The sequence below is a fragment of the Engystomops pustulosus genome, chromosome 5 (assembly GCF_040894005.1).
Source record: "Engystomops pustulosus chromosome 5, aEngPut4.maternal, whole genome shotgun sequence".
Lineage (NCBI taxonomy): Eukaryota > Metazoa > Chordata > Amphibia > Anura > Leptodactylidae > Engystomops > Engystomops pustulosus.
Genome location: NC_092415.1, coordinates 108022045 through 108166223, shown reverse-complemented (window position 1 = coordinate 108166223; position 144179 = coordinate 108022045). Strand labels below are relative to the sequence as shown.

At 43.3% G+C, this 144179-nt stretch overlaps 2 protein-coding genes across 13 annotated transcripts; one reads left to right on the top strand and one right to left on the bottom strand.

Annotated features, from left to right (window-relative positions):
• The first annotated feature begins 45216 nt into the window (after window positions 1-45216).
• On the top strand, window positions 45217-121137 carry LOC140133134 (uncharacterized). Of its 12 annotated transcripts, none has more exons than XM_072152840.1 (17): window positions 45217-45375; window positions 48274-48349; window positions 51509-51538; window positions 60115-60177; window positions 77073-77133; window positions 78149-78280; window positions 94347-94475; window positions 94602-94682; window positions 94786-94884; window positions 98823-98933; window positions 107079-107118; window positions 108448-108499; window positions 109082-109132; window positions 110913-111020; window positions 113538-113607; window positions 119005-119256; window positions 119551-121137. In XM_072152840.1, the coding sequence occupies exons 2-17, from the start codon at window positions 48296-48298 to the stop codon at window positions 119640-119642; spliced, it is 1425 nt and encodes a 474-aa protein (XP_072008941.1). In that variant the 5' UTR covers window positions 45217-45375; window positions 48274-48295; the 3' UTR covers window positions 119643-121137. The 12 variants fall into 12 exon arrangements, with proteins under 12 accessions (XP_072008941.1, XP_072008940.1, XP_072008938.1 ...); XM_072152839.1 differs by having other exon boundaries at window positions 94756-94884; XM_072152837.1 differs by having other exon boundaries at window positions 94584-94682; window positions 94756-94884.
• A 2823-nt stretch (window positions 121138-123960) lies between these two features.
• Window positions 123961-142338, bottom strand: CHMP5 (charged multivesicular body protein 5). Its single transcript, XM_072152847.1, has 8 exons — window positions 142200-142338; window positions 138854-138958; window positions 137658-137704; window positions 135289-135382; window positions 134740-134811; window positions 126185-126293; window positions 124795-124907; window positions 123961-124688 (listed from the first exon to the last, which is right to left on the bottom strand). The coding sequence occupies exons 1-8, from the start codon at window positions 142266-142268 to the stop codon at window positions 124638-124640; spliced, it is 660 nt and encodes a 219-aa protein (XP_072008948.1). The 5' UTR covers window positions 142269-142338; the 3' UTR covers window positions 123961-124637.
• Window positions 142339-144179: the final 1841 nt, after the last annotated feature.

Genomic DNA, 144179 nt, shown 5'->3' with positions numbered 1-144179 from the left:
CTGGGGGGCTGTGTGTGAGGCACATTACTTACTGGGGGGGGGCTGTGTGTGAGGCACATTACTTACTGGGGGACTGTGTGAGGCACATTACTTACTGGGGGGCTGTGTGAGGCACATTACTTACTGGCGGGCTGTGTGAGGCACATTACTTACTGGGGGGCTGTGTGGGGCACATTACTTACTGGGGGGCTGTGTGGGGCACATTACTTACTGGGGGGCTGTGTGTGAGGCACATTACTTAATGGGGGACTGTGTGAGGCACATTACTTAATGGGGGACTGTGTGAGGCACATTACTTAATGGGGGACTGTGTGAGGCACATTATTTCCTGGGGGGCTGTGTGAGGCACATTATTTCCTGGGGAGCTGTGTGAGGCACATTATTTACTGGGGAGCTGTGTGAGGCACATTACTTACTGGGGAGCTGTGTGAGGCACATTACTTACTGGGGAGCTGTGTGAGGCACATTACTTACTGGGGGACTGTGTGAGGCACATTATTTCCTGGGGGGCTGTGTGAGGCACATTACTTACTGGGGAGCTGTGTGAGGCACATTACTTACTGGGGAGCTGTGTGAGGCACATTACTTACTGGGGGACTGTGTGAGGCACATTACTTACTGGGGAGCTGTGTGAGGCACATTACTTACTGTGGGACCGTGTGAGGCACATTATTTACTGGGGGGACTGTGTGAGGCACATAATTTACTGGGGGGCTGTGTGAGGCACATTATTTCCTGGGGAGCTGTGTGAGGCACATTATTTACTGGGGGGCTGTGTGAGGCACATTACTTACTGGGGGGCTGTGTGAGGCACATTACTTACTGGGGGGCTGTGTGTGAGGCACATTACTTACTGGGGGACTGTGTGAGGCACATTACTTACTGGGGGGCTGTGTGAGGCACATTACTTACTGGGGGGCTGTGTGTGAGGCACATTACTTCCTGGGGGGGCTGTGTGAGGCACATTACTTACTGGGGGGCTGTGTGTGAGGCACATTACTTACTGGGGGGCTGTGTGTGAGGCACATTACTTACTGGGGGGCTGTGTGTGAGGCACATTACTTACTGGGGGACTGTGTGAGGCACATTACTTACTGGGGGCTGTGTGTGAGGCACATTACTTATTGGGGGACTGTGTGAGGCACATTACTTACTGGGGGACTGTGTGAGGCACATTACTTACTGGGGGGCTGTGTGTGAGGCACATTACTTACTGGGGGACTGTGTGAGGCACATTACTTACTGGGGGGCTGTGTGAGGCACATTACTTACTGGGGGGTTGTGTGTGAGGCACATTACTTACTGGGGGGCTGTGTGAGGCACATTACTTACTGGGGGGCTGTGTGTGAGGCACATTACTTACTGGGGGGCTGTGTGTGAGGCACATTACTTACTGGGGGTGTGTGTGTGAGGCGCATTATTTACTGGGGGGCTGTGTGAGGCACATTATTTACTGGGGGGCTTTGTGAGGCACATTATTTACTGGGGGGCTGTGTGTGAGGCACATTATTTACTGGGGGGCTTTGTGAGGCACATTATTTACTGGGGGGCTTTGTGAGGCACATTATTTACTGGGGGGCTGTGTGTGGACACATTACTTAGTGGGGGACTGTGTGAGGCACATTACTAACTAGGGGGCTTTGTGAGGCACATTACTTACTGGGGGGCTGTGTGGGGCACATTACTTACTGGGGGGCTTTGTGAGGCACATTACTTACTGGGGGGCTGTGTGGGGCACATTACTTATTGGGGGACTGTGTGAGGCACATTACTTACTGGGGGACTGTGTGAGGCACATTACTTACTGGGGGGGCTGTGTGTGAGGCACATTACTTACTGGGGGGCTGTGTGAGGCACATTACTTATTGGGGGTGTGTGTGTGAGGCACATTACTTACTGGGGGGGTGTGTGAGGCACATTACTTACTGGGGGGGCTGTGTGAGGCACATTACTTACTGGGGGGCTGTGTGAGGCACATTACTTACTGGGGGACTGTGTGAGGCACATTACTTACTGGGGGGCTATGTGTGGGGCACATTACTTACTGGGGGGCTGTGTGAGGCACATTACTTACTGGGGGGCTGTGTGTGAGGCACATTACTTACTGGGGGACTGTGTGAGGCACATTATTTCCTGGGGGACTGTGTGAGGCACATTACTTACTGGGGGGCTGTGTGAGGCACATTACTTACTGGGGGGCTCTGTGTGAGGCACATTACTTACTGGGGGGCTCTGTGTGAGTCACATTACTTACTGGGGGGCTGTGTGTGAGGCACATTACTTACTGGGGGACTGTGTGAGGCACATTACTTACTGGGGGGCTGTGTGTGAGGCACATTATTACTTACTGGGGGGCTGTGTGGGGACATTACTCGGGGGCTGTGTGGGCACATTACTTACTGGGGGGCTGTGTGGTCACATTACTTACTGGGGGGCTGTGTGTGAGGCACATTACTTACTGGGGGGCTGTGTGAGGCACATTACTTACTGGGGGGCTGTGTGTGAGGCACATTATTACTTACTGGGGGGCTGTGTGGGGATATTACTGGGGGGCTGTGTGGGCACATTACTTACTGGGGGGCTGTGTGGGGGACATTTCTTGGAGCGTGTTCACACATGGCCCTAGGGCGGGCCTTGGTTTGATCACATATATTTTCCAGTAATACACATGTGATGGGTAACACGCACCTGGTTTTGTTTAAATGCAATGTGAGCGCAGTATTTGGGGAGATTGTTAGGGGCGGCAGCAGGATAACACTGCCAGGGAACCAAGATGTAGGAACAATGAGGAACATAAGATGTGGTGATGGGGATTTCCCCTTTGTTCTCTGTAGCTGTATATACCAGAAGTAACCTTGTTATTGGCACAGCCACATGTGAGGGGGTATGTACAGGAGGGGGCATTACTGAAAGTGCAATACACATGCATTGGGGCCCGTGCCCCGGATCTTTTACCACCCTAGCAACGCCCCTGCCCACAGGACACTCAAAATGAAAGAAACACTAGGAAAGTTACAATGACGCTACAAGACACACCACATAGACAAAACAGATAAGACACGCACCAACCACAACTACACTAAGTAAACACAAAACGTTCTAAGAGCGTGCAAAGGTGAACAATCGTCTAAACTAAGATTCTGATGCGGCCAAACAAATTGACCCCTATCCGTACTAAGGGGTAAAGATAGAAAGCAATAACTGCAGGACTTTTGCACTGCTTGACCTGTGTCATAACACATAATGAGGAATACAAATCAACACCACTAATTGTGATAACTCATATATACAGTTATTTTTATCTTTGCCCAATTTCAATGAACAAAAACAATATTGGAAAAAATCACATTTTCTTTTATTATCAGCAACTTTTTTTTTTACAGCATTCACTAAGTTGATCCAATAATGATTCTGTTTTATTCTTCAAATTTTTATGGATGCCACAATACCAAATATGTGGGTTTTGTCAGTACCATCTCTGTACCACTGCGGACGATGATGTAAGCCGACACCTGGGACGGGAGTCTAAATGGTACCGTGTTTTCACCAGAGACTGTCGCAAAGAAGGTTGGACTTATTGCAGCATGGTATCGCCAGGTCGGTCCACAGGTAGTGTATTTGTCCGTGGTAGTGGCCAAGGCGAAGTACAGAATCGTGGTCGGGAACAGGCAGGAGGTCAAGAGAGACGGCACAGGATCGGAGTTGGCGACGTAGTGGAAGGTCAGGACAGGCAGCCCGGGATCAGAGTCAATAACTAAACCGGGGTCACAAGGGGAATTCAGAAACATAGTAAATCACATGGAACAGCTTTCTCTGAGGCACTAGGCACAAAGATATGGCGAATGGGCAGCACCAATTAGCGATGCACTGGCCCTTTAAATCTTCAAGTGCCAGCGCGCACGCACCCTAGGGAGCGGGGACATGCGCGGCAGGCTGCCGAAGCAGGAACGCAGATGGGTAAGGCAGGGAGGGGAGCCGGGGGCTGTGGAGAGGCGACCTGACACAGATTTTTTGTGTGTTGTTTGTTTTTTTATAATAGGTTTTTCTATGGGAATTTGGAAATGTAAATTTTTATTTTTAGTTTTATAAAAAATGTTTTTATAGACTTGGACTTGTAGTAAAAATGGTCTGATAGCTGGTTCAAGAGGCTGAGATATGATGAAACACTGGGGCACATTTTCTAAGGTTCTGGTGCCAGTTTTCTGGTGGACTTTGTACATTCTTTTATGTACAAACTGCCTGCACATGTATTTAAGTAACGTGACACATATGTGGCACACGCGACCCTTTTGTGCCGAGGCTGCACTATTCTTCACGCGATACAACTTTTGTCATTGAGATGGGCGTTCCGGTATGAAGTCTTATCGTGTGCCACATTTAGAATCCGACAGGTGTGTGTCGCACGCTCCTTATTAACCCCTTCCCGCATCTTTATATATACAAAAAAGTAGAGTAACTCTACATCATAGGATGCGTGTAGTTCCCGCACCTTGATGTAGAGTTACATCATGGTGATCGCCCGGGCTCAGAAGCTCAGTCTTTTTGATCACCGACTGATACCGGCAATCCACAATAACCGGGATCCCTTAGTAAGAGCGGGGATTGCGACTATCGTGATCCCACCTGTTGAACCCTATAGATACGACAATTGTTTCCATGGCAGCCCTGAGGTCCAATGGAGGACCCCCGAGCTGCCTTCACTGGAGCTAATGTCAGCCTATGCAGTATACATAGGCTGACTGTGTAATAAGATAATCCTTTATTAGTCCCACAGTTGGGGAAATTCACAGCGTTACAGCATCAGAGAGAATAAAGTACAATGCTGCAATGATACCTACTATTGCAGAGTCATCAGAGAACTTCTGGAGGTGGCAGCTTGTACCTGACGTCTGCTGTGTAGAATGTGAAGAGGATGGGAGCCAGAACTGTACCTTGAGGTGTACCTGTACTTCTCATCACAGTGTCCAACACACAATCTCTCACACAGGCTCTCACATACTGAGGTTGGTTTGTGAGGTAGTCTAGGAGCCAACTAGAGAGATGGTGGTCCACTCCAGCCAGATCCAGTTTGTCCCTTAGTAGCCCTGGCTGTATAGTTCTGAAAGCACCGGAGAAATCAAAGAACATTATTCTCACAGTGTTCGCCGGTTTCTCCAGGTGAGAAAGAGTTTGATGTAGAAGGTGGATGATGGCATCATCCACCCCAATGCCTGGTCGATAAGCAGTCCATAGATCACTAGAGGGCGGAGATGTGCAAGAACCAACCTCTCAAAGGCCTTCATCAAATGGGATGTTTATGCCAGTGGTCTTTAACTGTTAAGGCCTGATCATAGTATCATAGTTTATATGGTTAAAAAAGACACATGTCCATCAAGTTTAACCAAGGAAGGGAAGGGATTGGATGAGGAAGGAATTTAGGGGAAACAATTCTAAATAACATAATCATCAATGTTATTTAGGTGTAGGGCATCTAGACCCTTCTTGAAGCTCTCTGCTGTCCCTGCTGTGACCAGCGCCTGATGTAGGCTATTCCACAGATTGACAGTTCTCCTAGTATAGAATCCCTGTCGCCTCAGGTGATTAAACCTTGATTTCTCCAGACAGAAACAGTGCCCCCTCGTCTTTTGATTTGATTTAATCTATAACAACTTACCACCATATTTTTTGTATGGGCCATTCATATATTTATATATATTTATCATGTACCCTTGCATTTCTAGACTAAATAAACTAGTTGTTTTAATCTTTCCTCATAACTGAGACCCTCCATACCCCTTATCATTTTTGTGGCTCTTCGAACTCTCTCTAGCTCCAGGGCATCCTTTTTATGGATCAGTGCCCAGAACTGGACAGCATATTCCAGGTGAGGCCGAACCAATGCCTTGTACAGTGCTAATATTACATCCTATACCAAGAGTCCATACCACTTTTGATACATGACAAGATCTTGCTGGCTTTAGGGGCAGCCAATTGACATTGCATGTTGTTATTCAATTTATGATCTACTAGTACCCCCCGGGTCATTCTCAACAAGGGACCAGATTTATTCCCCCAAGGACATATGTTGCCTTTGGATTATTAGCCCCCAGGTGAATAGCCTTACATTTATCCACATTGAACCTCATTTGCCAAGTGGATGACCAAACATTCAGTTTGTCCAAGTCCCCCTGCAGCCTATGAACATCCTCCATAGACTATATTACACTACACAGCTTGGTTTCATCTGCAAAAAAAGACACAATGCTATTAATTCCTACTTCTATATCCTTAATAAATATATTATATAGTAGTGGGCCAAGCACAGAACCCTGGGGTATACCACTCTTAACGGGTGACCATTCCAAGATCCAAGAGACCACAACTCTCTGGATCCGATCCTTGAGTGTAACGGGTGCCCCCATGATCCATACTGCGGATCGCGGGTACACCAGTGCCCCTCTGCGCTGCCCTAGCCCTGCTCCTGTGGACTCACCTCTTCACACTCCCACTCCCATCCGGACTAGGCCCCGCTCCCTAGGGTGCGTACATAGCGATATTTCAAAATTTAAAGGGCCAGCACACAGGTGATTGGCGCTAGCCACTTCCTTGACAGCATTTAATCCAATGGCTCCCTTCATTCCCCGACTGATCTTCAAGCCATTCCCTGTAGAGAAAGCCCTCCTGTGTATCCTGCATTCCTGTGTATTCTGCTTTCCTGTGTATCCTGCTGTGCTGCGTGCCAGTCATGATCCATATGCCAGTCTGTTGCTGTGTTCCTGATCCGTGTGCCAGTCTGTTACTGTGTTCCTTATCCGTGTGCCAGCTCCCGTGTGCCAGTTCATCAGTGGCCATGCCCAGAAGGCCTCCAAGCCATACAGAGGTTCCTGGGTTTTGCAAACTTCTGCATTTCTCCAGTCTGGTGTCTCCCATCGTGGCACTCACCAAGAAGGGTGCCAATCCACGTGCCTGGTCTCCTACAGCTGAAATGGCCTTCTCCAAGTTGAAGTCTGCTTTTGCCTTAGCTCCAGTACTCACTAGGTCTGATACGAACAAGCCCTTTCATCTTGAGGTATATGTGTCCTCCGTAGGAGCTAAGGCAGTGCTCACAATGAAAGGGCTCAAGGGCCAAACATCCACATGCGGCTTCTTTTCCAAGACCTTTTCTCCAGCTGAGAGAAATTATTCGATTGGAGAAAGAGAGTTGTTGGCCATCAAACTTGCTCTGGAAGAATGGCGGTATCTTCTGGAGGGAGCTCTCCATCTCATGAGTGTGTACACTGACCACAAGAACTTACTGTACCTCCAGACAGCCCAGTGTCTAAGTCCCAAGCAAGCCTGGTGGTCATTGTTCTTCTCCTGCTTCGATCTGCTGATTCATTTTCGTCCGGCTGACAAGAATATCAAGGCTGATGCCCTGTCCTGTGCTTTGGATTTTTTTGCAGAAGAACCGGCTCCTTGGCACATAATTTCTCCTGACCAGCTTGTTGTTGCATCTCCGGTGGATCTTCGGCAGCTACCTCCCAGCAGGACATATGTTAGACCTGCTCTCCGGAAGAGGATTCTGTCTTGGGGACATTCTTCTCGTGTGGCTGGGCACCCTGGCCCACATCTCCCGCTACTACTGGTGGCCAGATCTGGTCAAAGATGTTCGGGAGTTTGTGGGATCCTGCTCCTCCTGTGCCCACAACAAAGCCTCTGGTCTCAAACCGGCAGGACTGTTACTTCCATTCCAGTCACCCGTGGTCCCACATGGCAATGGATTTTATCACCGATCTGCCTGTCTCCTCGGGCAGTACTGTCATCTGGGTGGTGACGGACCGGTTTTCCAAAATGTCCCATTTTGTTCCCCTTCCAGGTCTTCCGTCTATACTTGTTACCTATTGGAATAAATTTAGAAGTATAATGACCCAAGATAGATTTGAATTTCTCTCATCTAACATTAGTATCATCACACAACAGTATTTGATCCCAGTCTATATCCTGTCGTGCAGCCCTGAATTTCTGGAAATTAGCCTTCTTAAAATTCAATATTTTTATTTTCCCACCTGTTTTTGCTTTTAACAGTTTAAGAGGAAAATAATTATGTTATGATCCCTGTTCCCAAGGGTTTCCCTGACACTGACATTTGGACAATCTCCGCATTGTTAGAAATCACAAGGCCCAACAAAGGATCACCTCTTGTGGGATCTTCTACAAGCTGCACCATAAAATTATCCTGCATAAAGTTGATAAAATGTCTCCCCTTCACAGATGAAGTAGAGCCCTGACCCCAATTTATATTTGGGAAATTAAAGTCTCCCATTATCACTACTGTCCCCTCCGGTGGGGTCCGCTCCATCTGTTTATATAGGTGACACTTGTCACGGGTGCTCCCGCGATCCCTGTCGTGGATGGCGGGTTCACCCATGCCTTGCTGTGTGCCTGTCCCTGTCCCCCTGCCCGGACTTACCTATCCTGGCTCCTGGCTGCGCTCAAGTCTTCCCACTGAAATGAAAGCCTCCCGTGTGTTCCCGAGGTCCCGTTCCTGTGTGTTTCCTGAGGTCCGTTTCGTGTGTGATTCCAGACACCTCCATGTTCCTGTGCGTTTCCAGACGACTCCTGTGGTCCGTATCCTGTAGCCCGTGTCCATTGGTCCATAGCCTGTGGTCCCTATCCTGGGGTCCGTGTCCGGTGGTCCGTATTCTTTGGTCCATATCCTGTGGTCCGTATCCTGTGGTCCATTCCTGTACGACTGTGCTCCTGCTGTGCCATCCAGGGTTCCAGCCCAGTGGTGACCTCCTGCTATCCTGTCCTTCTGCTGTGCCTTCCAGGATTCCAGCCCAGGGGTGTCTTCACTCCGTACCGGCGTTACCAGTGTTCCTATGCATTCCTGCTGTCATCTCAGGTTGTGACTGTTTTCTGCATTACCTTGGCTGCCAACCCCTGCGGTGGCCCAGAGGGTCCACAGACTCTTCCCAAAGAGACTCTCAGATGGTTCGACCCTCACGAACCGTGACAGTAAAATCCGGCCATGGTCCCCGCCAAGGCCATTGACTCCGTCAAGGTCTTGTATCCTGCTAAAGCCATGGACTGTGCTGAGGATCCACATTGCCTACTGATTGATCTTTCAAGTATTATCGCCCAGCAGTCTCAAGAGATTTCTGCCTAAAAAGAACTCCTGGACAAACTCACTGCCACCCTTCGATGGATGATTGCCTCCCAGCAACAGGCTTCCGCGACTCCTCCTCCTGCTGCTCCAGTCACCCTATTGTGTTTTCCGGCAGTATACTCTGGACCCAAATTTTTGATGCCTAACAAATTTGATGGCAATCCCAATTTTTGCTGGAGCTTTCTTTCCCAGTGCTCACTGCACATTAAACTGATGTCTTCCCAGACCACCACCGAATGCTCCAAGCTGACATTTGTCTTCTCCCTGCTCTCTGGAGAGGCACTGGCCTGGGCTTCTCCCCTGTGGGACAGTTATGAACTGGGCATGGCTACTCATACCATGTTTCTGGAAAAAATATGGTCCAAGTTTAAACCACCTTACGCCCGGCTTCCATGCCTGCCCTGCTTGGTTCCGGTATTTCCAGAGTTTCTGGCTCTCCCAGAATCCAAACCAGAGTATCGGCCTTCCCAGAGGCCTCTCTGATCTGCCAAGAGCCGCTCCAGTCTTCAATGTGCCACAAGCCTTTCCAGTCTCCGGTATGCCAAGAGTTGCTCCAGTCTCCGGTGTGCCAAGAGCCGCTCCACTCTCCAATGTGCCAAGAGCCACTCCAGTCTCCGGTGTGCCAAGAGCCGCTCCAACGTCCGGTTTCCCAATAGCCATTTCGGTCTCCACAGCTTCCCAATGCTGCTCCAGCCTTCATAGGGTCGCTCCAGTCTCTGGGTTTCTCAGAAGCCACTCCTGAGTCTTTGGCTTTCTCAGAAGCTATTTCCGAGCTTTCGGCTGTCCAAGAGCAACTCCAGCTTCCGGTGTGCCAAGACCCGCTCCAGCCTCCGACTTTCCAAGAGCCAATGCTGGGGCGCGCACGCGCTGACTTCTCAGATCTTAAAGGGCCAGCATCCATCCCATTGGCGCTGGACACTTCCGGGTTTCCTATATAACCCGGTGGCTCCCTTCACTCCCCACCGGATCTTAAAGACTTCCCACTGAAGTGAAAGCCTCCCGTGTGTCCCCGAGGTCCCGTTCCTGTGTGTTTCCCGAGGTCCCGTTTCCTGTGTGTTTCCAGTTGCCTCTGTGTTCTTGTGTGTTTCCAGATGCCTCCTGTGGTCCATTTGTGGTGGTCCGTATCCTGTGGACCGAGTCCGGTGGTTCGTATCCTGTGGTCTGTGTCCAGTGGTCCGTATCCTGTGGCCCAAGTCCGGTGGTTCATATCCTGTGGTCTGTGTCCGGTGGTTCATATCCTGTGGTCTGTGTCCGGTGGTTCGTATCCTGTGGTCTGTGTCTGGCGGTCCGCGGTCTGTGTTCTGTGGTCCATATCCTGTTGTCCGTGTCCGGTGGTCCATATACTCTGGTCCGTGTCTGGTGGTCCATATCCCGTGGTCCATGTCCTGTGGTCTGTATCCCGTGGTCCATAGCCTGTGGTCCATATCCTGGGGTCCGTGTCCGGTGGTCCATATCCTGTGGTCATTTTCCGTATGACTGTGCTCCTGCTGTGCCGTCCAGGGTTCCAGCCCAGTGGTGACCTCCTGCCATCCTGTTCTTCTGCTGTGCCTTCCAGGATTCCAGCCCAGCGGTGTCTTCACTCTGTACCAGCGTTACCAGTGTTCCTCTGCATTCCTGCATTAGTTACCTTGGCTGCCACCGCGGGTCTCATACCAACTCCCGCGGTGGCCCAGAGGGTCCACAGACTCTCAGAGACTCTCAGACGGTTCGTCCCTCATAAACTGTGACAAAACTCTATTTCCTCAGAGATGTTAGGGGTTCTATAAATTACACCAAAAATAATTTTCTCAACACTCTCCTGGTTTTGAATTTCAACCCACAAAGTTTCAGCCTCCTCCTACTCTTCTGAGACCACTGTCTCATTCACAATCTCTTTTAAGTCTCTTCTGACATACAGACATACACCATTTCCCCTTCTATTTGTCCTAGTTTAAATACTCCACCACTCCTGCTAAGATCTTACCCTCCAGCATACCGGCCCCCTTCCATTTATGTGCAAGTTATCTGCAGAAAACAGCTTGTAACCCAATGAAAAGTCAGCCCAGTGTTCTACAAACCTGCTCTACATCAGGTTCAGGCTCTACATAGCCATGCATTTAACTCCCTGAGCTCCCGCTGTCTGCTCTGTGTAGCGCATGGCACAGGTAGAATTCCAGAGAATACTACCTTGGAGGTCTTTCCCTTAAACTTTGAGTCTAATTCTTTAAAACTATTCTTCAGGCTCCTCCACCTACCATCTATTCTGTCATTGGTACCAACATGGGAGAAAAAGGAGAGAAGAAAGAGCACGAGGGCGCTCGATGTGTAGGATTTTCCAAATATTTGGTAGGTGCATATATTGATTGTGCACTCACCTTATTTAGTTACGCTGATGGCGCAACTCATATGTATCGCGTATTAGATGATGTATGGAACTGCATGCAGCCTCCTGGGAGTCGCTACGGTCAGAATGCCGGTAAAACAATGATGCAGGTCGATCTCTATTCCTAGGGATCCTCTAGACTCCTTTTTAGGTTTTGGATAAAAACCCGGGCGCATTTGGTTCCAGTTAATAGGATTTTTATTGCTCCAATTTAAAACAACATGATTAAAATATATATTAAAAGGCAAGACGCGTTTCGGATCCGGACTGGATCCTTCCTCAGTTGCATAAAATATGTCTGTGTTTGGTGTTCTATATATACACATAATGGTTTGGCGCGTTAACGGTAACGAGACCGGGGAGCGTATGTGCAGGAGTACAAATAGATAACCCATCTAATCGATGACATAAATATAAACGCTAATAAAAATAGAAATAGTTATAATTACAGTAAATAAACACACAATAATTAGTGCAAAATGTGATCTAAAATTAACTTCCCTTTTCTTTTATTTTTTCTAATAAAATTGGTGATTCTGGCGTTGGGCGATATGGGTCTAGTGTTGGTCTGATGTATTGATCCGAAGTAAATGCAAAAGAACTACTAAAATGGACGTCGTGTTGACGCTGGACTACAACTACGGAAGCCTGGGAGGGCCAAAATACCAATGTGAATACCGGAACGCTGGACTTGATGTGAGCCTATTGTGAGTTCCAGTGGAGTTGGAAGGTGTGGATGATCCACCGGGAAGGAACTGATACTGTGGGTGAGTATTATCTTATTTATAGAGAATATTTTTGGGGGGTTTTTTTATACATGGTTAGTTGGATTCGGCGTTATATTAAGATCGTTTCACTGACCTCATTTAAGCCTAATGGTTTTAGTGTTTTCAGTTTAAACATCCAATAGATCTCCTTACGTTTGAGGACTTCAAATCTATTGGAGATTTCTTTGTGTACATGATCAATTGGGGTGATATCATTCTTTGTGAGATCATGTACACAAAGAAATCTCCAATAGATTTGAAGTCCTTAAACGTAAGGAGATCTATTGGATGTTTAAACTGAAAACACTAAAACCATTAGGCTTAAATGAGGTCAGTGAAACGATCTTAATATAACGCCGAATCCAACTAACCATATATAAAAAAAAAACCAAAAAATATTCTCTATAAATAAGATAATACTCACCCACAGTATCAGTTCCTTCCCGGTGGATCATCCACACCTTCCAACTCCATTGGAACTCACAATAGGCTCACATCAAGTCCAGCGTTCCGGTATTCACATTGGTATTTTGGCCCTCCCAGGCTTCCGTAGTTGTAGTCCAGCGTCAACACGACGTCCATTTTAGTAGTTCTTTTGCATTTACTTCGGATCAATACATCAGACCAACACTAGACCCATATCGCCCAACGCCAGAATCACCAATTTTATTAGAAAAAATAAAAGAAAAGGGAAGTTAATTTTAGATCACATTTTGCACTAATTATTGTGTATTTATTTACTGTAATTATAACTATTTCTATTTTTATTAGCGTTTATATTTATGTCATCGATTAGATGGGTTATCTATTTGTACTCCTGCACATACGATCCCCGGTCTCGTTACCGTTAACGCGCCAAACCATTATGTGTATATATAGAACACCAAACACAGACATATTTTATGCAACTGAGGAAGGATCCAGTCCGGATCCGAAACGCGTCTTGCCTTTTAATATATATTTTAATCATGTTGTTTTAAATTGGAGCAATAAAAATCCTATTAACTGGAACCAAATGCGCCCGGGTTTTTATCCAAAACCTAAAAAGGAGTCTAGAGGATCCCTAGGAATAGAGATCGACCTGCATCATTGGTACCAACATGGACCATGACATCTGGGTCATCCCCAGCCCCTCCCAGTAATTTTATCCAACCTTTCCACCACATGCCGAACCCTGGCACCAGGGAGATAGCAAACCATTCGGTTGAGCCGGTCTTGGCAACAAATTATTCTATCTGTCTTCCTAATTATAGAGTCCCCATAGAGTTCATTAGAGGGCGAGATGTACAAGAACCAACCTCTCGAAGGCCTTCATCAAATGGGATGTTAATGCTGCCGGTCTGTAGCTGTTAAGGTCTGATAGGTGAAGTGTTTTTGGAACTGGTACCACACAAGATGTTTTCGACAATTGTGGTAACGTTCCCAACTTCAGGCTCATGTTGAAAATATGTGCAATGATACCACAAAGCTGATCAACACAGGTATTGAGTAGTCTAGCACTGATACCATCTGGACCTGCAGCCCTGCCCTCTTTGAGTCTCTTCAGCTCTCTTCTGACCTAGGCAGTGGGGGAGATCACATTGAGTGTGGAGGAGACAATGGTTTCCTGATGACATGGACTCATGTTGTCTCAGCTGGGATGCCTGTAAGGTGGGAGGGGCTGGTGTGTGATCAAACCTATTGAAGAACAGATTAAGTTCTCGGTACAAAATTGAATATAGTCCGTTATGGAGTGTGTTAGGCCATCAATGTCATCCCCACAAGAATCCTGCAGTTCTTCCCATACAGTTGTGTTGAAACAATTCCTCAAAGCCTCTTCAGCCTCCGCAGACCATATCCTCGCTATGCAGATGACAGCTGGCACTCTCTGTACAAGGGGTACATACACAGGGCTTAGGTGCACAGGGTTGTGATCTGCTCTTCCCAGGGGAGTAAGTGCTGATGACTTATATGCCTCCCTTATGTTGGCAAAAAACAGGTCCAGTGTTTTATTTTTCCTTGTGCGGCAGGATACATACTGTGTGAAATATCACAATGCAGATGTTGGACAAACGTGGTTAAAATCTCCAGACACCAGAAAGAGGGCCTGGGGGTGCAGCCGGCTCAGAGCAGTTTTCATAACCTCATAGGCAGAATTTGCATCCGCAGAGGGGGGCACATAAACAGCTATGACAATAGCTATTTCCATTGGCACATAAAATGGTCTCATACTCATAGCTAACGGTTCAACGGGGAATATTTATCAAGCTGTCTGAAAGTCAGAATATTTCTAGTTGCCCATGGCAAGCAATCACAGCTCAGCTTTCATTTTCCTTTTAGACAGCTTGATAAATCAGCCCCAAAGTATTTACAGCAAGTTTGTTCCTTAATAGAGATGAGCGAGCACTAAAATGCTCGGGTACTCGATATTCGAGACAAACTTTTCCCGATGCTCAAGGGGACCAAGGCTCTGCACAGGGAAGCTTGGCCAAACACCTGGGAACCTCAGAAAAGGATGGAAACACCACGGAAATGGAAACAGCAGGGGCAGCATGCATGGATGCCTCTGAGGCTGCTTAATCGCACCATTATGCCAAAATTATGGGCAACAGCATGGCCATGACAGAGTGACCGAATGAGGCTAGATAGCATCTAAAACATGCAATAATTGACCCTGACACTATAGGGGACGGCATGCAGAGGCAGCGGTAGCAGCGGCAGGCTAGAGAGTGTCATGGCGACATACCCTAAATGGACTCAGGCTTCACCAAAGGAGGTGAGCAAGAAGCGCTGAAATGATTTCCTATGTGAACAAAAGGTTGACGGTATATTTAGTCGATAAAACAGCATGGTGGCGACATAGTGACCAAGTTCCATAACGTATCTGGTGAAACACCCGAAAAATGAGCCTGACACAGCTCTTTTGATAAGGGGACGACATGTGGAGGCAGCCATGGAGACGACTTCCATGATTAAGAGCGACAGTATGGGGCATTCATATTGCACTGCTATGATTGCAACTTCAGGTCTCCAGCATGGCGGCGACAGATGGGCCGAGTTCCACTATGTATCTGGTGAAACACCTGAAAATTCTGCCTGACACAGCTCGTTTGATAAGGGGACGGTGTATGGAGGCAGTGAACTAGTAGTAGATTAAAGGTGCTGCAGTTAAAACTATGTTAGTTGGATCTTGAGATGGAGCTGGCGCTCCGCTGCCAGGCGTGCTTTCGCCAATCCATACCCCTGTCTCTAGGCTACTCCCCAAACAGCACTTCTAAGAACCTTTTGTATAAGATCAAGTGTAGTAGCGTTCTTATAAGTTTAGGATATGGCGGGTTAGGGGAATGTAAACAGATGCGCAAGAAGCGCTGAAAAAATATCGGTAAATGATAAAAGTTTGCCAGTATATTTTGTGGATTACACAGCAGGGTGGCGACAAAGTTAACAAGTTTGATGTGGAAGCCATGAAAACAACCCAAAATTCTGCCCGACACGGCTCGTTTGATAAGGGGACGATATATGGAGGCAGTGAACTAGTAGTAGATTAAAGGTGCTGCAGTTAAAACTATGTTAGTTGGATCTTGAGATGGAGCTGGCGCTCCGCTGCCAGGCGAGCTCTCGCCAATCCAAGCCCCTGTCTCTAGGCTACTCCCCAAACAGCACTTCTAAGAACCTTTTGTATAAGATCAAGTGTAGTAGCGTTCTTATAAGTTTAGGATATGGCGGGTGAGGGGAATGTAAACAGATGCGCAAGAAGCGCTGAAATAATATCGGTAAATTATAAAAGTTTGCCAGTATATTTTGTGGATTACACAGCAGGGTGGCGACGAAGTTAACAAGTTTGATGTGGAATCCATGAAAACAACCCAAAATTCTGCCTGTTCGTTTGATAAGGAGACCATGTATGGAGGCAGCTATATGGACGACTTTTGGAGGCAGCTATGGCGATGACATGTGGAGGTAGCAATGGAGACAACGTATGGAGCCAGCTAAAGGGACGACATGTGGAGGCTGCTATGGAGACAATTTAATTTGGATAGTGCCTGTATGTGGCAGTCCAAAAAAGTTTTCAAACCAGAGGAGCAGGTAGGTGGTCCTCCAGAAAAATTAAATAAATTGAGTGCCTGTATGTGGCAGTCCAAAAAAGTTTTCAAACCAGAGGAGCAGGTAGGTGGTCCTCCAGAAAAATTAAATAGATTGAGTGCCTGTATGTGGCACTCCCAAAAATTGCTTAAAACAGAGGACCGGGTAGGTGGCCCTCCAGAAAAATTAAATACATACAGTACTATAGCTAGAGCCAGTTGGCCCTGGCAAAAAATAGCCAGTTTCCTATGCTTTAGAGTAAAAAGAGGAGGAGAAGGAGGACAATGAGGAGGAGGAGTGCATACATTATTCAGGTTGAGCTTCTTTCACCTGGTGGAGAATGAAAATACGGAGAAATCCAGACTTTATTCATCTTGATAAGCGTCAGCCTGTCAGCGCTGTCAGTCGACAGGCGTGTACGCTTATCGGTGATGATACCACCAGCTGCACTGAAAACCCGCTCGGACAACACGTTAGCGGCAGGGCAGGCAAGAACCTCCAAGGCGTACAATGCCAGTTCGTGCCACATGTCCAGCTTTGAAACCCACTAGTTGTAGGGAGCTGTGTGATCATTTAGATGCTACGTACTCCCTCACCATCTTTCTGTAAAGATCAGCCCTACTCTGCCGAGACTGGGGACAGGTGACAGTGTCTTGCTGGGGTGACATAAAACTGGCAAAGGCCTTGTAAAGCGTACCCCTGCCAGTGCTGGAAAAGCTGCCTGCTCGCCTACTCTCCCTCGCTACTTGTCCCGCAGAAGTACGCCCTCTGCCGCTAGCGCTGTCAGAAGGGAAATACTGTTTCAGCTTGTGCACCAGGGCCTCATCAGTCTGCGCCGTGATGCCCTGTAATAGCTCTTGGGCGGTGTGCCTTTTATCGCCTAGGCTCAGCAGTTTGAGCACCGCCTGCTGTCGCTTAGCGATGGCACTGCTGCTGTGCCTAGTGCTACCGACTGATGGCGCCATGCCCACAGATGGTAATTCGGAGGAGGTGGAGTAGGGGTGGGAGGAGGAGGAGGCATAGTAGGCCTTTGAGACCTGGACCGAGGTAGGCCCCGCAATCCTCGGAGTCGGCAGTATATGACCAGCGCCAGGGTCAGACTCGGTCCCAGCCTCCACCAAGTTAACCCAATGTGCCGTCAGCGATATATAGTGGCCCTGCCCGGCAGCACTCATCCACGTGTCCGTGGTCAGGTGGACCTTGTCAGAAACGGCATTGGTCAGGGCACGGATGATGTTCTCTGACACGTGCTTATGCAGGGCTGGGACGGCACATCGGGAAAAGTAGTGGCAGCTGAGGACCGAATACCGAGGGGCGGCCGCCGCCATGAGGTTTCGAAAGGCCTCTGTCTCTACCAGCCTATAGGGCAGCATCTCCAGGCTAAGCAACTTGGAGATGTGGACGTTGAGGGCTTGGGCGTGTGGGTGGGTTGTGCTATACTTCCTTTTGCGCTCCAGCGTCTGGGGTATGGAGAGCTGAACGCTGGTGGACACTGTGGAGGATCGTGGAGGCGAAGATGGGGTTTTCGCACGGGAGGTGTTTGGGCCGTGGTCCTGGGCAGGGGGCTGACTAGCAGATGACACAGGGGAAGGAGCAGTGGTGTGCCCGGCCGGAGGTGAACAGGCTTGGTGCCATTGAGTGGGGTGTTTAGCATTCATATGCCTGCGCATACTGGTGGTAGTTAAGCTAGTAGTGGTGGAACCCCTGCTGATCCAGGTTTGGCAAAGGTTGCACACCACAGTCCGTCGGTCATCCTGTGTTTCTTTAAAGAACCTCCAGACTTCTGAAAATCTAGCCCTCGCCACGGGAGCTTGACTACGGGCAACATTTGGCGCTGATGCACCAGCTCTGGCCCTGCCTCTCCGTCTGGCCCCACCACTGCCTCTTCCAACCTGTTCTGCTATAGGACTCGCCTCCATCTCAGAAGCACTGTGTTCACCCGGCCTATCAACCCAGCTTGGGTCTGTCACCTCATCATCCTCCGATCCCTCAGTCTGCTCCCCCCTCGGACTTCCTGCCCTGACAACAACTTCACCACTGTCTGACAACCGTGTCTCCTCATCGTCCGACACCTCTTTACACACTTCTTCCACTACGTCAATAATGTCATCATCACCCACAGACTGCGATTGGTGGAAAACCTGGGCATCGGAAAATTGCTCAGCAGCAACCGGTTTGTGACTGTGGGAAGGGTCCAGAAAACAGTTCCTCAGAGTATGCCGGTTCAAATGCCAAATTTTGCTGGGAGGGGGCAGACTGGGAGGAAGAAGGCTGAGGTGGAGGAGCTGGAGGAGTGCTGATTTCGGTGACATGGGTGGACTGCGTGGAAGACTGACTGGTGGACAAATGGCTAGAAGCATTGTCCGCAATCCACGACATTAACAGTGCTCTACCACGAGTCTCAGTAACTTGAGACATGATGAACCTAGGGAGTGTAGCTCTGCGGCGTTCCCCTGCTCCCTCATCAGCAGGTGGTGTCTCACCCCGCCCAGGACCACGGCCTCTGACCCCTGCAGTAGTTGGACGCCCACGTCCACGCCCTCGTCCTCTACCCCTAGCCCTCGGGTTAAACATTTTCAAAATTAAAGTGTAAACTTCAATTTTTTTTTTTTGTGTGTTTTGTTTTTTTAAACAAAACGATGCTATCCTATTGCTATGGCTAGTTTCTAACCTACACTGACAGCACACAACTGGATTTTGTGCTGTGCCAGATGACTTTGAGTTATAAGAGAAATAAACGTAAAAAAAAAAAAAATCAGCAGACTCGGCGTAATTCAAATCAAACCCTAATAAATTGTCCCACTTCGGTGTTTGAGGTGGATATGTGTGTCACTAAGAGCTAAACACAACGGTCGCAAATCCCCCTGCAAATTCCTCACAATATGGTACTAGCTGCACTACTAATGCCAGCAAGCCCAGCCACAAGCAAACCAAAAAAAAAAGGAAAATATAACGCTATTGTAGGCCTAAATAAGCCGTTGGGGTTCTCCTATGGCTATTTTCTAGCCCACACTCAAAGCAAACTGCTTTGGCAGATTACTGTGAGTTCTAAAAAGAAATAAACGTAAAAAAAAAATATATCAGCAGACTCGGCGTAATTCAAATCAAACCCCTAATAAATTGTCCCACTTCGGTGTTTGAGGTGGATATGTGTGTCACTAAGAGCTAAACACAACGGTCGCAAGTCTCCCTGCAAATTCCTCACAATATGGTACTAGCTGCACTACTAATGCCAGCAAGCCCAGCCACAAGCAAACCAAAAAAAAGGAAAATATAACGCTATTGTAGGCCTAAATAAGCCGTTGGGGTTCTCCTATGGCTATTTTCTAGCCCACACTCAAAGCACACTGCTTTGGCAGATTAATGTGAGTTCTAAAAAGAAATAAACGTAAAAAAAAATAAATCAGCAGACTCGGCGTAATTCAAATCAAACCCCTAATAAATTGTCCCACTTCGGTGTTTGAGGTGGATATGTGTGTCACTAAGAGCTAAACACAACGGTCGCAAGTCCCCCTGCAAATTCCTCACAATATGGTACTAGCTGCACTACTAATGCCAGCAAGTCCAGCCACAAGCAAACCAAAAAAAAAGGAAAATATAACGCTATTGTATTGTATTGAGGTGGATATGTGTGTCACTAAGAGCTAAACACAAGTCTCCCTGCAAATTCCTCACAATATGGTACTAGCTGCACTACTAATGCCAGCAAGCCCAGCCACAAGCAAACCAAAAAAAAAGGAAAATATAACGCTATTGTATTGTATTGAGGTGGATATGTGTGTCACTAAGAGCTAAACACAAGTCTCCCTGCAAATTCCTCACAATATGGTACTAGCTGCACTACTAATGCCAGCAAGCCCAGCCACAAGCAAACCAAAAAAAAAGGAAAATATAACGCTATTGTATTGTATTGAGGTGGATATGTGTGTCACTAAGAGCTAAACACAAGTCTCCCTGCAAATTCCTCACAATATGGTACTAGCTGCACTACTAATGCCAGCAAGCCCAGCCACAAGCAAACCAAAAAAAAGGAAAATAAAACGTTATTGTAGCCCTAAGAAGGACTGTTGGGTTCTTGTAGAATCACTCCTGCCTAACACTATTCTAATAGAACACCCTAACGCTTTCCCTGACCAGCAGCAGCTCTCTCCCTAGCGGCATCCAGACAGAGAATGACGCGAGCAGTGCGGGCAGGGGCTAGTCTATTCCAGGGTCACCTGATCTGGCCAGCCAACCACTGCTATCGATGTGTAAGGGTACCACGTCATGCTGGGTGGAGTGCAGAGTCTCCTGGCTTGTGATTGGCTCTGTTTCTGGCCGCCAAAAAGCAAAACGGCGGGAGATGCCATTTTCTCGAGCGGGCGAAGTATTCGTCCGAGCAACGAGCAGTTTCAAGTACGCTAATGCTCGAACGTGCATCAAGCTTGGACGAGTGTGTTCGCTCATCTCTACTCCTTAATTGTAATGTGCCTAGAGTCACACCATCTCTCATTCACAAACATCACCAGCCCTTCTCCTTTCCTCTTACCGCTATCCCTTGTCCTGTCTGCGTGAAAGAGTTTGAATCCATCCATGGAGACAAGTGTGTTCGGAGTAAGTCCACTAAGCCATGTCTCTGTAAACAGCATCATGCTGCTGCTCCTGTTGATACCGGGTCAGTGCCGCCAGTTCTTCCATCTTATTTGAGAGAGATCTCATGTTGCCCATAATGACGGAGGGTAGAGCAAGTTTATGACGTCTCCTCCTGGCTCTCTGAAGAGCTGCAGCCCTACATCCTCGTCTCCTTCTTTCCCTTAGTTCTTGGGGGATGTCAAGTCTGGTAGCATGCTGCCCTGATGTGTCACTGAGCTCCAGCAGCTGTTCCCTAATGTAGACAATAGACTGTGCATACAGGCTCTCCAGACACAACTATAGTTCTAAGTGAAAAAGCTATAAAAAGTATTACAAGGCTCCAAATCCAAGTACTTAGTCTGTTGTCCATAATTCAGTCTCTCTTTAGTACAGTAATAGAAGTAAAAAAAGAAAGAATAAGCTCATAGGTGAGCAGGAACTGCTGTAACAGGCTGCCACTCCATGCGGCGCCTTGTATCTATTTCTATAATATGCTTCAATACATTAGTATTGCAAATGATCACTTGTTCATGTCCCACTCTGGGACAAAATAAAACAGTAAAAAAAAGTTTAAAAAAAAAGTGCAATTAAAAAAATTATTAAAAAATAATAAAAGTCCCCTGAAGTCCCATCCCATGTAATAAATACAACATTAAAAAAACATATTGGGGCAGATTTACTTACCCAGTCCTGTTGCGATCCCGCGGTGCGTTGTCTGACAAGCATTTGGGTCTGCTGCGATTCACTAAGGTCGTGTGTCCAATTTCCTCCATGTGTCTTTTCTGCGCTGAGATCCGCCGGAGTTCAACTTCTTCTTGCTGGTCCATATGAGTGCTTGATCTTGCGACACAATTACATTTTTAAATTCCACGGTTTCCGTCGGGTTGTGACGGCCCACCCCCCGATTTCTGCTGCATGCAAGCCGGCGCCGATGCGGCACAATTCGATCGCGTGCGCCAAAAACCCTGGGCAATGCAGGGCAAAATGGAAATATTGGGGAAACCCGACGGAATCACGGTCTGCGGACCCTTAGTAAATGAGCCCCATTGAGTAACACCCCATCCATAACAACCCGTACAATAAAATAAAATTGTAACTGAACCCATATGGTGAAATTTTCACATCTGAAAACAGCAGTGATCAAAAAGTAACATTTACCCCGACATGATACAGCTTGTATCATGTCAAGGTAAAGTACAGCTTGTCTGGCAAAAAATAAGGTCTAAAACAGCTCTGTAACCAAAAAATAAAAATGTTTGTCACGGCCGTACCCGCGATCTTTGTTACGGATCGCGGGTACACCTGTGCCCTTCTGTGTGGCGCGGTGTTCCTGTTCCCCCGGCCCAATCTTACCTCTCCAGGCTGTGGTCCCACCCAGGCTGCATGCCTCCTCTGACTAGGCCGCGCGTTCCTGTTGCTAGGGCGTGTACACCAGCTCGTCCTGCCTTAAAGGACCAGCTTCCTTCTGATTGGTGCTAGGTAATCCGGCACCTCCCTTCACTCTCTGCCAGATCTTCAAGTCATTATTCATGAAGTGAAAGCCCTCCTGTGTTTCCTGGTGTTCCTCCGTGTTCCAACGTTTCCAGGATTCCTCTGTGTGTCTGTACTCCAATGTTCCTCCGTGTTCCTGGGTTTCCAGTATTCCTGTGGCATTCATGTATCCCTGTAGTGTTATGTATCCCTGTGGCGGTCCTGTATCCCTGTGCTGGTCCTTTATCCCTACGGCGGTCCGGTATTCCTGCAGTGGTCCTGCGAGGTCCTGCCATCCTGCCGAGGTCCTGCCATCCTGAGGTCTGTTCCTGTGTCCAGCTCTGGTGGTCCATCCGTGTGGTTCCTACTCCAGTGATCCGTTCCTGTGCCATCCTGTGGTTCCTGTTCCCTGCTTCCCTACCTTGGCTGCCACTGCGGGCCTAGTCGCACCCGTGGCACAACCTGGCGGCACCCTGCCGCAGCAAGACCATCCCGGGTTGCGGCTAGTACCATCATCACCCGCGGTGGTCCAGAGGGTCCTCAGACTCTTCCCATAGAGACTTTTCCCTACACTTGTCCCCACAAGTGTGACAATGTTAGGCCCATTGTTACATGGTGATGCAAAAAAAGCAAATTTCTCATAAAATGGGGCACATTTACTTACCCATCCTGCACGATCCCTGAAAGTGCATTGTCCGACCGGAATGCACATCTGCAATGATTCACGAAGATTGTGCGCCTGATATCCTGCATGTGTCGATTCCCCGACCTTCTTATTCCTGGTGCATGTAAGTGCATTGTCTTGCGACACAAATTGAATGCTAAATCCCGCGCTCAGTCCAAATCAGTCGGATCATCTGATGGCCGCCCCCCGATTTCCGTCGCATAGAAGCTGCACAGCTTTATAACCTATTCTGTATAGCCAACTTGGCGTCCTAAGCAACCTGTGAATAATAAAAAATTGAGTGATTCTGTGACTACCATTTTTAGAAACCCACAATGGTGACTGTAATACCTCTTTTGTACACGTGCTTCATAAATGGATGATATCTTTCACTCCCTTATTAAATGTCTAAACTTCCCGTGACTCAAAATGTGAATCTTGTAAATTTTTACCAATCCACCGTAACATTATGTACATAAATCTATCCATTTGAACAATATCAAACTCCTGTGCTAATATTTCAAAATATTTAAAAGACCCATGATCAAATAATTGAAATATAAATCTTACCCCTTTTTGCTATCCATCTTTTTGTATCCTGTAATTATATCCCCTTTTGTCATAGTATTGTCCCAGATCGGAGCCTCCTCTATCCAAGCATTTATACCTAATATTTTCTTCATTTTAAGCCAACTCTGTCTTGAAGTTTCCAACACAGAAACAGTTCTAACATTGTCTTGCACTGGGGAGAGTCCTGTCTCCAATATGTTTATGAACAGTAATTTCCTATCCTGAAGTTTTCAGCATATTAACTAGCAATTTCACCAGATGTTTCTTTTAGGGCCGCTGCTACTTTGGGCTGCAACAAAATAGAATCTCCAATTTGGAAGTGACACTCCTCCATCCTCCCTTAAGCATTGTAGAACTTTCTTCTCAATTCTGGCTTTTTTTCCCCCCAGAAAAATTATGTACATATTTTATCCATGATATCAAAAATCTGTTCAGGTATCTTCATAGGGGAGTTTCTAAAGAGGTATAACGCTTGAGGAAGAAGAACCATTTTGATCAGATTAAGCCTAGCCGCTTACGGCAATTTTAATTTGGACCAAATCTTGATCTTTATCCTCCATTTTTTGATTAAAGGGAGAATATTCAGTTTTACAAACCGATTTAATGAATCTGATAATACAATACCCAAATATCTAAAGGATTTATCTCCCTCAATAACCTCCAATGGAAGATTCAAATCTGCCCTGTTTACTCCCAAGAACATCGCAGCTGATTTTGCCCAATTTATCTGTAGCCCAGACATCTTCCCATGGACACTGAGAGTTTCTTGTAGAACATTCATTGACATTTCTGGATTCACTACAAATAGCAATACGTCATCTGCGTATAACGATATTTTAATTTCTGTCTGGCCATGTTTAAATCCTTCTACTCTCTCCTCCCCTCTAATCCTTGCAGCCAAGGCTTCAATAACCGATGCAAAGAGGAGAGGAGAGAGCGGACATCCCTGTCTAGTCCCTCGCAATAACTTAAACGAGAGGGACCTCTCCCCCTCGATACACACACAGGCACTAGCTTTCTTATACATTGGGGGTCATTCACTAAGGGCCCGATTCGCGTTCTCCCGCCGTGTTACCCGAATATTTCCGTTTTGCGCCGATTTTTCCCTGAATTGCCTCGGGTTTTTGGTGCACGCGATCGGATTGTGGCGCATCGGCGTCGGCATGCACGCGACTGAAATCGGGGGTGTGGCTCAACGAAAACCCGACGGATACGGAGACACCGCCACATTTAAAAAAAAAAAGTGTCGCTGGACTTGCACTTACCTTCACCAAGTATAGCATCGTGTACTCCGGTGGGCCCCGGTGGACTTCAGCGCAGCAGCAACACCTGGTGGACGTCGGAGGAACAGCCTTAGTGAATCGCCAGAAGACCCGAATCCACAATAGAGAACGCGCCGCTGGATCGCGAATGGACTGGGTAAGTAAATCTGCCCCAATATCTTTATCCACTTTATAAAACAACACGCAAACCCCATTTTCTTAAGGGTTTGCCACAAAAAACTCCATTCTACCCTATCGAAAGCCTTTGTTGCATCAAGGGAGAGGACCCCTCCCCCCTTCCCGCTTCCATCAGCTCCATACAGGCATAAAGTTTCCTCAGGTTACATGTGGTGGTCTTACCAGGCATAAACCCACACTGATCTTCCTCCACCACCTCTGAGATTACTTTTATTAACCTACCAGCTAAGACCTGGGCCAGAATCTTGACATCTACATTCAGTAGAGATATCGGCCTGTATGCATCTGGATCTAACTTATCTTTACCTTGTTCAATAGTAAAATTATATCCGCCTCATACATTGAGTTTGGCAGCTCTTCTCGGTTGTAAGCCCCCAATAATACATTGAAAAGTTTCCCCGACATTGTTTCACTATACTTTTGATAGACTTCACCTGGGAGCCCGTCCGAACCAGGAGATTTATTATTAGGAAGTTTCTCAATTACTGTTTTTATTTCTTCCTGCGTTAAAGGCTTATCCAAATATTGCTTACTTTCATTACTTAGTCTCTTCATATTAATCACATTGAGATAGTCCCTGATTTCATCATCTTCTACTGTTAGTTCTGATTAATATATTTTACTAAACTGATTATGAAAATACTGTAGTATCTCATCTTGTTTATTTATTAGTCTTCCTCTTTCATTCTTTCAAGCCACTACATGTGTATCATTCCCCTTCTCTTTCACCAGATTTGCCAATAATCTACTTGGTTTCTTCAGCGAACCACCTACTCTTGCAGAAGGTGTGATGAAAAACTTGGCTTATACTCAAGTATATACGGTATGTTATGTATAATCAACATTTATTGGGGAAAACATAAAAAGGAACAGTACAAGTAGGTGATGGCAGTACAAGACTGATCACGCAGAATCAGAGACATCATAGATCATACGTTCTTACATGTTGCATGATACAACAAGTAAGAAACCCCAGGATGCCATTCAAATCAGAGTAACTGTTGTAGTGTATGAAAATTTAAAAAAGAAGTAGACAAAATGAGGAGACAATCATGAGTATTTAAAAGTCGGGAGTGGGAGGGAAGGGGACACATGAGAGTGATGGGGAACCCATAATACTATGTTCTTGAGGACCAGAAGAGGAATGTATCTATGACAGGAGCAGATCTTGGAATTCCTGGGAGCTTAAAAATATGTCCCATGGGGCAACGCAGTGTTCATCTTACCCGGATCTGCTGAATCATTGGCTAATAATTTCTCCATTGTACAGATAAACCCGAGTTCCTGAATCCACTCGACTATCGTGGGAGGTTGTGGACTCTTTCAATGTCCTGGGATTACTGCACATGCTGCGGTGAAAAAAGTGACTAAGAAGTCCTTTCTTAATAGTAGAGAGAGTACCAGGTATGATCGACAAAAAAGCTCTGTGGGGAGATGAAGTGACCCTCTTGCCAGTGACCTGATGGTAGGTGTCAAAGACCTTAATCCAAAATGGTTAGAGAGGTGAACAGCCCCACCAAATATGAAGTAGAGTACCCACTTCCGCACCGCAGCGCCAACACACGTCTGAAACGGGGAAAATTCTGTGGAGCAGAGTGGGGTATCCATATCACTAGACAATATTTTATAGTTCTTTTCCTGAGCGTTACAAGGTAGTGGAAAATAGAAAGGCCATATCTAGCTCTGCATCCATTAATTCAACAGAAAAAGCTTCCTCCCATGCCCCATTAAAGCTTGGCCTTCCAGGGGTGGCATCCTCCAGCAACAAGCCATATATGGCGGAGAGCACATGGGCTGGTGAGGCAGTGTGGGGGACGACCCGAATGCAGTGTGGGTTCGTGGTTATGTAGGATGTCAGTTGTCTGTGCTCCAGCCAAGAAATTGGGGTGTCAGGATGGGAGGCCTTTAAGGACTCCATTGTGGAAATGGATTCGCCATCAACAATCTGGCCCAAGCGGATTTCGGAAGAAGCCTCCCAACAGAGAAACCTCTGTCTAACCACGCCAGGAGGGAAGACGAGGTTTTGAAATAGTGGAGTCACAGGGCCCCTAATCCTGAGCAGAGTGTTCTTATTCATCAGTCTGTCTCATGCAAAGAAAAAGTACAGGGAGTGGTTCAGGTCCGGAGGTCATGAGTTAGCCGGGATCCATGGGAGGTAGTGTAGCGTGGGGGAGATCAGGTCTAGTTCCAGCTGAACCCACTGTTTGGAGTCCGTATTGTAAGTCCAGTCAACCACTCGTGGGATAGTGGCCGCTACATGATATAACCTTGGATCGGGAAGTCCCCCCCCCCTAGTTTTCGTGTGAGCCAACACAGAGAAGCTAATGCGGCTAGATACGCCTCCCAAATAAACCTCTGAAAAGCTGTGCCCAGACTCCAGAAGAGGGAATTTGGGGGTCGGATCGGCAGATTTAGGTACAGAAATCAGGGCATTGGGGTTCATTTACTAAGGGTCCGCAGACCGCATTTCCTAGGGGTTTCCTGACGATTTCCATTTTGCGCCACATTTAACAGGGTTTTTTGTCACATACGATCGGGGGCGGGCCGTCAGACGATCCTAGCTTTTCTTGGGCGGTTGTAGACCAGCAGGTGGTGTGTTTAAGAAATATGGAGGGAAAAGCTGATTAAAGAGGTTTCTCCCTGTGTCAACCCATGAGGTATATGTAGGAGTCCCTGGATGAGAGAGGATGGGGATCCGGTAGTGGTGATACAGCCTGATCCAGGGATTACATGGAGGCATGTTATGCAAATGTCAGGAACCATGGGCGGATCTTACTGTCAGGCACCAGGGGTAGTGGACCCACTGGACCATCGCAGACGATGACGTAAGCTGACACCTAGCAGCAGAGTCTAAGTGGCATCTGGTTTCCACCATTTGCGACGTGGTACCATCAGGTCGCTCCACAGGCCCGATTTTGTCCATAGTGGTGGCCAAGGCAAGGTACAGAATCAGAAGGCAGTCATGGAGTTGTGGTCAGGCAGTAGGTCAGGACAAGCAGCATGGGATCAGAGTCGGGGTTGTAGCAGAAGGTCAGGGCCGGCGGCAAAGGAGCAAAGTCAGGAACAGAGCCGAGGGCACAATGGGGAAATCACCATAAAACGCAAGGGACATCTGCAGCAAGCTTTCTATAAGGCACAAGGCACGAAGATCCAGCAGGGAGCAAAGGAAGAGGCCGAGAATTTATCTGGGAAGGCAGCCAGGCAGCACCAATCATGGTGCACTGGCCCTTTAATTCTAAGACGGAGATCCAGCTCTCTTGCAGCGCACACCTTGTAGATTGTCAGTGACCAGAGAGATAGTGTGACGCACACCTTCAGTGCTACACACAGAACACCTGTAACGGATCACACAGACAACAGAACTAAAAGTCTCTATAGGAAGAGTCCGGAGGGAGGAGTCTGTGGACCAGTGGACCCTCTGGACCACCGCAGGAGATGGTATGAGGCCCGCGATGGCAGCCAAGGTACAGGGATGTGCAGGAAACAGTCCAAGTCTGGGATGACAGCGGCTACACAGATGAACACTGGCAACACTGGCACGGACTGCAGACACCGCTGGACTGGAACCCTGGGAGGCACAGCAGGAGGCACGGAGGCAAACTGAAGACTTGACACAGGATGGCAGGAGCACACGGAGGCGTCTGGAAACGCTGGAAGACAGGACACACCAGGAGCGTATAGGAACGCTGGAGACACACAGGAAAGCGTCTGGAAACGCTAATGGGCTTTCTCTTCCACAGGAACGGCTTAGGGAAGCCTGGCATGGAAACCATAGGAAATCCTAGGAGAAGATCCGGCGGGGAGTGAAGGGAGGTGCCGGATTATAAGGGCGAGCCGGATTAGTGAACTCCAATCAGGAGGACGCTGGTCCTTTAAGGCTGGGAGAAGTCCGCGCTCGCCCCCTAGTGGCGAGAGTGCGCAACTGCAGGCAAGGAGGCATGCGGCCTACACGCCGGGAGCTGGAGCACAGACAGGAGCCAGGAGAGGTAAGTGAGGGCAGAAAGACAGGGACCGGCAGCGTAGCACAGGTGTACCCGTGATCCGCCACATGGATCGCGGGAGCACCCGTGACAGTACCCCCCCCTTTTAGGGCCCCTCTTCTCTTCTTCTTCAGCCTCTTCTTTCGCCTCCTCCAATTCATCTTGGTGACGGAACACCTAAGGAGAAAAGCAGAAACAGGACAAACTTGCATAGACTCCCTGCAAGCAGTACAACAGGAGGCTAAAGTGGCTCTTGGGAAGCTGGAACAGCTTTAGGAAGCTGCGGAGGCTGGAGCGGCTCTTGGAAGCCGGAGGCTAGAGTGGCTTCTAGGAAAGCCGGAGACTCTGGAGCGACCTCTGGGAAGGCCGGTGGAGACACTGTAACGACCTCTGGGAAGGCCGGTGGAGACACTGGAGCGACCTCTGGGAAGGCCAGTGGAGACACTGGAGCGACCTCTGGGAAGGCCGGAGGCTCTGGAGCGGCTTCTGGGAAAGCTTGAGGAGAACTTGGAAGCGGTGGAAGCATGGCGGCCGGCTGGAGTGGTTCTTGGAAAACCGGATTAGAGCTTGGAAGCTGAGGAAGCACAGCGGCCGGCTTTTGGAACACTGGAGCCAAGCAAGGCCGACATGGAAGCCGGACTTGTGGTTGCTGGCAATCAAACAGCTGTTGAGACATGGAGACAGGCTGGAGTGGCTCTTGGAAAGCCGGAGCAGCGCTCTGAAGCTGCGGAAGTGGAGTCTGGGGTAGCCGGGAGTCTACCAGCTGTTGGAGCAGGGTGGCAACCCTACTGAGATCCTCTCCCAAAGAAAAAAATCAGATGATATTGCTGGGCGAGAACATCTGTCAGCAACTGGTATGGGTCTTTGGAACAGTCTATGATGGGATCCATGGCCTTGGCAGAGTCCATGGCCAGATCTTACTGTAACGGATCACACAGACAACAGAACTAAAAGTCTCTATGGGAAGAGTCCGGAGGGAGGAGTCTGTGGACCAGTGGACCCTCTGGACCACCGCAGGAGATGGTATGAGGCCCGCGATGGCAGCCAAGGTACAGGGATGTGCAGGAAACATTCCAAGCCTGGGATGACAGCGGCAACACAGAGGAACACTGGCAACACTGGCACGGACTGCAGACACCGCTAGACTGGAACCCTGGGAGGCACAGCAGGAGGCACGGAGGCAAACTGAAGACTTGATACAGGATGGCAGGGGCACACGGAGGCATCTGGAAATGCTGGAAGACAGGACACCAGGAGCGTATAGGAACGCTGGAGACACACAGGAACACAGGAAAGCGCCTGGAAACGCTAATGGGCTTTCTCTTCCACAGGAACGGCTTAGGGAAGCCTGGCATGGAAACCATAGGAAATCCTAGGAGAAGATCCGGCGGGGAGTGAAGGGAGGTGCCGGATTATAAGGGCGAGCCGGATTAGTGAACTCCAATCAGGAGGACGCTGGTCCTTTAAGGCTGGGAGAAGTCCGCGCTCGCCCCCTAGTGGCGAGAGTGCGCAACTGCAGGCAAGGAGGCATGCGGCCTACACGCCGGGAGCTGGAGCACAGACAGGAGCCAGGAGAGGTAAGTGAGGGCAGAAAGACAGGGACCGGCAGCGTAGCACAGGTGTACCCGTGATCCGCCACATGGATCGCGGGAGCACCCGTGACAGTACCCCCCCCTTTTAGGGCCCCTCTTCTCTTCTTCTTCAGCCTCTTCTTTCGCCTCCTCCAATTCATCTTGGTGACGGAACACCTAAGGAGAAAAGCAGAAACAGGACGAACTTGCATAGACTCCCTGCAAGCAGTACAACAGGAGGCTAAAGTGGCTCTTGGGAAGCTGGAACAGCTTTAGGAAGCTGCGGAGGCTGGAGCGGCTCTTGGAAGCCGGAGGCTAGAGTGGCTTCTAGGAAAGCCGGAGACTCTGGAGCGACCTCTGGGAAGGCCGGTGGAGACACTGTAACGACCTCTGGGAAGGCCGGTGGAGACACTGGAGCGACCTCTGGGAAGGCCAATCAGGAGGAAGCTGGCCCTTTAAGGCTGGGAGAAGTCCAGCTCTTCTTGGTTGTAAGCCCCCAAAAATACATTTAAAAGTTTCCCCAACATTGTTTCACTATACTTTTGATAGACTTCACCTGGGAGCCCGTCCGGACCAGGAGATTTATTATTAGGAAGTTTCTCAATTACTGTTTTTATTTCTTCCTGCGTTAAAGGCTTATCCAAATATGGCTTACTTTCATTACTTAGTCTCTTCATATTAATCGCGTTGAGATAGTCCCTGATTTCATAATCTTCTACTGTTAGTTCTGATTCATATATTTTACTAAACTGATTATGAAAATACTGTTGTATCTCATCTTGTTTATTTATTAGTCTTCCTCTTTCATTCTTTAAAGCCACTACATGTGTATCATTCCCCTTCTCTTTCACCAGATTTGCCAATAATCTACTTCAGTGGTGGCGAACCTATGGCACGCGTGCCAGAGAGGGCACGCAGAGTCCTCTCTGCTGGCAAGCGTACCATCTCCCCAGTCTCATCAACGATACCTACGCAGCCCGGTTCACTCCGATGCCTGCCTGGTCCCAGCTCTCTGTTGACCGCACAGCCCCGGCGTCCTGCTGCCTGCTTGTTAGCGCTGACGTTTGCACGGCCCCGGCTCACTGCCTGAGGAGTCCCGGCGCGCCGACGTCTGCGCGGCACCGTCCTGCTGCCTGCAGAGTCGCAGGGTCCCGGTGCCAGATGCCTGCTTGTCCCCATCCTGCGGCCTGCGGGGTGCCAGTGCCCGATGCCTCCTGCCTGCTCCTGTGCTCCGACGGTGATGTCACCCCATCCTCGCCGACACTTGGCACATTTCCGTGGCTGCTGCACTTAGTAAGGCCCTCTATGTGTGTCTGTCTATAAAGGGGGGGCGGGGTGGGGGTTAGGCCCTATTTCTATACTGGGGTATGTGTATGTTATTTTGTGTATGTTATTTTCGGAGAAAATAAAACTTTTACTTAAAGAGCGACAGCCGCAGTACACAGCCATACATGGAGCTACAGCCGCAGTACATAGTCATACATGGAGCTACAGCACAGTACACAGCCATACATGGAGCTACAGCCGCAGGACACAGCCATACATGGAGCTACAGCACAGTGCACAGCCATACATGGAGCTACAGGCGCAGTACACAGCCATACATGGAGCTACAGCCGCAGTACACAGCCATACATGGAGCTAAAGCCGCAGTACATAGTCATACATGGAGCTACAGCGGCAGTGCACAGCCATACATAGAGCTACAGGGGCAGTACACAGCCACACATGGAGCTACAGGAGCAGTACACGGCCACACATGGAGCTACAGCGGCAGTACACAGCCATACATGGAGCTACAGCCAAAGTACACAGCCATACATGGAGCTACAGCCACAGTACACAGCCTTACATGGAGCTACAGCCGCAGGACACAGCCATACATGGAGCTACAGCCGCAGTACATAGCCATACATGGAGCTACAGCACCGTACACAGCTATACATGGAGCTAAAGCCGCAGGACACAGCCATACATGGAGCTACAGCACAGTGCACAGCCATACATGGAGCTACAGGCGCAGTACACAGCCATACATGGAGCTACAGCCGCAGTACACAGCCATACATGGAGCTAAAGCCGCAGTACACAGCCATACATGGAGCTAAAGCCGCAGTACACAGCCATACATGGAGCTACAGCAGCAGCACACAGTCATACATGGAGCTACTGCAGCAGTACACAGCCATACATGGAGCTACAGGAGCAGTACACAGTCATACATGGAGCTACAGCCACAGTACACTGTAAGATAATAAGATGTTTTTACACAGTTAGGGTGCATTCACACTGCCATTGTGGGGACGCATATATGGCTGCAACCTTGGCTGAATGCTACAGTTATATATGGACCTCGATTCTGGCTCTGTATCTATTGTTTGATAGAACGTGTTTTACACTTCAATTAGGAGTAGTCTGGTAGTCTTTTATTTTGTGTATGTTATTTTCAGAGAAAATAAAACTTTTACTTAAAGAGCGACAGCCGCAGTACACAGCCATACATGGAGCTAAAGCCGCAGTACATAGTCATACATGGAGCTACAGCGGCAGTGCACAGCCATACATGGAGCTACAGGGGCAGTACACAGCCACACATGGAGCTACAGGAGCAGTACACGGCCATACATGGAGCTACAGCGGCAGTACACAGCCATACATGGAGCTACAGCCAAAGTACACAGCCATACATGGAGCTACAGCCACAGTACACAGCCTTACATGGAGCTACAGCCGCAGGACACAGCCATACATGGAGCTACAGCCGCAGTACATAGCCATACATGGAGCTACAGCACAGTACACAGCCATACATGGAGCTACAGCCACAGGACACAGCCATACATGGAGCTACAGCCAAAGTACACAGCCATACATGGAGCTACAGGCGCAGTACACAGCCATACATGGAGCTACAGCCGCAGTACACAGCAATACATGGAGCTAAAGCCGCAGTACATAGTCATACATGGAGCTACAGCGGCAGTGCACAGCCATACATGGAGCTACAGCAGCAGTACACAGTCATACATGGAGCTACTGCAGCAGTACACAGCCATACATGGAGCTACAGGAGCAGTACACAGTCATACATGGAGCTACAGCCACAGTACACTGTAAGATAATAAGATGTTTTTACACAGTTAGGGTGCATTCACACTGCCATTGTGGGGACGCATATATGGCTGCAACCTTGGCTGAATGCTACAGTTATATATGGACCTTGATTCTGGCTCTGTATCTAATGTTTGATAGAACGTGTTTTACACTTCAATTAGGAGTAGTCTGGTAGTCTTTCTTATTACATGAAGGGTGGGCCCCCCCAAAAATTTTCTCTGGTGGGCCTCTGGCGGTACACCAGTCCGACAGTGATGGCAGTAATACAGTATTCATCACTACATTAGCTTCTAGTATAGTGTTATTATTGGTAATGTTGGCCTTTCTATAGTGGTCTTTATAACCACAATTATGCTTTTTATGTGGTTGTAATGGTGGCCTAATGATGTCAAAGTGTTATTTGTCTCTTGTATAGTGGTATTGTGGCGCTATTGGACTAAACTGCTGTGTTGGCACCTTGCAATAGAAACGTCGCCTTTGGTTTGCAGTTTGGGCACTCGGTCTCTTAAAGGATCGCCATCACTGATCTACTTGGTTTCTTCAGCAAACCACCTACTCTTGCAGAAGGTGTGATTCATAATCCTTCCTTGATTGTTTCCATGTATTTACTTTCAGTAGGAGCCAACCCATATTGTGCCTTTTTTTCCACTTCCAAATATTTCAACTCAGATTCTTTTTTACTAAATTCTCTCTTTAGTCTTAATATTTCTTTTGAATATTCCTTCTGTAATACAGCTTTACCATGGTCCCAACCCCAGATATTGCCCATTTCATCTGAAGTGTGGGATAACATGATCCCACATTCATTTATTATTTCCTGATGTGAGTCTATCTTATTTAGCCAAAATTAATTTAGCTTCCACCACCTCGTTTTCCCTCTATCTTCATCTTTCAACTGAACCATAATTGGCGCATGGTCTGAAAATGAACGAATACCATATTTAACAACCTGTGTTTCTTGAAGCAGTCTACCACTCCCCAGTCAGTGGCGTAACTAGGAGAGTCAGGGCCCCATAGCAGATTTCTGCATGGGCCCCCCTCCCCCTTAAAAAATATTCATATATACACACACGTTTATACAATCACACACACATAACATTCTACACTCACTTTTATATATTCGTACCCACATACATACATACATATACACTCATATGCACACATTTATGTACTCATATATACATTTATACACTAATACATGCAATATATAGACTCATAGTATATATACATAAAGTTTATGTGCATCAAAGTTGCATACAAGCTGTTTATATACATACATATAGCATAAATACATCATATTCTTTTACATACGGTATACACCCACTGTGTATACACATACATACAGTATAAAAACACGCTACACACATACTGAATCTATATACAGCATATACACACATACATACACTATATACAATGTATACATACATAATGCATATACATGCAGCATACACACATACATACACTATATACATACAGTATATACAGCAGATACACAAATATACCATATGCATATAAATATATATTTATATGCATGTGTCTACATACAGCATATAACCACACATACAGTATAAACAGCATATACACACACAGTATATACAGCGTTTACATACATTTGAATATACATGCAGTATATGCACACATACATACAGTATATACACACATACATACAGCAAATACACACATATACAGTATATACTGTACACATATACACACATGCATACAGAATGTACTGTACAGCATGTACACACATACATACATACAGTATATACTGTACAGCACATACACACATACATACAGCATATACTGTACAGCACATACACACATACATGCAGTATATACTGTACAGCACATACACACATACATACATCTAACTTTACATACATAGGGACACTTCTTGCAGACTTGCTGTGGGAGGCTGTTTCTTGGGAGTGTAGGTGGCCAACGCGCCCGGGAAGCCACAGAAGTAGTAGTCCGGCCGCACGACCGCGGATGCGGTAAGCCTGCTAGACAGCCATGGAGGGGAGGGGGATTAGGTCGGGGAAGGAGAGGGCCAGCCAGGCATACTGAGTCGGATGAGGGGTGGGGGGGGATTGGTCGCTAATGGGGGCGGGGGATTGGGTTCGGCTGCGAACGCAAACATACTGGACCGGGAAGCAGCGGGTGGCCTAGGCCGCGGAAGGTGTGGGCCGGCCAAGTACAGAATGGGATGGCCCTGGATGAACTAGACCGGCCGAGCAGGGGCGGACGGAGTGAGCCGGCCAGGTGGATTAGGTGGGCGGACAGAGACAGGGGGGCGGCACAGGTATTTCTGTACAAGGGCGGTCCCATCGCCCCACTATGCATTTATAAATTTTGTCTCTGCTGTTCATTCGGGCCCCTGTGCCGCCGGGGCCCCGTAGCAACCGCTACGGCTGCTACGGCTGTTGTTACACCACTGTCCCCAGTGCAAGATCTATTCTTGAAAAGCTATTATGCCAGTGGAGACACTGGAGCGACCTCAGGGGAAGGCCGGAGACTCTGGAGCGGCTTCTGGGAAAGCCGGAGGAGAACTTGGAAGCGGTGGAAGCATGGCGGCCGGCTGGAGTGGTTCTTGGAAAACCGGATTAGAGCTTGGAAGCTGAAGAAGCACGGCGGCCGGCTTTTGGAACACCGGAGCCAAGCGAGGCCGACATGGAAGCCGGACTTGTGGTTGCTGGCAATCAAACAGCTGTTGAGGCATGGAGACAGGCTGGAGTGGCTCTTGGAAAGCCGGAGCAGCGCTGGGAAGCTGCGGAAGTGGAGTCTGGGGTAGCCGGGAGTCTACCAGCTGTTGGAGCAGGGTGGCAACCCTACTGAGATCCTCTCCCCAAGAAAAAATCAGATGAGATTGCTGGGCGAGAACATCTGTCAGCAACTGGTATGGGTCTTTGGAACAGTCTATGATGGGATCTATGGTCTTGGCAGAGTCCATGGCTGGATCTTACTGTAACGGATCACACAGACAACAGAACTAAAAGTTTCTATGGGAAGAGTCCGGAGGGAGGAATCTGTGGACCAGTGAACCCTCTGGACCACCGCAGGAGATGGTATGAGGCCCGCGATGGCAGCCAAGGTACAGGGATGTGCAGGAAACATTCCAAGCCTGGGATGACAGCGGCAACACAGAGGAACACTGGCAACACTGGCACGGACTGCAGACACCGCTGGAGTGGAACCCTGGGAGGCACAGCAGGAGGCACGGAGGCAAACTGAAGACTTGATACAGGATGGCAGGAGCACACGGAGGCGTCTGGAAATGCTGGAAGACAGGACACACCAGGAGCATATAGGAACGCTGGAGACATACAGGAACACAGGAAAGCGTCTGGAACGCTAATGGGCTTTCTTTTCTACAGGAACGGCTTAGGGAAGCCTGGCATGGAAACCATAGGAAATCCTAGGAGAAGATCCGGCGGGGAGTGAAGGGAGGTGCCGGATTATAAGGGTGAGCCGGATTAGCGAACTCCAATCAGGAGGACGCTGGCCCTTTAAGGCTGGGAGAAGTCAGAAGTCAGCCTACACGCCGGGAGCTGGAGCACAGACAGGAGCCAGGAGAGGTAAGTGAGGGCAGAAAGACGGGGACCGACAGGCAGCGGAGCACGGGTGTACCCGCGATCCGCGACATGGATCGCGGGAGTTCCTGATGAGGAACGACCAGGACGCCCGGCAGACGTGGTTACCGAGGAAGTTGCTGTTTCAACACGATAACGCACCAGCACATTCATCTGGAGATGTCGCCGCCAAAGTGCATGAATTGCGTTATGAATTGCTGCGGCACCCCCCGTATTCTCCTGATCTGGCTACCTGTGACTTTTTCTTGTTCCCCAACATGAAGAAATGGCTTGCGGGAAAAAAAATTAGCTTAAACGAGGAAGTCATCGCCGAGACAGAGGCTATTTTGGAGAGTTCGACAAATCCTATTTTTGGAGGGGTTAAAAAATGGCAGGAACTTTGGGAGAAGTGTATCTTTCTAAAAGCGGACCAAGTTGATAAATAAAATTTTATTTTTTTTAAAAAATGGTGTCTTCATTTCTAACACGGATAATTATTGATCCACCCTCGTAAGACATGCCCTGAAAATAAGACCTAGTGCCTCTTTAAGAACAAAAATTTATATAAGACACTGTCCTATTTTCAGGGAAACAGGGTAGTAGATGGAAAAGTTCCTTCTGGACTATCGGAAGGCGGCTAAAACCCAAAACTGAGAGGAACCTCTCCTACATATCACCTTCTCACTATATAGTAGATCGAAAAGATCTTTCTGGACTATTGAAAATAGTCACTTTTAAATGAGGCAGCTAAATCCCATAAGTCAGACCTTACCTACATGACATCTTCTCACTATATAAGAAGAAGGAAGAGGTGGCCAAACCTCATTACTGAGAAGGAGCTCTCCCAGATGGAACCTTCTCACTATACAGTCAGGGCCACAAGTTTTGAGAATGAGTCTACTGCATCAGGTTTTATAATGGCATAATTTGCATATACTCCAGAATGTTATAAAGAGTGATCAGCTTAACAGCAATTAATTTCAACAAATTTCAACTTTATTGCAGGCCTGCTTTAAAAGGAGCAGCTAACATCGTTTCAGTGATTGCTCCATTAACACAGGTGTGGATGTTGATGAGGACAGGGCTGGAGATCAGTCTGTCATGATCAAGTAAGAATCACACCACTGGACACTTTAAAAGTAGGCTGGTGCTTGGCATCATTGTTTCTCTTCTGTTAACCATGGTTATCTCTGAAAAACACATGCAGTCATCATTGCACTGCACAAAACTGGCCTAACAGGGAAGAGTATCGCAACTAGAAAGATTGCACCTCAGTTAACAATTGATCGCATCAAGGAATTCAAGGAGAGATGTTCCATTGTTGCCAAAAAGGCTCCAGGGGGCCCAATAAGGACCAGCAAGCGCCAGGACCGTCTCTTAAAAGTGTTTTAGCTTTGGGATCAGGCAGTGCAGAGCTGCAGAGCTTGCTCAGGAATGGCAGCAGGCAGGTGTGAGTGCATCTGCACGCACTGTGAGGCGGAGACTCTTGGAGCAAGGCCTGGTGTCAAGGAGGGCAGCAAAGAAGCCACTTCTCTCCAGAAAAAACATCAGGGACAGACTGATATTCTGCAAAAGGTACAGGGAGTGGACTGCTGTGGACTGGGGTAAAGTCATTTTCTCTGATGAATCCCCTTTCCGATAGATTGGAACATCTGGAAAACAGCTTGTTTGGAGTAGACAAGGTGAGCGATACCACCAGTCTTGTCTCATGCCAACTGTAAAGCATCCTGCAACCATTCATGTGTGGGGTTGCTTCTCAGCCAAGGGAATCAGCTCTCTTCTAAGCCTTGCCTAAAAACACGTCCATAAATAAAGAATGGTAACAGAATGTCATCCAAGAGCAACTTCTCCCAACCGTCCAAGAGCAGTTTGGTGATCAACAATGCCTTTTCCAGCATGATGGAGGACCTTGCCATAAAGCAAAGGTGATAACTAAATGGCTCAGGGAACAAAACATAGAGATTTTGGGTCCATGGCCTGGAAACTCCCCAGATCTTAAAGGGGTTATCCGGGTTTTAAAAATTACCTAGGGCCGGGCCGGGGAGGGCTAGTTAAACATAATAAACATGTAATTACCTCGTCCGGCGCCGCTGATGTCCCGCGCCGCGGTCCCTTCGCCGCACACAGGGAGCTTCCGGTCCGCGATGTGGACAGCTCCTCCCATCCGTCCCTATCTCTCAGCGTTGTAAGCAGCGCCGGACATCAGCAGCACCGGAGGAGGTAAGTACATGTTTATTGTGTTTAAATAGCCCTCCCCAGCCCGGCCATAAGAAATTTTTTAAACCCGGATAACCCTGTTGAGAACTTGTGGTCAATCATCAAGAGACAGGTGGACAAACACAAACCAATAAATTGTGACAAAATGCAAGCATTGATTGTGCAAGAATGGACTGCCATCAGTCAAGGATTGGTCCAGAAGTTGATTGAGAGCACGCCAGGGAGAATTGCAGAGGTCCTGAAGAAGAAGGGTCAACACTGCAAATATTGACTTGCTGCATCAACTCATTCTAACTGTCAATAAAAGCTTTTGTTACTCAGAATATGATTGCACTTGTATTTCTGTATGTGATAAAAACATCTGACAAACACACATAAAACCAGAGGGCAACAGATCATGTGAAAATATAATATTTGTGCCATTCTCAAAACTTTTGGCCATGACTGTATAGTAAAAGGAAAAAGTCCTTCTGGGTACGTGTGCACATAACGGGCGCCCAGCTTGGTCACGGTGCGATGTGGAAAAGAAAAAGGGAGGTTTTTTCAGCTCACCCACTGTGTGCAGTCATATGTAGATCGCCGGTGCACGGATGAAACTGAGCCGGATCAGTGCTTGTAGGAAGAATGCAAATGGTAATCCAGCAGCCAGGCAGGTATGAAGACAAAATTGTGAATAAAAAAGTTGAAGTTTATTTCATCCTTTAAAAATATTAAAACGGTACCATGGTGAAAAAAACTGACGCATTTCGAACTAAATATAGTTCTTAATCATAGTCTGACCTTCACTGTGTGAGTCTGGGCTTTATGTGAATACAAGCGGAAGTGGGCGGCAGGAGAGTCCTTAATTACATCACAGGTGAGAAATCAAACACAGAAAATTCATTAAATAAATCAAAACAGAAAAAGTTAGAAAATAACACACTTAATATATATACATTAGGTCGTATCTTGAATTCAGGCCATGAGGGGCTCTGGTATTCATTGTCATGATCCAGAATGCCTCTCTGTTGCGGAGGGCTTTGACCCAGTCCCCGCCTCTTTTGGGACGTGTGACTCGTTCAATAGGTGTGACTGTAAGTTGCGAAGTTTCTCCCTCATGTGAGTCCCTACAATGTTTAGACACAGAAGATATGTTACGAGTGTATGTGTGTGTACAGGAGGATTGTGTGCGGGCTCCAGATAAATGTTCTGCAATTCTTTGTTTCAAAGTGCGCTTAGTGCTTCCTATATATTGGACAGAACATGCAGTGCAGGTGATAGAGTACACTACATAAGTAGTGTTGCAGTTTATAAATGAGTGTATTTTATAGTGTTTATTATTGTATATAGAAAAGGCAACTTTTGTATTCACTATGTATTTACATAAACCGCAACGAGATTGGGCGCACTTGTAGCTACCTGCACTCTTTAACCAAGATTGATCATTGTGGATAGATACGTATAAATTTGGGGATAACATATCCCCCAAAGTAGCAGAGTTTCTAACCGAGAAACTACATCCCGATGCAAGGATCTTGTGTAGAGTAGGATCCTGATACAATATTGGTATACGTTTTTTAATTATTTGGGTAACCTGGTTGTATTGACATGTGTACTCTGTAGAAAAAGTGATAGAATTATTGTTTTTGTTTTTTTTGGTCTTGGTGTGTGGCTGTCGATCCGGATATAACATTTGTGTCCTAGATTTATCTTCTAGACTCTCTCTGGTACGTGTAACATGTGTTTTGTTATAGCCTCTTTCATGCAAACGCTTGGTGATTTCAGTTGCAGTTTGTACATAATGTTCCTCTTGTGTGCATATACGTTTAGCCCTAATGAATTCTCCCTTGGGCAGATTTTTAATTACATGGGGCGGATGACAACTGCTGGCGTGCAAGAGGGTATTGCCTGCAGAGGGTTTACGATATAAGTCACATATGACTTTGTGGTTAGATGGATTTCCTGTTAAACGTAAGTCCAGAAATAGAAGTGGGGGAAGAAGAATATGTGAATTGAATATTGTAGTTATTGCTGTTGAGATAAGTAATAAAAGTTTTGATTTGTTCTTCAGCCCCCGTCCAAACCATAAGACAATCATCTATGAAACGACCATAGTATTTGATGTTACTGAGAAATGGATTGTCTAAAGTAAAAATTAATTCCTCCTCAAACCAAGTCATAAATAAATTGGCTAGTGAAGGTGAGAATCTGGATCCCATTGGGCAACCTTGTTTCTGTAAAAAAAATCCATTATCAAAGGAAAAATAATTGTTGGTTAGTAAGAATAGCAAAACATCGAGAATAAAACATATACATGTATCTGTAAAAGAACTATATTTCTGAAGATGGTACTGTATAGCTTGGATGGCTAGATGATGAGGGATGCAGGTGTATAAAGAAACAACATCACACGTAACCCAAAAAAAATTTGATTTCCATTCAAAAGAATCCATAGTTTTCAAAACCTCAAAAGAATCCTTAATAAAAGCTGGAGTTCTGGTAGTAAAAGGTTGTAGGATGGTATCAAGCCAAGTGGATGTGGATTCAAGGAGAGACCCGGTGCCAGAAATAATAGGACGCATAGGTGGCGGAAAAATGTCCTTATGGTATTTAGGTAAGCCATAAAATATGGCAATATTGGGATATTTTGGAACGAACATATCCTTAACTTTGTTGTTGAGAACACCTAAGGTTATGCCCTCTTGTAGTAAGGCAGAAAGTTTATCTGCAATAGAGGGTGTAGGATCCGTTTTGAGAGGTAAGTATACTGTATTATCTCTCAACATTTTCCTGCATTCCTGTGCATATAAATCCTTGTCAAGAATAATAATGGAGCCACCTTTATCTGCCTGCCTTATTGTAATATATGGATTATCCAGTAGATCCTTTATGGCTTTGGCTTCTGAGAAGGTGATGTTCTCTTTGGAGATGGAGTTGGTGTCTTTATATAATTCAGACAGATCTTTTTCCACTAACATCTGGAATTTATCCATAACTGGAACTCTTGAATTTATTGGATAAAAATTCGGATTCGATATACGTGTGATGTTAGACAGATCCATTTCAGTCGTGTCCTGTTGGTGGGAGGAAGCTTGTAATTCTAGTAGTTGCATTTTAGCAATTTTATCTTGAAAGTCTTTCATCTCTGAAAAAGACATCGTACCTTGGAGATTAAAGAAAAAATTGGGCTGAGTTGATGTCTGTCCATCACTGTCTTCTTGAAAAAAATGTTGAGCAACCTCACTAATTTATTTACATTTATTTACATCTTTGACAGTTTGATATAATTTCATCTTTGTCGAGGGTATAAAATGCAGTCCTTTGGATAATATTCTCATTTGTGCAGTTGAGAGAATGCATGCCGATTGATTGATCACAGAAAAGGAATTAACTATTTGTTCTTTCTTGGTTTTTTGTTTTCGTTCATTATTGTGTTTCCTGCCGGATCTGCGGTACCGTTTGCGTTTTTTGAACTCATCTGTATTTGATCATTTTTTGAACCCCTCCTTGTTTGAATCCCTGAAAATGAAACATTTTTCTGTGGAATAGTGTTTTCGGAGTCTGAAGCATCTGAAGTGTCGTATTCCGTTGAACTGTTTAATGATCTGGGATTTTTGTTTAATCTCTTTTTCAGAATAGACCTGGGGTAACGATTTTCTTTCCAGGTATATATTTTGTTCTGTTCATAGTCCCTCAGATCCCTTTCAAATTTTGTTCTCTTTAGTGTGGTTATTGAATCTTCCAATTTCTGTAATGAATTGTTGAGTTTAGTTTGTAATTCATTAAAAGCAGGTGTATTATGTTGCAATGTTTGCATCTTGGTGTTCAAGTCTCCAAGTTTGGTTTCTTCCTGCTTAATGATTAATGCAATAAGTTTTAAAGAGCAATCAGATAGAATTCTCTGCCATTCATTGAGAAATGTGTCATTGTATATGTTGGTGGGCATTTTCAAAATCCTTAAACCTCTTGGTATCATTTCATTTTCTAAATATTTTGTTAGGGTTATGGAGTCCCACCAAACTTTAGCATGTGAGGTCATTACTTTCTCCAGTTCATGCATTATGTTGTTTAGGGTGCGGTTCTCGTTACTCGGCGAGAAACTCTGCTACTTTGGGGGATATGTTATCCCCAAATTTATACGTATCTATCCACAATGATCAATCTTGGTTAAAGAGTGCAGGTAGCTACAAGTGCGCCCAATCTCGTTGCGGTTTATGTAAATACATAGTGAATACAAAAGTTGCCTTTTCTATATACAATAATAAACACTATAAAATACACTCATTTATAAACTGCAACACTACTTATGTAGTGTACTCTATCACCTGCACTGCATGTTCTGTCCAATATATAGGAAGCACTAAGCGCACTTTGAAACAAAGAATTGCAGAACATTTATCTGGAGCCCGCACACGATCCTCCTGTACACACACATACACTCGTAACATATCTTCTGTGTCTAAACATTGTAGGGACTCACATGAGGGAGAAACTTCGCAACTTACAGTCACACCTATTGAACGAGTCACACGTCCCAAAAGAGGCGGGGACTGGGTCAAAGCCCTCCGCAACAGAGAGGCATTCTGGATCATGACAATGAATACCAGAGCCCCTCATGGCCTGAATTCAAGATACGACCTAATGTATATATATTAAGTGTGTTATTTTCTAACTTTTTCTGTTTTGATTTATATAATGAATTTTCTGTGTTTGATTTCTCACCTGTGATGTAATTAGGGACTCTCCTGCCGCCCACTTCCGCTTGTATTCACATAAAGCCCAGACTCACACGGTGAAGGTCAGACTATGATTAAGAACTATATTTAGTTCGAAACGCGTCAGTTTTTTTCACCATGGTACCGTTTTAATATTTTTAAAGGATGAAATAAACTTCAACTTTCTTATTCACAATTTTGTCTTCATACCTGTCTGGCTGCTGGATTACCATTTGCATTCTTCCTACGGTGCGATGTGGTCTGCTCAGCGCACCATGACCGCACATAAGATTGCACATAACCTCATGACCATGAATGCTGGCCGTGAGCTGGCAATAACATGAGTGTGTACTTTTTGGCTCCCATATATGGTCGTGTGTACGTAGCCTGGGTCAATGTTGTAAACGGTACCAAATAAAATTGAAAATGTCACTGCAGTAATAAGAGAAGCTTCTTATGAAGAAGAGGCTTTAGCCAATTCACTGTGAAGAAGCCAAAAATTATGAGATGAAATCCAGACTCGGGGAATAAATTGTCTCTCCAGATTATGGGAAATAGAAGTTTATGTAGAGCCGGTAAATCCCTATGACTGGAGAGAACCAGCGCTATATGAGCTCTGGGAAATAGCCAATACACTGTGCGATGGCGAAATACTACAACTATCAAGGACCTTACCACTAGGGGGCGAATAGGTCCTTCCAATTTATAGACCAGCTAAATCCCATAACTGGGGAGAAGCAGTCCTTCTGAACCATGTAACATACAACTCTTGCTACAATGTATACGGAATGCATACAGAAGTTGGTCCTTTCTATCCACTCTCTGCCACCTCCAGGTGTAATCAGAGATTACTGTCTGCCTCCAGCAATTAGAAGAAAATGTGTAAAGATCACGCCCCTTATTGGGAGTGCTCCACCCCTTCCCGTGACATCATACATACCAGTAGAAACTCATTTCTAGAGCTTTTGATCTCTGCTGTCCTGCATTTCGGTGGCCATTTTTTGGAAGACCATGTTCTTTATACACTATAGCTTGTTCAATGAGCTCAAACATCATGGATGCCGAATGTGCGGAAGTATTCTTAGCATGACCATCGTTTTATTTTACCTCTAGTGCTTGGAGGTGCTTATGATATTGGTGAGTTCCTCAGGCTTTGTGTGTCTGTATGAATCCCTTGTGTATCGAGATAGTAGTTAGATATTCAGGATCCCTTGTGGTTCCACATGTTTGGGTCTGTTTTGGGGTGTAGAGCCATGTACATCCGTGTGTGAAAACTATTCCCTGTATATCACTTATGAACACCACAGCGCTCTCATTGTGCACAAATTAACAGAGCGTAAATGTGACTGAAAGCATCCAGGTAATATTACGGGACAAACCATAGAAAAGAAACCGAGAGGGGTGTCCAGTGTTTTGTGCTTCGTAGACATAGAATGAACAGATGACATGTACACGTATTGCATATACATGTATGTAGTGTCTGGTATATATGGTACCATATTCCATATACATTTATGTAGTGTCTGGTGTGTATGTATAGTACCACATTCCATATACACGTATATATGTATGCTTGGTACATATATTCCATATGCATGTATGTAGTGTCTGGTATGTATGGTACTATATTCCATATACATGTATGTATGGTATACATATACCATATACATGTTTGTAGTGTCTGGTGTGTATGTATGTATAGTACCATATTCCATATACACGTATATATGTATGCTTGGTACACATATTCCATATATAAGTGTCTGGTATACAAATATCATATACATGTTTGTAGTGTCTGGTATGCATGGTACACATTCCTTATACATGTATGTAGTGTCTGGTGTGTATGTATGGCATGTAAGTATGTATGATATCATATTCCATATACATGTATATATGTATGATTGGTACACATATTCCATATACATGTATGTAGTGTCTGGTATGTATGGTATACATATACCATATACATGTTTGTAGTGTCTGGTGTGTATGGTACTCATCATATTCCTTATACATGTATGTAGCGTCTGGTGTGTATGTATGGCATGTATGTTTGTATGGTACCATATTCCATATACACGTATATATGTATGTTTGGTACACATATCCCGTATGTGTAGTGTCTTCCCGGTTCTTTAAAGAGAACCCGTCATGCAAAATAACCCCCCTAAACTAAATATATTGTCATAAACTGCCATTAGAGAGCATTGCCTCTATCCCTTCATTGTCCCTCTACATGCCTGTAAACCTAAGCAATGAGGTCCTAAAGCTGTATGTAAATGACCTGTGAAATGTCCAATGAAGCATTAGCATATTCAAGCTGTCCACTCTATTCATGAGTGGGAGGCACAGCCACACCCCCAGTGCTTGACTGACAGCCTGTATAATGATGTGAGGCTGTATAATGATGTGCTTCCTGGTGCTGGTGGCCACGCCCCCTGCAGCCTGTGTGTGTGTATAGGAGAGATACAGCAGCTCCAGGCAGCCATGTTACAGCAGAACATGTCAGATTCATGTGTAGCTGATGTCTGTGTCTCTCACCTGTATATTAGGAGGATGCAGCATGTCAGCAGATGCAGCACAGATACCAGCAATGCTTTACTATACATTACACACAGACATGAGCAGGGGGAGGGGTAACAGGGGTGACATCACTGCCTCTGACCATGTGACCAGCCTAATTTACATGATAAAGAATAGATGATTTTACAATGATTAATGTATGAAATAACTAGATAAAGGCTGTGATGGGATCCTTGTGAGCTGCTCCAACAGGTAGAGGTGACAGGACTAGTGACACAGATTTGATGACAGGTGTCCTTTAACAAATGGAATAAACACTGTACACTTCTAACCATGTGTAGGATGATGTAATTATATGATGTTACCTGCTTTTTTCATCTTTAGGATTTTCAGAGGATTTACTTGATGCCTGTGTATATGGAATATAGGGGGAATTAATCAGTGCTTTTTTGGCGTAGACGCATTTACATAATCGCCATTTATTGTAAGAAATTGTGATTATTCTTGCGACTACGTCACCTCCACGCTATGTCAGCATGGAGGGGCTGCAAAAGGATGCTGCCGCTGGTAGTGTGGGCCGGCAATCGGTGTTCTGCTTTGTGCCTGCCCACTTTCTAAAAGCCTGTGAACATTTATTGCTGAAAGTTCACACAATTTGTGTAAAAGCTGGCAGGTGCATCAAGAGGTATAGACAAGAGTATGATAAATCCCCCCCCATGTGTTTATTCCACATTATTCTGCACACGTTCATTCCATGTCTAGGATGTTCAGGAGATTTGCTACATTCCTGTGAATAGGGCAGTTTCTAGATAATTTATCAAGAAGACTCTGCCAGGACTTAACAGGGCGGACCAAAGGAGTCTGCTCCCCATTCAGTCCATTACCTGTCCAAATCTTATGCCACTTGTGCAGTTCTTGCCACCGAGTTTTCATTATTCTGACAGAGCCCTACTGTGTAAAAATGTTAAAGTAGTCATGGATTAGCGGTAAGCGAGAGTAGGAACTTGCTTATGGCACTACCCCGCCTTTCATGAATTGTGTGTGTGTGTTCTCCATTACTATTTTTTGCCTAGGATGAGGTGCTTATGAGTAGTTGCATGAATGCAGTATTTGGTTTCCAGGGTGGTGTACTGTCATCATTGTCGCTTCTTGGCTACTTGTTTACTAGGTTGGCCCTTTGAAGTTGCGCAGTGTGAATCTCGGACCAATAAAGGTTGTGCATCCATAATCTACATGTAGATGCAATAAACCCAGCAATCATGTCTGCTGAAACACAGCAACATCTCAGAATTACATGTAAAAAGGTTCCATTTAAGCAATACTATATAAGAATTTCAAATCCCATGTCTGATCTGTGAGGCACCAGCAAAGGTTTGTCCCCAAATGCATTTCCATGTATAGTAGAGCAGACTTCGAGAGATTGACTAGCTGCACACTTCTTGAAAACTGACCTAACAGACGAGATAATATGAAAAAGATTTTTAATATGTTGTTTTATTGTCTTAGATACTATTTTCTAAAAAGCACTATGAATCGAACACGAAAACGCAGCAAGAGAGGTGCTGGTTTTAATATAAAACCTGTAAGTATTATTGTTTGTTGTTTTCCACAATTGAGATTTTATAGATTTGACTGAATAAACCATGGCAAAAAACACTGTTTGAAATGCTGCATTTTAACCCTTTAAGGACCATTTTCATATTTTTAGCATTTCCATTTTTCACTCTGCCTTAAAAAAAAAAACATAACTTTTTTATTTTTCCATTTACAGACCTGTGTGAAGTTTTTTTTTTGGGGGGGGTAACAAAGTATATTTCGTATTGACGGCATTTCATATTTCATACCAATGAAATTGTAGAAAAAAACCCCCCTCATTTTCTTGTGGACACAGTTTTTACAACTTTTACTGTGCACACCTAATGACACTTAAACTTTATTCCTTGGGTTGGTACAATTGCGGGAATACTATAGTATTGCAGCATTATGGGAAGAGCAATCATACCCACTATGGGTCCTGAGAAATTGTAAAAAAATAAATAAAGGAAACCCAAGTTAGAATCACCCCCTTTTTCCTATATCAGAAATAAAAAAAATTAAAATGTTAAAGGGGACCTACCACCACGATTCTACCTCTAAAGGTAGAACGGGTGGTAGGTGGATGAATGGGACGTAAGGATAGCCCTTTTTGGGCTAATCCTTACGTCCCGGCTATCCTTTTGTAAACTTTAATCAGTTGATATGTTAATTTAATTAAGCGGCTACTGGGGCGTGGAGTAGCCGGACATGAGGCTACTAGTCGCGGCTACTCCACGCCCCAGTAGCCTTGTTCCTCCGCCTACCATGTAATCTTCGGCGCGCAGCACCTCGTAGCTGCGCGCCCTCGTCCGAGCACCCGGTGTCTGCGCATGCGCAGTAGCGCCGGCCTCGGAGCTACGGCCGCGCACCCGTAGGCCTGCGTCCTGCGCATGCGCAGAACGCAGGATATTCGCACGAGGGCTGCGCGCCGAAGATTACCCGGTAGGCGGAGGAACAAGGCTACTGGGGCGTGGAGTAGCCGCGACTAGTAGCCTCATGTCTGGCTACTCCACGCCCCAGTAGCCGCTAAATTAAATTAACATATCAACTGATTAAAGTTTACAAAAGGATAGCCGGGACGTAAGGATTAGCCCAAAAAGGGCTATCCTTACGTCCCATTCATCCACCTACCACCCGTTCTACCTTTATAGGTAGAATCGTGGTGGTAGGTCCCCTTTAAGTATAGCCGTGTCCTAGTCATGATCTATCAAATGTAAAAATGATTATGCCAGTTAACCCTAACAGAAAATAACTCCCAAATGTCTGAATTGCCACTTTTTTGCCATTTGAAAAACATATAAATTTGATTAAAAAGGGACCAAAATGCTAGCAATGAAGACGCCTCTTTACAAAGAGGACTCCATACACAAGTATGAAAAAGTTATTGGCGCCACAATATGGCAAAAGATTTTGTTTTATTTTTCCCTTAATCAGACCGACCCAAAGAATAAAAGGGAGGTGTCATTATGAGCTTGAAATGAAAGTCGTAAAATCTTTCTTACCCGTGCCGTACTAGTACCTCCTGCTTCTGGCACCGGCTCACAAGCGTAACCAGTGCCAAAAGCTGCGGACGTCAGCTGCATTTTACAGCTAACAACCATGATCGGAGATTCCTCCGATCTTGGAAGTTAATCTCTTACACTCGGCGTTCAAGCATGGCCGCAACGCGCAAGGGGCTTCCGATGTGGATCAGACCCGCACTCCCTGCTTACTGGGGGCAAGAGGGTGATCCTTGGATAGCAGCCCAGGGGTTCAGTGAGTACCCTGAGGCTGCACGATCTCCTCTGAATGCTGGGCCCTGTCTCCAAACTGGACCCAAAATTAATCTACTGATCATGTGCAGCATGCTCAGTGGGTTACATAACACAATGCAATACATTTATATTGCACTGTGTTTGCTCAATGTGAGTTTGAACAAGCAATGAAAGGAACCTTTTTAAAACAATAAAGGTTTTTAATAAAAATAAATTAGTCCTCTAAACAGCAACATCTAATAAAGTACAAAATCACAAAAAACACCACATATTTGGTATTGCTGCGTTTGTGATCCATAAAATAAAGATAACAAATTATTTTTATGTTATGGTGAACGGCCCAAATAAAATGCATTTTCCACACATCCAAAAGTTAATAAAATCTCCTCTAAAGAGATTAGAGTACATCTAATCTTGCTGAAAATAAGCCCTTATATGTCCAAACAAAATATTATATAGCCTTTAAGCTGTGACAAATCTGCTCTGAATGGCGCTCCTTCCCTTTAGTGCCATAGCACTAAATGTTAAAAATTGCACCGAAAGTTTTAAGCCACATAACGTTCTACAAAAGTAAGATTATGCATAAAAAAAATCAAGTCAACATAAAGCAGACATTCATTAAATATTAGTTATAAAGTTACTTTGGTCTTGTGAAAAGTTGAAAATTTAGTATTTCGAAAATCAAGAATATTTTTCAAATTTTCACTAAATGCATACATGAATGTAAAATATAGCAACCAAATTTATTAACGTAAATGAAGTGTAATGACACTAGAAAACAGTCTCCAAAACACCAGCTTATGTCTAAACATTATAGATTAGATTTGAAAAAATGGGCTGTGTCAGGAAGGTGAAAAGTGGCCAAGTCACTATGAAGTACAATTTGTCATGTAAAAAAACCCAAAAAATGGCATTGAATTGAAGGGTTTAAACCGTGAGTGCTTGATACCCATGCAGAAAACAATTGGGTCACAGAATACATAAAATCCGTGGATGTGTTGTCAGAGAAGTGTGCACTTTTGGCAGGTTTTTTTTTCCCTATGAATTAATATTTCAAGAAAAGAAATATTTTTAATTATGACGTTGGGGGTCACATAGTATTGAGGAACCCATTCTGATTATGTGCTCTGCTTTTTCTATCCTATGCACTGTACTGTTCTAGTAGAGGACACTGTGCTGTGTGCTGTCCTCAGCATCATTGTCCCCAGAGCTGTCGACACCTTATCTCTGCCAATTCAAGTGTTTCTAAACTGTCGCAGATAATGGAAATAATGGGCTGATTATGGCTACATGGTGTAACCAATCGCTAGATGAATTTAAAAGGGCATAAAGGGTCTAATAACAGTAAACTGTACCTTGTAATATGTGTGGTTTATTTTATTTTCCTGTATATTAATTATTTCTTCCTTTAGTTTCAGGGATGGCATCGTTATAAATGTGAGGTGAGTGGATCTGTAATATGACATAATGGTTTGTATTGTTTCAGAATTTTCTGTTTTCCCCTGCAATGTCCACTTTGTTTTTGATACTCTACCTTTTATTTAGACCCCTTCACCCGCACATTGGGAGAAATGACATGGGTTTTTTTTTAAACCATTTTCTTATTTTTATTTATTTAAAATGAAGATAGTTATCCTATAAAGACCAATATATGGCAGGACAGTGTATCTTAATGTTGCAGGATAATGTAACTTGCTAATCCTTAAAATGTTTTATTTTGAGGCCACATGCAAAGACTGTTATGGAGGCCGTGATCTGGCTGTAAAATTACAGGCGGCCCCCATTGGTTTAGAAAGTGAAAGTTTGGGATGTCGTGTGTTTTGCCATTTAACGGAGGCAACACTAAGTTTCTATGGAGAGGTGAGGTGTGTGTGTAGTGTTCTCCTGCACCCAGACGCACGGTCACCCTGGTTACAGCCTAGGTGAGCACACATTCGAAGATTGAGAGAGAGCTCTGTTACGTCATTGGGCAATTAAAGTCATGTGGGCTGGGTAATGTCATCTAAGGTTCTGTTACATCGGCAACATCTTCCGCATGTATGTATCTGATCACATGAAATAACACCAGGAGGATGGGGAGGCGTAGAAGTCCATGGATGCATACTGTGATTTCATCAGATATATACGTTTTAGATGTAACAGGACCTTACATGACATCACCCAAGTCATATAAGAAGCATGAATTGGGGGGGGGGATATTAAAGAAAGCAATTGCCACCTCTGACACTACAGTCCAGCAATGTGTCTCCCATCAACCCTGGTCTCTGTATATAGAGCAGCAGTCATTGTGGGTCCTGACTGTGGTCTTTGCTTACACATGCTGCAGGCAGAGGCTGCTAAGGGAGCATGCTGTGGTCCTGACATTACTACTGCATCTCTGTATACATACACAGACCAGGGGGTGATGGGAGGAACATTTCTGGACCGGAGCGCTAGAGGGGGGTGACTACAAATGCTTTCTTGTTTTTGCAGCCTTCTCACTCCACTGGTAACAAACAAAGCATGGACAACCCCATTAATTATGAAGGCCATGTCTGTATATGTGTATAATAGGGACATAAGTACACGGAGACAGAACCAAAACCACATTCCTGTATTGCATGCAGAAATGTGATTAATGTATAATACCAGCTTTTACTGTAAATCCAGCAACTCGTACATGACATCTAGTAGTCGCAGTGTTGCCCCCTCTAGTTACAGTTGTAGTTCAAGTAGTCGCCCGGTTGCTGTCAAGCCCTAGTACAGGTACATGGGCCGGGCTGGCCGTATACCACATGGGCCGGGCTGGGCTGGGCTGGCCTGGCCGTATACCACATGGGCCGGGCTGGGCTGGGCTGGCCGTATACCACATGGGCCGGGCTGGGCTGGGCTGGCCGTATACCACATGGGCCGGGCTGGGCTGGGCTGGCCGTATACCACATGGGCCGGGCTGGGCTGGCCGTATACCACATGGGCCGGGCTGGGCTGGGCTGGCCGTATACCACATGGGCCGGGCTGGGCTGGCCGTATACCACATGGGCCGGGCTGGGCTGGCCGTATACCACATGGGCCGGGCTGGGCTGGCCGTATACCACATGGGGCCCGGCGGGCTGGGCTGGCCGTATACCACATGGGGCCCGGCGGGCTGGGCTGGCCGTATACCACATGGGGCCCGGCGGGCTGGGCTGGCCGTATACCACATGGGGCCCGGCGGGCTGGGCTGGCCGTATACCACATGGGGCCTGGCGGGCTGGGATGGCCGTATACCACATGGGGCGGGCTGGGCTGGGCTGGCCGTATACCACATGGGGCGGGGCGGGCTGGGCTGGCCGTATACCACATGGGGCGGGCTGGGCTGGCCGTATACCACATGGGGCGGGCTGGGCTGGGCTGGCCGTATACCACATGGGGCGGGCTGGGCTGGGCTGGCCGTATACAACATGGGGCGGGCTGGGCTGGGCTGGCCGTATACAACATGGGGCGGGCTGGGCTGGCCGTATACCACATGGGGCGGGCTGGGCTGGGCTGGCCGTATACCACATGGGGCGGGCTGGGCTGGGCTGGCCGTATACCACATGGGGCGGGCTGGGCTGGGCTGGCCGTATACCACATGGGGCGGGCTGGGCTGGGCTGGCCGTATACCACATGGGGCGGGCTGGGCTGGGCTGGCCGTATACCACATGGGGCGGGCTGGGCTGGGCTGGCCGTATACCACATGGGGCGGGCTGGGCTGGGCTGGCCGTATACCACATGGGGCGGGCTGGGCTGGGCTGGCCGTATACCACATGGGGCGGGCTGGGCTGGGCTGGCCGTATACCACATGGGGCGGGCTGGGCTGGGCTGGGCAGCCGTATACTCCTGGGGGCGGGCTGGAAATTAACTGGGGGGGGGGGGTCTGTGACCAATGCATTTCCCACCCTTGGCTTGTACTCGAGTCAATAGGTTTTCCCAGTTTTGGTGGTAAAATAAGGGGTCTCGGCTTATACTCTAGTACAGTGATTTTTACTAGTGTGCTGCGACACATGGTTGAGTGTGCCGCGGGGAAAGTTCCCCGAACTATGGTGCCCCTGTGTAGTGCTGCCGCCGCGCCCCCGTGTTTTTGCCCCCATACTTACCTACAAGCCCCGCGTCGGCGATCCGCCCATCTTCTGTAGCTCCTGCACCGGGCGGCCCATGTCACATGACTGACGCGACCTGAACGTCGGGTCGCGTAAGTCACGTGAGCAGAGGCGCGCGGTGCAGGAGCTACAGAAGGTGGGCGGATCGCCATTAGGAGTGAAGGTACGCGGAAGAAGACATCAAGGGTAAGTATATAAGGTTATTATTTGTATAGGGAAGGAAGCTAGGGTCTTTTTTTTATTAGTAAAGGGAGGCCTCTAGGGCCTTTAAATTAGTAAAGGGAGGCCTCTAGGGCCTTTAAATTAGTAAAGGGAGGCCTCTAGGGCCTTTAAATTAGTAAAGGGAGGCCTCTAGGGCCTTTAAATTAGTAAAGGGAGGCCTCTAGGGCCTTTAAATTAGTAAAGGGAGGCCTCTAGGGCCTTTAAATTAGTAAAGGGAGGCCTCTAGGGCCTTTAAATTAGTAAAGGGAGGCCTCTAGGGCCTTTAAATTAGTAAAGGGAGGCCTCTAGGGCCTTTAAATTAGTAAAGGGAGGCCTCTAGGGCCTTTAAATTAGTAAAGGGAGGCCTCTAGGGCCTTTAAATTAGTAAAGGGAGGCCTCTAGGGCCTTTAAATTAGTAAAGGGAGGCCTCTAGGGCCTTTAAATTAGTAAAGGGAGGCCTCTAGGGCCTTTAAATTAGTAAAGGGAGGCCTCTAGGGCCTTTAAATTAGTAAAGGGGGGCCTCTAGGGCCTTTTAATTAGTAAAGGGGGGCCTCTAGGGCCTTTTAATTAGCAAAGGGGGGCCTCTAGGGCCTTTTAATTAGCAAAGGGAGGCCTCTAGGGCCTTTTAATTAGCAAAGGGAGGCCTCTAGGGCCTTTTAATTAGCAAAGGGGGGCCTCTAGGGCCTTTTAATTAGCAAAGGGGGGCCTCTAGGGCCTTTTAATTAGCAAAGGGGGGCCTCTAGGGCCTTTTAATTAGCAAAGGGGGGCCTCTAGGGCCTCTTAATTAGCAAAGGGGGGCCTCTAGGGCCTCTTAATTAGCAAAGGGGGGCCGCTAGGGGCTCTTAATTAGCAAAGGGGGGCCGCTAGGGGCTCTTAATTAGCAAAGGGGGGCCGCTAGGGGCTCTTAATTAGCAAAGGGGGGCCGCTAGGGGCTCTTAATTAGCAAAGGGGGGCCGCTAGGGGCTCTTAATTAGCAAAGGGGGGCCGCTAGGGGCTCTTAATTAGCAAAGGGGGGCCGCTAGGGGCTCTTATTTTTATTAGGAAAGGGAGGCCTTTTATGACTGTTTTAGTGTCATTTTGTGCTATTTTGGTTGGTGGTGTGCCCCAGGGTTTTCTAAGTATAAAAAGTGTGCCGCGGTTCAAAAAAGGTTGAAAATCACTGCTCTAGTACATACAGTACCCAATTGTTTTTAAGTTTGTTTTTCCATTACATTTTGTACTTTAAAATAGTGGGGAATTTTGGTTGATATATTTAACAATTAGATATTCTGGTGCGACAAGAAAAGAGAGCGGCACTCACCATTGCTGTGAAAGAAGTTGATTTCTTTATTTCGGGTGCATAGTACAGGGAGGAGCGGTACCGTGGCGACGGGTCGTTTCGCGCCTACTGGCGCATCATCAAGCCAATGACGTCACTCACCCGCGCCACGCCTTTTATATGCGCGGTTGCCGGTGAGTGTCGCCATGGGAACAGTATACAAATAGCAAGGAACATGCGTGAAGACATGGTGAGTATAAAAACAATAATACGAAAGTTTCTTTTTTTAAAAACATAACAGGATATTGTGCATAGAAAAAGAACTAGACTTCTTAGTTGTAAAAGTCAAAGAGATGGGAGAGGAGCTATGTACATCCGCCTTTAGAAAAACCACGGCCACCAACTCCATGCTACACTTCAACAGTTTTCACCCCATCCACACAAAAAATAGCCTTCCATATAGTCAGTTCCTCCGTCTTAGAAAAATTAATAGCACGGATATACAATTTATGAATCAGGCAAAAGATCTAACTAAACGTTTGTTAGATAGAGGATATCCCAGTGAAGTGTTAAAAGAAGCATATCAAAAGGTTAGCAATCTTTCCCAGGAAGCCGTATTGTCTGATGGAAGGGGACGGAGAAAAAACAGTGGTCACCAAAAAAATAAAAAAAAACGAGAAAAAATGTGCCTTTTCCTTTGAATATAGTCCATGTGAGGGTATTATACGACAGGTGATCCGAAAAAATTGGAACATTTTAAGACAAGATCCTCAACTTCAGGATATTACATCCACAAATCCCGTGGTAGCATTTAGACATTGCCCCACGATTAAGCAAGCATTGGTCAAAAGTAGATTTTCCACCACACAACCAACATGGTTAGAAAAAAGTATCCCAAAAGGCAACCATAAATGTGGCTCATGCTAATTTTGTACTTTCAACAGTTAGTTAAAATCAATAGAATTTGGAGGTATATCCCGGAAGGTTGATTCCTTCATTACATGTAAATCTACATACATTGTTTATCTCATTTTTTGTCCGTGTAAACGGTTTTACATTGGAAAAACTATACGTAAACTGTATATTAGATTTAGAGAGCACTTTAAGTCAATCACTACAGGGAATGGTTGTTCTTGACTCATAGAGCATGTCAGAAAGTGTCATGATGGCAACCCTGAAACTTTAAAATTTGCAGGCATCACACAGGTTACAATTAACCCCTCCGGAGGAAACAGGAACTTAAGTCTATTGAGAGAGGAAAGCAGGCGGATAATTGCCTTTAACGCCACTGGCGCCCTAGGATTGAATGAAATAAATGACTATAGTGTGTTCCTATAAAATGATCTTCTATAATGTTTATATACCCTCCTAAAAAATTAAATTGCTTCTGCCAGATCTAATTAGATCAATGTCCGAGTGCAGACATAAAAAATGTGAAAACACGCTCATTAGCAAATGATGATTACTATTTTCTGTGCCTCTTATCAGCATGAATATACATGCACAATATCCTGTTATGTTTTTAAAAAAAGAAACTTTCGTATTATTGTTTTTATACTCACCATGTCTTCACGCATGTTCCTTGCTATTTGTATACTGTTCCCATGGCGACACTCACTGGCAACCGCACATATAAAAGGCGCGGCGCGGGTGAGTGACGTCATTGGCTTGATGATGCGCCAGTAGGCGCGAAACGACTCGTCGCCACGGTCCCGCTCCTCCCTGTACTATGCACCCGAAATAAAGAAATCAACTTCTTTCACAGCAATGGTGAGTGCTGCTCTCTTTTCTTGTCGCACCTGAATATCTATTGGACTTTTGTCTACTTAGCTGAGCACCACCAGCAGTGTTAATGATTATAAAGATTGTATCATCGGAGTCCGCTACAGTGATATAACGGTGCCGTATGATTGACATGCACCACGATCAGTAAAATTGAATTGTGCCGAGCGCTATCTTCTGCTATTTTGTATATTTAACAATTATTTATGAAAAAAAAGTGAATTTTGTAAACATTTTGAAAAAATTTGCTATTTTCAAACTTCAAAATGTTCTGGTTTTCAAATTGATAGTCTTATTAGCCAAATGAGTTATTAACTAACATTTACCATAGCTCAGCTTTGTGTTGGTGTTATGGCACGGAGCGGTAGGGAAGGAGCCATTGAGCTTTTGTAGGGCATGAAGTCTTCAGGTCCCATGACGTGTTTGTAGAGCCCCTGGGGCCACGTTCACGTGGCATTTTGGTTGCATTTTGAAACAGAATCCAGGGCTTCACCTGTGATTGCATGTTGAGGTAAGATTTCTTTTTCTTCACGATCAAATAATATGTTGGAATTACAATGTTACCATAATACCTAAAATTCAAAAGGCGGTAAAATTTACAAGAAACCGCATTTGCGCAATTTTCTTGTGGGCTCACTGTACACTAGAAAATAGCATCTCTAATATATTCTTTGGTTCGGTGTGATCACTGAATACCAAATTTATAGAGGTTTTATTAGAGTTTACCAAAAATTAAAAACTTGTGTTCCAAAAAAAATGATTACCTTTACCATATTCCGACTACAATAATTTTTTCATACGGATTCGGCTAATGTGTCCTTTTTTCTGCGGGATGAGCTGAAGTTTTCACAGTTAACCATTTTGAGGACTGTGTGACCTTTAGTTTTTTTTTTTTATGGGTTGCGAAATGGCAAAAAAGTGTAGATTTGAACATTTGAGCACATTTTTCCATTACAGGGTTCACTGCTGGGAATAACTGTGAATAATAGCTGTATAGATTGGATATTTTGGGGTGCAGTGATGCGTAACTTTTTTTTTAACTTCCACTTTTTTTTTTATTATTCATTGTTTTATATGTGTTGAGGACTTTTGGGACATTTATATGAATATTATTATTATTTTGTTTGTTTTTTCTTTTTTTATTTTTACAATGCTACCTTATGAACTAGTGATCATGTGATCACTAGTTCATACTAATGCACTGCAATAACCATGTATTGCAGTGCATTAGAAATGTCAGCCTATGTATCTACTCGGCCTAGCCATGGACAGAGCAGGCAGATGCCAATAACAGACCTGGGGACCTAATGACCTTCCAGGGTGACATAATTGTAGGTCCTTTGGATATGTGCATGGGGTACAGTTTGCTAATGTAAAAAGGTTAAATGACCTGTGATGTGTGTAAAGCTGATAGCCTCTCCACTAGTATATAATATAAGTGGAAGAAACACTGAAATTGCACAACATGCTGAACAAACTACTAGGTCAGTGTCATGTACCAAAAACCAATCACTAATAAAGATAAAACATAGAAATATTTATTGGTATACTCTAAAAACACCTAAAAGGCACTCCCAAAATGTGCCATCCTATCTCTGTAAAAATGAGACAGAGTAATCCTCCTCACTAATGCCTAAATGTCTGGCATACACATGGACAAAGTGCAGATAGTACAGGTCAATAATACAACAATGGAAGATAAACATACTAGCTGAATGGAAATGTGAATATTATAAATAAATATCACCCAAGTCCATGTGTGTAAGGAGGAGAAAACGTCCCCACGCGTATCGCCGCGCTCCTGCGGCTTCCTCAGGGGTAACTGGATACCAAATGATCCTTTCTTATATATATGATTCATGTGATCTCGGCGGATGACGTCACTTCCGGTTTGCGGTCGGCGGCTGACGTCACTTCCGGTTTGCAGTCGCAGACCAGAAGTGACGTCAGCCGCCGACCGCAAACCGGAAGTGACGTCAGCCGCCTACAGCAAACCGGAAGTGACGTCATCCGCCGAGATCACATGAATCATATATATAAGAAAGGATCATTTGGTATCCAGTTACCCCTGAGGAAGCCGCAGGAGCGCGGCGATACGTGTGGGGACGTTTTCTCCTCCTTACACACATGGACTTGGGTGATATTTATTTATAATATTCACATTTCCATTCAGCTAGTATGTTTATCTTCCATTGTTGTATTATTGACCTGTACTATCTGCACTTTGTCCATGTGTATGCCAGACATTTAGGCATTAGTGAGGAGGATTACTCTGTCTCATTTTTACAGAGATAGGATGGCACATTTTGGGAGTGCCTTTTAGGTGTTTTTAGAGTATACCAATAAATATTTCTATGTTTTATCTTTATTAGTGATTGGTTTTTGGTACATGACACTGACCTAGTAGTTTGTTCAGCATGACCTGTGATGTCATCCTGGCCACATGACATTAGGCCACGCCCCTCGACTTGCTCTAAAGATCCCTAGATACCAAGCAAGCTTATAACTCTGATTTTATGTAGATCTAAGGGAAACAATGGTTAGCTAAACGAAGGGTGTCAGATAGTTACTAGGGCTACTAGGACAGGTTTTAAGTTGTGCAAAATAGTTACATGTTATCATGCTGTTGGAAATGTGTTCCCTCTTCATAAATAGTGATATATATATTTTTTTTCTATAGGAATGCAATATTGCTTGTACATCCTCTGCACAGCTAGAACAGCATCTAAAAGGAAATAAACATGTAAGTCTTTTAAATATTTGAAGGTCTACTACTGAACAGCATTACCTGTAATTAACCCCTACGGGACTCCGCCTCTTTTGGCCTTAAGGACGCGGACCCATTTTTCAAATCTGCCCTGTGTCACTATAAGTGGTTATGGTTTCGAACGCTATGAGATTGTTTTCTCGTGACACATTGTACTTCAAATTAGTTTAAAAATTTGGATGATATATTTTGTGTTTAGTTATGAAAAAAAACAAAATTTGGCAAAAATTTTGAAAAATTCTTTATTTTCAAAGTTCTAAAATCTCTACTTTTGATGCAGATAGTCATAGCACCCAAATAAATTCATAACTTACATTTTCTAAATGTCAGCTTTATGTTGGATGGTTTTTTAAGATTCCACATATTTTACTAGAATGTTATGAGGCTCAGAATTTGGGTGCCATTTTTCACATTTTTGGGAAAATCTCCAAAACTAATATTTAGATGGACCTGCTCAACTTCTAATTGACACTGAGAGGCCTAAATAATAGCTAGACTCGTAAATTTCCGCATTATGGAAACTACACACCTCAACGTATGAAAAAGCACTTTGAAGAAGTTTAACCCTTTAGATGTTTTATAGGGGTTAAAACAAAATAGAGGTGTGGTCTACAAATTGTAATATTTTTTCACAATACACTCATTTTGGGTGGAAGATTAAACATTTGTAATGGATTAAATGAATAAAGGCTCCACAAAGTTTGATACCCAATTTCTCCCGAGTACACAGATACCCCATATGTGGTGGTAACCTGCTGTGTGGGCGCATGGCCAGGCATAGAAGGGAAGGAGGCGCCATCCAGATCAGATTTGCTATGTCACATTGTACAGGCTATAATCTTTTTTTTTTTTTTTTTTTTTTTTTTTTTTTTTTTTTTGTGGCCCTATAGGGGCTTATTTTTTGCCACATGAGATGCACTTTTCTGTTACATAATTTTGGGGCATCTATAGCTAATTGGTGAGATTTTATTAACTCTTTGTTGGTGGAGGAAATGAAAATCATCAATTTTTAGGAACCTTTTTGTATTTTTTTTTTTTGGGCTGTTTACCATACCTTAAAAAAAGTATATTATTTTTATTCTATGGGTCTCCATGATTACGAAAAGACCTTATTTATATAGTTTTTTTTTTTTAAATTCCCATTTTACTGAATAAAAAGTAAATAGGCAAAAATGTAAATTTTAGCATCACTGACTTTCATATGCATAACTTTTTTTATTTTTCGGCTTACAAATCTGGTTAGGGGTTTATGTTTTGCGAGAAGGATTGTTCTTTTTAGTGGTCTTATTTTAGAGTGCGTAACTTCTTTAAATCACTTTCCACCACGTTCCATGACGGCCCCCACCTGGAGGATGCTCCTATATCCTGTAGGGACAGGAAGTGCAAGAGATTAAAAGCTCCTCCCTAGCACCCAACACCAGTGTCTTCCTGTCCCTACGGGATATAGGATGCAAGAGAGTCTCCCTAGGGAGACACGAGATTCAAATTCTCCTTTTTACTTTTTACTTTTTATTTTTTACTTTTTGATTTTTACTTTTACATTTTTGCTGGGTTCCGCCTCACAACCGAGTGGGGGGAACACCAAAATATACCTCCTCCCCACCCCCCGTTCTTCCAGCCCAACCAACGGTCCCGGGAGACCAATGCTGGGTGGTTGCGGGGGGACATGCAGCCAGAAAATACCTGTGGCTGGGGCCCTTTTCTCTGCTGGAGGAACGGCGTGTGAGGGGCATCGGTCCTCGGCGGTGGTAGGGTTCCGGCTCTGGCAGGGATGATGGCGTGTACGCGCGCACGGGCTTCTTAGGTGCGCGGTTCCGGAATGGCCGCGTACCGGAAGTCGGGCCGCGTTGCGTCATCAAGATGACGCGACTTCCGGTGAGCGCGTCATCAAGGCGACAGGGTCGCGTCATTGGGGGCGGACCCGAAAGCCGGCTCCGTGGACGCATGCGCAGGTCCAGGAGCCCGATCGCTTCCGGTTTCACCGGAAGGGGGAGGAGGGACGAGCCTCTCCAGACGCGGCAAGAAACAGATTTAAGCGTCCCTGGAGAAACCTAGTCGGTGGCTCTGGTGCTTCCAGCAAATATGGCTGATGACGCATCCAACCTGTTCCAGGTCCTGGTACCCGTAAGTACAAGCCCTGGGCTGACCTCTTCTCTCTCACCATACATTTCATACCTGTCTATTAACTGTTATCATGTATGCTTCTCTTAGGGAAAAGAGCAGAAAGAACCTAAAGAGAAAGAACAGAGAGAGAGAGATAAACCCCTTAAAAAACCCTCTAAAAGATGTGCCTTATGTAATTCTAAATTACCCGAGGATTATAGGAAAAGCCTGTGTTCTGACTGTCTGACCAAAATTTTAAAAGAGGAAAGATCGTCATTAATGGACGAAATAAGATCCGCAATAAAGGAAGAAGTTTCCTCCTCTATTGCTGCTCATTTACCCGAACCACCTAGGAAAAAACCTAGATACGTTCAGTCATCCTCTTCTGATCAAGATTCAGATTTCCCTTCCCATTCTATAGATGATAGACCGGAAGAAAGCCTAGAGGGGGGACATTCTAAAGATCAAGGGCACACAAAGTATTTGTTTGCGTCCGAAGATCTAGACAACTTATTAAAAGCCCTGAGAAACACACTAGAAATTGAAGATGTGTCAGAACCAACCTCAGTACAGAGTGACCTCTTTGGGGGACTTAAATACAGAAAGAAAAGTTTCTTTCCTGTAATTGACACACTAAAAGATTTAGTATTATTTGAGTGGAAGGAGCCAGAAAAAAGAATTTCTATCCCCAAAGAATTCCGAAATAGGTTGCAATTTGAGGATAATACATTATGGGATGAAATACCTAAAGTCGACATACAAGTTGCTAAGGTAGTAAAAAAGACGGATCTCCCATTTGAAGACAGTGCCCAATTAAAAGACCCCCTTGACCGTAAATCTGATGCCTTACTTAAGAGGGCTTGGGAGACGTCTTCTTTAAATATTAAGACCAACATTGCCTCCACTTCTGTCGCCAGGACTCTATATTTTTGGTTGTCAGAATTGGAATCACACCTGGTAAATAAAACCTCTAGAGATTCCATTATAGAGTCTTTACCCCTCCTCAAATCTGCCACAGCATTTCTAGCGGATGCTTCTGCTGAAGCTTTAAGGTTTTCGGCCAAAGAGGCGGCCTTGACCAATTCTGTCCGGAGATCTCTCTGGTTAAAACAGTGGGGTGGGGATACAAAATCTAAATCTATGCTCTGCGGTATCCCATTCCAAGGTGAATTTTTGTTTGGCAGCGAATTAGACTCTATACTAGAGAATGCTGCAGACAGAAAAAAGGGGTTTCCGGTTAATAGAATTCCCCCTAAAAAACCTTCCTTTCCCTTTCCCTTTCGTACTTCCAGGGAAGAGAAACCTCCCTTTAGGGGCAAAGGAAAGACAGGTAGATGGAGCTACGCAAAAGGAGGCGCAGGTCGAGGGTTTTTCTCTAACCCCGACCACAAGCAGAGGAAACAATGACTTACAGGTGGGGGGGAGACTTTCCCATTTCAGGCCCGAATGGGAAAAAATCTGCCAAAACCCTTGGATACTCCAGACCATCCAGTCAGGTTACAGGGTAGAGTTTCTCCATATTCCCCCACAACATTTTCAGAACCCAAATCTGCCAGAAAATCAAACTCTCCACCTCTGGACCAACATCCAACAGTTACTTCAGATGGATGTGATTGTTCCAGTCCAGGAGATAGAAAAAGGGGAAGGATTTTATTCCCCTCTATTTATGATAAAAAAACCCAATGGGTCTTACCGTCTAATTATAAATCTAAAAAAATTAAACAGGTTTATAAAGTACAGACACTTCAAGATGGAATCGATAAAGTCAGCAACCCCCTTGATAGGAAAAAATTATTTTCTATGTACGATCGATCTAAAAGACGCGTACTATCACGTCCCTATTTGCCAGGATCACCAGAAATATCTAAGGTTCACAGTTCGTTCCCCGGGGGGAAAAATACTTCATTTTCAGTTCAAAGCCCTACCATTTGGGATCTCTTCGGCACCCCGTATTTTTACAAAAATTATGGCAGAGGTAGTGGCCCACCTAAGGTTGAAGGGCATAATTATAGTTCCTTACCTAGACGACCTACTTCTAGTTGCCAAGACCAAATTAGAACTAAAGACCCACCTTCAGATAGTCATAGGTCTCCTCCAGGACTTAGGTTGGGTCATAAACAAGAAAAAATCAGATTTAAAACCAGAGACGGTAAAAAAGTTTCTAGGGGTAAAACTAGATTCTGTGAAACAGAGTTCTTTCCTACCGTTAGAAAAGATCCAAAAAATAAAGGAAAATATAAGTCTCTTCCAGAGGAAAGAGTCGTGCAGCATTCGAGCAGCTCTGAGTCTTCTGGGCCTTCTGACGTCCTGTATCCAGTGCGTGTCTTGGGCTCAAAACCACACAAGGACTATGCAGGCTTGGACAATCCGGGTGTGGGACAAAAACCCTCTACATCTAGACCACAAGGTAAAAATTCCCCTTTCAGTTAAACATTCACTATCCTGGTGGAAGAATCCCATAAACTTAAAGAAAGGAGTTTGGTGGAACCCAAACCCAATCTTAACAATACGAACAGACGCAAGCCTGTCAGGTTGGGGGGCTGCATTGGCAGGCCACTATTTTCAAGGTCAGTGGGACAACCAGACTTGTTCTAGGTCCTCAAACTTCCGGGAGTTAAAGGCAGTCCTAGAAACATTCAAAAAGGGCCACTTGTATATAAAAAATCAACACATAAAAATCCTTTCTGATAACACTACTACAGTAGCTTATCTGCGCAGACAAGGGGGCACAAAGTCTAAATTTTTGTCAGAGTTATCACATCAAATTTTTAGGTGGGCAGAAACACATTTTCTATCCCTCTCAGCTGTCCATCTCAAAGGTACAGAAAATATAGAAGCAGACTTCTTAAGCCGGGTTACATTAGATCCTCATGAATGGTCACTAAACCCGCAAACTTTTAGGGAAATCTGTCATATCTGGGGGTCTCCAACCTTAGATCTTTTCGCAACCCAATAAATCCCCTAAATACTTTTCTTTAGACCATAGGGGCTCTCCTACGGGGTTAGATGCCTTCAGTCATACATGGGGGTCGGGGTTAGTCTATGCCTTCCCTCCCATACCCCTAATTCCCAAAATCTTACAGAAATTAAGAACAGAACGGGTATTATTGATTCTTATTGCTCCATACTGGCCAAAAAGAAGTTGGTTCCCGGTTATTCAGGAACTAGCTATAGATAATCCTGTTCATCTACCTTATCGTCAGGATCTTCTTCTACAGGGTCCACTGTATCATCAAGACGTGCGACATCTAAAGCTCACGGCCTGGATCCTGAGAGGGCATACCTAATGACCAAAGGCCTTTCTACCGAAGTGATCGACACTATTCAAGCAAGCAGGAAACCAGTGACTAACGCAATTTATGCCAAGATCTGGAAAAAATTCTGTACATGGTGCGGGGATTATCCTCCTTCTCCAGAAAATCCAAACTTAAGTCAAATTTTAGATTTCTTACAGGCTGGGTTTTCTCTAGGTCTTAAACCAAGCACCCTTAAGGTCCAAATTTCGGCCTTAAGTATATATTTTGACTTCCCCCTAGCAGATCACAGATGGATCAAAAGATTCATTAAGGGCTGTTCTCGTATTAAACCGCATATACACAACCCAGTCCCCTCTTGGGATCTCTCTCTGGTCCTAAATATTCTCACAGAGCCCCCCTTTGAGCCTCTGGATTCTGCAAACATGAAAATCCTCACATTTAAAACGATCTTCCTGATATCAATTACCACAGCACGCAGACTGGGCGAAATCCAGGCCCTCTCACGCAGAGAACCCTTTCTAAGAATTTTAGATGACAAGATAATTCTCAAACTAGATCCCCTCTTCCTCCCTAAAGTTGTGTCTGAATTCCACCGTAGACAGGAAATTATTCTTCCCTCCTTTTGTGCTAATCCTAAATCTGAACGGGAAAAGAAGTGGCAGACTTTAGATGTTAGGAGATGTGTTCTGTTTTACTTAGAAGCAACAAAAGAGTGGTGTAAAGATTCCAGTTTATTAGTCAACTTTGGGGGAAAGAATAGAGGGTTAAAAGCCTCAAAAGCAACCTTAGCCAGATGGATTAAATCCACCATATCTCTCTGCTACAAGACCGCAGACACTTCCCTTCCGGGGGATATTAAAGCCCATTCCACTAGGGCCATGGCAACATCATGGGCCGAAAAAAGGGGTACATCTCTGGACCAAATATGCCGAGCAGCAACGTGGTCAAGTTCCTCGACCTTTGCAAAGCACTATCGTTTGGATATTGCCTCCCAGGAGGACCTGGCATTCGGCAGGAAAATCCTGCAGGCGGTGGTCCCTCCCAAATAATGGGGTAATCTGGTAAGTCTCCAGGTGGGGGCCGTCATGGAACGTGGTGGAAATATGGAATTAGACTTACCGGTAATTCGGTTTCCACTAGTGACCATGACGGCCCCCCATTATTTCCCTCCCTTTCTTCTTTCTTGGAGATGGTTCTATGGAAATTTTTTTGCACTTGCATCCTTCCGGGTGGTACTTTGGTAGACACTGGTGTTGGGTGCTAGGGAGGAGCTTTTAATCTCTTGCACTTCCTGTCCCTACATGATATAGGAGCATCCTCCAGGTGGGGGCCGTCATGGTCACTAGTGGAAACCGAATTACCGGTAAGTCTAATTCCATATTTTTTAGAGCATTTTAAAATTCTTTTTTTCGCAGGGTTTTTGAGGTTTTTTTTTAATGGGGTTCATTTTGCAGGTCCAATAAAGACTCTATTTTATTATGCAGATTGTACGGATGTAGCGATACCAAATATGTGGGGGTTTTGTGTATTTTATTCAATTTTACTGAATAAAATCTAATTTGGAGACAATTTTGTTCATTTTAGCATCACCATCTTTTCATATGCGTAACTTTTTTATTTTGCGGCTTACAAATCTGGTTAAGGGCTTATCTTTTGTGAGAAGGATTGTTCTTTTTAGTGGTCTTATTTTAGAGTGCGTAACATTTTTTAAAATCACTTTTTAGATCATTTTTTTTTTTTTTTTAAAGATCTTAATTAAAAATTATCTTTTTTCGGAACGTTTTTTGCGTTTTTTCCCCCGCGTTTACCATGCGGGTCCAGTAACGATTCTGTTTTATTATCCAGATAGTTACGGACGCGGCAATACCAAATATGTGGCGGTTTTTGGTGTGTTTGTGTTTTTTATACTTTATTAAGTGTTTTTATGGGAAAATGTCATTTTAGGGGCTTATATTTTTATGTATTTATTTTTATATTTTATTCTAATGTGTAGTGTTTATTGATTTTACTTGTTTTTACTTAAACTTACTTGAACTTGAACCAGCGATGCTCTGATCGCTGGTTCAAGTGTCTGAGCACGCAGAGCATGCGCAGACAGTTTACAGTCAGACTGGGAAGGGATCTGACTGGCAGGGACATCGGGCAGCCCCGGAGCACATAGCAGACTTCGGGGCTGCCCAGAAGAGGATTGGATCCCCCGCTAAGCGGCATGGGGGATCCGATCAACAGCAGGAACACCCTTACACGCCGCAGTCATGCTTGACCGCGGCATGTAAGGGATTAACACCCGCGATCGGAGTCAGCTCCGATCGCGGGTGTTACAGCGCAGTGTCAGCTGTGATAGACAGCTGACAGCCGCTGCTTCTGGTACCGGCTCCGTTCGTGAGTACAGACACACATTGTTTTTTGCTGCAGTGTTATAGCTGTCAGTGTGCTACAGACCAGTGCTTCAGCTCATTACACACCCTGAGTCTGACTGAGGGTATCAATCAGCCACGTTGATCGAAGTTTTTAATGAGCTGAAGCATTGGTCTGTAGCACACTGACAGCTATAACACTGCAGCAAAAGACTATAGAAACTGGCAATCACACTGCTCTATCACACAGTGAGGATGTGATAAAATAAAGAATCTCATTCCCCGCTGTGAATTTTCTTACCTGTACTTTGTTTCCGACACCTGGGTGTTTCTGCTTACATTGATGTGCTGTTAAACCATATGAACCCATGTGAAGTGTAACAGTAATAATCTGCCTACACACTTGCTAAAGGCAACAAAGTAACTCAAGAAACAATGTGTGTCTGCAATCACAGTTTTGTCTAGCATTTTATCTAAGGCTACATTCACATGAACGCAATGGCCTCACGGCGGCACCATTCCGCTCCGTACCCCGTAGAAATATAGGACATGTCCAAACTTTCGACGTCGGGCTCAACTTTCGACGCCGGGCTCAATGTTACGCTAAGAGTAGGGGCGGGGGTGAGCGGCACTCTCCCCTTCCCCCTCTCCCAAACACTGCCGTGTGCCCACCGCGCTATGGTACGGCGGGCAACGGTAGCGTGAATGTAACCTAAGAGAAATAAAAGCTACATTTTAATTTTCTGACACAATACCTCCACCTACAGTGAATCTAGGACAAACAAAGGAGCTATTACTAAGAATACATTGCAATCTAATTCGGTGAATACAGTATGTGGCATGTGACGCCGAGACCAATTGTGCCGACATTTTATATCTCACGTACCCAGCCCCGAATTAGTGACGTCTCCTCCTGTGGTCACAGTGACCAGATGCTAGTCTGCTACATGGATAGCACTGACCACATGACTGGACATGTGTCATCCGCCAATTCCGGGAATGCCGGTTCTGAGGTAAATGTAAATCTAGAAAAACAGTGGAAGCGGCACTCACCAGTATTTCTCCTTCTTAGTGCTGTTTATTGGTGCATACTTACAAAGAACTATTCATAGGTAAAATTAATCGAGGTAAGGGGGTGAGGGAGGACATGCATTGACTCACAAGACACATGACAGCTATTTCGCGCTTCCTGCTCTTCATCTGACCTGTTTGCTGAGACACTTAAGACACAATGGCTATTTAAAGTGATCCTCTCCTCCCCTTCCTATTAGGCATCACTCCTATTGGTGCATTAGTACTTTTAATAATAATGTGGTAATATAGTCAAATCTCACCCTTGTAATGTATATCCATCATAACCTTGTATGACGGCCACCGATGGCATTCACCTTGGGGGGGCGTGCAGGAGCGCGGTGCCATCCCCAAGATGGCGGCGGCGCACAGTGTGAGCTGCCGCGTCGTGCCATCCAAGGGACGGACGCGTCCAAAGCCCCACCCCCAGTCGGCGTCTGCCGGGGGAGTTTCCCCTGGTATCGAGATATACTGAGCACAGAGTCTGTGGGGACGGCAATCGCCACTATGTGGTTCTCCTGGTTACCGTGTCAAGGAATTCTTATCGGTGAGCGTTACTATCACATAATTAAGGAGCATTAGTTGCTATATGTTTACTATCATTTGCAGTTATACTGCTAATTGATCGGGGGGGCATATTGTGTTATTATAGCCAATGACATGTTAACTATTAAATAATACTCTTATGCATTATGGTGCAAAATTCTTATGGAAGAGGATAATCCCCCAACTCGGGGCGCTTTGTGCCTCTGGGGTGTCCTCTCCCAATATCTCTTATGTACAGTGTACTATTAGTTTACAGGAAAAAGGAAATGCATTTCTTATACGGTGAGATGGAGTTTTGAATCCATCTTACTTCTGTCTGGCCGTATTATCAGATAGTTTACAGAAAGACGCTCATGTCTAGCTTGTCGTTGAGACCTGCGGGTCCCAGAGCCCCCGTTCTTAAGATCCATCTGCCCTCTTTTTGCAGAAGCGCACGCTGCCTATCCCCTCCTTTTTTCATAACCGGGACACGTTCAATACCCGTGATTTTAAATGAGCGTGGGTCTGAGTCATGGTGCATCCTAACAGGTTCTATTAACCTCGGAGCCCCATTACCTGTCCTTATTGATGTAAGGTGCTCGCTAAATCGTGTGTTCATCTTCCTAATGGTCTTCCCAATATAGAATCTTTCGCATGTGCATGAGATCACATAGTGATGAGTTGATGAGTTGTTTAACTTTGATCTTCTGCCCCCCACACTGGAATTTCTTGGTTTTGATGAATTGTGAACAGTAGTTGCAACTCCCGCATGGGTAGTTGCCTTTTGGGACACTTTTCTCTGACCAGTTATCAGCCTTCGGGTCGAATCCGCTGGTGACTAACTCGGATTTGATAGTTCTTCCTACGGAATGTGATTAGAGGGCCTCTGGCTGCTGTTTCACTCAGTTCTCTATCATTTTCTATGTAAAGGAAAAGACAGATCTTTCTTCCTTCTGCATTTTATTTTTTGTTCGTGTCAATTTGGCTGTGTCTTAACTCTCTATTCTTTTTTACCCTTTGGAATGCTTCCTCTATTAGTATGTCAGGATACCCTCTAGAGGACAATCTCTTTTTTAACTCCTATGATTGAGCCGCAAAACCCTCGTCTGTGTTTTTAATACGTGAGGCTCTAATGAACTGTCCGTACATATTGTGGATGGTAACTGCGGTAGTGGAGTAATGCGGTTTTTTTCCCGGAAAACTTTTGTTTTTAATCTGCATTGTTTGACCTCTACTAATACGTCCAGGAACTCCAGACATTGGCCTCCAATATTATGAGTAAAATACATATTCATCGTGTTATGGACATTCAAATGGCCTACCATTTCCTAAAAGAGTTGGTCAGATCCCATCCAGACTATGAAGACATCATTCACGTAACGCCTGTACATGCGGATGCTGATTAAATAAGGGTTATTCTCTGAAAGTATATATTTGTCTTCGAATATGGCCAGAAAGAGGTTCGCGTACGTACAGGAAACTGGTGTCCCCATGGCGGTCCCCTCTCTCTGGCCATACCAGACTCAATTATGTTGAAAGGCATTATGAGAAAGTATGAATTTAAGTGCCTCACATATGAATTTTACATCATTAGATAATTTAGATCATTAATGATGTTTAAGAAGTGATTCGTGTCCTTCATGTAGGACGGTAGGTTCTGTACGGCTGGTCTTAATAACCAGTCTATGTATTGAGACAAAATACCAGTTGGGCTTCTTGGTGGTGAGGTAATAATTTCTCTGCCGTTTTTTTGGACAGCATACCTTTCTCTACATTCTCCCTTAAAAACGACCTTAGTTGGGATACAAATTTCAAAGTCACAAAAGCTGTCAAGTCCCTCATATACAGTAAGGATAAACCAAACATTAGCAAGGAAGAATGTGTCGCTCTGAAATCCCTAAATAATGAAGAAAACTTAATATTGAAACAGGCAGACATAACGGGGGGGGAAGTACTCCTGACTAAAGAATATTATTTACAGGAAGCAGAGAGGTTACTCGGGGACCAAAAAACATATGAAAAGCTTGGAGGAGACCCCACTTTGAAATTTGTATCCCAACTGTCGTTTTTAATGGAGAATGTAGAGAAAGGTATGCTGTCCAAAAAACGTCAGAGAAATTATAAACTCTCACCCCCAAGAAGCCCAACTGGTATTTTGTCCCCAAAATACATAAGAGTACCGAAGCCCCCCCAGGCCGCCCAATTGTTGCCGCTATAAGTTCAGTGACGGAACCACTATCTCAATACATAGACTGGTTATTGAGACCAGCCTTACAGAACATACCGTTCTATATAAAGGACACAAATCACTTCTTAAACATCATTAATGATCTACAATGGCAACCAGGAGACCGACTGATGTCGATTGATGTTGGGAGCCTGTACACCAGGATACCACATGATATAAGGATACAGGCTATCCATAGAAACTGACAAGAGCAAACAAAAATGCGGGTTATGTAAAATTCATATGTGAGGCACTTAAGTTCATACTTTCTCATAATGACTTTCAACATAATGGAGTCTGGTACGGCCAGAGAGAGGGGACCGCCATGGGGACACCAGTTTCCTGTACGTACGCAAACCTCTTTCTGGCCATATTCGAAGACAAATATATACTTTCAGAGAATAACCCTTATTTAATCAACATCCGCATGTACAGGCGTTATGTGGATGATGTCTTCATAGTCTGGACGGGATCTGACCAACTCTTTTAGGAAATGGTAGAACATTTGAATGTCCATAACACGATGAATATGTATTTTACTCATAATATTGGAGGCCAATGTCTGGAGTTCCTGGACGTATTAGTAGAGGTCAAACAATGCAGATTAAAAACAAAAGTTTTCCGGAAAAAAAAACGCATTACTAAACTATCGCAGTTACCATCCACAATATGTGAAAAAATCCCTACCGTACAGCCAGTTCATCAGAAGGAAGAAAGATTTGTCTTTTCCTTTACATAGAAAATGATAGAGAACTGAGTGAAACAGCAGCCAGAGGCCCTCTAATCACATTCCGTAGGAAGAACTATCAAATCCAAGTTAGTCACCAGCGGATTCGACCCGAAGGCTGATAACTGGTCAGAGAAAAGTGTCCCAAAAGGCAACTACCCATGCGGGAGTTGCAACTACTGTTCACAATTCATCAAAACCAAGAAATTCCAGTGTGGAGGGCAGAAGATCAAAGTTAAACAACTTATCACTTGCAAAACAGATTTTGTGGTCTATGTGATCTCAAGCACTTGCGAAAGATTCTATATTGGGAAGACCATTAGGAAGATGAACACACGATTTAGCGAGCACCTTACATCAATAAGGACAGGTAATGGGGCTCCGAGGTTAATAGAACATGTTAGGATGCACCATGACTCAGACCCACGCTCACTTAAAATCACGGGTATTGAACGTGTCCCTGTTATGAAAAAAGGAGGGGATAGGCAGCGTGCGCTTCTGCAAAAAGAGGGCAGATGGATCTTAAGAACGGGGGCTCTGGGACCCGCAGGTCTCAACGACAAGCTAGACATGAGCGTCTTTCTGTAAACTCTCTGATAATACGGCCAGACAGAAGTAAGATGGATTCAATACTCCATCTCACCGTATAAGAAATGCATTTCCTTTTTCCTGTAAACTAATAGTACACTGTACATAAGAGATATTGGGAGAGGACACCCCAGAGGCACAAAGCGCCCCGAGTTGGGGGATTATCCTCTTCCATAAGAATTTTGCACCATAATGCATAAGAGTATTATTTAATAGTTAACATGTCATTGGCTATAATAACACAAAATGCCCCCCCGATCAATTAGCAGTATAACTGCAAATGATAGTAAACATATAACAAATATGTACCCCTTACCTCGATCAATTTTACCTATGAAATGTTCTTTGTAAGTATGCACCAATAAACAGCACTAAGAAGGAGAAATACTGGTGAGTGCCGCTTCCACTGTTTTTCTATATATACCATTCTATATATACCTAACTACATAAAGGGAACCAGAGAGCCACTTTTTCTTCAATGTCTGTCTGATTTGATGATTGAACTTGGATTACTTGACCCCTATATGATGATAACAGAGTAGTGCCACCCAACATAATACCTCTCTGTGTCTTACAACTGAGGTAAATGTAAACGTTGTCATGGTGACTGGTTTGCATGCATCTAGAATCCGCCAGTTGCAGCGGAGAAAGCACTGGAAAACATTTGTCAATGTATTGACAGGAAATTCTCAAACGGGAACAGTCAGAGCAGACACGGCCAATTTATGTTCAATCAGTTTTTATTAAAGTTTTCAAAGTACAAAACAGCCAAGAAAACCCCAATATATTACAACACGTAGCATAGACACAACCAATTTAAACGGTATTGAATCACATATTCTACGGATCTCTGTTAGTCCACCAATAGGATGCAGAAATCGGAGGGGGTCAAAAAGGAACAGAATGTTAGATTTTATTTTGGAATGCAAATTCACATGCATTCACATCCCCTTCCACATGTATAGCCATTCATTGATATCATACATGCACATGTTTATAACTCATCCTATGGTAGCATGCAAGTATTAATTTCATATAGTGTGAAAGGCACCCGATACTATCAATGCGTTTTACACTTAGATATTTTAACATAATCAGGAGAGATCTCGTTACTTAATATGCAATATGAAATGATTAACACTGCAATGAGTCATAGACCGGATGTATTGATTGATGCGTAGATCATGCTAGAATATTAGATAAAACAAGCTTAGTGTGATTGTAAATTCAGGTGATTGGGAGCCACAGTAATCAGACGATAAATCCATATTGAAGGACCCTTCTTTCCCAATCACCTCCCCTCATTGGATATTGTATTAATTCAATTCCTGTAAATTTTAATACAGATGCTTGTCCATTATCGATTGAATGGACATGGCGGACAATAGGAGTGCCTCTTGCTTTATCAATATCACCCAGATAGTCCCCCATCCTACGACGGAATTCCTGAATCGTTTTCCCAATATACTGCTTCCAACAGGTGCATGTAACTTTGTAGATAACCCCTGTGTACTTACAGTTAAAGTCTTTTCTCCCATATGTTTTGTTGATGTTATTACTATAGAAAGTCCTTTCTGTCTTAATAAATAGACATGCAATACACCCACTGCACCTGTAGCAGCTCTTTGGTCTACAAACCAGCCATGTACCAGATGGGGAGAGGGGGGACAAAGTTACTATGAACGTCTCTATCACAAATTGATCTCCCTTGTCTAAACCTTACTGATTGTGTTTTTTTTTTTTTTTGAGTACATCTTCAAGATCTGGGTCCATTAGGAGGATTGGCCAGTGTTTTGCTATAATGTCCTTATCCTCCTTAGTGCCATTGTCATATGTGGCTATCATCCTGATTTTATTCTCACTCCTCTGGTTCAGTCCCCACTTAGGCTGGATTTACACGACCGGTGCCCGCTGTACCGTAGCACGGCGGGCACACAGCAGCGCGCGGGGAGAGGAGGAGGGGGAGAGCGCTGCTCAACCACCGCTCCTCTCCATAGGGATACATGGCGCACGGCGCTGCATGCCCTGAAAAAATAGGACATGCCGCCCATTGCCTTCTATGGGGGCCGTATATACATTGGCCGTATATACGTCCCCCTTGCGGTAGTGTGAATGCAGCCTTAGTAGTTCATGTCTAGGTCTCCTGCATGCATTTTGGTATGCTGCTTTCAAGCTACAGTCAGGGTAGCCCCTCTCCTTGAGTCAGATCATCAGACAATGTTTTGAAGTCTCTCCTACTACTGCAGTTACGTCTCATACGTAGATACTGTCCTTTTGGTATTCCCCTATGTAGAGCATCTGGGTGATAACTATCCCAGTGTAGGGGTGCATTGGTGGAAGATGGTTTCCGATATACAGATGTCTCCAGGAATCCCTATTCACCCTCTTTTTATCATGACATCCAGAAAAGGTAAAGATTCTAGATGTATTTCACTGATGAAATGTAGCACAATCTCATTTTCATCAAGAAGTTTTACAAAATTACACAGATTTACACCTATTTGCTAGGAGACTCGGTGGCACAAATTCTTCTAATAAACCTATTGACAAATTGGGGATCATTAGACATGCTACCACTAAACAGCCTGGGAGACGACCCGAATTTACAAGGTCAAGGACCTTCTACAAACTTGAGAAATCCTAGCACCTAAAAGAGTTTAGATGTGTTTGTGGATCTAGTAGAACGTGATCCAAGACAGGTCAAAAGTAATAGGACACACTTTAATCTAACAAAGGAGGAGATGGCCTCCCTATGTGCTCTAGAAAAGGACTCAAATATCACGATTAAGCACTCCGACAATGGGGACAATATTGTGGTCCTTGAATCAGGCGAATACCGCAGACTTTAATAATAATAAATAATAATTCTTTATTTATATAGCACACACAGATTACGCAGTGCTGCACATAGCTTGCCAAATCCGTCCCTGTCCCCAATGGGGCCCACATTCTCATCCACCTACCAGCATGTTTTTGGAGTGTTGGAGGAAGCCGGAGGACCCGGTGGAAACCCACGCAAACACGTAAAGAACATACATACTCTTTACAGATGTTGACCCTGGGACTTGAACCCAGGTCCCCAGTGCTCCAAGGCTGTAATGCTAACCACTAAGCCACCATGCTGCCATTATCTAGATCTTCCCAAAGACTAGACTGGCTACGGGATTTTAGATAAAAATCCTACCTTGCAGTTTAGAGAAAAACTACCAAGTTTCCTTTTGGCACCTCTAAATGATAACTTAATCAGTGAAACAGAGTCAGATTTCCTTCTACCTAATGTTACCACAGTAGCTACATTCTATGCTGTTCCTCAAATTCACAAAGGGACAGCCCCTCTTAAGGGAAGTCCAGTTGTATCGTATTGGAATATGCAATATATGTATTGGAATATACATAGATAAGGTATTGAGACCGTTTGTACTGACTCTACCATCATACAGATACCAGATACAACCGATCTGCTTAAACATATTGAAAACATACAGGTAGATGATGAGATTTGGTTAGCAAGCATAGATGTGGAGGCTCTTTCCTTGTCTATTCCCCATGACAAGGTCCTTTCCCAGTAACAGGCAATTGAAGGAGTATTTTCAAATGCAAAAAAGTAGCCTGTGAATCTACAGCACTGAGGGGCTCTGGAATCGCCCCCTTATGCCCTGGTTTTTACAATTTAAAGGCTTGTAAAACTATGCAAATGTGCCTGAGAAGCTCTGGGCTCCATAGGCTCATTTGAATAGTTTTAAAAGCCTTTCATTGTAATTTTTTTTCTTTATACAAGGAAGCACGGGAAGCTTAACCTAGAGCAGATTTTGCCAGAGGGGACACATACCATTGTATCATTGTGTACAATTCCTCATCCTGGTGGTAGATGTCTTTTAAACTGCCTGGTGCTGAATGGGTGTTACTTTTTTCCTCTTTCTGTGCCCGGCCTCTGCTCCCAATGATGGTTTATGAAAAATGTTTTTATTGCAAAATTTTTGCAAATCTTTTAAAATGTAAACTTTTCTTTCTTATAGATAAAAAGATTGTCTGAATCTAAGGAAGGTAGTGATCGACAATTTTTAACAACTTTTCCAGGTAAAAGAGAAATGTACTTTTTATAGTGAATATAATTTTCCAGTTAAAGTAATTTGGCCCACAAGCTAGCAGAAACTTCTATATTCTGGTGGACTACATATTCTGCAGAAAAGAACTTTTAATTCTTTATTCGTATGGCCTGTCAGTAGCCATTCTGACCTGTATTATAGGACATAATTCAGGCAGGAGGGGATAAGTTCATTATCATAAGAGACACTCAGCAACTACCAGCAACACTTATGATGTTGTACCTGAACTATAACAATTCCTAGCATCGAGTCCACATTGTCCTTGTGACTCGTTCAGGTCATTTCTTTACAGCACTGGCAGTTAGTTAGGGTCTCCTTCACCATAGGAGCACATTGTTGTGATCCTATCACATTGCAGATTCTTTTTTTCTGACATGAGATAAATGGCTGCCAGAGGTGTTTGGAAACAGCATATTGCCCTGTCGCTATTAAGGCCTGGGCATTTTGCTTTTAAAAAAGAATGCACAACTACCCGTCGAACAGCTGTAATCTTAAAACTTTATTTACCTTCATAAGTGAATGGAGTTCATAGAGCCGTAATGGTCACACAACCATTACAATGAAAAAAATTAGGTCGCATTGCCAGGATAATTCACCCTTACTTGATCAGTACAGTTTGGACTGGAGGAAACCAGTCTCTGGATAAAAAAGGGTAACAGCATAGTAGGGCTACATTCACATTAGTTATAGCCCCCCCCCCCCCCCCCCCGATGTAAGGTTACATCGAGGGGTCTGAAAGTATCCCTTACTTTTATAGTGGGATACGTCCTCTGTTTCCTTCCCTCACCCTGAAACGAGAGGTGGTGTGAACATCCACCAAGCATATAGGTCACTCAGCAAGATAGAAAGACATACTACATATTTTCACCCTCTGTTTCCCTCTGTACATGGCATTTTCCGGCAAAAAGGATGTTGTAACAGAAAAAATCTTCATAAACCAAATTTGTGGGCAGCTACCATTTTGCTCTATTTTGTTTTGTTCTAAGCTGAAGAGAATACCTTTCCTCTGGAGAATATGGTTGTATTAGATCAAACTGGAGAAGATTTACCAAATTACAATCCTGCTTCGCCTGCATCTTGTGACTCTTCAGACTCTGCAACTGCTGCATCTCCTTCAGGTAATCTTTTGACTTTTGAGCCGGGATGTTTAAAGGGAGCCTGTCATCGGGAACCCTTTTTCTGGCTCTCCCATGTCCCCATAGAGAATAGTGTTCAAATTGCCAAATATTTTTTACAGATAGTAAAACTGTCTTTTTCTGAAAAAAAGATAAGTTAGCTCAAAGTTTCAAACCTTTCTGTATGCAGAGCTGTGTACCTAGCCCCATGGGGTAGCCAGTGAGGTGTGGGGCAGACATGTATGATGCCCTGAGGGGGGGGGGGAGCGGTGAGGGGAGGGTGTTCATTTTTAGGCCACACCGAAACTATGTGTTTGCATTGTGTTTTGAAATACATTGCAAACGCATAATTATTAATGGATAAAACGCAGATATGTTTTGATTTGTTTTTTTTCCCATTGTGTTTGCAAAGCTTTTTAACTCGTCCCCGACTGCCCACTGACAGAAGACAATTCTAGGGAGCAGGGTCAGAGATGGCTGGTGACCCTAAGAATAAGGCAGAAGCAATTTATTAACACTTCTGCCTTCTCCGTTCCTCGCTGCATAGCACTGAAGTAGTGTAGTAGGCACTGCCACCGGTGCTTTAGACCCAGCAGTCATGCGATTCCTGGGTCTGTAGGGGTTAATCAGAGCTGCTGGGTCTGATCAGACCCAGTCCAGCTCTGATCAAACATCTGTCCCCACAGGGGGTCGATTCCCCCTGTAACCAGGGCTTTTACTAAGATAACGACATATAAAGTTAAAGCACACATAACATATTAATAAATATTTTAAAATACTACTACAGGCAGCCCCCGGGTTACATACAAGATGGTCTGTAGGTTTGTTCTTAAGTTGAATTTGTATGCAAGTCGGAACTGTATATTTTATCATTGTAATCCCTGCCAGAACTTTTTTGGTCTCTGTGACAATTGGATTTTAAAAATGTTGGGTTGTCATAACAATCAGGATTAACAATAAATCTTCGTTACAGACACTTTTTATAAACAGCTGTTTATTGTAGCCTAGGACTAAAGTACAATAAATTACCAGTATCCAGTGGTCCGTTTGTAACCAGGGGTCGTATGTAAGTCGAGTGTTCTTAAGTAGGGGACCGCCTGTATTTCCCTATAAAATTTTTCAAAAATCACTCACTACACTATGAATATCATCGCCATTGTCGCCCTGGTTTGCCTGAGGCTATACATATTATATATTAAAGCAACTGTCACACACCAGGGAATTAGTTTATGATGGTCCTTTTTCCCACAGATGTTTACAAAATTAAAGCTGAATTCTGGTTACAACAGGCAAATAGAACAGTTCTGCTCTCAGACCCTTCTTTAAAATTTCCCTCATAGTGTGAGAGATGCCATGTTCACAACACGTAATTGTATTGAAATATCTCCTCCCTGAACACATGGGTCTAGACCTAAACGCTTGTGTCTGTAGTCACAAGTGTTTTCTTAACATGGCAAAACACGTTGCTACTTACCGAACAGAAGCATCTAGGTTAAAGACATCTCTGCTCAGGGAGGAGATTCTCTAGATGCGCTTGATATACGTTTCAAAATACAATTCAATCACTTCTTGTGAACATGGCCCTTCCCGCCGCAGCCCTTTTTCGTATTTGCGTTTTCATTTTTCACTCCCCACATTCAAAAATCTGTAACTTTTTTATTTTTCCATGTACAGAGCTGTGTGACGGCTTATTTTCTGCATAACAAATTACACTTCAAAATGGTGGTATTTAATATTCCATGCCGTGTACTGGGAAGCGGGAAAAAAATTCCAAATGCAGTGAAATTGGTAAAAAAAAACGCATGTCGGCTTGGATTTTACGGATTTCACTGTGCACCCCAAATGACATGTCTACTTTATTATTTGGGTCGGTACGATTACGGGGATACCAAATTTGTATAGGTTTTATAATGTTTTCATACATTTAAAAAAATTAAAACCTCCTGTACAAAATTTTTTTGGGGGATTTTGCCATCTTCTGGCGATAACTTTTTCATACTTTGGTGTATGGAGCTGTGGGTGGTGCCGTTTTTTGCAGATTTTGATTACGTTTACAATGTTATAATTTTTAGGACTGTACGACCTTTTGATCACTTTTTATAAAATTTTTAATTTTTTTTTATGGCAAAAAAGTGCCATTTTCGACTTTGCGATTTTCGCGATTTTCCGTTACGGGGTTAAACGCAGTGAAAAACCGTTATCATATTTTGATAGATTGGGCATTTTCGGACACGGCGATACCTAATGTGTTTATGATTTTTGCTGTTTATTTATATTTATATCAGTTCTAGGGAGAGGAGGGTGATTTGATTTTTTAGGTTTTTTTATTATAATATTTTTATTTTAACTTTTTTTTTTTTTCTACTATTTTTCAGACTCCCTAGGGTACTTTAACCCTAGGATGTCTGTACGATCCTATCATATACTGCCATACTACAGTATGGCAGTATATGGGGAATTTACTACTCATACATTACAATGTGCTTAGGTTTTTTAGGTCATTGCTTAGGTTTACAGGCATATAGAGGGACAATGAAGGGTCAGAGGCAATGCTTTCTAATGGCAGTTTATGAAAATATATTTAGTTTAAGGGGGGGGTATTTTGCCTGACGGGTTCTCTTTAAAGTCCAGTCCAGACCTTATTTCAAAAGCAATTGGTGTCTCCCCCAGCTCCCCATCATATTGTGGCACTCATCTCGCCTTCATATTGTGGCTTCTCATCTCTTCCTCATATTGTGGCCTCTCATCTCTTCCTCATATTGTGGCCTCTCATCTCTTCCTCATATTGTGGCCTCTCATCTCTTCCTCATATTGTGGCCTCTCATCTCTTCCTCATATTGTGGCCTCTCATCTCTTCCTCATATTGTGGCCTCTCATCTCTTCCTCATATTGTGGCCTCTCATCTCTTCCTCATATTGTGGCCTCTGATCACCTTCTCTTATTGTGGCCTCTGATCACCTTCTCTTATTGTGGTCCCTCATTTTCTCCCCTTTATATTGTGATCCCTCATTTTCTCCCCTTTATATTGTGGTCCCTCATTTTCTCCCCTTTATATTGTGGTCCCTCATTTTCTCCCCTTTATATTGTGGTCCCTCATTTTCTCCTTTTTCTGACCTGCTCTCATTGAAGGTCCCCCTGATCTTCTTAGACACCCACTCATCTCCCTTCTCTTTATGTTCCCCCCCCCCTTGTATCTCCCCCTCTTTTATTGTGGGCCCCCTTTCACCCCCTCCTCTCATTTTTTTAGCCTCTCATCTCTTTTTCTAACCCACTCTCATCTCCCCCTATCTTGTTGGCCCCCCTTATCTTCTGTTCCCTCTCTTATTTGTTTTTTTTTTCATCTCCCTCCTCTTAATGTTGCCCTCTTGTATCTCCTACCCTTATTTTGGGCCTCCTTCCATCTCTCTCATTTTGTAGCCCCTCATCTCCCACCTCTCATTTATGTTCCTTCTGACCTCCCTCCTCTTAATGTTGCCACCTTGTATCTCCCCATCTTATTGTGGGCCACCTGGTATCTCCCTCTCTCATCTCCACCTTTTTTTCTGACCAACTCTCAACTACACCTCTAATTGTGCCCCCCTCTTTTTGTGGGCCCCTTCTCCTCTAGCATAGCATATTAAAAAAAAAAACACATACCTTACCTTTCCAGGTTCCCCAGCAGCTCTGCTTCTTCTCTGCTGCTGTGGACAACAGGCTGGCAGGCGATGACTTCATCATATCGCACCTGCCGAACTGCAGAGAGGCACGGAGACCTCATAGTTCTCAGCGTTGTATTCAGAAAATTGTAGTGAGATGTTGCACACTATCTATCGATGGGAGCTACATACGGTCATGGATCGATCCCACAAAGTCCACGAAAGTGAAACATAAAAATTTATCTTACTAGAGCTCCTGGTTTTTCTTATTGTCTTTTTATAAAGGCAATGCCAAAAGCTTTCAAATGACCACTGCATTCTAGGATATTAGGACAGTCAAAGGATCCTCCTTTAAGAATAAGCCATGTTCCAGATTTCATCCTATTCTATTCGATATAGTAGATCGCTAAATGGAAGAGATTCGCGCAGGCATAGCGTAATACGTTTTTGCCATTAGAAATACGCACAAACGTGAAGTAAAAAATGTGCATATAAAATCTCAATGCGGGTCCCAGTTTCGCATGCCTGACTCTGGGTTTCGTTAAACACAACTGACAACTTCCAGGGCGTTGCTGTCGTCAAGTCTCCATCCACATTTATACATATAGCCAACACACCCTCTCGTTCATTCATCGGAATCTTTCAATTTCGTCTCGGGGGGCTTTTTGGTTGATCCAATCACCTTTGATATAGGCGCTACACCTCTCTCCTTCACACTGCAATGGGAATTACTACAGACCCGCTCGATCTTTTTAACCCTTTAGTGACCGCCCTTACGGACTTCCCCGTTAATCACTAAGGGGCCTTAGGGTTTCTCCGTCGGCCTTACCTCAAGACTGCACAAGGCCTCCGTGCAGCGAAGAGCAGTGCCCCAGCTGTCTTATGACAGCTGGGACCCTGCTTTAACACTTTGGATCAGAACGGAGAGCTGGTCCGGCTGTTAACCCGTTCGATCCCGTGTTCAATGTTGTGACCGTGGGATCTACGTACCTTCAGAGGGAGGGGGCTCGTGCCCTCTCCTCCAGGCACCCTACGATGCTTTCGCAGAGTACCCTCTTCACTGGCAGACAGCTGAGGACCTAATGAAGCTCCCGGGTTCTGTCATCGGCATCTACCTGCAGATGCCTGACAGACTATGTAGTTGCATATGCTGACAATTCTAAGGCACTGCAATACATGGTTATTGCAGTGCATTAGTATGAACTAGTGATGACATAATCACTAGTTTATATGATTAGTATAAAACCTATGATAAAAATAAAACCTGCAAAAAATTTATAAATATTTATAAATAAAATTCATAAAGATATCGCAAAAGCCCCTAACATATATAAAACAATAAATAATAAAAAAAAGTGAAAAAAAAACATGTTAGATATCACCGCATCCCAAAATGTCCAATATATAAAGATTTTAAAACGGTTATTCCTGGCAGTTAGCCCCGTAACGGTAAAATGCGCTCAAATGTTAAAATCTACACATTTTTGCTGTTTCGCTACACACTTTTTATTATGTTTTTTATCACAGTCCCCAAAATGGTAGCAATGAAAACGTCAGCTTGTCCCAGAAAAAAATGACACCTTAGCCAACTCTGGACTCCTGAGTATGAAAAAGTACCATATTTTCTGGACTATGAGACACACTTTTTAGCAAGAAAATATCGTGCTAAAAAGTGCCTGTGACCGGAGGTCAGGAGGATCCAGTACTGCCAGACCCCCCTGACCGCTGTAAGGGAGATCGGGTGATGCCCTGATATAGAGCTGCACCCGATCTCCCAGAGAGGAGGCTCTGTACTGCTCTCTTCCTACAGGTACGGGACCTGCAGTGATGTCAGAATCATGTGACTGATCACATGCTTCTTACATCACCATAGGTCTCATACTGCCATGCTTCCCTGGGACAGGGTAAGAAGGGGAATGGGGGGTGTGTGTGTGGTTCTGTGTGTGTGTGTGGTTCTGTGTGTGTGTGTGGTTCTGTGTGTGTGTGTGGTTCTGTGTGTGTGTGTGGTTCTGTGTGTGTGTGTGGTTCTGTGTGTGTGTGTGGTTCTGTGTGTGTGTGTGGTTCTGTGTGTGTGTGTGGTTCTGTGTGTGTGTGTGGTTCTGTGTGTGTGTGTGGTTCTGTGTGTGTGTGTGTGTGGTTCTGTGTGTGTGGTTCTGTGTGTGTGGTTCTGTGTGTGTGGTTCTGTGTGTGTGGATCTGTGTGTGTGTGTGGTTCTGTGTGTGTGGATCTGTGTGTGTGTGTGTGTGGTTGTGTGTGTGGTTGTGTGTGTGGTTGTGTGTGTGGTTGTGTGTGTGGTTGTGTGTGTGGTTGTGTGTGTGGTTGTGTGTGTGGTTGTGTGTGTGGTTGTGTGTGTGGTTGTGTGTGTGTGTGTGTGTGTGGTTCTGTGTGTGTGGTTCTGTGTGTGTGGATCTGTGTGTGTGTGTGTGTGTGTGTGGTTCTGTGTGTGGTTGTGTGTGTGGTTGTGTGTGTGGTTGTGTGTGTGGTTGTGTGTGTGGTTGTGTGTGTGGTTGTGTGTGTGGTTGTGTGTGTGTGTGTGGTTCTGTGTGTGTGTGTGTGGTTCTGTGTGTGTGTGTGTGTGTGGTTCTGTGTGTGTGTGTGTGTGTGTGTGTGTGTGTGTGGTTCTGTGTGTGGTTCTGTGTGTGTGTGGTTCTGTGTGTGTGTGGTTCTGTGTGTGTGTGTGGTTCTGTGTGTGTGTGTGGTTCTGTGTGTGTGTGGTTCTGTGTGTGTGTGTGTGTGTGTGTGTGTGTGTGGTTCTGTGTGTGTGTGGTTCTGTGTGTGTGTGGTTCTGTGTGTGTGTGGTTCTGTGTGTGTGTGGTTCTGTGTGTGTGTGGTTCTGTGTGTGTGTGTGTGTGGTTCTGTGTGTGTGTGTGTGTGGTTCTGTGTGTGTGTGTGTGTGGTTCTGTGTGTGTGTGTGTGTGTGTGTGTGTGTGTGTGTGTGTGTGTGTGTGTGTGTGTGTGTGTGTGTGTGTGTGTGTGTGTGTGTGTGGGGTTCTGTGGGTGTATGGTTCTGTGGGTGTGTATAGCTGAGCTGAGGGTCTAAATGTATGTCTGTGTGTACTGTGCTTTAGTGTGACCAACAGGGATATTTTAATTGGTGTAAAATATATTTTTCCTTTTTTTGAAAGCCTAAATCTGGGGTGCGTCCCATAGTAAGAAGCGTCTTATAGTCCGAAAAATACGGTAAATGGAGAATATGGAAAAGGTAATCATTTTTTAGGGTACATAGGTTTTTAATTTTTGGTAAAATCTATTAACACCTAATAAATCCTATATGAATTTGGTATTCCTGTGATCGTACCAAACCAAAAAATATATTAGAGATGCCATTTGGAATGTACAGTAAAGGCGTAAAAAAAGAGCCCACAAGAAAATGGAACAAATGGGGGTTCTTGTCAATATTACCGCATTTTGAATTGTTTCCAGTTCCCATTACACGGGATGGAATATAAAATACAGTGGCAAGGGGATAATATACCCCCTATACCACATGAAAAAGTTTACAAATACTCTGGGATAAGGGTTTGTGGTACCTGAGGCCACCTCCATGTGGCGTTTTGGTTATGATTGGAAATGCAATCCAAAGGCTCCTCTCATGATCATATATTTTGTGTTAACTTGTTGGAAACACAATGTTACCAAAGTAAATGCAAAGTGTTCAAATGAAGAGCCTTTGGATTGTGTTTCAAAATGCAACCAAAATGCCACGTGTGAACGTGGCCCCAGGGCTTTACAAACAGATCCTGGCACTTTAAAACTATTCTGCCTTACAAAAGCTCAATGGCTCCTTCCCTTCCCCGTTAATCCTTTGTTCATTAGCCCATACTCTAAGGAGACATTAAGAGTTAAGTCAATCATACAAAAATATTGGCATATATTGAAGGGGGACCCTACAATTGGTGGAAAAACTATTTTTCGTAATGCACCATCTTTATGATAGAACCTTATGAATAGCTATATAAATAAATAATAGATATGAAATAAATATAGATCTTAGATTTATTAGATCTTAGAACATATAAGGAATACACAATTTGGAGGGGATAGCTATAACATATAATTTATATAATGTAATTACAACAGGTTGGTAACTAACTATACGCTTTCTTGATTTAAAAAAAAAAAAAACAAAATTAGTGTTTATGAAAGGAGAGTTGTTTATATGCTAAGGATTAATTTATGAATGTTTCTATGTAAAATATAATTCAGTGGCGTGTTTGAAGTTTGGACCCCACATATCTGGTTCGTCTGTCTCTGTGGAGAGTGTGTAAGGGTTAATACGCTAGAGTGGTTGCGATAGGTTGAATATTCACCGTATGATGTTTAAAAACATTGAGTAGGTCCGTAGTCATTCCCATTGAATTGTGAGAGGTGTGGTGCCTATATCAAAGGTGATTGGATCAACCAAAAAGTCCGCCTGAGATTCCGTTGAATGAACAGGAAGGTGTGTTGGCTATACGGAAGCGTATAGGATAAAATGAAAATACCGAGCATGGGATTGGAGAACTAGAATGCCTGTAACAATAAATTTGTGAATGAATTTAGTGTATAAGGAGGGATATATTTTGAATACAGGACAAAAAGGTATTTTTTTACAACTGTTTTTATAATGACTGTAAGTTTGTCTGTGTAATCAGATGGGTACAAATGTAAAAATAATATAATATTGTGAGATTTTATGAACATGTAAAAATGTGGACACAGACTTGACGCCAGCAACACCATGGAAGAAGCTGTGTTTAGCAAAACCCAGATTCGGGCATGTGAAACTGGCGTCCGCATTGAGATTTTGTATGCACATTTTTTACCTCACGTTTGTAAGTTTTTAAAATTTATTTGTACTCTTACTGCCAATAAAAACAAAGAGCAGGAGCGCAGTCCTTGTAGCATTGCATACAAACAATCAAACATAAACCGTAATAAGTGACAAAATATACCAGCATGTAACCTTTGGTGTATCTCCTCGTGTATACGCTCCAGCCCCCTTCACACTCTCACCATTTTTATGTAATTCAGAAACAGAACCATTAGGGAGTCCTTGGACTCAATTAAGTGCCCGTAAGGAACTCCCCAAAGAAACATAGGGAGCAAGAAGGAGTAATAGGATGAGGGGAGTGAGGGAAAGGGATAGGGCGAGAGGGGTAGCCAAGTAGGTGGATAGGAGGAGGCGCCCAGGCCGGGTGGCAGGAGGACAACTGCAGCAGTCCGGAGAGGGGATCACCTCAGGTCCTTATAAAAGTTGTCTGTACTCAGCAGATTGCTGGAAGAGGATCCATGGTTGCCAGGTTTTGCTGAATTTCGCATAGGTGCCGTGCAAGGAAGATGTGAGGTCTTCCATACGCATGATGTCATTTACTTTGTTAACCCACATAGTTATTGTTGGAGGATTGGTTTGTTTCCACAGTGCTGGAATGCAGGAACGAGCAGCCATTATTAGAAAGCGCAGTACTGATCTATTGTATGTTTGCGTCGAAACATCACAGTGATGGAGAAGTAAGAGAGGAGGATCCAGTCTCACAGAGTCTCCACAGATCAAGGATATGTAGTGTTGCAAGTTCTGCCAAAATGGGGCAAGAGCCCGACAAGACCAGAACACATGAAGGAAGGATCCTTCCTCTTCTCCGCATCTCCAGCATGTGGGAGGCACCAGCGGGAAGATCGTGTGTAATCGAGTAGGTACCCTATACCACCTAGCCATGAGTTTATACACTGCTTCCTGGTATCTCGAGATGACTGAGGTGCAGTGGCAAAGTTCGAAAATGCGCTCCTTCTGTTCAGGTGTAAGTGTGACATGTAGGTCTGTTTCCCATTGCCTTAAAAACTGAGGACCAGGGTCATCGGGTATGGATAGGAGACATGAATAGGAAGAGGAGAGCGTATGTCGTACAGTCCCAGTGCTGGAACAAAGGCTTTCGAATGAGGTTTGATTTTTAGAAAATTGAGAACAAGGAGGAAGAGAAGTTAAATAGTGTCGTAATTGCTGAGCCCTCCATGTCCCAAGTGGGCATGGATCTGTGATTTCCATGAGCTGCTGAGTCGTTAACCAAGCTGAGTCTCTGCTGACGTGTTTAGCCCTAAACTTGCCCGCCCGCCTCCATTGGTTAAATACAGGGCCGTCACAACCCGGGCTAAAGTCAGGATGTTCCAACACTGGTGTCAGCGGGGAGTGTTTGGGCAGCAGTCTTTCCCTGACGGCCTCTAATTGGCAATGAGAGAGAGTTGGGCCAATCGTAGGGTGTGATTTTAAAGCTGCGTTCCTTTCTATAAACCGCCACGGTAGCTCTTGTAGTGGGATTGTCGTGTAGGACTGCTCCAGCCGAACCCAAGGTTTCAGGTCTGTGTTACAACACCAATCAAGGACTCTGGCCAAATGAGCAGCCGTATGATAACCCTTGAAGTCTGGCAACCCAATCCCCCCCCATATCTTTGGGCGATATAGAGTGGTACACTGAATCCTGGCGGGTTTACCCGCCCAAATGAATTTATGTTGGATGGCATTCAGGGAGCGAAAGTAGGCTTTTGGCAATTTGATGGGTAGTGCTTGAAAAAGATAGATAAGACGCGGGAGTATGTTCATTTTGAATATGGCGCATCTGCCAAACCATGAAAAAATGCCTTTGGTCCACCTGGAGCAGTCCTCCTGTACTCTTAAGAATGGGTAAGAAGTTAAGCGTGTAGAGCTTGGATAAATCGGCTGACAATTGAGTCCCCAAGTAAGTAATGCTTTGTGAAGCCCACTTAAAATTAAAGGACCCTCGCCGTGTCTCAACCAGGGTCTCTGGGAGAGAGACATTGAGGGCCTCGGATTTGGACCAGTTAATGCGAAAATTAGACAATTGGGCAAACACCTTTATTTCCTTCATTAGGTTAGGGAGAGAGATCTGGGGGTTAGTTAGGAAGAAAAGTAGATCGTCGGCGTAATCTTCTATCTTGTATTTAATTCCTTGGGTCTCTAATCCGGAAATATCTTGATTGGCTCTTATGTGTCGGAGGAAGGGTTCTAAAGAGAGAACAAAGAGTAGAGGAGACAACGGGCATCCCTGTCTGGTACCATTTCGTATCTCAAAGCTGTCTGAAAGAGTGCCATTCATGCGGATGGAGGCTGAGGGGCTGGAGTAAAGAGACATGATCCAACTAAACATTTTGGTTTGGATACCGAATGCTCGAAGGACCTCGGACATGTAAGACCAGTTTACTCTATCAAAGGCCTTTTCTGCATCCGTAGATAGGAGCATAAGTGGGATATGTTCCATTTGGGCCTTGTATATCAAGTTAATGGTTATTTCTGGCTTCCCTTCCCAAGAGGAAGCCAGCCTGATCTGAGTGAATGGAGCTCAGGAGTAGGGAAGCGAGTCTCATTGCTATAACTTTCGCAAACAGCTTGAGATCTTGGTTCAGCAGCGAAATTGGTCGATAATTTGAGCATTGGGTAGCATCTTTTCCTGGTTTAGGTATGACAGCTATGATCGCTCCTAGCGCATCCTTAGGAAGTGAGGCTCCCGAAGCTATCTCATTGAAAGCCTTTGTCCAGTGTGGTTCAAGGAGACCAGAAAACTTCTTACGGTAAAGAGAACCCCTCAGGCCCAGGGGCTTTACCCGATTGGGTCTCCTTAAGGGCCAGTTGGAACTATGTCGGTAATGGGGGCTTCTAGGGCTTCTGCCTCCTCCTCAGAAAGAGATGGTAGGGAAGAGTCAGATAGGTAAGTTTGGATTCTATTTCGTAATGCATTTTGGGCTGAGGCTGTGTGGGGCTGGTCAAGATTGTATAGGGATTGATAATAGTCACGGAATGTTGCCGCAATGTCCGAGTTTAAGTGTTTAGGGAGTCCTGAGGGTGTCATGATTTTTGGAATGTATGTACGCAAGCATTGGATACGTAATGCTCTGGCTAGGGATCTGCCACATTTGTCGCTGTACTCATAGAAGTGCCGCCGACACTTCGCTAGGTTTCCCTTTGCTTTACCGACTAACAGTGTTTTAAGGGAGTCACGTGCTTCAAACAGGGAGGTTCGAAGATCATCAGTAGGTGTACGCTTGTGTGACATCTCTAGTTCCCTAATTTTATCTAGTAGGGTAATTATCTCTTTAGCCCTTTCCCGTTTTCGCCGGGCACCGTGTGTAATGAGTAAGCTGCGGATGTTATGCTTATGGCCTTCCCAAGCAATACACGGGTCGATCCCCTCTTCTGTGGTCCTGGTAAAATGCGTCTGTAGGGAATCTCAGATTTCGTCTGTGATCACACTGTCATCTAAGAGGGATGTATTCAATTTCCACTGCCATTGGAAGTCAGATACGTCCGGAAGGTTAAGTACCGTAGAGACCAAGGCATGATCCGAAAAGGTGATATTATCAATTTCCGCTTTCTAGGAAATAATCCAGTCGAGAATACACATTGCGCACTGGAGAGTAGAACGTGTAGTCCTTGTCTCTCGGATGCATTAGTCTCCAGGTGTCAATCAATTGATGGTTATGTAATAATCCTCTGTCTGCGTAGACTATGCTGCGACATGGAGGAGGAGCCCGAGGAAGTATCAATGCTGGGGTCTAGAGCAACATTGAAATCCCCACCCACCACCAGGAGCCCATCAGCAGGATCCTCTATGAGGTCCAAAAAGGAAGTCATAGCTTGGGCTTGTCCTGTGTTTGGAAGATACAGGGAGACAAATGTGTACGTACTGTCTGCTATTTTGCCCTTAACCATAATCATCCTCCCCTCCGAGTCACAGCATGAGTCCACAAATGACCACTGCACTGAAGCAGCTATGAAAATTGAGGTGCCTCTCGCTCTCGGGTCAGTAGTATAGCTATGATAGGCATTTGGGTATCTCCTGTCTGTGAAGCTGTACGGTCTAGCCTCACTAAGATGGGTTTCCTGTATAAAGGCAACCTGGATTTTCTTTCCTTTTAACATATTGAACAAGATAGACCTCTTTTCGGGGCTGTGCAATCCCTTTACATTAAGGGATGTTAATTTGTCTTGTCTGCCCTCCGGCCTAGACGGCACCATAGTGGAAAGAGGGGAAGAGAATTGGGTAAGATGGCGGAAGAAAAAAGAGAGAGAAATAAAGACAATAGAAATATGAGGGTGAGTTGGGTGAAGTGGGAGCGACCTGCGGTCCCAAGGTTCAGCAGGGGGTGGGGGGGGGGTGGAGAAAGATACAAGAAAAAAGCAAAAAAAAGGGTCAAACCCTAAGTCCCTGGAGAATAAAGCCAGGGAAACAACTCCCCCTACCAGGAGGAGAAAGAGTGGGGAACGTAGAAGGCAATAGCGCATGGCTCCATTACCAACGGGCATAAATGAACAATTGCAAGCTTAGAGCGATCAACTTCTCTCACCCGCCTTCAGATGAAATATTAAATCCATATCCATCCAACTATAACACCTACTATCTTTTGCGTAACAGAGAAATACAGATGTTTTACACACTGGGAGGTATTATGTCCAAATCTCGGGCCTTAATGACTACATTTACCTATAGGGTACCCCCATTGCGTCCATACAGATAGCGCTGCAAAGGTGGGAAGGCATAAACCAAACCTTTTGAAGATGGTGTTATATGTTAAATTTTGACAGGCAACCTCCCAGGGTGGACAAAAATTCACAAAGCATTATAAGCAATATGACATCAGTTAGTCTGCAATCAACAGTTGACTTCTGGGGCAAGCTATAGCTAATCATATGACTATGTAAGTAATTAAAAATATAAGCCACTAGGTGGCGACCTAGCTCAGCAACGGTTAGGTCTTACATTGGCATTAAAGAATAATAGTACATTCAAGTGCCCCAGTAATAGTGTCTATTAAACCGTAGAGAAAACTTAAATGTGAATGTAGTCTAGGCAAAGCTCAGAGTACGTCCCTATTTACAAAAGCATAGGAGGAAAATGAGACAAACATAAGTTACATTTGAATATACTTGTGGACGTAAGTCCAGTGTGTGGCATTGAGTGCCAATACCTGAGAACTATGCATGAAGGAAGTTCGGGGAACGTAAGGCTTCCAGTGGTAGGCCCACGGATAAATCCGGACCCAGTGAGGCAGCTCCAGCAGGTTGGGAAGATAGAAGTGGCAGTAGGGTGTCTTCTATTGAGGGACGTCTCCCACGTCTTGACGTACTCCGTCGGCGAGATTGCAGAGAAGGCACTCTGGGTATATCTGTTCCAAGCCAATTAGGGATGGAAATTGGAGGTATATTCCGAAAACAAAAAAGATCAGGGAGGTCATCAGGGCTCCTTAGGAAGAACGGGGTCCCATTATGTCAAAAAATGAGGTGAAAAGGGTGGCCCCATCTGTAAGAGGCGCCAGCTTCCTTTATGCTGTGTAGGAGAGGTTGCAGTAAGCGTCTCATGCTCAGGGTGTGGGCCGATACATCAGGGTCGATACGTATATATCCGAACCATCCACTTGCACGTTTTCCCTGCCCCAGGCTGCGCGCATTATTTTCTCCTTATCCGTGAAGTAGTGTAGACGGCATAGGACGTCTCTGGGGATCCCAGGTTCTGCAGCAGACATTCTGGAGACTCTGTGAATCCTGTCAAACAGAAGAGCCGAGTCTGCAGGGCGGCACAGGATGTCCTTAAAGATTTGCGTTACTCTCTCAGATAAATTGTCTGCTGTTTGAAGTTCAGGCAGGCCCTTTATACGTATGTTGTTTCGTCTGCCGCGATTTTCTTGATCTAATAAAAGGGTCAAATGCGCAGTAGTTCCGGAGCCGCGGCCGCGCAGGGGACCCGGACGAGGGCGCGCAGCTAACAGGAGCTGCACGCCGAAGATTACCTGGTAGGCGGAGTAACGTGGCTACTGGGGCGTGGAGTAGCCGTGACTAGTAGCCTCATGTCTGGCTACTCCACGCCCCAGTAGCCGCATAAAAAAATTTGCATATACATGTAATAAAGTTTTCTAAAAGACACCCGGGACGTGAGGATTAGCTCAAAATAGGGCTATCCTCACGTCCCATCCATCCACCTACCACCCCTTCTACCTTTATAGGTAGAATCAGGGTGGTAGGTGCCCTTTTAAAGGAGGATTGTTTGACTAAGCCAATATCCTCGATTGAAGTGGATGGTCATTTGAAAGCCTTTAGTCAGATTAATTTTTATCATTATGTTCAAATCCATCTGTGTCCAGAGGGCACAGAGTTATAGTCACGCCTGGCAAAAAGGGGCGGAGTCAACATGGATAGTTCCGGAGTTGGCAGGTGTTGGGGCCCAGCGGTGCTTTCATCGGCACACTGATGGGCCACTCCGATCCTGTGGACACAGCTCTCCATACAGAAAGGTAAACTTTCATCTAACTTATCATTTTTTCTCAGAAAAAGTCAGGTTTACCATAAAAACTTTTTGGCAATGTGTACACTATTCTCTATGGGGACATTGGGGAGCCAGAACAAGGACTTCTGATGAAGGGTATCCTTTAAGCTCCATTTCTTGTCTGAAATTCTATATTTCTATATTTACAGCATTTTGTTACCCTGCAGCCAGGATGATCAGGCTGCTTTCTCGTGTGAGTGGTATACACTGGGAAGCTTAAGAGTACATGTTTTCTGTGCAAATAAGTTGTGTGGTTTGACATGAAGAACAGAAAAGTTTATAACTTTTTGCATGGAGCTCCATCTGTCTGACTGCCTGGTATATTTAGGCAGCATTAGTACTTGGTATAAGCCTCATTAGCATTCGCACTGGTGCTGCAACTTGGCCGCATGAAAATGATGTCAGAAGCATGATAAGCAGATTCACGTCATCAGATGTTTATACAAAATGGTCTCTCACTCACTTTTTACAAATTTTGCATAATGTATATGATTAACTTTCTCTCTGAGATTTGTGCTAAATTCCGGGCAAGACGGATAGAAGCGGACGGAGGTGTCATTTTACATAAAGGATCTAAGTCTCCACCCAGCAGCCATAAGACAACAGCAAATTACAGATGCAGACTACAGAGAAGAGAACAGTTAGAAAAAATAAGATCACAGGTCTCAGAATGTCCAGATTTATTCATATACTCGTCTGAAGGCATTTAAGGTTGTTTTAGCTCCCAAAATGGTATTCATGAAAACACAGCTCGTTACACCTTGCATAGCTCCAAATAACGAAGTATGAAATGGTTACTCAAGTTTAAAGCAAAAAAGTAATGTAATACACTTGGGCCAAGGAAACAAAAGTATAATTATGTATCAAATGGTAACACAGGGTAAAATTGTAGCAAAAGAGGGTAAAGAAACCTTTATCGACTAGCATCTGCCAAAGCGAATAATTATACTGGATGTATCAATAGTGGCATAGATACTCACAATAAGGACATATTTTTGGTTCCCTTTAAATTTGTTAAAAAGAGAAAGGGTTTTATATAGCCAGTAAATGTAAAATATCTAACTATTACTTTACGATTAGATCAGTTTTTAAATTTTGATATTTCCTTGTCTTTTTTTTCCGTTAAAGATTTCCAAACAATAGATCATTTTCCCAAAAGCCGTATGGTCATCTTAGATGAGAAAAATGAAGACAACCATTATCCTGCTTCCCCAGCATCCTGTGAGGAGGCTTCTGAGGCTACCCCATCAAACCCAGGTATCTCCTAGAGCCAATTCATTAATTATTATTTTTGCAAATGTATATTTTCTGGCATTTCCTTTATTCCTGTTAAAGATTTCCAAACAATAGACAATGTTCCCAAAGGCCGTATTGTCATCTTAGATGAGAAAAATGAAGATAACGATTATCCTGCTTCCCCAGCATCCTGTGAGGAGGCTTCTGAGGCTACCCCATCAAACCCAGGTATCTCCTAGACCTAGAGCCAATTCATTAATTATTTTTGCAAATGTATATTTTCCTTTATTGACTGTTAAAGATTTCCAAACAATAAACAATGTTCCCAAAGGCCATATTGTCATCTTAGATGAGAAAAATGAAGATAACGATTATCCTGCTTCCCCAGCATCCTGTGAGGGGGCTTCTGAGGCTACCCCATCAAACCCAGGTATTTCCTTGCGCCAATTCATTAATTATTATTTTTGCAAATGTATATATATATTGTATTATATTTGTATATATAATATATATGTATATTTTTTGTATATATTTTGAAAACACTGATTCATGAGGATCAGCCATTCTTATTTTGCTTGTTTGCCTACAGTGAGTTCCATAACTAGCAGTAAAGCATCTTTACCCACGAATGCCCTTTACCCACATTAGTGTCCATTACCATGGTTGTTCACTGGGGTTACCAAGCTTGTTCACTGGGGTTAGCAATTAAGGAGTTTTATTGAAACTGGGACTCTGAGCAGTATTCCAACTTAATGACCCCAAACACAGCCCCCAGATTCATGCTAAAGAATCTGATGCTAAGCTGCACCTTTACCATCTCAATCCCTTTTGAGCATCTGTGGGGCATCTTCACCTGGAAGAGGGAGAAGTGCCAGGTCTCCAACATCCACCAACCTGAAGGAGTAGAAGAGTAAGACAGTTCTTAAAAATAATGTTTGCCACAGAAAATATTGACCCTTACGGCAGAATTTGGCCTATTTCACTTTGCGGTGAACTCACTTTTTTGCCATTGGTCTTGATAAGTTTCATATATATTACACAATATATTAAAAATTGTATACATATTGCATATGTATATAATTGTTTCCATCTGCCAAAAATGTATTAGGCTACATTAACATTTTAGTTATTTTTTTTCTGTTGTAAGTATACATTGGTAGCCTTTCCTGAACTATACTTAAAGCAAACAGTCTGTCATAAGTCATAATATGCAACCCCTCCCACCTTTTACATATAAAAATCAAATTAAGTAGCTTAACAGAAATTCACTAAAAATTTATATTTAGTTATCTGCCTTTAAAAAAAAAAAAAAAAAATCGGTAAAATAAACCTAATGAATTAATGGATCGGCACTGTGAATTCTGTTAATATTTTTATCGCTTCACTTAATAGTAAAAGTTCTGAAAAGTGGTCAAAGGTACATTGTATAACCTAAAAAGTTTTGTCAACAGAAAAATACAAAAGTTATGCCACTAAAAGATGAAAATGCTAAAACTAGTTTCTCCAATTTTTTTCCTTTCAGTAAAATTGGGAAAAAATTTAAAAAAATATATGAATAAGGTAATCATAATGTACCTATAATAAATAGCATTTATAAATAATTTTTATGGAATCATTCCATTGATTACATGGTTATCTTATAATTAGGACAGACAATTGACTTCATGCAACTTTTGCATTACATTACACAATTTTTTTTTTTAATCGCACCTCTATTTTGTTTTTACCTTTGTTTAACACCTAAAATGTTAACAGACCTCTTTTAAAGTTGTTTTACATACATGAAGGTAACAGTTTTTAAAATGGAGTAATTTATGGGGTTATTCTATTATGAAGACCTTCGAAATTCCATTAACCCCTTAACGCTCTGCGCCGTAGCTCTACGGCGCAGAGGTATAAGGGATGTATGAAGAGGGCTCACGGGCTGAGTCCTCTTCATACAAAGGTGGGGGTTTTTGCATTTTGCACAAAACCCCCACCGCTAATAACCGCGGTCGGTGCTTGCACCGATCGCGGCTATTAACCCCCTAAACGCCGCCGGCAAAGTCGCCGGCGGCGTTTAAAAGACGGCGGCGCGTGGGCGCCGCCATCTTTTTTTCGATCGCCACGCCCCCGAACGTCATCGAGGGGCGGCGATCAGTTGCTATGGTAGCCTCGTGTCTTCTTTTGACACGAGGCTATCTGGCAGCTGCATATTCGTTACAATGAGCCAGTGGCTCATTGTAATGAATGTGCTGCAAAAATGCCATATATTGCAATACAGAAGTATTGCAGTATATGGTAGGAGCAATCTGACTATCTAGGGTTAATGTACCCTAGATGGTCTAAAAGATAGTGAAAAAAAAAAGAAAAAAAAAAGTTTAAAAAATAAAAAAAATTAATAAAATATTAAAAGTTCAAATCACCCCCCTTTCCCTAGAACGGATATAAAACATAACAAACAGTAAAAATCACAGACATATTAGGTATCGCCGCGTTCCAAAATGCCCGATCTATCAAAATATAAAAACGGTTACGGCCGGCGGTGACCTCCGAGGCGGGAAATGGCGCCCAAATGTCCGAAATGCGACTTTTACACCTTTTTACATAACATAAAAAATGAAATAAAAAATGATCAAAATGTCGCACAGACCTCAAAATGGTAGCAATGAAAACGTCGCCTCATTTCGCAAAAAATGACCCCTCACACATCTCCGTGCGCCAAAGTATGAAAAAGTTATTAGCGTCAGAAGATGGCAAAAAAATTTTTTTCTTTTTTGTACACATTCGTTTAATTTTTGAAAATGTATTAAAACACAATAAAACCTGTATAAATTTGGTATCACCGCGATCGCACCGAACCAAAGAATAAAGTAGGCGTGTTATTTGGAGCGAAGAGTGAAAGTCGTAAAAACTGAGCCCACAAGAACGTGACGCACGTGCGGTTTTTTTTCAATTTTTCCACATTTGGAATTTTTTTTCAGCTTTGCAGTACATGGCATGTTAAAATAAATATCATTACGGGAAAGTAAAATTTGTTACGCACAAAATAAGCCCTCACACAGGTCTGTACACGGAAAAATGAAAAAGTTATGGATTTTTGAAGTTGGAGAGCGAGAAATGAGGCGAAAAACCCTCCGTCCTTAAGGGGTTAAAAGCTGAACAGCATGTGAAAAATGGCAACAAAAGTTAAAAGCCTTACAACACCCTACAAAAAGGAGAGGATGGTCACAAAATGCCAACATAATGCAGACATTTTGCAAAATGTTACCATGTTATTTGGGTGGTATTACTCTCTGCCTGGAAATATGAAATATTTGCCAAATGTAATTTTTTTCTTAAATAAATGCAAAACCTATCACTCAAATTTTTAAACTAAACTAATGAAGTACTATGTGTCATGAGAAAACAGTCTTAAAGAGAACAGTCAGGCAAAATAACCCCTCTAATCTAAATAGATTTCATAAACTGCCATTAGAAAGCATTGCCTCTATCCCTTCATTGTCCCTCTACATGCCTGTAAACCTAAGCAATGAGGTCCTAAAGCTGTATGCAAATGACCTGTGAAATGTCCACTGAGTCATTAGCATATTCAAGCTGTCCAGCTTATTCATGAGGGGGCGGCACAGCCACACCCCCAGTGCATGACTGACAGCTGCTCCATGTAATGGCTGCTCCATGTGCTTGCTGGTGGCCACGCCCCCTGAAGTGTGTGTGTGCGCGCGCGCGCGTGTGTGTGCGCGCGTGTGTGTGTGTGTGCGCGCGCGCAAGATACAACAGTTCCAGGCTGCAGCCATGTTATAGCAGAACATGTCAGGTACTTGTGTAGCTCATGTCTGTGTATTAGGAGGATGTAGCATGTCAGCAGATGCAGCACACACACCAGCAATGCTTTACTACACACAGACATGAGCAGGGGGAGGAGAGGGGAGTGGTAACAGTGGTGACATCACTGCCTCTGACCATGTGACCAGCCTCATTTACATGATAAAGAATAGGTGATTTTATAATGATTAATGTATGAATTGACTAGATAAAGGCTGGGATGGGATCCTTGTGAGCTGCTCCAACAGGTTGTAGTGCGAGAAATAGTGACAGAGACCTGATGACAGGTGTCCCTTAAAATCACCTGGTTATGTTAAAATATTGCAAAGTTATAACAAATTATAGTGACACATGCCAATTTCTAAAACTAGGGAAGGTTAAAAATGGGGTCCGCAGTAAGGGCTTTAAAGTAGAAATTATACTGGATTTGCAGGGATTGGTTTTGAAAGAGTTGAAATGGACTTGCTCATTAGATTAATGATAATGGAAAAACTAGTTTTTGTATAGTATTGTTGGCAAGTATTTTTTTCAATTACATTTTTTTTTCTATAATAAATATATCAGATAAACCCTCAAGGAAGAGACGTAGAATCAAAATGTCTAAGGATGATCATACTGCCCCAAAGTCACCTGTATCTGTTGTATCGAGCTGCTCATCTTCCAATTTTGCCCCAGGTAATTTTCTAAAGTGTTTTGATTTGTGAATAAATGTTACGTAAAGGAAACCTGACATCAGGAAGATCAATTTTACATATGACAAGTTCTAATAGCTTCTGGCATGTTAATATGGTGTCACTGGCGCATACAGGACAAACAATTTAGAGCAGGGGTCAGGAACCTTTTTGGCTGAGAGAGCCATAAGCGCGACATATTTTAAAATATAATTCGGCGAGAGACGTACAATATGTTTAAAGGGACACTGTACTAAGACACAACTGGACCGAAACAATGGTAATTAGCTATCAAATAAAAACTAGATAATTTACATGCGAGCTTGCAATCCATAACATCTCGTCCAGCACTTTGGCTTCTTTTTAATGTGTTGCCTGGATCTCCTTCCCACCTGATGATGAGAGATGCAGCTTTCAGGTATGCGCAGGGAAAGGAAGAAGCCAGAGTGCTGGGCGAGATGTCCTGCATGGCAAGCTCCAATGTAAATTATCTAGTTTTTATTTTACAGGGAATTACCATTGTTGTGGTCCAGTGGTGGCTTAGTACAGCATGGACAGACACTGTTACACACAAGCCTCAGCTGCTGCAGAACCTCCTCATACATGCAAAGACGACAGGAGAAAGACCTGCCATCTTTGTATCCCGCACAGTCACTTACTCTGGACATTTACGAGATGAGTACCACTCACCCCACCGTTATCAGATGGGTTGTAGACAATGGGACAAAGCCCATTGTTTGTGGCCTGCAAAATGCCCCCATGTTAATGTGCATGTGGCCTAATATTGCACACACACACACACACACACACACACACACACACACACACACACACACACACACACACACACACACACACACACACACACACACACACACACACACACACACACACACACACACAGTACAATACATATGACACACTGATACTGCACACACAGTACAATACATATGACACACTGATACTGCACACACAGTACAATACATATGACACACTGATACTGCACACACAGTACAATACATATGACACACTGATACTGCACACACAGTACACTACATATGACACACTGATGCTGCACACACAGTACACTACATATGACACACTGATGCTGCACACACAGTACACTACATATGACACACTGATGCTGCACACACAGTACACTACATATGACACACTGATGCTGCACACACAGTACACTACATATGACACACTGATGCTGCACACACAGTACACTACATATGACACACTGATGCTGCACACACAGTACACTACATATGGCACACTGATGCTGCACACACAGTACAATACATATGGCACACTGATACTACACACACAGTACACTACATATGACACACTGATACTGCACACACAGTACACTACATATGACACACTGCTACTACACACAGTACACTACATATGACACACTGATACTACACACACAATACACTACATATGACACACTTATACTACACACACAGTACACTACATATGACACACTGATGCTGCACACACAGTACAATACATATGGCACACTGATGCTGCACACACAGTACAATACATATGCATAGCTCCCAACCGCCCCGATTTTGACGGGACTTTCCCGTTTTTCGTACCTCTGCCCCGCGTCACGGGCAGCTATGAGATTGTCACGGATTCTCCCCCCAGGTCCCGCTGCTGTGTCCGCATAGTAAATACTTTGAAAGTCTGAACTCACAGTACAGAATGGCTTCTACAGACATCGGGAGGGAATCCTTTTCAGAGAAGTGTCGGGCTTAGCGGAGAGAGCAGGGACCACGTCATCAGCTTCAGATCAGCATCTGTCCATATATGGTCACTGCATCTCCTAGGGTTCCCCAGAGCAGACATCGGGCAGGGAATCCTTTTCAGAGAAGTGTCGGTTTAGTGGAGAGAGCAGGGACCACGTCATCAGGTCAGATCAGTATCTGTCCATATATGGTCTCCAGGGCTTCCCCAGACACAAGCTCTTTATATAATTAAATTAAATAAAGTTTTGTCCAGGCTGAGATTCGAACCTGGGACCCTCTGCACTGCAGACAGGAGCTTAACTAACTGAGCTATAAGCCCAGTGATACAGAGCTGAGGATTTCTGGTAACTAAGACATGTTATCTGCCATTTACACTGTGACACAGACTAATGCACTGATATATAGAGAGGGATCTTCTCAGAGATTATTATTGTAATTATTGAGACTATTATTATTATTATTATAAATTTTATTATTTTTATTATTATGGAGATGATTATTAATAATGGTAAAAATAATCATCTCAATAATAATAATTATCTCCATAATAATAATAATAATAGTCTCAATAATTACAATAATCTGAGAAGATCCCTCCCTATATACCAAGGCAATATATAGTCATAGTTCTTAGTTACCAAAATTCTCCACCTTGTTAATCACTGAGATTATAGCTCAGTGGGTTGAGGCGCTGTGTTATTATTGTACATGGACACTGCAGGTTCTGGGTTCAAATCCCAATGAGGATAATTTTTTTTTTTTTTTATTGAGATGATTTTTATTATTTTAATATGGCTAAAATTTGGGGCGTGGCCAGGGAGTGATTGGGGGTGTGGCTTAGGGGGATCGCCACGGCACGCTATGCGTGCCGCCATTTTGTCCCTCTTTCCTTTTTACAAATGTTGGGAGGTATGCATATGGCACACTGATACTACACACACAGTACACTACATATGACACACTGATGCTGCACACACAGTACAATACATATGGCACACTGATACTACACACACAGTACACTACATATGACACACTGATGCTGCACACACAGTACAATACATATGACACACATTTACAGTTACTTTTATACACTTACAGCCTGTGGTGGAGATAGAAGTCTTCTAAATAAATCCTCCAGGATATCAGTGCAGGGGTCTGTACAGAGGCTGCACAGGAAGCTCAGTGTCTGCTCTCTGTGCTGGATCCGGGCAGACATGAGCTGCAGCCCCTCCCCCCTCCTCACACAGTCGGCTCCTGCAGGAGGGGGTCAGGCACAGCTCCAGCAGCACGAGGTCCCGGCAGACTTAGTGTTTGGTCGCATGACCATCAATCGGGCCATCAGCTGCAGTAATGTAATGTCTGCAGCGCGGGAGGGAGGAGAGAAGCCAGGCTTTTTAAAAAACCCAATCTCTGGATGCGTCCTGGCCCTGTCTGCGAGCCAGATGCGGCCATCAAAAGAGCCACATCTGGCTCGCGAGCCATAGGTTCCCGACCCCTGATTTAGCGTGTAACTTTGCAATTGGACTTCGCTGTTAAGAAAGAGAATAGCCCACGCTTACCCTTCAAGTATGTAAAAGCGAGAATTAATATATCTACCTGTCCCAATTGTATAGTAAAGATTTACAGTGGTACCTGCAATGTTGCCGAAAGGTTGCTTTAGAGTCCCTTAGGCTACATGTACACGAACGTGTCCATCCCCTCTCCATTGTGATGCATGGAGCATGGCCGACCACAGAGAGAAAGATAAAACATGTTACCGCCAACGGTAATGGGACTTTCATAGCATTAATTCTTCCATCTAAGTTATTAGTATTAGCCATTTCTGTTTTGACATGAGACAATAAAGTACTGTCATAACCCTTTTGGGTGAATTCTTTCTGTAAACCTTCTGGCCCTTCCTCTAGCTTGGTACAGTTACATCAGTGTCTTAGAAATTGTCTCTTAGGGATGTTATTTAGCCATATTGGTAATGCTAGTTTTCAATATCAAACTGTGGTCTAACTGTGAACTGAAGGTTGGTGTAAATTCTTGTAAAAAGTCATTTTGATTTAAAGTGGAGGGCATCCCCTCTCTAGACATAATAAACACAAACACCAAGGAAAAATGTATTGGTTTTTGGTCTAGAAAAAAATTTAAAGAATACCTGTATATGTATATTTTTTATTTTAATTAAAGTATTTACATATTTATATATTAATATATTTTGGCTCGAGTATAAGTAAGGGTGAAAAATGCAACAACTACTCGTTAATAAAATATCCAGTGGCAGCCTTCCCTCATCAATAAAATGTCCAGCAAAGCCCCCCCCCCCTTTAAAAAATAAAATGTCCAGCAGTGCCCCCTCTAAAAAATGATTGTCCAGCAGTGCCCCCTCTAAAAAATGATTGTCCAGCAATAAAAATAATAAACTCACCTCTGCCGCTTACCCCTGTCGTCCTCTTCTCTCCGCGGCGCACCTTCCGACTTCCCGGCAGTGCGGGCAGCATGCTCTCTGCCCGCACACACACACTATGACGTGGCATGTCGCCGCCCCAATGACATTATTATTATAATAATAATAATAATCTTTATATAGCGCCATCAAATTCCGCAGCGCTTTACAAATCATAGGGGACATATACAACTATATTACATTACAAAGAACAAACAGTCATATGAAACAATAGGAGTGAGGGCCCTGCTCACAACAGCTTACAGTCTATGAGGATGAGGGGGTGACACGAGGTTGTATAATGGTCCAGCCATTCTTTATAAGGGAACAATATAAAATAATTTAATAAATAATTTACTAAACAACGATGTTGCTGCTTGAACCAGCGATCAGCCACCATCTTATTTACAGGGTCCTAGGTGAAAAAGACTGCAGAGAAGCCTGGAGCTTGGTATATGTCTGCTGTTTGCCAGATAACAGATGGTAGATAGGACATAGGATGGATTAGTAAAGGGAGAGTTGACATTTCATGCGGTTAGCGAGTGTGATAAGCTTGCCTAAAGAGATGGGTTTTAAGATCACGTTTGAAGCTTTGGAGGATGGGTGTTAGTCTGAGAGTCCGGGGAAGGGCATTCCAGAGAATTGGTGCAACTCGGGAGAAGTCCTGGATATGTGCATGGGAGGTTCGAATTAAGGGAGAGATTAATCTAATGTCACTGGCAGATCGAAGATCACGGGAAGGGCGAAAGACTGAGATGAGAGAAGAGAGATAGGGAGGTGCAGAATTATTCAGAGCTTTGTGGATGAGGGTTATTATTTTAAAGTGAATACGGAAGGAGACGGGCAGCCGGGGCAGTGATTGGCACAAACTGGAGGCATCCATGTAGCGTTTGGCCTGAAAGACCAGCCTGGCTGCTGCATTAAGAATAGATTGAAGAGGAGAGAGTTTAGACAGTGGAAGGCCGATTAGTAGGGAGGTACAGTAGTCTAGTCGAGAGTGAATCATAGCAACAATTAGCATTTTAGAAGTTTTAAATGTCAGAAACGGCCAGATTCTGGAGATGTTTCTGAGATGCATACAGCAAGAGCGAGCAAGAGATTGAATATATAGTGAAAAAGAGAGGTCAGAGTCCAGCACAACCCCAAGACAGCGGGCCTGCTGCCTCGGTGCTATAGTGATCCCACAGACCGAGATGGAGAGGTCGGGGTTGGGTTGGTTAGTAGATGGTGGAAAGACAAGATGTTCAGTCTTAGAAAGTTTAAGTTTCAAGAAGAGAGAGGACATGATGTTAGAGACAGCAGAAAGACATTCACTAGTGTTCTGGATTAAGGCAGGGGTGATGTTACGTGCAGAAGTATATAGCTGGGTGTTATCAGCATAAAGATGATACTGGAAACCAAATCTGCTGATGTTTTGTCCAATGGGGGCAGTATAGAGAGAGAAGAGAAGAGGACCTAGAACTGAGCCCTGAGGAACCCCAACACTGAGAGGAAGATGAGAAGAGAAAGTTCCAGAAAAGGAGACACTGAAAGTGCAGTCAGAGAGATAGGAGAGTGCAGTGTCCTTTAGGCCAATGGAGTGAAGCATTCTAAGGAGGAGCTGGTGGTCCACAATATTGAACGCTGCCGATAGATCCAGGAGAATAAGGAGAGAATAGTCACCTTTGGATTTTGCAGTGAGGAGATCATTGGAGACTTTAGAAAGGGCAGTTTCAGTGGAATACATAGAGCGGAAACCAGATTGTAGGGGGTCAAGGAGGGAGTTAGCTGAGAGATAGCGGGTTAGTCGAGAATAGACCAAGCGTTCCAGGAGTTTGGGGATGAAAGGGAGGTTAGAAACTGGTCTGTAGTTAGTAGCATTGGATGGGTCCAGTGAAGGTTTCTTTAGTAAAAGGGTAACAACAGCATGCTTGAAAGAAGAGGGGACAACACCAGAAGAGAGAGAGGTTGAAGATTTTAGTGAGAAGTGACTGCTGGGGAGAGAGACTGGACCAGATGTGAGGGGATGGGGTCACTGATGCAGGTAGTGGGGCGAGCAGAGGAAAGGAGCCTAGACACTTCTTCCTCTGTGACTGGTTCAAAGGAAGAGAGTGAACAAGATAAGGTATGGGAGGGAAGGGGATTGGAGGGGTGAGTGGATTGAGCAATTATTTCCTGGCAGATACAATCAATTTTATCCTTAAAGTAGGAGGCCAGATCTTCAGCCCCAAGGTCTGTGACAGGTGGCTGCACCTTTGGTGTTAGTAAGGAGTGAAGGGTATCAAAGAGCCTTTTGGGGTTGTTAGAGAGAGAGGATATGAAATTAGTAAAATAGACCTGTTTACCGAGGTGAAGGGCAGAGTTATAAGTTTTTAACATTAATTTGAAGTGAAGAAGTCTGCAGATGTGCGCGGTTTTCTCCACAGACGTTCAGCAATCCTGGAGCACTGCCGAAGGAAACGAGTTTGTTCAGTGTGCCAAGGTTGCCTGCGTGTGTGTTGAAAATTTCGGATAGTGAGCGGTGCCATCTCATCTAGCGCACTTCTGACAGTGTGATTATAGTGGTTAGTAGCCAGGTTTGGACAGGTGAAAGAGGATATGGGGGATAGTGCAGTCTGTAAGTTTTCTGTGAGTTGATGAGTATCTATTGCACGTAGGTTCCGGTATGAATGATGGGTGGAAGGATTCTGAGAATGAGAAGGATTATTGAAAGTAAAAGAAAGGAGATTATGGTCTGAAAGTGGAAAGGAGGAATTGGTAAAATCAGATATTGAAGATGGTCGGGAGAAGACCAAATCGAGGATGTTTCCCTCACTATGAGTGGGGGAAACGCAGAGTTGTGAAAGACCTAGATAAGTAGTTAGTGCTAAGAGCTGAGAGGCAAGAGGGGAAATGGGAGTGTTAACAGGGATGTTGAAGTCTCCCATGATGATGGTTGGAATGTCACATGATAGAAAGTAAGAGAGCCAAGAGGCAAAGTGGTCAAGAAACTGATAGGGTGAGCCAGGAGGACGGTATACTACAGCCACACGAAGAGAGAATGGGCGGAAAAGTCTAAGAGTGTAGACCTCAAAAGATGGGAAAGTAAGAGAGGGTACAGGAGGAATGACCTGGAAAGTGCATTGTGGAGAGAGGAGTATGTCTACACCTCCTCCCTGCCTATTCTCAGGTCTGGAACAGTGAGAAAAGTGTAAACCGCCATAAGACAATGCTGCAACGGAGACAGAGTCATCCTGCTGGATCCATGTTTCCGTAATGCCAAGTATGTCAAAAGACTTGGAAAGCAAAAGGTCATGAACTGATTCTAGTTTATTACACACAGAGTGGGCATTCCATAGGGCACATTTAAAAGGGGTTACGGGTGGAGGAGGAGAAGAGGGTATAAACTGAATCTTTATAAGGTTAGCAGGGTTTCTGTGTGAAGTGTTAAAATATGCAGGAGGTGGGCCTGGGTTAGGAGAGATGTCCCCTGAAGCAAGCAGAAGGAGAAACAGAAGAGACAAAAGATGCTTCAGAGATTCATAAGAAGTTATTTCTTGCTTCACCGCAGAAGACTGTGATAAGTTAGTATGGTTACATAATGTATAGAGTGTGTGAGTGGTAAAGATTACGCCGCATGTAAGCAGAGAGCATGCATGTGCCTCTGCCGGGAAGCAGCAGGTGTGTGGAGAAGATGCGCCAGGGGTGAGTACCAAATCTTTTTTTATATTCCAGAGTATAAGCCGAGTGGGGCTTTTTCAGCACAAAAAATACAACAAAATGACATTATAATAAAAAATTCTTCTGTGTTTGAAATTTTCTTCCAGCTTCCCAGTATATCGTATGGAATATTAAATGATACCACTAGGAATTACAGTTTTATTTCTGCACTAAATGCATCCTCATATGCGACTGTAAAGTTTTTAAAAAAAAAAACAACTGAAAAATCAAAAGGGGTGGAGATATATTTTATGTATGCTTTTGTTTTTGACAGTGGCGGATGGCGATCATGGCAAGTCAAAGAAATTAAAGGGGCAAGTTTTACTTCACTCTTTTTTTTTTTCCTATGTTATTTAAGGAAGTGCTTCCTGATCTGCAATAGTATGAATGATTTCTACTTTCTGAAGTTTTGTATTAACTGCGTTTTGCTGTGGGAAAGGGTAATGAAAAGTTTTTGGGCTATATGAGTATTCTGCACCTTTAACTCAATGGGGCACATATACTAAGGGTCCGAAACGCGTTTTTCCGCCGGGTTTCCCGAATTTTTCCAATTTGCGCCGAATTGTCACGGGATTTTGGCGCACGCGATCGGATTGTGACGCATCGGCGCCGGATTTCACACTACAGAAATCGGGGGGGGGGGAGGGGCTGAAAAAACGCTCAATTTAAAAAAAATAATTGTCGCAAAAATAGCACCTGCATACACCGAGATGGAGGAGGTGAATTCCGGCGGACTTTAGCGCAGCTAGTGGACATCGGGCGCACGACCTTAGTGAATCCCAGCAGAACCCGAATCAGCGTCGGAAAAGGTGCTGCTGGATCGCGACTGGACCGGGTAAGTAAATCTGCCCCAATGTGTATTGATGAGCACACCTGGAAAAATTTGGCCGAACTTGCATTTTAAACCTCTGTTCAGGATCCCTCACCAGTGAAGCCATCAATTGGTGCTGATTACCGTTTAAACGTTATTGGCAAAGTCACCATTTAAAGTCCTGTATGCCGCCATTTTGGGGATGATTGTTGATCCAGATGAAGTCATCAGGGAGCGAAAGTCATCCCACAAATGGTGACACCGTGAGCCTCCGGCATGCTAGTGCAAATCCCCAAGCCCAGGCATTTAATGTCCGTGGCATTTAAAGAGTTAATGCTTGCGGTTGTCAACGATGAGGTGCATTTGAGTCAGCCTTGAACTTCATCAGAAGTTCTGGGGGGGGGACCCAAACCCACAAGGTTCAGGTCTGATCATCATTAGACATGAAGTATCATCAACATATTATATTGTAAATGACAAGGAATTGAAACATCTAGATACACATCTGTCAGTGTTAACCTGCCTAAATATAAAATGTCTAAAGTGCCTTGTCACGTTTATCAAGGTTTTTAGATACTTTTGCAGATTGCATGACAGAATTGTATTCCACCCCTCCCCCCCCCCCCCAAAAAAAAACTAGGTTTAAACTGTATCAAAAATTTCAGTATTTTACTAGCATAATGTATAATAAAAAAAATGAGGTGCAACATTAGATGAGATGATCTTTTGAACTACAGCAGATTTATCATTCAGTATTAGACAATTTGATAAATCTTCCCCTTTCTGGCTTTCTATATGTCATTTTAATTAGGGGTTATTTTAAAACTTACAGTGAGAAACATCATTCAAAGCGTAGCACTAAGAGCAATAGAGAAGCGATACCGGTATGTATATTCTATAAACAGTCTTGTATGATCTCCCATGGACATGCATGTCATCTTTACACCACTATATGTTTAATGAGCAAAATTAAGCATGAGTGTACCTCTATTTATTTCCAATACAGTTGTTTATAAATCCTACAATCACAACTTCTTATCCAAAAACTGCACTTTCACAACCATTTTATGGCTCTCATGCTATATAAACAATTCAAAGCAGCATCCTAATGAGATATAGGAAAATCTCATTCATTTTGCTGGTACTATGATAACTTGCAGATATTCTACCCAGAAATCTTTTATAGCAAATCTCCAACATATCCTTAATGTGTGAACATATCCTAATGCTTCTAAAGTAAAAATGAAGAATATTGTACATATCATTGTCTTAAAATATTGTCGTGTTTTGACTAGTACAGCTTCTATACAAGCCTGTGTCTCCATGGTTATTGTCCACAACATAACATGTGTAGTCCTGTCCTAATTATCAACCATATTCTCTCTACCATTAGCTTTTTTTTCTCTCGTTAACCTATAAAGGAAATTGTAGAATAAAAGTATTTTATTTTTGTCTGAGTCTTATAGGCATTCCAAATAGAGCCAGTAAACAGCAACCAAGATGTCTTCAAATTCCTGGTACGTACTTCTTTATTCATTACTTCAGTTTGACCATTTCACTTTAAGTTTCAGAATTTAAATTGTCGTACTCAATAATTTGAAGGGGACTGTTCATCACCTCAGTTTGTTGGATCATTTAATTTGATAGAATAGTTTTATTAATTACATAATTTCTTCTTTGTAAAATTTGGCAAAATATAACCTTTATTGGCATTTTTCCTATTAAAGTTTTTTTTTAATAAGTGGTTAAACTGAATAAAGTTTTACCAAAATATGTTATAAATATGTACAGCATTATTCCATCACCCTTTCTCAGGTTCAGCTACAGATGCAAACGGTTCATGTGAAAATCTTTCCTACAGCTACATCTACATTCTGCCTTCAGCTGACTGGCTGGAGGGGGGCACACTTCAAACACCTATATCTTCTGAACCCTGGCACCTAGACACAATGCTGTGTTAAACAGGAGAGTCTCCCCTTAAATATGTTATATGGATTGTGTATGGATACTTAAGAGACCCGGTGGTATCCACTCTTAGGCCGCATTTACACAAACCTATGGGGGACAACGTACGGCTGCAACGTACGGCTTTGTACACAGGGAAAAGACATGTCCTATGCCGTGCATTTCTATGGAGAGGGAAGGGGTCACCGCCCCTTCTACACAAGGTATGGCAAATAGGGTGTATATAGTTGTATGGCAGTCCTGAGGGGTTGGCCAGCAATTACATTGGTTCTGTGCTATAAGGGGTCCTCTAAACTGCACGCCTAAAGATGCATTGGCTGAAATTGGTGGGTTCAGATTACTTTTCTGTAATTTCTATAGAGGCCGTATCTATAGTAAAGCTGTTAAGTCACTTTCCTTTTCTGATAGTGACTTGATCTATACAGCAAAGTCCCTCATTGCAAAACTGCCCTTTACCTGTTGTGACTGCACTAATGTACAGTGTATAAACTATATTAAAATTAGCCCTGTACAAATCAACATAAATCAGCGCCAAAATGTCATAAATTCTTACAAAGGGGTTGTCCACTTTTAGCAAATATTGTTTGTGTAATGAAAAGTTACACAATTTTCCAATAAACTTCTGCATCTATTCATTGTGATTTTCTAGATCTCCGCTTGCTGTCATTCAACGCAAAATGTAATTGTTTACTTCCTGTATATAAAAATCTGATTACCCTCTGTGTGACATCACATGACCATGGACCAGTGTTTATCCACAGGAAGTAAGCAACGGAGCCTCCTGTTGAATAACAGCAAGCAGAAATGTAGAAAGCTGTGAGGAATTGATACCGGGGTAAATTAGAAAATTGTATAACTTTTCATTAAACAAACATTATCAGTTGTTTGCCGAAGGTGGACAACTTCTGTAATTCTTCTTTATGCAGGAAATAGAGGATATCCAGATATGGCTCTGAAGTAATGTAGGAAAGACTTAAAGGAAACCTACCACTTCTGAAGGTAGGTATGAGATGTAAACACCGGGCACCAGCTCAGGGTGAGCTGGTGCCGGAGCTTACCTTAGCTAGTGTTTTAAACCGCTATATCGCGGTTTAAACACATTTTGATTTACAGCCCCTAGGTAGCTTCGGCGCTGCGCGGTGTTTACATCTCATACCTACCTTCAGAAGTGGTAGGTTTCCTCTAAGTTATAATAGATTATATTTACCATAGCTAAAATCAAGAGTACTGCTGTATTTTAATGCTTTTGCATGAACACTAGAGGTAATAAGCCGTTATGTTTTATGTATAAATTTATGCTGTTCTAAAGCTCATGTCTTCTGGTTTTGTTAGAAAACATTTGCTATTGGAAATGAGTCTGATCTGGCATTTGCAAGAAAGGTTACAGAAATGTTCTCCAACGCACTAAGGAAATTTAAAGAGACAAAATTGGAAGAAATAGTAAGTATCACATTTTGCATTCCCCGTTAAGTATTTCTCAAATAATCAGGATATGTATTAGTATGTAAGTATTTAAACTAGTGCAGAGTAGAACTAAGCAACTTTTTGCTGCACCAGATAAATCATTGTGTCTCCGATCAGTGGCAGATTAAGGGCACCATAGACCCGGGCTATATAAAGATTGTGGTGCCTCCACCAGCTAAAATAATCTACTCCTTACTACAATAAGATACTTATGCAGTACTAGAACCAGTCCTACAATATATAATTATTACCAGCGTTGACCATGGCAGGCACTCGCTACAGCCTGTGCCTGCGACACAGCCTGCAGCTGTATCCTGGGGCAGATGGCCGCTATGGTCATGATGACACTGCTGTGCCTCTGTATACATATACAGGCAGAGACCTGTTGGATCAGGTATGTATAATTTCTTTCTTGTGTTAACAGCAATGTGTTTACTTTTAATAAAATATCCATAGCAGTCCCCTCATTAATGAAATGAGCAGCGGAGCCACCTAAATAATGAAATATTCAGCAGAGTCTACTCAATAACAAAATATGCAGCTGATCCCCCTCAATAATGAAATGTTCAGCAGAGGAGGCCGCTCAGTAACCAAGTGTCAGGTGGAGTCCCTCTGTAGCCGCTGAGTAATGAAGTGTCCTCTTCTCGCAGTTTCCCGGCAGTGCTGGCAGAGGCACGTCCATGTGCTCTGCCGGTGCACACAGTTTGATGTCACGTGGTGGTAACATAGCGCGTGACGTCCTGTCTTCAGATATATCTATATATATATATATCGGATTTGTGGCACCTCACTTCATTTTCCTCTGAGAGGAGAATCTCCTCTTTGATATGAATCTAAACCAGAGATGTCTATGTTAAAATGGAAAATTTGGGTTACATAAAAATCATTCCTGATGGCAGTTCTCATACCTCAGTCTATATTGACTTTATGTTGATAAATTTTCAAATAATATGCATGTTATTAACCCTCTCCTACCCAGGACAAACTGAGAACACACTTGCTCTCAGTTTTTACATAAATTAAGCAAAACAATGAGCATTCAATCCTCTTCACCTAATGTGGCTACATATTAGTACCATGACCCAGAACTTGTCCAAAATGTTATATGTAACATGAAAAACACACACACATTCCTGAAAAAAGTTTTTTTATTTAACACCATCCTCCATTATTTACATTTATGTTACGTTATGTTGCGTTCTTATTTTGAACCGTGGAAGGTTCCATTATTATGCGGCTAATACAATGGCACACATCTAAAAATGACTTTTGTTATCTCCTGGTTTATAGTTATGTTTCCGTTGCGTCCCCCATGACTGCCCTACCTGTTGAATATAGAACACTGGTACAAGTAAAGATATGCTTGTAATAATAATATTTAAAGGGGTTATCCGGGTCTTAAAAATTACTGAGGGCAGGGCTGGGGAGGGCTATTTACAAGTAATAAACATGTACTTACCTCGTCCGGCACTGCCGATGTCCCACGCTGCGGCCCGTCTTCTCTGTGCGCCAGTTTGATTACAAGGGCTCACAGGGAGCTTCCGGCCGGCAAAGGCCTTTCTGATATCGTAATTGATACCATAGCGGCTAGCAGGAAGCCAGTAATAAATGCAATCTACGTAAAAATCTGGGCTGGGACCCAGGAACCCAGATCAAAAGAAGCCAAAACATAGCCCTGGAATTTTTACAACAGAGTTTTTCCAAGGGTCTTAAACAAACACCTTTGTACAGGTACAAATTTCGGACTTAAAGTGGTTGTCCACTTTTCAGCAAATATTTGATATGGTTTGTGGAAGGGAAAGTTATCCAATTTTCCAATATACTTTCTGCATCAATTCCTCACGGTTTTCTAGATCTCTGCTTGCTGTCCTGCTATAGAAAGCTTCCTTGTTCACTTCCAGTGGATAGAAATCTGTAACTTTCCTTGGAGTATTCATTGGAGAATTATGTTTTTGTGCTCTTACCTTAAAATTTTTTGTATTTTTTTTTTTACTGATGTTCAAATTGAAATTTCAGATTTTGTCTTAATTTCTTCCTTTTTCACATAGTTTATTAAAGGGGTTATCCGGGTTTAAAAATTTTTTTATGGCCGGGCTGGGGAGGGCTAGTTAAACATAATAAACATGTACTTACCTCGTCCGACGCCACTGATGTCGGCCGCGGTCATTTCGATCCGTGCCCCTGTTTGTTTACAGGGGCACGGAAGCCGCGCACAGGGAGCTTCCGGTCCGCGATGTGGACGGCTCCTCCCATCCGTCCCTATCTCTCAGCGTTGTAAGCGCTGGGAGATGGTGCACATGGGAGCTTCCAGCTGGCCGGAAGCTCCCTGTGCGCACTAGTAATGAACAGAGAAGACCGGCCGCGGCGCGGGACATCGGCAGTACCGGAGGAGGTAAGTACATGTTTATTGTGTTTAAATAGCCCTCCCCAGCCCGGCCATAAGAAATTTTTTAAACCCGGATAACCCCTTTAAAATATTGTGTTTATGTTTAGTTCTGCACAGAAGCTGAGAGCGATTCACCTGAGGAACTTGAAGGATCTGCTAATGGTCCCTGTAATAATGGTAAGTTATGCAAAGCTTATTGGATAACACTGTACAATTGAAAGTAGACTGCTGTGCAGTCCACTAGCTTTGATTCATGGTGGTATATGACTGGACATGGAGGTAAACAGGTTCTGTATGGAATCATGCACAATGCTGGCTCACAGTTATTGCAGCTGTGCAGCTGGTGTCATAAATCTTTGGTTATACATACGGCTACTTACGAAGAAAACTGAGGAAAAAAGAAAGACAAGGGGCGCTCCTCTTTGTTGAACATTGGTCAATTAGTAGTGTAAAGTACTACTAACCTGAGGGAGTATTGTATGAAGGGCACAACTCCTCGTATCATTTCATTTCGCTGCTTACTCCTCGATGTTGGATGAGCAGATCCCAAAAAGCTAATCTTTATTGCCCGAATATGGGGTTTTCCAGTAGGGAACACTAAAAATGGAGCTGGCCGGTCAGGTTGTTGCTTTTTATAAAAAAAGGCTTATTTATACAGAAAATTAAAATCATCCATCTGGATAATAAAAAGTTTTTTTTAAGAACAATGCGTTTCGAGCTTGGACCAATTGCTTTGTCTGGTTCGTACATACATAAACACAAGCATGAAATTTATAGGGGTTAGGAAACCGTTACTGGAAGTAACCGGAACTTGGTTTCATTGTCATTCAGATAGATAAACAAAACAATATATATAAAAGAACTAGACAGGTGAATATAACTTCATAATAAATGTAATCAATAGAAAGGATGTAACATTTTAATATAAACTTCAGTGCCATAAATATGAATAAAATAATTAATACCCACGTTATCCAACTTAGTAAACGTGGGATTAAAGAAACTATAATCATGGTGTCGGTGTGAAACGAGGAACTACAACTACAGGTACCTAGATGGATTGGAAACTTGTATGGATCTGGCGACATCGTGAGGTGGGTTGCCAATACTGCAAGTACGGGTGCCGAGGAGGATCAAAAAGGATTCCTTTGAGCAGAGAGTCAACATGTTGACTGCGGATGGAGTCCGATGGATATTATAGGAAAGTGACAACTATAAGTTAAGTAATATTTGGTTCTATTTAATTTTTTCCTGTTAAGAGGATAGTTTCCTGTATCTCATTTAAACCATTTGGTGCTAGCGTGATAACGTGGGTATCAATAATTTTATTTATATGTATGGCACTGAAGTTTATATAAAATGTTACATCCTTTTTATTGATCACATTTAATATAAAGTTCTATTCACCTGTCTAGTTCTTTTATATATCGTTTTGTATATCTATCTATCTGAATGACAATGAAACCGGGACATTTCCGGTTACTTCCGGTAACGGTATCCTAATCCCTATAAATTTCATACTTGTGATTATGTATGTACAAACCAGACAAAGCGCTTGGTGCAAGCGCAAATTGCGTTGTTCTTAAAAAACTTTTATTATCCAGATGGATGATTTTATTTTTCTGTATAAATAAACCTTTTTAGAAAACGACAACCTGACTGGCCAGCGCCATTTTTAGCACCATATTCAGATGATAAAGATTTACATATGGTTACTTGACAGGCCAAGAAAGTGTTGTGGTTTGGTGGAGCCATTCCTTGGCAACCCTTACTGTGTTTGGTGGAGATTTATCCTGTTGAAAACAGACAATGTAGACAAGTTGTCATTGTTTCTATTATCACTGCAATGGCTGCATGGAACATCACACCAGCTTACACAAGGCACCCATACTCTACCCATTGCACCCCAAATAGATACTCTAAAAATAATATAAGTCGAGTCTTTAGCACCAGAGCAAACAAAGTTGTTGCATGGCTGTCTGTGGCAGGATGCATAATTTGCCAAATTTTATTCCAAGTGCCTGGAAATGCTTTGGGCAGTTTGTAATGAAGGATGTGTTCCCTAACATAACCAGTGCTTCCAACCTCTGTAGGCCACTCTTGAAGGGTAAGCCCACCTTATGTCTGGCCACTGATCACTTGCCAACCTTATGTGTGCCCACACCCCCCATAGCCAACCTAATGACTGGCAACCCTCCTATAGACCACCTATTGGCTGCAAAGTCCAACTATTAACTGCCCACACACCTGTATCCCACTTGCTGTTTGTCCCCTGTAGCGCACCTGCTGCCTGCCTACAACCCCTTGTATCCCACCTACTGACTGCTCACATATACAATTTTTTCCAATTGGCTGTGCCCCCTACTATTATCCTGACTCAATGCACTTATTTTTTTTTTACCCCACACTGCGGACTGATCGATGGCAGTTGACACTACACTACACTGCACTACACTATGTCCTTATCATGAGAATCTATGCCTCTCTTGATGCATCCCATAATTTATATCCCATGTAGCCCATCTACAGTCTGCCTTCACCACCTGTAGCCCACCTGTCTGGCCACACCCCTCTAGCCAAGCTTATGTCTGCCCAGTGCCCCCAGCTCATTTGCTGTTTTTGCACTGCTTCAACCCCCTAGCCAACTTAAGTCTACCCACACTTCCATAATTGGCCTGCTGTCTGCTTACCTCCTGCTGTCTGCCCACACCCCCATAGCCCACCTGCTGTCTACCTACACCCCCTAGCCCACTTTCTCTCAGACTAGAAGCCCTTCTAACCCACCTTTCTGTCTGCCCTGTGCTCCCAGCTTACATGCCGTTTATGCATTGCTGCTAGCCCATCATACATTTTCCCAAGAGGCCATGCCACCTACTATTTTCCTGCACCAGTGCACTTTTTTTTTTTTTTTTTTTTTTTTTTTTTTTTTATACCCCTTAGTCATTAACCCCTCTCTGACAATTTGACCCTACACTGCGGGCTGACTAGTGGCTCTGACAGACGTTTCCAAGTGTGTTTCATTTCTAATGTTCCCTAAAACTGACAACTAAATTTCTGATCATTTTCCCAATATAAAACTTGTTACACTGTCCACTGTTGGACAATTTTCATTCTTATTTGAAGGACACCAAAGCCTTACTTCCTATTTAGACCTGTCTGTAACTCTCTGTATCTGCAATTTTAATGTATGCTGGGAGTATGCAGTGTATAAACTTATAAACGTATAAACAAAAGATCCATTTCTTGTGCAAGTCAAAAAAGGGAAACATTTGCAAAGAAAATTTGTATGATTAATTATAGTAAATATAATAAAAGAATTAAAAAATCCCCCAACACTGCCTTTACATAAAGATGTATAATAAAATATCAAAAAAACAAAAAATGTTCTAAAAAGTGATTTAAAAAGATACATGCCACAAAATGACTTTCTTACACCTGGATATAGTTAATAAAATCTCATCAATTAGATCTAGACACCCAAATGAAGTATCTGAAAAGTACACATCATACCAAAGATAAACATTTTATAGTATGTAAAATGTGACTATGCTCCGCTCCAAGAGTGTACTCAGAGCCAGTGATGTCCCAAGGCACTCTTTTTCAAATCTTGCGCTAGGCATCTAACCCGCAATGCAGGGAATGGGAAAATCTTGCACCCAGCACGAGATTTAAAAAGTGGGGTGGTGACATCACCGGCTCTTAGAACGCAGCTTATATAACAGTGGTGCCCTGGAGAGCCCCACAGACTAATTTGCATATCTTATAAACTTATTTTTCTCATAAATGTGGCCCTACAAAGTTATAGGAAATGAAGGGAGGTAAATAATAATCTACCATCCGGTAATCTCACATGCTGTTTCTGCACTGCAGCTAGCCCATCCACGTACAATTTACCAATTGTAGGAGCAGGACCCGAGGCTAAAAGGGGTTGTCCACTTTAAGCACATTACAGCAAATAATATTTTTTGTGTAACAACATATTAAATTTTCCAATATACTTTCTGTATCAATTCCTCATAGTTTTCTAGATCTCTGCTTGCTGTCATGCAACAGGAAGCTTGATTATTTACTTCCTGTAGATGTACACCGGTCCATGGTCATGTGATGTCACACAGGTATACCTCTACGGCGCAGAGGTATAAAGGATGTATGAAGAGGGCTCACGGGCTGAGTCCTTTTCATACAGAGGTGGGGGTTTTTGCATTTTGCGCAAAACCCCCACCGCTAATAACCGCGGTCGGTGCTTGCTTGCAAAGTCGCCGGCGGCGTTTAAAAGACGGCGGCGCGCGGGTGCCGCCATCTTTTTTTCGATCGCCACGCCCCCGAATGTCATCGGGGGGCGGCGATCGGTTACAATGGTAGCCTCGGGTCTTCTTTTGACACGAGGCTACATGGATTATGCAGGTTCGTTACAATGAGCCAGTGGCTCATTGTAATGTATGACCTGCAAAAATGCCATATATTGCAATACTGTAGTATTGCAGTATATGGTAGGAGCGATCTGACCATCTAGGGTTAATGTACCCTAAATGGTCTAAAAAATAGTAAAAAAAAAAAGAAAAAAAAAGTTTAAAAAATAAAAAAAATTAATAAAATATTAAAAGTTCAAATCACCCCCCTTTCCCTAGAACGGATATAAAACATAACAAACAGTAAAAATCACAGACATATTAGGTATCGCCGCATCCCAAAATGCCCGATATAAAAAATATAAAAACGGTTACGGCCGGCGGTGACCTCCAAGGCGGGAAATGGCGCCCAAATGTCCGAAATGCGACTTTTACACCTTTTTACATAACATAAAAAATGAAATAAAAAATGATCAAAATGTCGCACAGACCTCAAAATGGTAGCAATGAAAACGTCGCCTCATTTCGCAAAAAATGACCCCTCACACATCTCCGTGCGCCAAAGTATGAAAAAGTTATTAGCGTCAGAAGATGGCAAAAAAATATTTTTCTTTTTTGTACACATTCGTTTAATTTTTGAAAATGTATTAAAACACAATAAAACCTATATAAATTTGGTATTACCGCGATCGCACCGAACCAAAGAATAAAGTAGGCGTGTTATTTGGAGCGAAGAGTGAAAGTCGTAAAAACTGAGCCCACATTTGGAATTTTTTTTCAGCTTCGCAGTACAGTATACGGCAAATAAAATAAATAACATTACGGGAAAGTAAAATTTGTTACGCACAAAATAAGCCCTCACACAAATCTGTACACGTAAAAATGAAAAAGTTATGGATTTTTGAAGTTGGAGAGTGGGAAATCAGCCGAAAAACCCTGCGTCCTTAAGGGGTTAAATTCCCAGTCCGCTCCTGCAGGACATACCAGTAAACAAACAGCACCTTCGTGTCCTGCCCAATTTCCTGACCTCATGAGAGCTTGTGGACTTACAAAAAAATATATATAGTTTGGTAGGCAAAACCCACAAATGCTGAACATTTTACAGTTTCTACAAGTAATATTTTTGTACTTGATGGGGGTTTTTTTTTTTTTTTTTTTTAGCCCCAGTGGACCTCAAATAGGATAAGTAGATCTATATTTGACATCTTGAGCTTCTCTATTTCAGAACCGACAATTTTTTCTATACCTCAAGCAACAAATCCGAGTGCATGTGAAAGGATAACTTCAGAGCCAGGTTCTCCGATGAATTTATCTCCACCACAAAGTGTCTCCAATCCCATATCCTCTGCAGACTGTCAACCAGACTCTCCAATTATAAACCAGTCAGAAATGCCAGATACTTCAAGATCACCAACAAACATCTGCGAGGACTTGGATACATCAAACAAGGCATGCGCAATAAATAACACCTATGACTGTAAGTGGCACAATAGGCAAAACAGTGTAAACATTTTCAAACACTAAAGATTTTAGAAGAGTTGTTAGTGTATCCCATGTCAGAGCGCTGTTTCAGTTCTCCAGCATTGCTCTGCATTTGGATACAGATGCTCAGTTTATTCATGAGCTGCAGCAGTTATGCCTTCCCATTCCTATGATTGCTGTTTTCCTTCCAACAGAGCTAATGAGGAGGAAATGTCAGAGAAAATTTAAGTAAATAATGAATCTCTTGAATGTATATGACCCTGTCTAATGAGTTTTGACTTTCTTCCAGACCCGTGTTTACCTACTGAAGCCAACCTGTTGCTGGAAAGTGAATGTTGCGTTACTGCTGAAGCATCGTGTAGTGATGATGAAGATGTATAGAATATTAAGGTGTTAAAATTACATATGTTGTTACTGCTTTTATTAATTTCTCAGGCCACAACACATCTCATTTTTATTGTTTTTGTATTTTTTTTTCATCCCACATATTCAAAATCAGATTGTATCAGATGAATTACATCCAGCAGATAAACCAAAGTAACTACAAACTCGTCCAGTTGTGTATCTGTACAGTACTATATGTCTGCCTCTCCATCAGTATATGTTTGTTTTCATACAGTTGTATTGAGAAGCATAGTAAGTATACTATACTTTTTAAAGGCGTATTGCTCTATTACAGGAGAGAAGTAGGCTTCATTTTTGCAGCTATCAAAATAAAGGAAATCCACTCCAAATATTTTTCTATTTTGGTTTCGTGTATTATGTGTTGGAAGTTCATATTACCTAAAAAGTTAAAAATTTACCAAAGCTGTAATATGAGTAGGAAAAGAAGCAAGTAAACTGTACTGCAGGTAGAACAGGAAAAAACACAGTCACCCTACAGTATGTATATAAAGTTTAGTTTTTTAAAATGAACTTTGACATTTTTTCTAATTAGCCTGAAGTGCTCCTGGGATTGTTACCAGAGCCACTTGGTGCTGCAGCTTCACAGTTTGCATGAGCACTTCCCCCTCCAACTGTGTGCTGAAACTTTCTCTGTTGCAGTGAGATTATATCAGGCAATGGTGGGCTTATGGTTGCGGAACATAGTGACGGCATTGGTTACAGAAGAATTACCGAACACCCCAGTGAACAATGTTGAAATAAAAAGAACATACTTTCATCATAAACCACTACCACTACTACTTTGTTCTCTCCACAAGATTTCAGAAAGAGTAGTGAAAAGCATTATTAGTAGAACTGACCATGAGTGTGTACAGTTACAGAAAATAAGTAATGTACTCATCCTCCATGGCCTGTATGCATGTTCAAGTGTGGACCAACCAACGTGGTAACGCATTGGTGATTGCTGTGATTGGCCATTAAGGTGGTTTGTGGATTGTCCTTGATTGTTCTCACTATTCTTCTTTTCTGATATTTTTCTTGGCCTGCCCGTTCTGGGCTTAACAGGAACTGTCCCTGTGGTCTTCCATTTCCTTACTATGTTCCTCACAGTGGAAACTGACACGTTAAATCTCTTAGACAACTTTTTGTATCCTTCCCCTGAACAGCTATGTTGAACAATCTTTATTTTCAGATCATTTAAGAGTAGTTTTGAGGAGCCCATGATGCCTCCTCAAAGGAGATTCAAATAGGAGAATAACTTGCAAGTGGCCACCTTAAATACTTTTTCTCATGACTGGATACACCTGGCTATGAAGTTCAAAGCTCAATGAGGTTACCAAACCAATTTAGTGCTTCAGTAAGTCAGTAAAAAGTAGTTAGGAGTATTAAAATCAAGCAAATGATAAGGGATACTTTTGCACCTGTCAAATTTTGTTTTAATGCATATTGCACATTTTCTGTAAGTACAATAAACCTCATTTAAATCCTGAAATATTACGGTGTCCATCAGCTATTAGATATATCCAACTGAAATAGGAGTTGCAAAAACCCAAATTTTGATAACTAAAAATGATTAAGATTAATAGGGGTGCCCAAACCTTTTCATATGACTGTATATTCATTCCTGAAGAAAACCAGCAGGTTCTCATAGTTAAACTACAAAAACTTGGGAAGTCCCTAGAACCTCCAAACATTTTTGAATTCTTTATCAATTGTGGAAACAAAAGTTTATGCTAAAGTCTGTGCAACGCACCTGGAATGTTTACCAGTATGAACCAAGTTGCGTTCATTAGACATAAACAAGCCTCTAAAAATACCAGAAGGATCATTGGCTTGGCACATCGCCTGGAAAAACGCCAAAACCCTACTGTTCTTCTAGTGCGGGACCTTGAGAAGGCATTTCATCAAATACACTGCTTGTACACCTTTTCGGCTTTAGGTAAAATGGAATTCAAAGGGGAGATTTTTAAATGCCATAAAGGCATTATACTCTGCCCCATCAGCCAGAGTATATTCCAACAGGTCCCTGATTGACCCCTTTGATATCACCAATTGGACTAGGCAGGGATTCCCCCTTATTGTAATATCTTGCCTATACCCTTCAACATAGCATTGGGATACACAAGCTTAACACTGGGGACACCGATCACCAGGGCCGGCTCCAGGTTTCAGTGGGCCCCTCCGTGGGCCGCCCTCCAGTGGCCACACTGCGCCCCCTGCCCCTGCCGGGTACGCGTCTGAAGCCGGCACACGTGATCCGATGACGTCATCATGTGTGCCGGCTTCAGAGCTGTCGCATACCATGTGGAGCGCCGCATCGTGGGAACCGGGACAGGTGAGATTTAGATTCTGCCTCTATGCTGTGCTGGTCGGGAGCGCAGCATAGAGTCAGAAAACTGATCGATCCGGATGGTGATCAATTGTACCAGTGTCTTATAGCGACACTTGTACAATTGATCCGGGGGCCTGAGTGGGCCCCTCCACTACCCCAGGGCCCCGGCCCTTGGCCGGGTGCGGGCTCCAGGCCTGTCAATCACATCTTTTTACAATATACAGATGACATTATCTTATCACTAAAACAATCAGAAAAATTATTAGAAAATGCAATTTACACTTTTGGAAATGTCTAGCTTATGATACATAATAATGCCAAAACTCAAGCTCTGCCTAGGTTTCTAACCCCAGATACGCTTTCCTTTATATAAAAAAAATACATACCCTCTTGACTGGTGGTCTTCTGGTATACAATACCTAGGGATATGGGTGACCCACTTTACAGAAAGAGGCAAAAGATGTTGAAATCATGGCACCTCTTGGTTGGGTAGCATGTCAGCTTTCAGTTAACAAAAATACAACATTTCACATATATAATTCCAACCAGTAGTTGGTGTTTGGTGTTGGTGTTTACATTTTGGTTGTCCCTGGTTACAAGCATACAATCCTGACCATGAAGATTCCTCTGGCATGACTAGCTTCCCATGTACTGCACGGTGCGGGGCAGGAGGCAATAAGCACTACATACGGAGGAACTTCCTGTCCAGCAGCTGTGTGCAGAGCAGACACCAACCGCTTTACAGAGCCATGTAGACAGTTCTACATAGATAAAAGAAACCCTGTACCCTAAAAATGTAAGCACAATGTCAACACACAGCATCTCGTAGCACAGAGGAATCAAAGTGTCTCCACCCACATTGTTGAATCTGACACTGACCATCACTGAATGATAGGAGCAAAAACTGTAATAAAACTCAGGAAAATTGCAAAGTAAGGGGATTAAAATTATCATCAATAAGGGATTAATATTTGTGACTTTCCTTAGATCCAAAGGAAAGTTTGCACTCACACATCTCAATACCCACATTACTCTGTGCTGGTTTATGGACAATTTGACTAAACTGGCCCATTTTACCAATAACCCACAACATAATAATAATTCCTTTATTTATATAGCACACACTGATTACGCAGCGCTACACCGAGCTTGCCAAATCGGTCATGACATATTAAATATGTGGGCACAAGCCCATGTAAATAACACAATTGTTCAACTTGACCAAAGTATATGTCTTAGCAAATCTCAAGTATATTGGGGTGGTACTGTACACAAGATCTTTTTCACCTTGCATATCTGTCCACCTCCCCATTTTGCAGGAAGGGATGTGGCATGCAAGGCATGCAATGCCTTCTAGGATTTCCCTACATTTCAACCCTTTTGGAAGTCAATATATGAAATTATTGAGCACAGACTAGGTCCATTACATAACATGGGCCCGTCTTGGCTTTACTGAGCCTTGATTTGCAATTTCTGCCTTACAAGAGCAGAATCATGGCATCCAAAATACTGTATCCAGATTAGTAATAGCTAGGCACTGGAAACTAAATGTTTTCCCACCACTATCAGAAGTAATGTCTGTTGCATCAAAGACCTATAGATATGAGAAAGTAGTAGGCTATGGCTTCTTTTGCCATCAACCAACTGAAGTGATATAGGTCACCACTGGAGGGATAGCTAGAGAGCATCCAATTCCTCCCCTTGCCCCCTACATTAGGGGCAGTTTCCATCAGCTCCATAGAGATGAATGGAGCAGAATGGTAATGCACATCCTGTGGATAGGGCCTAACTTCAACTAGTAGGAAAACTCCTTTAAGCCTTATTTTCCTTGCAGTGTAAGGAGATTCAGGACTCATTGTAAAAGGAAGCACATTGTTAGGCCAGGAACTCACATATTAAAATTACACCTTGGCCCTTTAATGAGAAAAGTATATCTGGAAGTGAAATTTAATTAAACATGTAAATAGAGCAGGCACAGCACCATTTCAACAGCAAGCATACTCTTTTATTAAATTACTTAATACACAAGCAATATTCGGAGTTAAGTCTTCTTGTTACCATGACTACTACTTAATAAGGAAAAAAAGAAAATGATCTGAAAAATATATACACACACACACACAACAGTAGTTTTACGGATGCAAATTATAGTTATGAAGCTGTAAAGTAGGTATGAAAATATTCTAGACGCAACAAGAAGAGGCTGTATAACCTACTGTCTTTTATGTCAACACTTAACCCTACAGCAACATGTAGCAAAAGAGATAAGATATTTTGTTTGTCTAGAAAATAAAGCATTATTTTCTTCACAACTTTGGGGGTTGTATCCAATCTCTGTAAGTCTCCGAGTCTTAGATGTTTTATATAAAAAAATACCAGATTTTTGCTTTTTCATGCACATTGGAAGCACCGGACCAGATCTTCATTGGGGCTGTGGAGACCTGATTCCCCCCCCCCCCTTCCAAAAAAAAAAATCACTAAAAGTAAATCGTATTTTTCCCAGGAATCCGGATGTAGTGACTTTAGCAAAGGTTAAAATATGAAAACCAAGCTCTCAACTTTTGTTCGGTTAGTTAAATTGAAAGCGGAAAAGAAGAAAGAAATTCCACTGAAAAGAAGATGAACTGGTGTACTTCAGCAGGTTGTAGCATGGAGCACAATTATGTAGCTGGAATCTGTGGTAGTCCAAATTCATCTACCAATACACCGTCCTATGGGCAGAGAAAACAAATAAGTCACATTCCAACATTTCCCTTAGTCACCATTTAATTGCATAAACTGGCTGTATCATGTTATTCTGGAAAACTTTTCCAATACCTTATTTTTTGAGTCGCTCGGCATGCCTTCAGGAATTGCAGGAGCTGAGGCAGCTTCATCCAAGTAGGAACTGTCTTCATCAGCCAAAAGTTCATCTCCCAGGGCATCCAGCTCTGTTATTATACAATACCATTAAAAGCAGATTCCAGAGGGATCCATAACCAAAGCATACTTCACAAAAATCTGTAATTACAAGTACACACTGGAAGGGGGTGTTATCAGGGTTGTACTGGCGACTTTTCCCCCTTAATCCATGCCAATTGGGATGCCTGCACAAGTTCCCGACATAGAATATGGCATCAGTCTATGCCAGGCCAGGTGTGGTGTAGAATTGATCCGGCAGGCAAGTTCACCAAGAGGCTGGTACCTCTTGGAGTATCCGGTAAAGCTTGCAGGGGGAACATGAAGTGCTGGTAAATCCCCACAGCATGCGGTGCTAGCTTAATGCAAACATACTATTTTTCAGTAACAAATACAGGAGGTGTAGTTTCCAGAAATGACACACAATTTTGATATATCCTATAAAAACGAGTCTACCAACTTCAATTAAGAGCAGCATGGTTTTGGAGATCTTTGCTGAGAAACAGAGGTACATCTCGTAAAACCTTAAATGCTGCATTTACATGTGGGGGAGTTACGTGGTTGTAGACTCCTTTTAAAGGGAATGTGTTGTCCATTTTAATTTTGCCTGGGCTCCAGTAACAGGATTACTAACTTGCTTTACAGAAGTCTGATGGCCATAGGGCTTTGTGTGTGTTATGAAAAATGGATTTACATTCCAAGATCCAAGCTGCTCTCTGGTGCACTTCCAAGTGAAAACTCTTCACTGAACTTTTGGTTAGAAATTACAGCTTTGGGGAGGGTCTGGGGAGCAGATTTAATGTAGAAATAAAAAAAAAAAAAAAAAACAGTGCACCAAGTTCAGCTGCAATCCAGGAATGTAAATGCATTTTTCTCAGTCCTGCTGCTACTAACACACATGAAGGTATGCTTACACAGATTTCTAGTGTTTCTACCTATTATGGTCTGCCGCTTAGTTTTGTCCAGAAAGGAAGATTTTAAAATATATTATATTATTTTATAATATATTATATAGTTACGACATCCATTTAAAAATTCTTACAAAATAGGTAATTTTCTGGTAACAGCTTCCCACAAATGTGAAATATTGAAATGTCCCTTTAATTAAAGCTACAAACAAACTCTCCTTCTTATGAGCCACCTCCCGAGTACTGCAGAAGGTGAATATAATTCATAAACAGCATGTTATAAAACAGGAATGCTGAAAAGCCGTTCTGAGAAAGAAACACAGGCCAGAGCTTAGAGAGAAGGAAATGCCTAAGCACGTGGATCAGTATCTCCTCACATCAATGGACACATGCTTCCTTACCAGCTTCCAGGTCGTCCTCATCAATTTCAGGTGTTCCATAACTACGGCTCAGAGCATCCTGGATTTCATTTGCATTCTCCATCATATCTTCTAACTGATCTTGTAAATCCTATACGACACAATCTTTCTCAGCACAACCAGAACACATTCATAGTGCAATGCAATAATGACAAACCAATAAAGGGAAAAAAAAAATACTTAGCAATTTGACTTTAGCTGCAAGTGGGGGGACAGCAGATAACCTTGACTAAGTGAAGCAGCAGCGCAAGGCAACCATGCAGCTTTATAAACCGAAGTGATTTGGGCAACAGACAAAATAGGATAAAAGAAAAGAAATTGAGACCTAATATGGAAAATTGCTGAAGTCAGAATTAACCCCTTCGTGACCAGGCTCATTTGCCTTAATGACCAAGGACTAGTTTTCAAAACCAGCATGTGTCACTTTATCCGGTTATAACTTTAGATCACTAGTGGAGCGATTATCCATTATTGCTTATCCAAAACGCAACCAAAATGCCATGTGTGAATGTGGCCTCAGGTACCACAAACCCCCTGTACCTGATGGGCTTTTTCCATTTTACTTTATTGCTCCCTACTTTAAAAATCAAAAACTTTTTTTATTTTTCTGTGTACAGAGCTGTGTGGAGGCTTGTTTTCTGCGTAACAAATTGTAGTTCCTAGTGACAGTATTTTATATTCCATCCCTTGTACTGGGAAGTGAAAATAAAATGCCAAATGCAGTAAAACTGACAAGAAACTGCATTTGCACCTTTTTCCTGTGGACCCTCTTTTTACGTCTTTCACTGTGCACTCCAAATGGCATCTCTAATATATTCTTTGGCTTGCTACGATCACAGGGATACCAAATTTAATTAGGTGTTAATAGATTTTAAAACAATCAAAACCTTTGTCTCTTCAAAAAAAAATATATATTAATTTTACCATATTCTAACTCCAATAACTTATTCATATGTCAATTTTTCCAGGACATGTGCTACCATTTTGGGGACAGTGCAACCTTTATAATCACTTTTTATTACATCAAAACAGCGGGGATTCAGACAATTGAGCGCATTTTTCCGTTCTGGGTTTTACTGCTGGTAAAAAAAAAAATGTTTTATAATATTATAGATTGGGAATTTTGGGACATGATGATACCGAATATGTTCCATTTCTTTCACTTTATTCCACTTTTTTTACATTATTTGTTTTATGTGTGTTAGAGGCTTTTGGGACATTTTAATGAATTTTAATTAAATTCTTTTAATTTTACAATACTATCATATGAACTGGTGATCATGTGATCACTAGTTCATACTAATGCACTAACCATGTATTGCAGTGCATTAGGAATGAACAGACCCGGGGACCTTCATAAGGTCCTCGGCTGCCCGGCAGTGAAGACGGCACCCTGCAATCGCATTAAGGATGCCAGGAGAAGAGGGAACCGCCTCCCTCTGCAGCCATGTAGATCCTGCAGTCACAGCATTGACCACGGGATCAAACGGGTTAACAGCCGGACTGTTAGACCAGGGTCCCGGCTCGCACCGCTCTTCCTTACAGGGGAGGGAGGGGGGGCCTGCAGACCTTCGGTTAGGCCGACAGAGAACCCTGTTGGCCTCTCCAAAAGGAAACTGGCTATGGTTCATCTGGTACTATTGGCAGTTTAAAAAAAAAAATTTTTTGATCAACTGGGTACAAGAAAAGTTTACTTCGACAAAGGCTGTAATAGAGCAAGTGGAGAAGATCATGAGATTCGATCTATTAAAGACAAAAGGTTTCACAAAGTTTAGATGGGTGGGGTCCTAGCTGATACAGATTCTAAAAGTCAGGATTTGTTTATTTGTAATTCCCTAGTGTGCAATGGTCATTTTGATATATAATGTGTATATAGTCTATGGCGATATTTTTATAGTGTAATGAGATATTTTTTATAACATTGGGAAATAGTAATGTATATTTTTTATTTAACCCCTTAAGGACGCAGCCATTTTATAGCTTAAGGCTCAGTCCCATTTTTTGGATTCTGACCTGCGTCTCTTTATATGGTTATAACTTTTGAACACTGTTACTTATCAAAGCAATTCTGAGATTGTTTTTTCCCCACATGTTGTACTTCATTTTAGTGGTAAATTTTGGCTGGTAAGTGGTTTCTTTTTGTAAATAAACACAAGATGAGTTTTTGGAAAAATTCTAAATCATTGCGTTTTCAGGCAGATAGATTTGTCTCCTAAAATTTTGAAATATCTGGATGATTTATTTTGACGTCACGCTGCTTACAAAATAAATATCGCTTTTCCAGATTTTCAGAATTGACTATTTTGGGGATAGAGACAGTTTTGAATGAAATTTTACATACCGTATTTTCCGGACTATAAGGCGCACTTAAAAGCATTGGATTTCCGTGGAAATCCAAAGTGCGCCTTATAGTCCGGTGCGCCCTATGTATGGCGCTGGGCACAGGGCAGCGGACCATACTTACATAGGTCCCCGCTACCGGAGATCTCCAGCGGGAGATCTGCTGTCTCCGGTAGCGGGGACCTATGTAAGTATGGTCCGCTGCCCTCCTCCACCTCCCCCTCACCTTCCCCGCGTTCCCCGTCGCGTCTCGGCGTCGCGTCTCGTCTCCACCACGCCCCCGGACCTCCGCCACGCCCTGCAGCTGCCAGGAAGGAGCGGCCTGCAGCTGCCAGGATTTTAGTTTCTTCATTGGCCCCTTTTGTGGGCTATAAAATTTTCGCTTTTTCAGTATTGGGGCCATGTGACGCCATTTTTTTTGCAGGATGAAATGCTTTTTCCAGTATTACCATTTTGGGGTTGGTATCCCCGATTGTTGAAAATTTAGGGACTTTTTTTTGAGGGCAGGAGTAGAAAATCATCAATTCTGCTGTACTGCATTATTTACTTTTTTTTTTCTTTGGTGTTCACCGTATAGCTTAATAATCATGTTATGGGTCTGTACGATTACGGGGATACCAGACATGAATATTTTTTCTTACGTTTTACTAAATTTCTCAAATAAAACCCTAATGTGGGGAAAAATCTATAATTTTTGTATCTCCATCTTCCAAGTAGCATGACATTGTTACTTTTTTGGCTACGGAGCTGGTTGATGGCTTGTTTTTTGCAGGACATGTTGTACTTTGCACCAGTATCATTCTGGAGTACATATGTTTTTTTGAACACTTTTTATTGCATTTTTTGTGGGATTGAATAGGTAAAAATCATAATTTTTAGAGGGTTTATAACAGTTTTTTATAACCCCTACGGGACTCGGCCTCTTTTGGCCTTAAGGACACGGCCCCATTCTTCAAATCTGGCCTGTGTCACTATAAGTGGTTATAGCGTGGGAACGCTATGAGATATACAGGGGATTTTGAGATTGTTTTCTCGTGACACATTGTACTTCAAATTAGTTTAAAAATTTGGATGAAATCTTTTGCGTTTAGTTATGAAAAAAAAAACAAAATTTGGCAAAAATTTGGAAAAATTCTTTATCTTCAACATTCTAAATTCTCTACTTTTGATGCAGATAGTCATAGCTCCCAAATAAATTCATAACTTACATTTCCCAAATGTCTGCTTTATGTTGGCATGGTTTTTTAAGATTCCACATATTTTACTAGAATGTTATGAGGCTCAGAATTTAGGTTGCATTATTCACATTTTTTGTAAAATCACCAAAACCTGTATTTAGATGGACCTGCTCAACTTCTAATTGACACTGAGAGGCCTAAATAATAACGAGACTCGTAAATTACCCCATTGTGGAAACTACACACCTCAACGTATGAAAAACCACTTTTAAGAAGTTCGTTAACGCTTTACGTGTTTTATAGGGGTTAAAACAAAATGGAGGTGCAATCTGCAAATTGTAATATTATTTTTTCACAATACACCCATTTTGGGTGGAAAATTAAACATTTACAATGGATTAAATGAATAAAGGCTCCACAAAGTTTGTTACCCAATCTCTCCCGAGTACACGGATACCCTATATGTGCTGGTAACCTGCTGTATGGGCGCACGGCCGGGCATAGAAGGGAAGGAGGTGCCATCCAGATCAGATTTGCTATGTCACATTGTACAGGCTATATATTTTTTCTTTTTTTAATGTGGACCTATAGGGGCTTATTTCTTTTGCCACATGAGAGGCACTTTTCTGGTACGTAATTTGGGGGAATCTATAGGCTAATTGGTGAGATTTTATTAACTCTTTGTTGGTGGAGGAAATGAAAATCATCACTTTTCAGGAAGATTTTTATGGGGGTTTTTTTGGCCGTTTACCATACCATAAAAATAGTATATTATTTTTATTCTATGGGTCGCCACAATTACAAAAAGACCTCATTTATATAGATTTTTTATTTTTTTCCCATTTTTACTGAAAAAAAAGTAATTTGGCAAAAATGTTGATAATTTTAGCATCACCGTCTTTCATATGCATAACTTTTTTATTTTTCGCCTGTTTAAGGGCTTATTTTTTGCAAGAAGGATTGTTCTTTTTAGTGGTCTTATTTTAGAGTGCATAACATTTTTTTAAATCCCTTTTTAGAGCATTTTTATAGGGTATTAATTGAAAATGATCTTATTTCTGGAGCTTTTTTTTGTTTTGTTTTTTACGGGATTCAATTTGCGGATCTAATAACGATTCTGTTTTATTATGCAGATTGTTACGGACGCAGAGATACCAAATATGCCGGTAAGCGGCACGGGGGATCCGATCCACAGCGCAAACACCCTTACACGCCGTGGTCAAACAAGCCGGCTCCGATCGCGGGTGTTAGCGCAGGCTGTCAGCTGTACTAGACAGCTGACAGCCGCTGCTTCTGGTACCGGCTCCGTTCGTGAGCCGGTGCCAGAAGCAGGACGTTATAGAACGTCCCCGTGCGCTAAGCATCTAGCCCCGGGGACGTACTATAACGTCCTGGTGCGCCGAGGGGTTAATGGCGTTCATCGTGCAGATTCAATAATTATTTACTGTTATTCTACGGATTGTTACAAGCACGGTGGTACTATATATGTGGGGTTTGTGTTATGATTTAGACTTTTTTTGCGTTATAGGTCTCTTTATATGTTATGGGGCTTATTGGCATTTTTATTGATTTCTTACTTTATTTTTTATTGAATAAATTTTTTTTTACTTTTTTTACATTTTCCATCATGGGACATCAACAAGCAATCATCTGATTGCTTGTTCATGATAATACTCTGCAATACTGATGTATTGCAAGATATTAGCAGTGTCAGCCTATGCACATGTTACAGGCAGTTCTTACAGGCAATTCTGGGATACAGATCGGAGCTTGCTATAGCAACGATCGGCACCCCCGAAAACGGCTCGGGGGGCTGATCGTGCGGAAAAAGCCAAGTTAAATGTCGCTGTCGCACTGACCGTGGCATTTAACGGGTTAAACACCCACGATCGGAGCACACTCCGATCGCGGGTGTTGCAATGGGGTGTCAGCTATAGGTTACAGATTGCCGATGCCGGTTCAGCTCAGCTCAGATATATCGGATGGAGAGCGGGAAGGCGTTAATTATGTTCCCCATGAGGTGTATTTGCACAGTTTATTTTTCACTTTCAAGTTTTCACCTATGACTGGGGCATCAATAAGTTCCCCAGTTACAGAGGGAAACTACTGCCTATGGGGCTATTTGTCTGATAAGACCCAGAAGCTCTGATTAAGCCCTGTAGATCCAGCAATCGCGTAACCGCCGTCTCTACTATTCACTGCATAGCACTTCTTCAGTGTTATGCAGTGAGGAGAGGAGAAGGCAGAAGCGCTAAACCAGGGGCACTTACTTATAGATACAGGGACTGTGACAGTGATTCACAGACTGTTACCCACTCTCACCACCCCACCCCTGCTCCCTCAACACAGCTGAGGGAACCAGAGGGGCTATTAGTCCTCAGACTCATTAGCTTAATTGTAAAAGTCACCGTGCCTAGATCTATGAGTAAGTGTCCCTGGTTTTTTTATGCTTGATTTTGATGGTAGATTACCTTTAAAGCAGGATTTTGATAATACACTTAATGTCCTTTATTATCACAAACATTTATGTTTAAAGGGGTATCCAGGAATAAGCAGAATTAATATGGGTCATGAAAATATAAGCAAATAATTTGTTTAATAAATTAGAAAAATTATCTACAAGAAAAACTGAAATATTAGATGGCCATAAGTATTCAGACTCTTTGCTGTGTCACTCATATTTAACTCACATGCTGTAAATTTCCTTCTGATCCTCCTTGAGGTGGTTCTACTCCTCCTTTGGAGTCCAGCTGTGTTTAAATAAACTGATTTGACTTGATTAGGAAAGGCACACAACTGTCTATATAAGACCTCACTGCTCATAGTGCACAGCAGAGCACGTGTGAATCATGAGGTCTAAGGAACTACTCAAGAAGCTCAGAGACCGAATTGTGACAAGGAAAAAAAAATACAGCAGCACTTAAGGTTCCTAAAAGCACAGTGGCCTCCATAATCCATAGTTGGGAGAAAGAAGAAAGTTCCCCAAATTCAACCATCACTGTCGCCATAGACTAGTCGGGGCTTTATGGCAGAGTGTGCTGACAGAAGCATCTCCTCAGTGCAAGACATATGAAAGTCTGCAAACAGTTTGAACACATGAAGGACTCCCAGACTATGAAAAAAAAAAGATTCTCTGGTCTGACAAGACCAAGATTTAACTTTTTGGTGTTAATTCTAAGTGGTAGGTGTGGAGAAAACCAGGCACTGCTCATCACCTGCCAAATACAATCCCAAAAGCATCATGCTATGAAGGAGGTGTTTTTAAGCTGCAGGGACAGAACGACTGTTACAATTGAAGGAAAGAGGAGTACGGCCTAGTACAGAGTTATCCTGGATGAAAAACAATTCCACAATGCTGTGGACTTAAGACTGGGTCGAAGATCCACCTTCCAACCAAACAAATGACCCTACGCACAAAAGATGCTTCTACTCAAAGTGGCTGAATTCTTATGTCAATTTGATATTTCAGTTTTTCTTGTTCAGAAAAATTATCAAAACAAAATTCTACATTTCAGTTTTTTTCCTGTCAAAATGAGGCACAGAGTGTACATTAATGAGCAAAAAACCTTTTTAAATCTTACTAATTGGTTGCAATGAAACAAAGCAAAATATTTTAAAGGTGTCTGAATACTTGCCATACCCACTGTAACTTTAACCCCCCTCCCCCTTCAATCCATCCCCTTCAACTCTGCTGCCCACCTAATTCACATCTATCAGGAGAGCCAGGAAACTGTCTAAAACCCTTTATAGATGTGATGCAGACACATTTTTAGTGCAAACTACTACAGAATTCTGCCGTGGACAGATTAGTAAATCTCCCCCTATCAGTGATCTGTCCTGCTTCCACATCTTGGGGCAGATTTATCAAGTGTCTGAAAGTCAGAATATTTCCTGTTGCTCATGGCAACCAATCACAGCTCCCCTTTAAAATATTCATGAGCACTGGTAAAATGAAAGCTGAGCTGTGGTTGGTTGCCATGGGCAACTGGAAATATTCTGACTTTCAGACACTTGATAAATCTGCCCCCTTGTATCTATTTACCCTCCCGCATAGATTGTGAGCCCTCACAGACAGGGTCCTCTTTCCACAGGTCTCCTGATCACTGTAGTTTTGTCCTTGTACTTGCATTCATGCTTGTTTATATGTAATGTATGTGAACCCCTTATTGCATGTACAGCACCATGGAATTAATGGTGCTCTATAAATAAATAATAATAAAAGTGCCACATGGCAGATTTAAAAATAGGGGCTGAAGGAGTCAAAACAAGTGGACTCTCAAAGCCAAGTGTGCCTGTTCACATCAATAAGGAAAGCAAGAATAAGTTACCAATATATACTAGAGTATGAGCGGAGGCCTCTTATTTTACAAAAAAAAATAAAAACTTATTGACTTGAGTAATGTAATGCCTGCTGCCCCCCTCCCTTATTCATGAAATGCCTACTGCCCCTCTGTGTGTAAAACAACTGACATACTCCGCTTCCTATGCTCCCCGCCGCTCCTCTTCATTCATAACAGAGCCGGCGCACATTATGACGTCAGCAGTGGCGTCACATCATAGTTAGGAGTGAAGAGAAGAAGAGCTGCAGAGAGCATCGGAAGGGGAGTATGTAAATTTGTTTTGTTTTTTTTTATACACTTGTATAAAAGCGGAGGTGGGGGTTTTCAGCACATTTCAAAAATATATTCTTTTCCTCCCTGGACAACTGTCCTAGAAGCTCCTTAAGGCTCCAAAAAAAGAGAGACTTCCATAGTTCTACAAGATTGGACAAATCTCCAGGGTCTGACAAAACCTCTCCCATCCACTGGACTCTCTTATTTCCTATGCCACCTGGTACACATCAAAAAAATTCCACCAAGTCATCTCTTCTTCAGTTTTTTTCTAGCCTGAAAAGACTACCTGCAAATACAACCTAAATGTTCACTGACAAAATCACAGGTAAAATTTGTTCTCTTTTAAAATCTACTATTTTACAAATGTCTGTTACAGAAAGGAAACTAATACATGTTTTATCTTTACCTCTATCTGATCAATTTTGACTTCCTTGTATGCCTTTTTCATTTCTTTGGTGCCAATTTTCATTGCTTCCACCTTACATTGCAAAATAAAAACAACACTGTTATACATTACTCATCTATGATATAATACAGACAGCTAATAATGTAACAGTCCGTCTAAAATTATAAAATTTTCGATCTACCTAGTGCCTAGTTCTTTGAGTAAGTGTCCCTGCTTTATCGTACTTGGTTTTGATGGCAGATTTCATTTAAATAAAGTGCCTAAAGTAAAAGCTGCACATATAGGTAAATCTCTACGGCCCTTTTGGACCAGATGCTATACATTGTAGTCCGTTTCTGTAAAATTATAAAAATAAAAAAAAAAAAATCAATGCACAAAACCTAACTGAAAAATGTACCTTATAAGGAGGGACGGAAAATACTTAAATACTTACTACAAATACTTCAAAATTCTGTCAGCATTTCTACTTTTTGCTGAAATATACAGGCCTTATACAATTTAGGCACAATAAAGATGGATGGCTATGATATCTAAGCTCCGCTTGCCTACCGTTGTTTTTGTGTCTTTTAGTGTTTGGATGGTGTAATTGGCTTGCTCCATGTTGAAGGACTGCTGATTTAGATTATCTCTTTGCTGTTCATACCTGAAATATATATTCACACATTTAGATAAACTTACATTAAAAAGGTGGTAACATGTACAACTATCAAATAAGAATTGTAACAATTCAACATGGAAACGCGTGCACTCTGGGGGCCTGTCAGTGGTACAGCTATAGGTTGAGTGACCTCATTTAACCCCTTAACGCTGAAGCCACTTTTCACCTTCCTGACACGGCCCATTTTTTCAAATCTGCCCTGTTTCACTGTAAGTGGTTATAACTTCGGAACGCTTTAATATATCCAAGTGATTTTAAAATTGTTTTCTCGTGACACATCGTACTTCAGGTTATTTGAAAAATTTTGGTGGTATGTTTTGCATTTATTTATGAAAAAATCAGATATTTGGTGAAAATTTGGAAAAATTTTTGATTTTTGAACTTCAAAATGTTCTACTTTTTCCATACATAGTCATAACCGCAAAAAAACGTAATAACTAACATTCACTAAATGTCTAATTTATGTGGACATGGTTTTTTATGCATACTCTTATTTTTGAAGGATGTTATGGGCCTTTGAACGTTAGGTGCGATTTTTCACATTTTCATAAAAAACGCAAAATCCTGCTATTGAGGGACCTGCTCAGGTTTCAAATCACTTTGAGAGACCTAAATAAAAGTAAACCCCATAAATTACCCCATTATAGAAACTACGCCCCTCAACGTACGTGAAACAACTTTTATGAAGTTTGTTAACCCTTTAATTGTTTTACAGGGGTTAAAACAAAATCGGATGCAATTTTGAAAGTAAAATTTTTTGGGCTAAATTAATATGTTTTTCAAAAAATTTACAAATTCTCAGTGGATAAAATACCAAAACGCTCCACAAAATTTGATACCCAATCTCTTCCGTGTATAATAATACCCCATATGTGGTGGTAACCTGCTGTATGGGCACACGCCGGGGCATCGAAGGGGAGCTGTGCCATTCAGAGCAGATTATGCATTGTCACTTTTTATTGGCTATACAATCTTTATTTTTTTGGCAATTTGGACATATAAGGGCTTATTTTCTGCGACATGAGATGCACTTTACAAATACTTCATTTTAGTGGGTCATTAGCTTATTGATGAGGTTTTATTAACTCTTGAATGTATGGGTGAAAAGAAAATTGTCAATTTTGGTTTACTTTCTTTTCGTATTTTTTGGGGGTCGTACACCATACACTAAAAATATTATATTATCTTCATTCTATAGGTCACTACGATTACGGTTATACCTCATTTATATAGTTTTTCATTTATTTTTACAATTTTACTGGATAAAAACTAATATAGAGGAAATCTCATTTGTTTTTGCATCGCCATCTTTTCGGAGATGTAACTTTAATATTTTTTGGTTGACAGAGCTAGTTTAGGGCTTATTTTTTACGTGTTGAGTTGTTCTTTTCAGTGGTACCATTTTTGCGCACATAACTTTTTTTGATCCCGTTTTAGAACATTTTTGTGTAGAGATTTTATGAAAAATGTACATTTTTGGCGTGTTTTTCGGGTTTTGTTTTTACGGCGTTCACCGAGCGGGTCCAATAATGTTTCTGAGTTATTGTACGGATTGTTACGGACGCGGCGATACCAAATATGTGGGGGGTTTTGGCGATTTTGTGTTTTTTTCACTTTATTGCATGTGTATAGGGAATATTTGTGTTTAGGGGACTCTAACTTTATTTAATTAATTATTTTTATTAAAAAATTATTTTATGTAATGCTTTTAACATTTTTATTAACTTTTACAAGGTTAGCTTGAACAAGTGATCCACTGATCACTTGTTCAAGCTCTTCTTCACATTACACAGTGTAATACAGATGTATTACACTGTGTAATGTAACACACTGAGCATGCTGCGCATGCTCAGTGTGTTACAGCCGGGTCCTGTCAGGAGGCAGGGACCCGGCTACAGGAAGGAGGATCGCGCAGCCCCGGGGCTGCGATCGGAGCAGTGGACCCCCCGGTAAGCGCCGCGGGGGGGGGGGTCCAATTCTTCTGAAATGCCGCTTGCACGCCGCGGTCAGCGCGTGTCAGGGGTTAACACCCGCGATCGGAGAAATCTCCGATCGCGGGTGTTAGAGGCAGGTGTCGGCTATAACATATAGCTGACACCTGCAGCTTCTGGCGCCGGCTCCGTTCAGGAGCTGGTGCCAGAAGCATGACGTAATACTACTGCATTTTGCGGGAACGCACCTCACGCGATGCAGTACTATTACGTCAAATGTCGGGAAGGGGTTAAAAGACAATTCATCATCCATCTAGTCAGTTACTTACATTCTTTTCTGCTTAAGAACTCGCATGGCTTTTTGCTTGACCATGTTCTGAAATGGAAGAACATTGATATCAGTACATATCACTGCTACAACACATCCTTAAAATTGTTTTCCCATTATCTACACTCCTTCCCATTGCTAGGTTAGGGAATAAGCATCTGGTCTTTAAGGGTCTGACCATAAGACCCTAGTGATTAGAAAAACTGAAAGGGTCTGGTCTAGTGTGCGCACCAGTGCTTTCATCATCTATGATCAATTGGAAAAATTTTTAAAGGTCCTAGGATACTTCTCCATCCAAATTAAAAAAAAAAATGCACAAAATAGTAATCCCCCTTATTTGTAATGCACAGAAATTCAACAAACAATTCACATGTATATTTTTATAGAAGTTTACAGAAGAAAAAATGCAAGTGAAATCTCATAAAAGATCAATGAGAAATAAAGCACCAAGCAAGCCCTACAGTAATAACAATTACAATTAGTGATAGGACTGCGTCACAGTAATACTATCTTCACATGACATGTCACATGAATACATATAATGATAAATGCTGTCATTAATACATGTTTGAATACCTGAGACTAGCCTCACAACACACCCAGTTACTCAGCAAAGTGGTATGTAATGTATTAGATAGGCTTCTACACATGCAGAGAACAGGTCAGGATCTTACTTCAACCTGGTCATAATACCCCCAATACTGACACAACATTACACCCCACATAAAGAGCTGTAGCCAGTGCTCCTATGCAGGAGGTAGCATTTAGACAAGATTGTGCAGTCATGACCTGTGTAAAAGGGACAGCACATTTTATGAGGTCATTCAAGGTCTTAACTGCACTGAAGGAAACCTATGAAGCCCATTAGTGCTCAGCAATATAAGTTTGTAGGGGTATTCTTTAGCTTTGTCTCTTCCTGCGGCAACACACAACATGAATATTGAAATAATATCTCAGATTGTAAGCTCTTGCGAGCAGGGCCCTCAATCCTATTGTTTCCCATGACTATGCTTGTACTCTTTAGTGTCTTATTTTATTTGTATATGACCCCCCGAATCCGTTTAGGCACTACGGCATATGAAGGCGCTACATAATTAAAGATCAGTATTAGAATATGCGCATATGTCTTCCTTCCATCCACTTGATTGAACTAAACTGTTACAGCACATACACAGACACTGGCTGACAAAATCCTACCTTGGAGGGCCCTTCCCTCATTTTCTTCATCTGGTCCTTATATTTCAAAAGTTCAGCATCAAGACGAGCAATCTTCTTGTCTATGGACTCTGCTCTGCTGTCAACCTTTAAGAAGAGACTTTATATATTTAGACATGGATAGACCATACACAGATATTTTTACACATACTGGGGCACATATGTCAAAAACTGGGCAGTTTGCTTATGTAGAGAGCAGAGGGCGCCAGATCCAGGATTTGTGGCACACATTCTGCATGAATATGGCGCCCCCTGCACCACTCCAAAAGATTGGATCAACTCTTTTTTGGTGCACCTTTAACATGGGCTTTGCAACACACTTTTGTCGGACTTGGCATGATAAATGTGGCGCACAGTCTGACTGAGCACTGTAACAACCTTTTATGTTCAGAAATTTGTGTTGCGTCGAGTATAGTGCAGCAATGACACAAATGAGTTGCGTTCACCACATATGTGGCACTGGCATTTCTTAATACATGTGCAAGCAGTTTACACATAAAAGAGCGTGAAAAATCTGAAAGAACAAAGGATTCTTTACGGTATAAGCAGTGAGACGGAGTCAGGGAACACATTCATGAGGGGGTTAAAAGTAAAATATTGTTTGTGGTATAATGATTGACACTTTTGCACGATGCAGTCAAGGAGGTGGGGCTGCTCGACCAGGCAACCCGGCAATCCCCCCCCCCCGGCCACTGTTTGCTCTGCCCACTCCAAGCATCTTGCTTCCCAGCCCTGCCTCTATGTCATTCTCCTGCATGTCCAATGCACCTGTGATATTGGAGCCAGCACTTTGTGCACTGTTCTGGCTTCACAGGTGAACTGTGCATAGACCGCTGTGCACACACCACTGTGCACATGTGCAAGATCTTGGAATTGTGGGACAGTGACATGGACATTACAAGGCAAGACAAGATGCTTGGAGTGGGCGGAGCAAACAGGTCAGGAGGGAGGGGTTACCTGACTGCTTGTTCGAGCAGCCCCATTTCCTTGCATCTTACAAAAGCAAGAAAGCAGATTTCTCTTGAATGCTGCAAAGTGGGTACAGGCAGTCCCCGGGTTACATACAAGATAGGGTCTGTAGGTTTGTTCTTAAGTTGTATTTGTATGTAGGTCGGAACTGTATATTTTATCATTGTAACCCCAGCCAGAATTTTTTTGGTCTCTGTGACAATTGTATTTTAAAAATGTTGGGTTGTCATAAGAATCAGGATTAACAATAAAGCTTCATTACAGACGCCTCTGATAACTGTTACAGATGATCATTGTAGCCTAGGACTAAAGTACAATAAATTACCAATATCCAGTGGTCCGTTTGTAACTAGGGGTCGTATGTAAGTCGAGTGTTCTTAAGTAGGGGACCGCCTGTATATGAGAAAAGGACCTCTGGAGCACATGCATAATACATAAGGTGCCACTGTTTGTGGGCTTAGGGGGGGGGGATAGCATGTTGACAGGTTCAAATTTAAAGTAAATTTTAAATTTAACAATCCTGTTTAAGAAGGAACCAGGGGTGTGGCATCTGCGGCCTGTCCATTCCATGTTTGATCTATAACCTTTAAAGGGCCTATTGGTGAGGCCTTGGCAGCCATGAGTTAGACTCCTCGATCCTCTCATGGTGCCAGCGCCACTGGGTCCTGATCCTGGTAGCACCACTTTCTAAAACATGACAATGAACAGAAGAAGAGTAAGGAAAAATTATTTATTTTTTTGCTTGGTCTGGGGTATGTATTGTTGTTAAAGAGTGAGCTCAGTAAAATGAAACATGAACTGAACTGTGGTCTATATTATTGCTTATAGACTGGTCTGCCCTGGCATAGTCTGTATTTTGTTATTCTTTGTCTTCTTCTTGGTCTGTATCAGCATAATTATTATCGGCCTCTCTGGGATTAATATAGTCTGAGTCTCCTTAGTAAATAGTGCATGGGAATGGGAATTCTTTTTCATCATCATCCGGAGTGCAATTTTGTTTTTTTAAAGGAAACCTACCATTTCAGATCGTCGGTGTAAGCTGTAAACACCGAGCACCAGCTCAGGGTGAGCTGGTGCCGGTGCTTAGTTTCGTTAGTGTTATAAACCGCGGTATCGCGGTTTTAACACTTTTTAAACTTTATAGCAGAAACTGCTTCGGCGCTGCGTGCGCGCGCCTACATAGGAAATGCCGCAGGCGTTGCGCGGGCACGGTCGCGCGCAGCGCCGAAGCGGCTTCTGCTATAAAGTTTTAAAAGTGTTAAAACCGTGATACCACGGTTTATAACGCTAACGAAAGTAAGTACCGGCACCAGCTCACCCTGAGCTGGTGCTCGGTGTTTACAGCTTACACCGACGATCTGAAATGGTAGGTTTCCTTTAATAGTCTTGTCCAGACAAATGAAAGCTGTGCACCCCTGCATAGAACAGTTTTATATGAGCTTTTAATCAATATTTGGCCACATGCACGCAAACATAGTTTTTGCCCTTGAACTTTGCTGATTCAGTGGATAGCACACGGTCAATTTCATGTGTATGAACTTATACATTGGGCCATAGTTTCTACAGATCTGAGTGCAAGCCGTCTGCCCAAGCCACAAAACTAAGAACAGGTCCTATATTTACAGCTTAGACAACCTCCTTTGCCATCATGACACATGGGCCGCAGAAAGTGGGTCCATTGTTTGCGGCCTTTGTGCAGGTAGTCATAGGCTGGCGGGCACATCTGTTTTGATAGATACATAGTCCCCACAGAACATTAGCACCAACTTGTAATGGTGATAAGAGCTGGGAAGCAGGAACTCTGTACATTATCTATCCATATATATCGCCAGCGTCCAGTCCTCTGGGGATGATATATGAGGTACATGCGCCACTGGCCTAAGGTCACAAATGGTCGTGTTGCCTTGGCCTTCATCTTACAGAACTGGCTATGCTGATGTCCATCAAGATCCCAGACAACTTGCTTAAAACGTAATTGTCTGGGCAGTCAATGGGACACTCAGGTGGCCATGACATGGGGGCAGCTGGAAGCCTCGGGCACTTCACATTGATTGACTCCTGAGAGCGCGCTCAGGTGACAGTCCTGTGACGTCAGCGCCCTGACTAGAGAGGTGTTCACACCTAGAAAACCGGACAGTCAGGAAGTGTTTACTGTCACATGTGACTAATACCCCGTGACGGTGACTGGCAGCGCCCGCCCCGCACGATACTTGCATTGTTGTAATACACACAATAGAGGGAGGGCAACTGCGACCCTCCGGAACGCTGCCATATCACGTCATGTAGCCCCCGCTCTGCAAGGACCCCCGGCTGTCTCCCACCCACCGTCTCTATTGTGTCTGCCCATCCCGGCACTTACACTTCCAATGCAGTCTGTCAGATTTGGCGGCGGGGCTTTTGGCTTTGACTTTCCGAAAATCCTGTTCATGTTGTGCGTTGGCTGTGAGACTGGAAGCGGTTACCGTGAAGGAGTCTTCTGATCCGTCTCTACCGATCTGACACCGACCCGGAAACAGCAACTAAACTAAGGCTGACTATTGCCGGCCCCGTGACGTCATGAGGATTGGCTTGTCACGAGATTGCCCCTCCCACGCCTGCTGCTCAGCCCTTCACTGCATTGAAATCTAGAGGAAACTGGAGTGGTTATTTCTGGTCTCCGCTACCAGGCGCCATTGTCGTAGAGCTCAGGTGCCCTGTCCTTACTGGTCCATCTAGTGCACAAAGACAGAGCCCGTTACAAGCACGTCACAGAAGGTCATAGGCATTGCTTTGAATTTTTATCACTTCTGTGGCACATAGGGACATACTTTCCTTAGTCCATCCTGGAAATTGATTCAGCGCTAGAGTGTCATTACCTCTCCGGGAGCTGTAGCCTAGATTTCCTGAGACAACGGGTCATATAAATTCCAAACCAATATGTCGGTTAAGGATAGTAATGGAGTTATGATCCATCTCAGCCCACGGCCAGATACATTGTTTGAATCGGGATAGCCAGGCTAGCGCATAACTGTGTTTAACTAGGTTCTAGCATTCTTGAACATAGAGATATTAATCTCTCTAAATGGAACCCTGACTTCCTATTGAGAAGCTAGAATTCCTCCAAGGTCCTGGATCTGATCCCAGGTAGGAGGGTACCTAGAGCCCTCCTATGGGTGTGTCTGCACCTATTATAATCAGAGCTCCACTATTGTCTTTGCCTGGGGGACCTTCAACATCATCAAGCCCCAGAAGGATATTAAAGTGTGGACTATCCCTCCCCATTAGGCCCAAACAAGGTAACAGAATTGCTTATACTTGTAGTCAGTGGCGTATTAAGTGTCATATGGGCTCTGGGCTGTTCACACGACTAGGGCCCACCAGCGTCCAACCCAACCACTTTCCCCGAGGCCTAATCTCCTCCGCTGGGTGACCGCACTGAAGCCATACTTGCCCATTTACTCCAACAAGCAGATGGCCCCCTTTACAGAAATGGCCGTCTTCACCTCTTCCGGCCCATTTGCTACACTGATGTCACACAGCCACGAGCCCACCACATCATAGTGTGTGCATGCGGAAGAGGAGAAGACAGAGCTACAGGGAGAAGTAACCAGTGGTGAACATAGCAATTTTTTAAAGCTGCCAAGGAAGGCCCTGGGGGCCCGCCCATAACCTCTACTTTTGTATTTTTTACTCTGTTAACTATGTCCTTATCATGAGAATCTATTCCTATCTTGATACATCCCATAATTTTATTTTCTTTAGCAGCAGCATGGCCCTGGTCACTAAAATTAAGTTTACCATTCACCGATACCCCCAAGTCTTGTTCATCTCCAGTTTTACCAAATAATTGACTGTTTAGAACATCATTACCGTATACTTTTTGTTTCCATGGCCCAATTGAATAACTTGGGCCATGGAAACCTCATCAACCATTTCTCTGCCCACTCCTCAAGCTTCCACAAATCCCTCTGTAATGCTAAACTATCGACCTCAGTATTAATTACTTTACACAGCTTAGTATCATCTGCAAATATTGAAACTTGACTGTGTAAACCAACTACAAGGTCATCAATAAAAAAATTAAAAAGAACTGGCCCCAATACTGACCCCTGTGGCACTTCACTGGTAACATCAACTCAATCTGAGAATGCGCCATTAATGAGGAGCCTCTGTTTTCTATCACTAAGCCAATTACTTAACCATATACACCGATTTTCCCTTAGTCCCAGCAGTCTCATTTTATGTACCCAACTTTTATGCAGCACTGTGTCATATGCCTTTGAAAAGTCCACAGCCTCCCCATACAACATCCACAGCGTCCCCCAGATCCAGTTTGGAACTTATTTCCTCATAGAAGCCG

Excerpts from the sequence above, each read along its gene's own strand:
- LOC140133134 (XM_072152834.1), top strand. The coding sequence starts at position 48,296 with ATGAATCGAACACGAAAACGCAGCAAGAGAGGTGCTGGTTTTAATATA. Across the intron at positions 48,350-51,508 it reads CTGGTTTTAATATAAAACCT|TTTCAGGGATGGCATCGTTA; the intron begins GTAAGTATTATT and ends TTCTTCCTTTAG. Across the intron at positions 111,021-113,537 it reads AGACAAAATTGGAAGAAATA|TTCTGCACAGAAGCTGAGAG; the intron begins GTAAGTATCACA and ends GTTTATGTTTAG.
- CHMP5 (XM_072152847.1), bottom strand. The coding sequence starts at position 142,268 with ATGAACAGGATTTTCGGAAAGTCAAAGCCAAAAGCCCCGCCGCCAAAT. Across the intron at positions 138,959-142,199 it reads TGACAGACTGCATTGGAAGT|GTTGACAGCAGAGCAGAGTC; the intron begins GTAAGTGCCGGG and ends CTCTTCTTAAAG. Across the intron at positions 137,705-138,853 it reads TGAGGGAAGGGCCCTCCAAG|AACATGGTCAAGCAAAAAGC; the intron begins GTAGGATTTTGT and ends CTTCCATTTCAG.